Source organism: Notolabrus celidotus, chromosome 16 (genome assembly GCF_009762535.1).
Source record: "Notolabrus celidotus isolate fNotCel1 chromosome 16, fNotCel1.pri, whole genome shotgun sequence".
In the NCBI taxonomy this organism is placed as follows: Eukaryota; Metazoa; Chordata; class Actinopteri; order Labriformes; family Labridae; genus Notolabrus; species Notolabrus celidotus.
In genome coordinates, this window is record NC_048287.1 from 30,335,669 (window position 1) to 30,464,259 (window position 128,591).

The 128,591-nt window shown below is 41.2% G+C and overlaps 7 protein-coding genes across 8 annotated transcripts in view; 3 read left to right on the forward strand and 4 right to left on the reverse strand.

Moving 5' to 3' along the window:
* The first annotated feature begins 1,491 nt into the window (after window positions 1-1,491).
* Window positions 1,492-5,486, forward strand: tmem238a (transmembrane protein 238a). Its single transcript, XM_034704897.1, has 3 exons — window positions 1,492-1,626; window positions 2,997-3,154; window positions 5,053-5,486. The coding sequence occupies exons 2-3, from the start codon at window positions 3,004-3,006 to the stop codon at window positions 5,214-5,216; spliced, it is 315 nt and encodes a 104-aa protein (XP_034560788.1). The 5' UTR covers window positions 1,492-1,626; window positions 2,997-3,003; the 3' UTR covers window positions 5,217-5,486.
* An 18,085-nt stretch (window positions 5,487-23,571) lies between these two features.
* On the forward strand, window positions 23,572-34,548 carry LOC117828122 (visinin-like). The gene is made up of 4 exons (XM_034705124.1): window positions 23,572-23,724; window positions 25,657-26,231; window positions 28,482-28,593; window positions 33,459-34,548. The coding sequence occupies exons 2-4, from the start codon at window positions 25,851-25,853 to the stop codon at window positions 33,542-33,544; spliced, it is 579 nt and encodes a 192-aa protein (XP_034561015.1). The 5' UTR covers window positions 23,572-23,724; window positions 25,657-25,850; the 3' UTR covers window positions 33,545-34,548.
* Window positions 34,549-41,809: 7,261 nt separating this feature from the next.
* LOC117828213 (germ cell-specific gene 1-like protein) lies at window positions 41,810-50,465 on the reverse strand. Its single transcript, XM_034705230.1, has 7 exons — window positions 50,270-50,465; window positions 47,005-47,199; window positions 43,810-43,869; window positions 43,530-43,688; window positions 43,305-43,416; window positions 42,664-42,932; window positions 41,810-42,447 (listed from the first exon to the last, which is right to left on the reverse strand). Exons 1-7 carry the CDS (start codon window positions 50,463-50,465, stop codon window positions 42,317-42,319), a joined length of 1,122 nt encoding a protein of 373 aa, XP_034561121.1. The 3' UTR covers window positions 41,810-42,316.
* Window positions 50,466-62,515: 12,050 nt separating this feature from the next.
* On the reverse strand, window positions 62,516-72,065 carry LOC117828047 (epsin-1-like). Its single transcript, XM_034705021.1, has 11 exons — window positions 71,929-72,065; window positions 71,225-71,352; window positions 71,016-71,123; window positions 69,512-69,667; window positions 69,293-69,421; window positions 68,022-68,142; window positions 67,754-67,929; window positions 66,374-67,679; window positions 64,774-64,917; window positions 64,324-64,485; window positions 62,516-63,883 (listed from the first exon to the last, which is right to left on the reverse strand). Exons 3-11 carry the CDS (start codon window positions 71,082-71,084, stop codon window positions 63,363-63,365), a joined length of 2,784 nt encoding a protein of 927 aa, XP_034560912.1. The 5' UTR covers window positions 71,085-71,123; window positions 71,225-71,352; window positions 71,929-72,065; the 3' UTR covers window positions 62,516-63,362.
* Window positions 72,066-74,758: 2,693 nt separating this feature from the next.
* On the forward strand, window positions 74,759-82,803 carry necap1 (NECAP endocytosis associated 1). Its single transcript, XM_034705769.1, has 8 exons — window positions 74,759-74,899; window positions 76,605-76,705; window positions 76,813-76,917; window positions 77,001-77,082; window positions 77,246-77,354; window positions 78,459-78,606; window positions 78,879-78,972; window positions 81,849-82,803. The coding sequence occupies exons 1-8, from the start codon at window positions 74,805-74,807 to the stop codon at window positions 81,901-81,903; spliced, it is 789 nt and encodes a 262-aa protein (XP_034561660.1). The 5' UTR covers window positions 74,759-74,804; the 3' UTR covers window positions 81,904-82,803.
* A 19,701-nt stretch (window positions 82,804-102,504) lies between these two features.
* On the reverse strand, window positions 102,505-117,413 carry si:ch211-171h4.3 (serine/threonine-protein kinase SBK2). The gene is made up of 5 exons (XM_034705099.1): window positions 117,095-117,413; window positions 107,406-107,550; window positions 107,118-107,320; window positions 106,874-107,035; window positions 102,505-105,182 (listed from the first exon to the last, which is right to left on the reverse strand). Exons 1-5 carry the CDS (start codon window positions 117,098-117,100, stop codon window positions 104,553-104,555), a joined length of 1,146 nt encoding a protein of 381 aa, XP_034560990.1. The 5' UTR covers window positions 117,101-117,413; the 3' UTR covers window positions 102,505-104,552.
* Window positions 117,414-124,859: 7,446 nt separating this feature from the next.
* Window positions 124,860-128,591, reverse strand: part of LOC117828161 — a 17,042-nt gene continuing 13,310 nt past the window's right edge. For both annotated transcript variants that reach the window (XM_034705167.1, XM_034705168.1), the window contains 2 exons: window positions 128,498-128,591; window positions 124,860-126,362 (listed from right to left, as the gene is read on the reverse strand). The exon at window positions 128,498-128,591 is cut by the window's right edge and continues 74 nt beyond it. In XM_034705167.1, coding sequence (XP_034561058.1) covers window positions 126,192-126,362; window positions 128,498-128,591 — 265 coding nt within the window. In that variant the 3' untranslated portion in view covers window positions 124,860-126,191. The remainder of the gene's footprint in view (window positions 126,363-128,497) is intronic.

The window sequence follows — 128,591 nt, forward strand, 5'->3', positions numbered from 1 at the left end:
AATTCATACTACTGACTTCTTTCCCCACCACAGATAAGTCCTGTGATTTTCAGGCTGATGTCATTAGATTTGACCATTTAAAACAGGTAAAGCACATCCTGACAGCTATGTTTGTGTTTCTATGTCTTTTTGTAGCTGCCAGTGATTCAAGTTTATAGATTTAATTCATTTCAATTCATATAATAATTAAAGTTAAAGATTATAATAATTTAAGGTTAAAATATATAGCTGTTTAATATAAGTTAATAAGAATTTGTTCCTAATAGAAACTGAAAGCTTCCAGAACCTGAGAAAGGGGCGGGGCTTAGCAAGATGCACCTCATGCTTGCCATGCAGCAAGGTTAATGCAGAGAGAAGGAAGCTGCTGCACGTTGGAAGACCTGGGAAGCTAGACATCCTGACAGCTTGGAATATTACTGTCAGATACTGTCCCCCCTCTGTTCCATAGGAAAGGAGGCTCACACATTTATTTATTTATTTATTTATTTATTTACTTATTTATTTATTAGTTTATTTGACAGGGGCCATGCAAAACAAAAACTGTCAAGCCAGAGTTAGCTATAAGCTAATTTTCATCTGTGGTCCCTGGGCAGGAAGATGTTAACAAATGTACAATACAAATGATAAAAAAAAAATACAAGCATTTAAAACAATACATAGGCTACTCAACACAGTCCATCACTAATAACGACACATTTAAAATTACATTTCATTGTCTCTAATTTGATGCATTCAGATGATCATATAATTCCTGACAGTAATATTCCAAGCTGTCAGGATGTGCTTTACCTGTTTTAAATGGTCAAATCTAATGACATCAGCCTGAAAATCACAGGACTTATCTGTTGTGGGGAAAGAAGTCAGTAGTGTGAATTTAAAAAGATGTGTGAGCCTCTTTTCCTATGGAACAGAGGGGGAACAGTGTCTGACATTAATATTCCAAGCTGTCAGGATGTGCTTTACCTGCTATAATGGAACTGGATTTAAGACAGATATGATAAAATAGCAATTTATATTTAGCCTATAAATGAATGAGCACACTTTTGGTCCAAATGTCCATTATATTCAAATTGAAAAGTCTCTCACAAATATAACATTTTGTATTGATATAAATAACAGGAGTTGGTTGTGTTAACATGTGTGCTGGTGTCCCAGTTTAAAAATAGAACTAGACAGTCATGAAATTTGGATTTCCCTTCTACAATACAACATCTTCAGATAAAACTCTAAAAAAGTCAGTTTTGAACCTCAGCTCTCTCCACAGTGCCCCTGTGGCACGAGCACAACAGCTCGGGGGCGAGCCTTTTGTGAACGCGCACCTGTTATGTTACGTCCAAGATACGAACGACAAACTATCAAACTTTAAAGCTATTTTTCTTTTTACTTTAATGTCTCTTTTTTTTTTTTAGAGACAAACGAAAACAAAAAATAAAAATAATGAAAATAAAATATAATTTGACCCAAAATCTGACCGGAAACACGTCACTTAAGGGCGTGTCCTTCAGGTGCGTGGAGAAGGCGACGCCAACAAAGGTAAACCAGGAAGTGAAGGAACACTGAAGGGAGAGGCTGAAAAGAGAAGCGAGTGATCCAGATTTCATGCTGCTAAAGGAACAACTATAACAAGTAAGTGAAGTGAAAGGTAAGACGGAGTGAGATCTGTAGTTTTATTTGATTCTGTGCAGGTTTTACATCGAAAAACAACTCACCTGTGGAGACCTGCCTGAGGGGTCTGCTTCATGAAGTGTACAAAGTGTATTTTTTCATCTTTAAAATGCATCTAATAAACAGCTTGCAAGATTAGTTGCATTAGGGTGAGCCTAATTGATTTTTTACTACTTTAACAATTTTATATAAATATTAATTGAATCATATGAAGGTTATTTAAGAGTTAAAGCAACATTGTTGTAGCTGTATAAACTATAATTCATGCATAGAGCAATTCAAAGTGCTTTACAGGGTGAGAAACAGAACACTTAATGTGTCTAAAGAAATATGACATTAAGAAACACAAGATATTTAAATAGGATGCACTGCAAGAACTCAAAATGTAGTGTTTTGGTATTATTTCCAGTACAGATGTCTTATTAGAGTTAACATAAACCACATTAATTATTCATGGCTTTCTACCTTGCATAAGAGTTGTGTGTGCGCTCTGACTTTCTAAGGGACTTTATTTACTTTGAATTGTTTTTTTGTGTGTTTTTCAGTCTGATGTGTTTTTTCAAAAGTGTGTTGCAAAAAAAACATTCTTCACATTTCAATTAACATATTATTATTCCTTACAACAGGTATACACTGAAGTTAAACTTGACTTTTGTTTAGTTTTTTTTAGCTCCTTCAAACTTCCCCCTTCTCCTCTCCTGATAAAGACATAAAAAAATCACAAGAACTGTACATACAATCCTGACTCAATTACATTTTGGCCACATATTAAATCAGGGAGTACAAGGTACAGGGAACAGCCCAACATACATTAAATAGTTGTATAGAAAAATCACTCCTTCATAAAACCTCTAACAAAAGTGTGGCCTGGTGTGCCGTGTGTAAACAGTCCAAAAGCTGCAGCCACAAGCTTCTGTACAGTAAACTCTGGTCTTCTGATGTGTTTTTCATTTTAATGTGTTTTTTGATTTGTTTAGATTAATTATTTTATTGTGCAGCTCTTTAGCAATTTTTCATTTTTTTTAATGTGATCTGATTAAATTATCGCTCATCAGTTAACCTTTGTTTGTAGAAGTCATTGAATCCTAAAAAAACCCCACAATATTAAGAACATTTAATACAACTTGTGAAGGTCAATTTATCCAACTTTTCACTTTTCAATCAAAGGTTAAAAAGGATTCTTTGAGCTTGTGCATGTTTTAAAGTCTTGATAGTGTAGGCAACTCAACAGAGCGCACAGACGGAGCTGATGAAGCACAGGCACACTCTCACTGTGGAACACTTTGTATGATCTGCTGTTTCTCCTCACAGTCTCTGTTCCTGTCCCTCAGATCCATCATGGGCCTGTGTGACGGCCTCTCTCACTGTAAACTGGCTCTGGCCTTCGCCGTGTTGATGGACGTACTGGGAGGAGCCGCTCTGCTGGTGGGGGTCTTCGCCCCGCTGGAGGTCAAAGGGCGAGACTTTGGAGACCTGCTGGTCTACACTGGTACGAATAAAACTGTCCTGATCACACAATCAGAGTTATCAGTGCATACACCTTTAAAGTAAGAATAAGACCTCATGAAGTGATGACGTCTGTTTTAAACAGGTGTTAAAACTTCTCTTTACTGCAGGTTTATTATTCTGAGACTTCTGTTCTCTGTTGTGATTTATAAGTCAAGTTACATTAATTTGAGCTTTATTTGGACTCATGTTTTGATTTGAAATCACAGACAAAATGTACAAAAAACTTTGGAAATTGTTTTAATGGATACAATTTTAAGGAAAAGAGTTTTAAAGCCACTGGGAAAAAAAATGTTTTGGAGGACAGGCAACCAACATTTTTTTTTTGTTATGGTGTAATTTTTTTATTAAATTTTGAGATTAAAGTCAGAATTCTAGAGTTTTGAGTCTCAGAATTCTGAGAAAAAAAGTGAGAATTCTAGAATTCTGACTTCCCTCTGAGGATTCTAGAATTGTAGCATTCTAGAAATTCTAGAATTCTGACTTTAATCTCAGAATTTAAAAAAACCTACACCTTAAAAACACATTTTAGACTAAGTACTAACAAAGGACTTTTGTAAAGGAGCAAAGGAAAACAAAGTGCACAATCCATAAATTATATTTGATCAGAGTTCCACTCAGAACTCAGAGATAGACATTCATGGATTTCTTACTTGTCCAAAGAGTCCACATCCACTTTAGTTATCTCTGTCACTGATTCATTAAGGGTGACATATCATGCAAAATGGACTTTTTAATGCTTCTCTACCTGAAATATGTGTCCCTGTCTACAAACCCCCCGAGAATGAAAAAAATCCATTCTGCCCCTGTTCTGATTTCTCCACCTTTCTGTAAATGTGTGCTGAAACCAGCCGTTTCAGTTTTCAGTGTTTTTGTTACGTAACAACAATATCCGGTCTGTAACAGGAAGTCAGAGCTCGGAGCTTGTTCAGCCCATAGACTGTATAAAATACAACTCAACCCCTCCTCCGTTTTTCATTACCTGCACACATGTGTGCTAACAAGGAGCTTAGGAGGGAGGCATGCTAGTTGTAGGCTGTCTTAATAAACACAAAGGTCGGTTTTACTCCCCACGTCTGCAGATTTGAAGATCTAGTGGATGATTTTTATTTGTCATGGATAAGTGCTAGCGCTAATTAGCATAGCCACATAGCTACATGTTCATAGCTGTAGCTGTGTACCAAGACACACGTCGACATACTGATAAATAAAACAACAAGAAACACTAAATCTGTGACCAATGGTTCAGAAAGGTCCTGCTACCTTTCTGGTAGAGGTCGGTTTTACTCCCCACGTCTGCAGATTTGAAGATCTAGTGGATGATTTTTATTTATCATGGATAAGTGCTAGCGCTAGTTAGCATAGCTACATGTTGGTAGCTGTGTACCAAGACACACGTCGACATACTGATAAATAAAACAACAAGAATCACTAAATCTGTGACCAATCCTTCAGAAAGGTCCTGCTACAGGCGCCTCTCAGTCAGGATCAGATTCAGAATCAGATTCAGAGGGTTGAAGTAACGCGATCTCTGAGCAGCCGTGTATATTCAGCCAACATGGAAACATTAGATCAACGTGCTGGAGAGCCGAGGGCACATCCACTTCCTGAGGGGGCGTGGTCAGAGAGAAAACAGAGTGTTCTGAGGAGAACTGAAGAAGAGGGCTTTTCAGGCAGACCAAAATCTGATTTCAAAGTGTTTTTTTTAGCAATAAACTTTAAAGACATGTTTTGGGGACCTCTTAGACCAATATATATTGATGAAAAAAACATGATATGTCATCTTTAATAAACAATCTTTCTGTTTGAAAGGATGATTCAAGCTTAATTTCCTCATACAGTTGTGAGATGATGATGTATTGATGTTTCCTCTCCCTGCAGGAGCTCTGTTTGTGCTCATGTCCCTGGCCGGTTGGGTTCTCTGGTACAGCGGGAACATTGACGGTCTGACGGCCAGGAAGGAGCTCGGACACATCAGCAGCGCCGTCGACCGGCTCGCCCGAAACCTCAGCCGCAAGATCCGAACGTACAGAACCAACCACTGAGCCGCAGAGAGGAGGGGGTCTGGATTTCACTTTAAGAGCCTTCATTTCAAAGTCTTTGTTAGTCAGTATTAATCTGAGACAGAATTTAACCCTTTGTTACCCGAGTACTGAAATACAGCGTAGTGTTACAACCAAGTCAGAAACATTTCACTCACCTGCTCTTCTTACTGTCCTGCTTTTTATCTGTCATCATGTTTTTTTATGTTTTAGTGTTTTTAAAGTGACTGCAGTCATTTTTAGTTGAAGGTCAATAAAAGTCTTAATATTTCATTTCAAAATAAAAGTCTCTTTTTTCATTTCAGTGTTAACAGATCTATTTTTTTCATTCCTAATCAGGTGAAATGTCCTTTAAAAATCAAACTTATCATATACTTAGTTAAGCATTTAGATAAGCACTTTATTACATTAAATAAATACATTAAAAAAATCACACAAATAAAACAAATCCAAAAAATAAACATTTCACATTTAATTAAAAAAGCTAAATGTATAAAATATATATATATAAATAAATAAAGGAAGAGAAGCGCTTTACTACATTACATAAATGCATTAAAAAAATCACAAATAAAACATTATTTATTAATTAGTAAGCTCTTAGAAACAGGATGTAAGAAAAGTCAAATTATTAAAGAAAGAAGAAATAAAATAAGATAAAATGAATTTATAAAAATAAAGTATTTACAAGAGTGCTGGGAATGAAGGTGATGCATACAAGGATGATAAAGTGGTCAAATTCAATTCAAACTTGTAGTTTTTATTTAATCAGATCTGCATGATGCAAAAATGTTATTGTGTTTTTGTCAACCTGAGAAGGTGAGTCATTTCATTAACAAAGGAAAGCTCATAAAGAAGGTGTTATAAGATGAGATAAACAACAATCAAAGGAATATTAGATTAAAAAATGATTCAGAGATTCCTTTTTTAACTATAGTAAGCTGCCTCATGTGAATCAAGGAGTTTTATTGTCAAAGGCATAACTTGTGCTATCATGATGTATAGATTTATAAATTAAATCTAGTGTCTAGTATTAAAGAGTAACAAAAAAGTCAAATGAGAAATGTCTATAAGCTGTGCTGCCCTCTACTGGCAAACAACAGACATTACAACATGAACTGAACACCTCTCTATCTTTGTCCTTTACTAGGAAGAAAACATTCATGGCAGGATAAAAGATCACAGATTATTAAACTTGATTATAGTGTAAATATCACAAAAGATCTGTGATCTATTAAAGGAAACAAAGAAAGTAGAGTATCATATTAAGGGTTTGATCTGTAACTGGGTCACTTAGTGCAGAAAATGACTGTAGAAGCAGAACTCCAGCCTCAGTCTGGCCTTAATGTTCAGCTTCCACAGGACCACCATGTCTATGCTCAGGCCCCGCTTGCAGCTTGTCTCTTTAGGTCAGATAGATGGACATTTTTGCCTCTATAATTCAAAAGTTTAACATTTGGCACTTGAGTTTTACATGTTTTGCTGTACTGTAAAAACAAAAGATAAAACCAGGGACAGTTAAAAGAAGAAGAAGAAGAAGAAGAAGAGGAAGATGAAGAAGAAGAAGAAGAAGAAGAAGAAGAAGAAGAGAAAGAGAAAGAAGAAGAAGAAGATGATGAGGAAGATGAAGAAGAAGAAGAAGAAGAAGAAGAAGAAGAAGAAGAAGAGCAAGAGGAAAAGAAGAGAAGAAGAAGAAGAAGAAGAAGAAGAGAGAAGAAGAAGAAAAGAAAGAAGAAGAAGAAGAAGAAGAAGAGGAATATGAGAAGAGGAAGAGGAAGAAGAAGAGGAAGAAGAAGAGGAAGAAGAAGAAAAAAGAAGAAGAGAGAGAAGAAGAAATGAAAAAGAAGAAGAAGAAGAGGAGAAGAAGAAGAAAGAGAAGAAGAAAGGGAGAAGAGAAGAAGAAGAAGAAGAAAGAGGAAGAAGAAATAAAGAGTAAGAAGAAGAAACAGATAAGAAGAGGAGAAAAGATAAGAAGAAGACAAGAAGAAGAGAATAGAAGAAGATGAAGAAGAAGAAAGAGAGAAAGAAGAAGAAGACGAACAGAAAAGAAGAGGAGAAGAAGAGAAGAAGAAGAGGAAGAGGAAGAGGAAGAATAAGAAGGAGGAAGAAGAGAAGAAGAAGAAGAAGAAGAAGAAGAAGAGGAAGAGGAAGAAGAAGAAGAAAGAAGAAGAAGAGAAGAAGAAGAAGAAGAAGAAGAAGAAGAAGAAGAAGAAGAAGAGAAGAAGAAGAAGAAGAAGAAGAAGAGGAAGAGGAAGAACAAGAAGAAGAAGAAGAACAAGAAGAAGAAGAGGAAGAAGAAGAGGAAGAAGAAGAACAAGAACAAGAAGAGGAAGAAGAAGATAGAGAAGAAGAATGTTTGAAACCCTCGTATCATAAAAACTTTCAGCATGTTTGAGTCTCAGGAAAGAGGATGAGTTTTGATTTCCTGCAGGTAGTTTGGTTTGTTTTTTTGGAGCTTAACTAACAAAGGCTCATGACCCGCCTCCCTGCACTGTTGCGTGTAACCTCAAGTAAACCAGCAGCTAATGAACGCAGAGTAAACCAGGGAGTATGTGCAGCTTGGTCGTAGCACATTAAGGGCTTTGCACAAAGACAGGGAGGAGGAGGAGGACCTTATAAACAACCCTCAGCGTCACAGGAAGTCCGTGCAGAGCGTCTGAACTCGTGGCCTCTCCTCATCCAAATTCAGAGGCATCAGAGCTGACCGCTGACCTCCGCCTGAACTCACGATCACAGCAGAGGAAGGAAACTCCCCACTGACACATCTCGGCTTAATTAGCTTCACCTCTCATCTTGATGCCCCCAAACCCCGGACGTTTCCGGAGTGACGGAGTACACTGTGGGATTATGGGAACGTGCTGCGGAGTAACTTCACCGGACCAGTTAGTCCATTAAAGAAGTCATCGGATCAATTAGAGCGAGCGCAAAACAAACAGACGACTGACCAAAGGGGGAGAGGGAGATTCAACTGATCCTTAATAAAACTACTCAAGTTTTATTATGGGTTCATTTAAAAAACTAAGTTATTATGAAGTTGTTATTGGATGTAGAAGATAATAAAAAACACACAAAAAAGTAACACAGTAATTTTAAATCTTACAGTATATGTTTCTTTTATGGAAAACGAATTATATCTGAAGTAAAGTTACTTTTCAGAGATTTCTCTACAAGTAAGGGAACACAGGCGGCAAGTGTGATGGCCCATTTAAAACTTGAAAAACTCAGATGCTCCATTAAGGGCTCAGCTGAAGTATTTTTTAAAGTCTGACCCTTCCTCTCTTACTTTGAACAAAATTTGAGTGAACAGTGAACATTGTATTTGGGTTCCTTGAACCTCCTCCCCCTAATCTCAGAGTGTCTGCACCCCCACCCCTCTCTTTTATTCCCCCCATTTCCTTCTTCTTCTGCTGTCTTGTTTTGTTTTGTCCTGCCTAAAATACTTATGTTGTTGTACTCTGTATATTTTATTTTCTACGTGTGTTAGGCTTGAATTGCCTTATTAAGTTGTTTTTGCTGTTTCTTAATGTCTTTTTTTTGTTTTTTGGTTGATACATGTTGTGATGTGTGAATTAATGTATGAAAAAAAAGGGAAAAATTCCAATAAAAAGATTTCAACATAACATAAAAAAAATACAAGTAAGGGGACATCAGTTTCTTACTTCAGTTCTATTTTTTTTTAACCAGAAAGAGCTGCTAGAGGTTAAAATTTAACACTTACTGCAAAGAGTTTCTGACAATCAACAGCCATACATGTGAATATCAACAGACATAAAATAACAAGTGAAACCTGAAAATATTGCTCAAGTGTTAATGTTAAAATTGGAAAAATTCCCTGAATATTTTAAGTATATTTTGTTATTGACAGACACCATTTCAGGTAATACAAAAAATGATAATAATTTAACAAGATAATATGATATTATTAAATATTAAATAAAATAAAGTAATTAATACAATAAAATAAGTTGAATAATTAGATATAATACATTTCATAATATGATATAATATAATATATTATATTAAAATTAGGTTAAATTAATGTTTTTTTTTGAATGTGATTAAACCTTAAGTTCAAATGGTTACTAACATTTATAATCATATTTTCAGAATTATATTATTCTGCATTTCAAAGCAGTTTTTATGTCCATTGTAATAATGTTAAGCGTCTCTACCCGTACAGATCATTTTAAATACCCACTTGCGTCCAAGGATTCCAAGTTAATGCAACAACTTTTGCTCTTTTTAGGAGTTCCAGTTTGGTTGCTTTCTCTGTTTCTTTCTACCGGGATGTTTTACTGATTCGGGAACATTTCTCAGTATGCAGTGGATCAGTCTTCCTCGCGTACTGTTTTCCACAATGCACAGCGCCATCGTTACGCTTCTTATTTATGACGTATATGAAAGGGTCACTTTTCTTAACTTTTTAAAACATAAGTGATGCTAAGAAGAAGTTTTTATCTATCAGCGTGGTCCTTGTTTACTTCATCTTTCCGCTACCAGAAATCCAGTAACACGTTAATACTGATGTCCTAAATATAACTTAACGTAAAGTAACATAACGTAACTTAACATAAAGTAACTTAACATAACGTAACTTAACACAACGTAACTTAACATAAAGTAACTTAACATAACATAACTTAACATAACGTAACTTAACATAACGTAACTTAACACAACGTAACTTAACATAATGTAACTTAACATAACGTAAAGTAACATAACGCAACTTAACACAACGTAACTTAACATAAAGTAACTTAACATAACATAACTTAACATAACGTAACTTAACATAACGTAACTTAACACAACGTAACTTAACATAATGTAACTTAACATAACGTAAAGTAACATAAAGTAACTTAACATAACGTAACATAACTTAACATAACGTAAAGTAACATAACGCAACTTAACATAAAGTAACTTAACATAAAGTAACTTAACATAACGTAACATAACTTAACATAACGTAAAGTAACATAACGTAACTTAACATAAAGTAACTTAACATAACGTAACTTAACATAACATAACGTAAAGTAACATAACGTAACATAACATAAAGTAACTTAACATAAAGTAACTTAACATAACATAACTTAACATAACCTAAAGTAACAGAACGCAACTTAACATAAAGTAACTTAACATAAAGTAACTTAACATAACGTAAAGTAACATAACGTAACTTAACATAACGTAACTTAACATAACTTAACATAACGTAACTAAACACAACGTAACTTAACATAACTTAACATATGGTAAAGTAACATAACATAACCTAACTTAACATAACATAACTTAACATAACTTAAAGTAACTTAACATAACTTAACGTAACTTAACATAACGTAAAGTAACATAACGTAAAGTAACAACGTAACTTAACATAACTTAACCTAACGTAACTTAACACAGCGTAACTTAACATAACTTAACCTAACGTAACTTAACACAGCGTAACTTAACATAACGTAAAGTAACATAATGTAACTTAATTTAACTTAGCATAACGTAAAGTGACATAACGTAACTTAACATAACCTAACTTAACATAACGTAACTTAACATAACGTAAAGTAACATAACGTAACTTAACATAACGTAAAGTAACATAACGTAACTTAACATAACGTAAAGTTACATAACGTAACTTAACATAACGTAACTTAACATAACGTAACTTAACATAACTTAACATAACGTAAAGTTACATAACGTAACTTAACATAACGTAACTTAACATAACTTAACGTACTGATCGTGGAATCAGAGGAACCAATCGGAGACTTCAAAGGCCTGTTTGTTTCTCAAACAGTCAAAATGTTTGTTTTATTTACATTTTGATTTTTCACTCACTTTTTAATGTCTCTCAGAGAAAATGCACTTATTTCTGTTAGCTAGCTTCACAGTTTACATTCATTTCCTACCTCCTGAAGTCCCACTCTGCTGTTTGAGATCACTTGTCTCACTGTCCCTGGTCTGACAGTTCACCTAAGTTGACCTGAGTTAGTCTGACATGTTAAATCCCTCCCCACACCATGTGGTCCAACAAGTGGATTAACTGCACCAAAACAGTTTCTTTTACTTGCCCTCTTTGTTTATGTGACCCACATCTGAACTACCATCACATCAGAGATTATTTACAAAATCCCGGTGTGGGCCCTGCTGTCGTTACTGTGACCCCCCACCACTAAATGACGTACCGTGAGGAGGGTACGCCCCTGCAGACGGTCTTTGTACAGCCAGTAATGGGATTATGGGGATGCAGCATGTTTTCACTGGTCTTGTTTTGAATACAGGCAGGTGACGCGAGGCCACCGTCCACAGAGAGGTCCGACACACATAATCTAATGCATGACCTCTGGAAGCCTAAAGAGACTTTATTACACGGCTTACACTGATCAGTTTTTAGCATTTCCAAGGCTGTCATCTTAAAATCATGCAAAGACACTCCTCTATTATCCTCCAGTATTAAAATATGTTTTATACATGATGTTTTTAAACTGTTAAATGTTTAGAGAAGATGTCTGAGTGGATGACATTTGATGATCAGACCCATTAGAACAGTTTTATGGGTCTTTTGGGAACCAGTTTTGGGAAGGCTACACTTCAAATGTCCATTGATTGATTTGGTTTGATTTACTTTATTTTCACGACTCTTTAATCAATACTTTGAATACAGATTTATTACTGTTATAATGACTGTTACTTTTATAATAACTATTATTATCATTACTATTACCATTGTTTCATTCAGTTATTTTCCTGTTTGTTTATTTTTTGAATATTATTTATGTATTTATTGATTTTTATATATTCTTGTTGGTGTATTATATGCATTATATTTTAATAATACACCTTTATTAATACCTTCAATAGAAGTACATCAACAAAATCTTTACCCTTAGATGTGTATGTATATGCAGTATGTGTTTGTATGTATGTAGAGCATATATATGTATACATCTTACCCTTTCATATATATTTATTTGTAATTATTATTATAAGTTGTAATAGATTTAATAATATAGATTTTTATTTTATATTATTTTCCTTACTTTTTAAAGTCAATATGTTTATGTATAACATATTTGTATCATTATTTATATATATATATACATTTTGTATTTGTTTATTTATACATGTATATATTTTTTAATTTAAGTGTATATGTGTATGTGTTTATGTACTATATATTTTTTATTATTATTTATATATATTCATATATATTTATTAATTTTATTTATGTGTATATGTGCATGTGTTTATGTATTATATATGTATTATTATTATATTTATATATATTCATATATATTCATATATTTACTCATTTTATTTAACTGTATATGTGCGTGTCTTTCCGTATTATATTTTTTTATTATTATTTATATATATTCATATATATTTGTATATTAATTAATTGTATTTAAGTGTATATGTGCGTGTGTTTATGTATTATATATTTATCATTATTATTATTTATATATATTCATATATATTATATATTTACTAATTTTATTTAACTGTATATGTGCGTCTTTCCGTTTAATATATTTTTTTATTATTATTTATATATATTCATATATATTTATATATTCATTAATTGTATTTAAGTGTATATGTGCATGTGTTTATGTATTATATATTTATTATTATTATTATTTATATATATTCATATATATTTATATATTTTATTTAAGTGTATATGTGCGTGTCTTTCCATATTATATTATTATTTTGTATGTATATATATTTATAACCTTTTAAAACACATAAATATGTTTGAATATTCAATATTTTTGTAAAGTTTTCATAATAAAAACAAAACTTGAGGAAAAAAAAAAGTTTTGATACTTTCCAATGAACAAGGAGAGACGTCTATCAATCACTATTATGAAACCAGGCAGACCACTGGCCATACTCCAGTGTTGGGCGTCTCCTGAACTGTTCTTTGTGGCGTGTCTGAAACCGTTGGCACTAGTTGGGCCTTGTCTGCAGCTTTAGGGGGAAGACATGGTGAGAGAAATCCCTCTGCTTAGCCGGCCAACCCTGGAAGCTGGCGGACGGACAATGTTGATGACCAGCTGATGACCATGTTAGCACATTTTACTGTCGAGGAGCAGCTAATGTCGTGCTTATGACCTGTTTTACTGCCCTCAATTGAACAAACACTTAAATAAGGCCGGTCTATAAGCAAATGACCCAACGTATAAAATATCTGAATGTTCCTCTGATCAAGCTTTGAAGCTGTCGTGTCTACATTTTGCTTGCTCAGATGATAAAGGCAAAAATTGTTCAGCCTTTTCACCAGCTTTACATATATATGATGCTTTTGACTCATTAACAGACTGTCATTAAGTTAGCCCTTCGATTCTGCTTGTGACTAATTTAAGACCCCATTCCTGGTGTTGAGGAAAGGAGTTCCCCAGGGATCGATTGTAGGACCACTTTTGTTTGTTTCTACCACAAAATGATGAAGGTCATATTTATGCTGATGACACAATACTGCTTTAACAATGAAGTTTGATAACAAACATTTGAAATTTAATGCAAAGCTTTCAATTTACCAGTCGGTCTATGTTCCAACCCTTACCTATGGGGTCATGAGCTGTGGGTCTAGACAGAAAGAATGAGAACCTGGATACAAGCGGCTGAAATTAGCTTCCTCTGAAAGGGTGGCTGGGCAGAAAGGAGTCAGCTGAGGTGGTTCGGGTATTTGATAAGGATGCCTCCCAGACGCCTCCCTTTAGTGGTGTTCCAGGCACGTCTGACTGGCAGAAGGCCCCAGGGTAGACCCAGAACTTGTTGAAGGGATTATATATCCCACCTGGTCTGGGAACGACTCAGGATTCCCCAGGAGGAGCTGGAAAGTGTTGCTGGAGAGAGGGATGTCTTGGACTGTTACCTCCTAACCCGACCCCAGATAAGTGGAAGTAAATGGATGGATGGGCATTTCAAATTCAATGTCTTTGGACTTGCTAAAGCCAGGGTTAGCATTATACATGTAGTGAGCATTGGAATAATAGAAATTAAGTGTGTGTAGGCATAACAATAAATGAGGTTTCTATTCCCAAAATTATAATATTCACTCTTTATGCTGATGATACAATACTATACACATCTGGGTTCAAACAAGCTCTTAAGCATTCACATATTGTGTTTACCTCAATCAAGCAAGCTCTAGCTGGTCTTAAACTGGTGCCAAACCCAAGAAAAACCAAGTATCTTATATTTTAAATTCAGAACATGAACTCTATTGGTGCCACCTTGTCCATGTTTGACATTGTAGACATTGAATGGGTCTTTTAGGTCACATATGTCAAATTCAACAAGCAAACTCAAACATCAACTGTATCATCCTCATGGATATTTGTTTTTGCTCATCTGTGAGTAAAAACCTTATTAGCATGATTCTGCAGGCCCCGTGTCAGGCCAATCAGGACAGTGGAAACACGTTGTATGCATCATCAGCAGCAGCATCTGTGTTCGTGACATCTGACACATTGTTCCGTGCAGCTGACCGATTTCAAACTGAGCACATTGTGGCCTATTTTGCTCTGTTGGCTGGCCGTCCTTGGATCAGGAGAGGAAACTCCACAGCATTTTGCGTATTTATAGGGCACTAATTGGGGAAACTCTCTTAGTGCATGACGAGCACGTTGTCTACAAACATCTCAAGCTGCACAACCAGATTTTAGAAGTGGGTCAGTCTAAAAATACCAAAGTTAAGGATAGAACGGGGGAAGACCTCTTTCAGAACAGCTGCACGCATCGAGTGGAATGTTCCTACGAGATGTCCTGTTAATGAATGTATGTGTTTTTATTTTCAACCCTCTTTTCATGCACACTTTGCTTACTTCCTCAGAAGTGATCTTTGTCTCAGCAAGTCTTCCCTTCCTTCATCTTGCACACAAAAACCTTGAAGTATGTCACTCCAGTGGTGTTTTTTTGTACATTTAATATGTTGCAGTTTCTCCTTTCATTGTTCATTTTCTTCTCTTTGACCGTCGATCTGAACTCCTTCTTCTCCTCTGACAAGCATACACACCTGCAGCCATGATGCCTATTAAGGTGTCTGGATTAAACCTTCTTTACCGGGAATAGAATCCCAAAGACGCGCCAACACCCTTTGATAACACTTAACCACTGATTTTCCATTCCCTGTATTGACTCAGTCTGCTTTGCGTGGCTGCCAAATCCTCCTTACACCTCAAATCACCACCATGGCTGCTTCTCTTTGTCTCTCACTCCCCCCTGCTTTTCAATTTGAATCTCCCTCTCTTTCAATCACAGGATTCCCGTTCTTGAACTCTGGTTGTAATCAGGTTGTAGGTGAGAGATTAGATTTTGTTGAGGTTTGACTCGAGAGTCAAGGGTTGCAAAGTGCTAATCCAATAAATGCAGACTCTGTGATATTTGTAGACGTTCTTAAAGGAGAAATATCTGGATGAAAGACACAAGATCAAGTACGACATGTGGTGTGTGTTCAGAAACATTCACACTTCAGCTCAAACAAACAAACAAACATGTTGGACAGAAATAGACCCATCTAGCTTGGCTTAAACTTCAATAGGTAGGTGTTGTGCCTCACATTGAAGTGAGTTAAAGCTGTTTCTGTCAAAAAAAAACACCAAATAAAAAAGAGATCAACAGCAACTGGGGCCGTTCACAACTTTAGACTTGACTCTAGGCTACAGCTATTAAGCTGTGGTTAGCAGAGTAACATGACTTTAACTTTCAGAAAAGATCAGTTTCTGTTTAAAAATAATCCTTCATGGTGGATTGCATGAGAGTACCCAGGGATCGATTCTGGTGCCCCTTCTATTTGCAAAGTTTTGCCAAGAGTTATGAAATTAAAGAATTCACCCTTATGCTGATGACATGATACTATTAGTTCCTGACAATCATTATCTTAGTTCCTGACAGTCGTTATCCTAGTTCCTGACAGATATTATCCAAATTCCTGACGGTCGTTAGCTTAGTTCCTGAAAGTCATTCAGGACCTTCCTGGCAGTTGTTAGATTACCTCCTGACAGTCGTTCTGGTCCTTCCTTGCAGTCGTTATCCTTGTTCCTGGCTGTCATTATCTTAGTTCCCGACTGTCATTATCTTAGTTCCCGACTGTTATTATCTTAGTTCCCGACTGTCATTATCTTAGTTCCTGGCTGTCATTATCTTAGTTCCCGACTGTCATTATCTTAGTTCCCGACTGTTATTATCTTAGTTCCCGACTGTCATTATCTTAGTTCCCGACTGTCATTATCTTAGTTCCTGGCTGTCATTATCTTAGTTCCCGACTGTCATTATCTTAGTTCCCGACTGTTATTATCTTAGTTCCCGACTGTCATTATCTTAGTTGCTTAACGTCATTATCTTAGTTCCTGAATGTCATTATCTTAGTTCCTGGCAGTGTTTCAGGATTTTCCTGACAGTCGTTCTGGTCCTTCCCTTGCAGTCATTATCTTAGTTCCTGGCTGTCATTATCTTAGTTCCTGACCGTCATTATCTTAGTTCCTGAATGTCATTATCTTAGTTCCTGGCAGTGTTTCAAGATTTTCCTGACAGTTGTTCTGGTTCTTCCTTGCAGTCATTATCTTAGTTCCTGGCTGTCATTATCTTAGTTCCTGACCGTCATTATCTTAGTTCCTGACTGTCATTATCTTAATTCCTGACCGTCATCATCTTAGTTCCTGACTGTCATTATTTCAGTTCCTGAACGTCATTATCTTAGTTCCTGACTGTCATTATCTTAGTTCCTGGCAGTGTTTCAGGATTTTCCTGACAGTCGTTCTGGTTCTTCCTTGCAGTCGTTATCCTAGTTCCTGGCTCTCATTATCTTAGTTCCTGACCGTCATCATCTTAGTTCCTGACTGTCATCATCTTAGTTCCTGACTGTCATTATTTCAGTTCCTGAACGTCATTATCTTAGTTCCTGACTGTCATTATCTTAGTTCCTGGCAGTGTTTCAGGATTTTCCTGACAGTCGTTCTGGTTCTTCCTTGCAGTCGTTATCCTAGTTCCTGGCTCTCATTATCTTAGTTCCTGACCGTCATAATCTTAGTTCCTGACTGTCATTACTTTAGTTCCTGAACGTCATTATCTTAGTTCCTGGTAGTGTTTCAGGATTTTCCTGACAGTCGTTCTGATTCTTCCTTGCAGTCGTTATCCTAATTCCTGACATCATTATTTTAGCTCCTGTCCGTCATTATCTTAGTTCCTGACCGTCATTATCTTAGTTCCTGACTGTCATTATCTAAGTTCCTGACCGTCACTATCTTAGTTCCTGGCAGTGGTTCGGGACTTTCCTGACAGTCGTTCAGGGCCTTCCTGACAGTCTTTGGCTTAGTTCCTGACAGTCCTTCGGGTCATAGGTCTTCTGTGGGTCGTTAGGGTCACATGATCTCTGATGTGAGTCTGGCCTTCAGAGGAGTGTCCCTTGTCCTTGAGGTGTAGATGTACAGCTGAGTCCTGGGCTATGCGTCTGTGGAGAGGTTGATTGGTGTCGCCAATACACAGTTAACTGGCTCGCTACCTCGACTGTATTTTGTTTATGATTCCCTTTTTGTTCATCCAGAATTGTAAGAACTCTTCTTATAACCATCCAATCAGAGACTGTATAAAATGTACGTGATCTCACTGAGTTTCTGAGACCGACAATATGGTCGCCGTATAGGAAATTTTGACTTAGCGGCACATTCAGTCAACTCAGAGGCAAAGAGGTGAGACTAAGGCGAGGCCGTGGCCTCTTGGCAAACAGCTACACTGCTTCAATCTGTTTGTTAAACCAGCTGCACCTCTAATTAAGCCTTGTTATGCAAAACTCTCTGCTGTAACATCTTCAAGATGGCCCCCTGTACAGTTCTCACAAATGATGAATGAGCTTATGGAACATAACAGTGTTTTGCTGACTTCAGACATGTTTAGTTTTGCTCTAAAAATGGGCCTTAAAGGGGTCAACTTGGCCTCAACTGGACACTTGAGGAACTGCAGTTTTTGCACTTCAACACTGGCTCATTTTGAATGTTTTTGTCAACAGTCTCACTCCAAACATGTCAGCTACAGCAGCTCGGTCAGAGGCCCTGTGTGCCACATGTTTAAGTGTGTTTGTGTGTTTCATTTCTTCGTGTCAACGCATCATTATCTTTCCCTAGAGAGCTGTTTTACATAAAATGGCTCCTGGTTTTTGCAAGTCCTCTGGCAGAACCCTCCAAAGCTCCTCAGCAACCAGATTGCAAAATCCAAATCACCTGTTGAGCCTCGGCTGACAGTGCCAATGTCCCGGCAGGCAGCTGAAGTTAGGTCTCAGCACGTCAGCAGAGGAATTAACTTGCCTTATTTTAAAGATCAGAAGCTTGCCAAGAGAGCTTACTGTAAATGCAGCTCTATACTTGTCCTGCGATAAAGAAACGATGCACCAATGAAAGCAGTGGCAGGGGAGGATGTCTACTGGTGATTATGTCATCCTAATCAGGCTGAATGCATTAGACATGCTAAGGGTTTGCTGTTGTTGGTTTGTGGTAACTGTGTGCTGTAATTTTATCTAATAAGTTTCTACGCTCACACCTGGATCTCAGATGTCATCCAAAGTTCAGACATCACTAAGCTAGCTAGCTTCATGTTAGCTCATTGTGGGGAACCAAACAATGGCTACTCTTGGATTAAACCTGTGGGACATGAGGGTGAAGTGAGAAAGGAAACTTAAAATGTGGGATTTTCCTCTCAGAGAAAAATAACAAAGCTAACCTCTCTCGTAAAGACATCAAATAAGACGACTGACGCTTCGATAAAGCACATAACGCTGCTAACAAAGACAACTTTGGAGAATTATCATTTAAATCTGTCCCGTCCTGTTTAGCTTCTAACATCCAGCCAAAATTTTAAATTTGCCCACAAAAAACAAAACTGTTTGGGGGCGAATTTATTAGCAATAACTTAAGCTAGCTAGCTATAAAGATACAGCATAGACTGTATAAAATATGGACGTAGTATCCGTGATGTCACCCATCTGTTCCTGAGAGCTGTTTTGAAGCCAATCGACGGCGGCAGCCATATTGGAAATGCTGAACTCAACCAGGCAGAGTGTGACATAAAGGGGCGGAGTTTGAGCCTCTTAGCCAACAGCTATGTGTTCCCGACCGGGAGTCACGTCAGTCATGTCCTTATTTGGGGGGTATTAAATTCACCCCCCGTACAGTGTGTGCCGATAGAGAGATTAGCTACATAGGGTTGCTGCAAAGATCGTCTTTTTCCCATTCATGTCTATGTGGTTTCCAGTGTTTCTGCAGCCAGCCTCAAGTGGATTCTCGATGTATTGCAGGTTATAACACTTCATAGTTTGAGACCAGAGGTTGCCGCTTGAGATACAGTTGAATGCAGGCTTAAGTTTATCGCCACCTACGTTAATTCCACGGTTGTATGTCCCATCTCCTCTGACGTTTTCTCTCCTTTCTTCGTTGCAATAAATTAAGTGTTCCAACTTCGACATATCACACTCAGATTGTTTCCGGTGCACAAACAAGAACGTAGCAGAATTGGAAACTGCCGATACGACTAGCATAGAAATCACACTGCCAACTAGTGTTTGGGCAGAGTATTGCAGAGAGACTCCAACGCAGAAGTATGTAGTGCTCACAAGCGGTCTAGAAATTTGAGTCCAATGCAGAAGTGCTAAAAACTGCAGTTCATCAAGGATCCGCTTGAGGCTGGCTTTCAGAAGTACCGGAAACCACATGCACATCAATTAAAAAAAAGCCGATCTTTGCAGCAGAAATAAACATGTTTACAGCCTGGTACAAAAGACTTGGGCTTTTTCGCCTTTATTGAGAGGACAGTTGAAAAGAGAGACATGAAACATGGGGAGTAGAGAGCTGGGGAAGGCATGCAGCAAATGGTCTACCGGCCAGGAGTCGAACCGGCGACCCCTGCAACGAGGACTATAGCCTCGATACATGGGGCGCTTAGACCGCTAGGCCACCAGCGCCCCACAGCTGACTTGATTGACAGGCAGGAACACTGTAGCTGTTGGCTAGGAGGCTCAAGGCCCGCCTCTTTACGCCACAATCACTCGACAGCAGCAATATGGACTCCCGCCGATGATTCGCCTCAAAACAGCGCTTCAGAAACAGATGGGTGACGTCACGGATACTACCTCCATATTTTCTATGAGTGCTCATAGTGACGTAGGCCAAAACTATTAACCTAGTTTTTGCACAGCAACAAAATTAACATAATGGATTTTGTATTTGGATTTGTTTTTTGGGCATTGCTTGTTCATCTGGACTGGCTTGAACAAAGAAATTGGTGCCCATTACAATCAATAAAATTGCTTTTTTGGGGCGGCAGCAGCTCAGTCCATAGGGACTTGGCTTGGGAACCGAAGGGTCGCCGGTTCGAGTCCCAGTATGGATGAAGTTTGGCAAGTGGACTGGTGGCTGGAGAGGTGCAGGTTCACTTGCCTGGGCACTGCTGATGTGCCCTTGAGCAAGGCACAAAACCCCCAACTGCTCTGGGTGCACTGGTTGATGGCAGAATCCTCACTCTGACATCTCTCCCCAAGCATGTTCACTGCATGTGTGTGCATGACTGTATGTATATACCAAAAAAAACCTGTATGTGTAGTATATCCAAAAATAGCATGAGTGAAACGTATGAACATGCACTCAATTATTTTTTTGTCCCTAGCAGCAAAACTCCCTTTGCCGCCATTTCTTCCCTGGTGGAGAGGTCAGGGAGGTGAGATGAGAGGTCAGAGTGCTCAAGAAGTCATGTCGTCTGAGCCTGGAAGGGTTCAGACATTAACCCGCTGCTGCAACCCCATCATGCTCCACTCAGGTAATTCACACCTACAGAGGGACCACGTTTCCCCGTACAGCCGAGCAGATGGTGCATCAACTGTCAATACTCAGCTGGGAACATTTAAATCCCTCACTGTACAAAACAGAGCCATTCGCCGCCACTCCCTGGATTTAATCTTTTAAGACTTTTTACTGCGTGAAAGTCTGAAGGAGTTTTACTTCACCACTTCATTTGATCGGGTTTATTTTTACAGCAGATTAAACCTGCCGTCACCTTAATGCTGGTGACGGTTCAGCTGAGCCTTCACTTATTCTTATGAAGAAATTAAACTTTGATAAACACCTTCACTGGCACAAGCAGCTCGTGATGTAAGCAGCTGTGTTTCCTTGAAAGCTTAGAGCTTTACCCGGCAACATCACCTCAGAGGCACTTTCAATTGGAAAATCTGGATGTTTTTGAGAAAGATTACCAAAAGTTAAGAATGAAGAAGTAACATGAGGAGTAACACGCTGTATTTGGGATGCTACTATGCAATAACATACCTATCTATTTATCAGATAGAAGTGTACATAGTGTGTATACATCTGTAATAGTTGCCATATTTTATTCTACTCTATTTGACCTTTATCTTTGCTATAATTATTGTTATTGTATTTTTTTTAACTATGTTAGTACACTGTTGTTTTCCCCTGTCCAATAAAGTATACCTTATCTTATCTTACTAGATGGAAGAGGAAGTAGAAATGCTTCAAAAGGACGTGTAAAGACAATGAATGGTAAAGAAATCAGAAATGTAGTGACGTTTTTTTTGCATCAGATTGGTTTTTGCACCAATGAGAATGCAGTTTTACATCCTTTCCATCAGTTGAGGTCTCCACAGGTCCAAAATATATCTAAACACACCCCTTATGCAGTCCAAGATCTCAGTGCAAGTCCTTGAGGAGAGAGACTCGACAGTAGGATGGTTTTGTTCCATCAATTGCAAACAAGTTCAGCTCACAGTCTGCTTTTAAGACGTCACTTCTTCACACCAACTCCTCTCCTGCTCCCCAGATGCCGCACCTTGACTGTAAACAAAGACAACACAGAACAGGAAGTCTTGGCTTGATGCCCTTTGTTGCTAACTGTTGGCCCCAGAAGAGTTGGCTCCCTGACGCTTCGATGCTGTCAAACTTTGGCCCCTTTGAATGCCCGTACTTATTCCTACACTCTTTTTAATCTCTGTCAACAGCTCACACAGAGAAGGCCAATACAGAAGAGTATGTTTATGGTATCCCATAGGAAAATACATTTAGAGAGGAGATCTCAAAAGTGTTTCATTTATGTCTCCTAGACAACAATGAGATCTGTTTGAAAGCTAAATGAGACTATAGCTTATGTTTCTCATTCTTGCTCCCAGAAAAAAGTTGTAAAAAGTCTCAGCTTAGTCTCCCTTTGTGTTCAAAAGGAGATCTGGTCAGAATCTGAAAATGGTTCTCAGGTATTTCTCAAGTGTTGTGACTCCTTTTGAGCTCAGGTGGAGAAATCAGGGAGCTCTCTCAATTGTCTCAATCTAACCTCATCCATTTGTTTTTGTCAGACTCAGTTTTTGTGTCTCAAGTTGAGCTCAGATGGAGCAAAGAAAGAGCCTCAGCTCATCTTTTCATGAACATTTATAGTGCCCTGCAAAATTAAGATTTCTATGTAATTGTCCACAAACTTACAATTCTCATTCTCATCCCCCCGCTCACTACTCCCCACATTTCCTGTCTCTCTTCAGCTGTCCTGTCCAATAAAGGCAAAAAGTCCAAAAATATATTTAAAAAAAAAAGAAGAAAATGAGCCATTAATGAGATCTCTCATTTGAAAGTCTCAAATAAGGCTCATGTCATGGTCTCAACTATTTCTCCTAGTGAATTTTAGGAGAAACTGATGAGAACCGAATGAGAACAATTTGAAACTTGAATGAGGCTGAAGTGAGAATCTCAATTTTGTCTCCTGAGACTTAGAAGAGAAAGCCTTGAGCAGTAAAATTTTCCTCTGGGATCCATCCTTTCCTTAACTTGCTGCTCCTGATGCTACTTAACAGTTTTTGACCTTCCCTTCACCCTTGTTGTCTAATCCCTCGTCAGCTTCATTAGGTAGTTTACACACACAGCGTTTATGCATTTGTCTTGTGATTAACCCCAATCACAGGTCCTCTCAGATGTACTCAAGCTCTATACATAATGCCATACAGCCCGGGGACTCACTGTAACAGAGCCGGACTCAACCCCGGACTTCATTTATCAGAGGAAAACGTAGACCTGAAGCAGGTTCACGGGCCTTGACTTGTGTTTTGAGTAGACCGACTTCAGAAGGCCAACACAGCCAAACCAAACCATCACATTTAATCAGTCTGGATTATTCATGTCAACATGTGTTGCACTATTTTACCATCTTTACTCCAGTAAGGTGGACGTCCACCATGACTTGCTGTTGGTGTTTTATCTAAGGGAGAAACACCTTTTATATAAATGTGGCCACATGACTGCAGGATATAAAAAAAACAAAAAGACAGAAGCAACAGCTCGGTAAGCTCAGGGGTTCATGCGGGTGCTGCTGTGGCTCCTCCTCAGGGTTATCCACTTTAATTGACTTATCTCAGCAGGCGGAGGCTGATTTCCACCGCCGCTCGCAGACAGAGCATCACTGTTTGTCCTGGACTCCTCGGCTGCTCACACAGGTAAGAACGCTGAGCTACACTGATGCCAATGAAATATCAGAATCCATAAGACTCTGATGTTGGACCTGCTGACTTTTTGGTCAGTTTCTTGAACTGTTACTGCAACAATCTGTTTTTGATGCAAATTTGAGCAGATAGAGCGACGGAAAACTTTGAATTGATGATTGTTTCTTAGCTGTGTAGAAACGCTCGCTTAATTCCTTTGCAGCAGCAACGTACAATGTGGAATTTCTTAAATCACAATGCAATGCCAAAAAAACATCCATTTAATTATGACTTGTGTTTTTTTTAATTTAAATGATTTAGGTTAAAGATTGCAACAAGTTGTTTGAAACTGGTTTGCAGCAGCACTTTAAGCCCTCCCATTATTAATTGTTAGCGTGTGTATCAAGATATTCACAACATACACGTATTAAAAAGCTACTTTAGTGAGTCCATGAACAAAGAGCATCATCCGATGTGACCGTTAAGCTTGTTTATCCAACACTGCAGGGACTTGCAAGCTCACATTAATTTGACGTTACTCTACGGCAAAAGCAGACGAGTGAGCGCCACTTAAAACCCACGAAAGGATGCAAGACTCAGGTGCTGTGATGAATGTTGATGTATTTCAGAGAGGACAGGAAAGGTATTGGCAGTTAGGAAGAAGTCCTGGTACACCAAGAGGTTACATTTAGGAGTAGCGGTACTCAATCAATCTTTATTTATAAAGCACCAAAGCACAACAAATGTTATCCGAAGACTCTTTAAAGGTCTAGACAGTACAAACAAGACCAAACAAGATCCAGTCCCAAATTACAGACAGGACTCATCTGCCTGATCTCATCTTAATCCATCATGAGCAGAGCACTTTGCAGCATTTAGCAAGTTACAGTGGCAAGGACAAACTTCCTTTAACAGGCAGAAACCTCCAGCAGGACCGGACTCATGTTAGACGGCCGCCGAGTTGGGGTTAGAGAGAGGGATAGAGGGAGATTACTGCAAATGTTGGGCCATGTAAAGCACTGGCTTGCATTCGGAAACGTCATGTTGCATTGCAAAAAAAAGTTGTGCAAGCTGAATTTGACTCATGCTAATTGTTGGGCATTAAAAGTCTAGTTACAGAGGCTGACTTTAACACGGCAGAGATCCTGCCTCATGTGGAGGTTGGCACTCTCATCCAGCAACAAAAGGAATTAGATCAAAGAACCTGGTTGTCCCAAAAGTTGGATGGGGGGTACTAAAAATGGAAGAATCATTTCTTCTCATTATAATTTAAGACAGCAAATATACTTCAGTTGATTCTGAGTGAGGGAAAGTCACAGGCCTGAAAGGGCTCAAGAAACAGTGGTTGACTGCAGCTTAAATCTGCATCTTCAGGCGCACCATATGGATCTTCTCGATACCTTACGTATTGAATTTTACTCCACATTGATGTTGCAGTAAAACAGAGGATGAAATGAAAGCCCCAAAAAGTCAGAGAAGGCCTGCAGCATCGTTTTAACTGTCTCAAGAGGACTTCCTCAGCTTCCTTCGCCGTATCAGTGTAGTGCTTTTTGTTAGAATGCAATGAAAATCTTTACTCAGATGATTTAAAAAGCAGAAATCTAAGCGGTTCCTGGACCTAGTTAATAACATTTGTGAAATGGTTCAATGCCAAATGTAAAATGGGGTTTCTTTGTGCTCCCTCTGCACAAGCTCCAAATGGCGTGGGAGTAATCAAACCAGCGTAGATCTACTCTTGATCTCGTGACAGTCACAGGTTGGCTTACTTACTTTTTAAGATAGTAAACTCAAACAGCATAAAGCTTCAATGCACCACACTTTATATGTAGATACACAAGCACTTCAGCTCTGACCTGCGCTGAACTTTGTTCGTGACACCTCTTGCTGCTATTACTGATAGCTGATTGGCTTAATTAGCTTACCAAGCGGCTTCTGCTCTCTTCACAGCACTTGCTTCTGTGGCCTGTAGGCGAGGACCGGGATCAAGGAGGACGCTGCAGCCGTACCACAGGAATAGTCCTCTAATTTCCACTTTCAAAGGGTAGAGGAGGTGACTCCATAGACTGAAGCTGTGTGTAAAACACCCCTGTATCCGACACTCCACGCTTTTATATAGCTCTAAAGAACACACAACACTAACAATGGGAAACACCAAGAGTGGTGCTGTGTCCAAGGAGATCCTGGAGGAACTTAAACTAAACACCAAGTTCTCAGAGACTGAGATTGTCCAGTGGTATGAAAACTTCAAGAAGCAGTGTCCAACAGGGCGCATCTCGAAAGAGGAGTTTCAGGCCATCTACAGCAAGTTCTTCCCGGAGAGCGACGCCCAAACTTACTCCCAGCACGTCTTCCGCTCCTTCGACACGAACGACGACGGCACGCTGGACTTCAAGGAGTACATTATCGCTCTCCACATGACTTCAACAGGAAAGACCAACAGGAAACTGGAATGGGCCTTCTCACTGTTTGACGTGGACAAGAACGGGTACATCACCAAGGCAGAGGTCAAGGAGATCTGCACTGTGAGTTTTGAAGAAAGGGAATGAATGTAGTAGACTCAAGAGCACCTTTCTGGACTCTGAATGTTTGGGGAGTGTCTTTAGAAGCAGAGATCTTGATAAAGCAACTTCTAGTGAACAACAGAATCCTCTGCAAAGACATCGATATTAGACCAAGTAGATTAAAGACATATTTTACCACAGAGATACAACATTGTGTCGTCTGCATACAGGTTGATTTTCACCTGGCTCCAACTGTACCTGCTAGTAGTTTCCGGACAAAGATTGCATTCAGGGTTAGGGTTGGGTTACGGTTTCACACATCACCAGCAGGTAAATTGGGCTTAAGTGTTCAGTTAAGGTTCTTTGGTATACTTTTAGACTGGAGCCTTAAATCAATACGTAATGACCAGACAGTGAAAAAGATGGATAGATGACTGAACTAGACGTTTGTAGCACAAGATATGAAGTATCCTTTGACATTTGCTGTGCTTCAATCCTGACCAAGAAGCCAAATGTTCAGTGTTTACTTTGAAATGAATTTACAGATAATAATGAGAGGTTAAAGTCTTGATATGGCGTGTTGTTGAAGTGTCAAAAAAACTACATTTTGGTCTTCGGCGATGCAATTCTTCTAGCACAAGTTTTCCTGAATAGAATTGAAGCTCTGTGGCGTCACATGTTTTTACCCTCAATGGTTGACTTCTTTTTTTAAAACAGGATTAAACTCTAATTGATGCCGATAAACAGTTTAAGATAAATTAAGGGTTAAGCCTACGGACAGCTTTGGAGTCAGGATAGGGGGATAAATATAGAAACTAACTGTGTGGAGTAAAGCTTCAAATAGTTACTAACAGCTTAATTAAGATATCGCATTTTAATCTCAACGCAGAAATTAAAGATTTTGAGAAGTTTGGATGAAGTGATACGAGACATAGAACTCCTGTTTCAGCATATTGTGGTCACCACAATTTTTTACAGCGTGCAAAAGCAGGAACAAGTTGAAGTGTAAACGACAGTATCATCTGCATATGGGACAATTTGGGACCGTTACATAGAATACGTTTTAATGGGCTTCTCCACAACAGCTTTGATTTTTAACTGTATTGATCATTTTATGTAAAGCACTTTGAATTGCCCTGTTGCTGAAATGCGCTTCATAAATAAATTTGCCTTGCCTTACAGTATTTGCATATTAGCAACAAATATATTAAACTATATAAATAATACCTTATTCTTTATTTTACTTTCTTTTTTTGTTTTTTTGGGTCCACCTAGGTGTGCACGCCCTCTTTTACAGAACATGATATTAGCTGTCAATAAAAGATAAGCCAGAGTTCTAAGAGGGATGGTGATGGTTGCATGCACACAGTCACAAGCACAGAAGAAAAATGTTGTCGTTCTTTTCTTTTGCTGCAAGAATAAATTGCATTAATATTTGACAGTTTGTGACAAACATGAAGCAAACCAGAAATATATATGCAGACAGGAGGGAAAAAATAAATAAATAAATAAATAATACCTCAAAAATCAGCCACTTTTGTGTTAAATTTCCTATTCTTTACATGCAATGTTTGCAAATATTTAAATTGTATATGATGAAGCACTAATGCTGCAACTTCAACTACTAATATCTTCAACGTCTCAGTCAATTTAATCTCTTCAGAAATATATGTGGCAGGGAATTGGATGATTCCTATTTTTTGAAATAGGAATATAATCAGAAATATAATTTGGAAATCTTGCCCTTTTACTTACTTTTTTAGTTTTTCCTACTTGGTTTGAATTCCAAATACTGAATTTGTTCATTCAATCCGTTAATAAATCAGGAAATCATACGAAGCTTTCCATTAAAAATATGAAAAGAAGCCAAAAGTGACAATCTCTGTGCAAACTCCGGCATTGCACAACATGATAAAAATATACTCCCCTATTTTTAGGAGGGATTTGATTCTTCACTTTCCCCCACAGACCTATTTGTAGACCACATTTCAATTCAACAGATTAGAGTGGGTTTAATCACAGAACAATGGCAGAGCAGCCAAAGAGCAGATTGGTTAATCCTTTGCACCAAAGCGGTTTGTTGTCTTTTTGTCAATGGACACACACTCATAGTGGTTGGGATTAAAAACTGACTGGTGTGATGAAAGTGGAACTCAACATATTAGATTTTTACATCAGTGTTGGCTGTGATGACTTTTCTGAAGCCCCTGAAACAAGGAGGCGGTTCAATGTGTTGACTAATCTCTGTTTTTTTTATTTTAACTCTAACAGGCGATTTTCAAGCTGATCCCCAAAGATGAACTGTCCGATCTGCCCGAGGATGAAAACAATGCTGAGAAGAGGGCCGACAAACTCTGGAAGTACTTCAACAAGGGCGAGAACGGTGAGATACAGAACTGTCAGGAGAGAATAGAAGACAGGAAATCAAACAATGAGAGACTTCTTTATCAGATCCTCTATTTTTTTGTCTTGGGCGTTGACGATGCTCAAAGGGACCCCAGAACTCCTAAGATTTTAGCATCTAGCTTCCTCACATATCCTGTACTAATGGCACATGGTTACAGCCCAGTTCAAGGGTCCTAATGAGTGCTAACATACCCACACTGTCAAGTCAACTCAAGTCAAGTCAACTTTATTTATATAGCACATTTAAAAACAACCAGTGTTGGCCAAAGTGCTTTACAAGGTAAGAAGTAAAAAGTACATGAAGACAACAATAAACAACAACATATCAGGATATTACTGTCCTCTTCACGAGGAGAAGTCCAAAGAGAAGAGATGAGTCCTCAACAAAGATTTAAAACATTCATCAGAGGTGGGCTGATCTTAATTGGAGTGGTAAGCCATTCCAGAGCTTGGGGGCCGCTGCTGCAAAGGCTCGGTCCCCCCCCGGGTTTTAAGGCGACTTGTAGGTACATCCAGGAGCAGCTTGTTTGTTGACCTCAGTGCTCGGGCTGGGTTGTAAACATGGAGAAGATCAGCCAAGTAGGATGGTGCCAATCCATTTAGGGGCCTTGTACGTTAGAAGCGCAACTTTAAAATCAATCCTGTGGCGGACTGGGAGCCAGTGGAGAGCACGCAGCACAGGTGTGATGTGCTCCCTCTTTTTCCTGCCTGTCAGGAGGCGAGCAGCCGCATTTTGTACAAGCTGCAGGCGTTGAATAGACGCCATGTCTAAGCCGACATACAAAGAATTACAATAATCAAGCCTAGAAGTAATAAAGGCATGTACAACTCTCTCTAGATCCTTAGGAGGGAGATAGGCCTTCACCTTAGCTATGAGTCTCAGCTGGAAGAAGCTGGACTGAACCACAGAAGAGATTTGTTTTCCAAATTTGAAGGCACTGTCAAAATGAACACCAAGGCTCTTTACAGAGGAGGGAACATTTGCTGCGAGAGGGCCGAGAGTGCTCCCATCGAACTGTTGGGGCTGTCCAAATACAATGACCTCAGTCTTATTCTCATTAAGGTGCAGAGAGTTTAGGCTCAGCCATAACTTTACATCTTTCAAACAGTTGAACAAGGACTGCAGGGATCCATCTGTCTTTCTGTTATGGTCCATTCATAAAGATTTACAGCACACTGGAAATGTCCAACCATAGCATGCACTTCTTTAAAGACCCTTTGTAATGTACCAAGCAATAAGAGGAGCTGTGCAAGTCCAGCAAACATTCACTTGGCTAGCAACACCCACACTACTACTAGCATCCTGATTCAGGAAGGCTTGGAAGAGCAACCCAGGTCACTGTCGGCAGCAGGTACATCCACGGTCATGGGATTGGCAGCCGCCGCTGGACTCGTTCTGGACGGGGGATTAACTCTTTTTAAACATTTATCCAATTTGGTGCAGAGACTTGTTTGTGCTCCCACTTCTCAATCAATGAGGGGAATTCTGTCAGACGAGTTTACTACTAAGAAGGCGATCTGATGAACACTAGAGCAGCCTTTACATGGATAGGTTACATTTTTTTTTACAGTGTTTTAGATAAAACCATACTACAACAATGACTTTGCCATTTTGCAACACATCGAGCATCAATCAGCCGGTTTCTACTGGCCCATAATCCCATTAGACAAAGTCAAACACAAGCGAAACCTACACCTAGGATGGATCTGAAACAAGATGAGCATTCTGCAGTTTGTCAGTCTGTCACGACTGGAAAAATGGAGGGAGGACCCATGTGCAGGAAAATACGATTTCAATAATAAAAGAAGAAACAAAACTTACTAATATGTCTAAGAAACTAAATTCAAAAGGGAAAAAGAAACACAGAGAACTTAAGTAAGACTGACAATGATCCAAAACAGGACATGGGGAAACAGAGGAACTACATACACAGAGTAATCAACACAGGTGTGGAACAGGACACAGGTGAAACTAATGTGGGTATAGAAAAAGGAGGGACACACACAAGATGTCTAAAACAGGAAACACAAGACTAGACTAAAACACAAGAAAACATGGATCACTGAACACAAGGAAGACGTAGGATAACTGATAATACAAAATAAACAAGGAACCAAGGCATGAAACACAAGGGAATCCACAAAATGAAAACAGGAAACAAAGAAGGACTCAACATCAACTCATGACACATTCCTAAAGGCTTTCAACCATGTGACCTTAGGGTTGACGGTAAAATAAAGGCATGTCGGTGATTGTATGTCATCCAACAATTGATTGACATTGCAGCACCAATGCTTGACGTCATGATCCACTTGTTTTATTGGGTTGGTCCTAAATGGTACATTTCCACAAAGTGGTCCAGTTCGGTTCAGTTAACCCTGATATTGATTGCGTTTTCTCAGCCAACTGCACCTTTTTACACTTAAAACACCTTGAGAAAAGAAGGTGACGTAGAGCTCGGCCAAAAGACACAATAAAATGATGCATTGTGGTTTGTATCGGCTTTACATCAGCTTCATTTATGCGGTAAGAAAGAGAGTGTGTTCTGTTCTTGTCTCTCTGAAGAGACTCTCCTTGTTTTCGTACAATACTTTTTTTTTAAAGTCGTGCCCAGACCAGTTATTTGGTAAAAGAAACACCTTCCATAGTGCTTTATTTAAGCCTACGTTGGAAATAAATGCATAAACAGAGTCATAATTCATTAAGGTGAATAATTGATCAAATAACTAGTGATGAGAGATGTTATTCAGCACCATCTCTCCTCCCCCTTCCTCTTTCTCAATCAATAGAGGGTCCAATAAGGACGCTTGGTACCCCAACAGAAGGGCGCCAAGAAAGTAGGACAGCACTGACCTCATATTTTGGTATCTTTCCCAACTTTTCGTAGTGGAAATGCTAACAATTGCATATCGTGCATTTGTGCTGAACCAGACCGCTTGGTAGAAACACAAATAAAGTTCCCTTGCATCTATTTACATCAAATGTATAGCGAGCGGGTTGTTACGGTAGATTTAGGCCAGCCGATCCTTAAAGTGATGGGGTCTTGGTTCCAATCCCGCCTGTCACGTGGATTTGAACTAAAGAAATGAACAAGTTGAGGAGAAATATTGATTTTAAGATGCTTTATTTACAAATCTGAAGTTTCGTGCTCTCACAATAAGTTAGAAATACTATCAAAATATCCTCTATGTTGGTTCCTCCAATTAGAATGCCAAGAAAAAGTGACGTTTTTGCCACAGTGTCAACAGGTAAAGGTGAAATGTGCGGGACTCCTTACTTGGGATTGATTTGATTTGATGTGTCGAGAAATAAATCACCTTTCTTATAATAATAATAATAGTTTTTATTTATATAGCGCTTTTCAGGAACTCAAAGACATTGTACAACTGTTAAAATCAATACAAGAAACGAACAAGGAACACAGATCAAACTAAACAAAACAACAGGACAATCACAAATGAAAAGCTAACTTAAGAAGGTGAGTTTTTAAAAGAGATTTGAAAGCTGAAGGGTCAGAGCAGTTTTGGATATGGGAGGGGAGTGAGTTCCAGAGGGTGGGGGGGCGGCTACTGAGAAGGCTCTGTCCCCCCAGGTTCGGTGCTTGGTTCTGTGAGGTGGGGACAGGAGGTTGGCGTGTGAGGAGTGCAGGTAACGGGAAGGAGTGTGGTGGTGGAGGAGGTCAGTGAGGTAGGAAGGGGCCCGGTGGTGGAGGAGGTCAGTGAGGTAGGAAGGGGCCTGGTGGTGGAGGAGGTCAGTGAGGTAGATGGGGGCCTGGTGGTGGAGGACGTCAGTTAGGTATGAAGGGGCCTGGTGGTGGAGGAGGTCAGTGAGGTAGGAAGGGGCCTGGTGGTGGAGGAGGTCAGTGAGGTATGAAGGGGCCTGGTGGTGGAGGAGGTCAGTGAGGTAGGAAGGGGCCTGGTGGTGGAGGAGGTCAGTGAGGTAGGAGGGGGCCTGGTGGTGGAGGAGGTCAGTGCGCTAGGAAGGGGCCTGGTGGTGGTGGAGGTCAGTGAGGTAGGAGGGGGCCTGGTGGTGGAGGAGGTCAGTGAGGTAGGAAGGGGCCTGGTGGTGGAGGAGGTCAGTGAGGTAGGAGGGGGCCTGGTGGTGGAGGAGGTCAGTGAGTTAGGAAGGGGCCTGGTGGTGGAGGAGGTCAGTGAGGTAGGAAGGGGCCTGGTGGTGGAGGAGGTCAGTGAGGTAGGAAGGGGCCTGGTGGTGGAGGAGGTCAGTGAGGTAGGAAGGGGCCCGGTGGTGGAGGAGGTCAGTGGGGTAGGAAGGGGCCTGGTGGTGGAGGAGGTCAGTGAGGTAGGAAGGGGCCTGGTGGTGGAGGAGGTCAGTGAGGTAGGAAGGGGCCTGGTGGTGGTGGAGGGCTTTGTGGGTGAGGAGGAGGATTTTAAACTGTATGCGGTAGGTAGGGGACGGGGAGCCAATGAAGATGTTGGAGGACAGGGGGTGATGTGGTCACGGGAGCGGGTGCAGGTGAGGAGGCGTGCAGCAGTTTTTTGAATGTATTGCAGTTTATGGAGGACTTTGGATGATGTGCCGTACAGGATGCTATTACAGTAATCTAAAGGGGATGTAATGAATGCATGGATAAGGGTTTCTGTGTCAGCGAAAGAGAGGAATGGACGGAGGCGGGCGATGTTTTTGAGGTGGAGTGTTTTAGTGAGCTGGGTGACGTGGTGTTGAAAAGAAAGGTTGCTTATGAGTTTTGACCTATCAGAGTCAGCTCCATTTCCTTTTCAACGTTGGGACTTGTATGAATACGTGGTTTTGATATCACAGCTCTTTAATAATCTGAACTAAACTCCATCTTTCTCTCTTCCTTTGTTCTTCTCTTGCTGCAGATCGAGTGGCAGAAGGAGAGTTTATCAAGGGGGTGTTGGAAAATGAATCCGCCCTTCGCTTGATTCAGTATCAGCCGTCAAAGTAACTCCCCCCCCCTCCATGCGTCCCTGCTCCCCTCTCCAGCTTTGTCTTTTTACTTTACTCTCCACTCTCACTCTCACCGGGACACCTGACCGTATCTTCACACACACATGTGAAAATACAGCCGGTGTGACGATGCCGCCCTGTCGCTTCAAAGTAAATCACAGGATCTCCTTTTTGTGTTTTTATGACATTTTTAACCCGTGTGTGTGTGCGCTGTCTTCTTTATCATACAGTGCACGTCATCAATGTTAAAGGTGAAAACCACAAAGCAGGAGTGATTGCCTGACAGTTCACATTCAGCTTCACAGGATGTCCTAGTTGACAGCTGTGCGTTTACCGTGAAGTAGACAGCGATATCTCCCACCACTGAACAAACTGTGAATACGATTTTCCACTAAAGTTAGCTTTTTCACTGAAGTTGCAGTCACCGAAGCACAACAACATCTCTGAAACTGTCAGTAGCTAGTTTAAATTTATTGCAACATTTTAACCGTAAAGGTGTGTTTTAGCAACCCGAGCTACATTTTTAACGCTAACATTGTCATGTGCTTTAGTCGAAGTATTACTACCGTGTATTCTTTTCTCTACTGAATGATTTTTAAACCACCGTGCAGAAATGTCATGTGTAATCACCCCCCCTGGCTGTAGTTAAGGTGTGTTACTGTGTTCAACCCTTCAATATGCACAATCCTTTATTTGATGTTTCAGTCGAGTCAATCCAAGAAGGACGGTTTATTCTAACGTATATATATATTATTAAATCCCCTTCACAGTAAATGCAATAATGTTAAATCATAAACTGTCATACAACCAAAAGTGTCTGCTGTCTTTTTTTTTTTGACTCTTCTATGTTGTTTATGAAATCTGGGATTGTGGGACTGAGTGAGACCGGGATGTGTTAAATCCTGTTAATGTGTGCTGTGTTGTGTTCGATGTCTTTTCAAGTATTTGGAGAAGGTAGAACAGTTTTCATTGAGATAAACAATAAAGTTATTTAATCAGTCAGTCCTTCATGTGATTATGTAAAAGCCTCGGGGACTTTAAAGGTGACATATCACGCTTTTTTCATCAATATATATTGGTCTAAGAGGTCCCCAAAACATGTCTTTAAAGTTTATGCTCAAAAAAACACTTTGAAATCAGATTTTGGTCTGCCTGAAGAGCCCTCTTCTTCAGTCCTCCTCAGAACAGTCTGTTTTCTCTCTGACCACGCCCCCTCAGGAAGTGGGTGTGGCCTCAGCTCTCCAGCACGTTGATCTAATGTTTACATGTTGGCTGAATATACACGGGTGCTCAGAGATCACGTTACTTCAACCCTCTGAATCTGATCCAGAATCTGATCCTGACGGAGAGGCGCCTGCAGCAGGACCTTTCTGAACCATTGGTCACAGATTTAGTGTTTCTTGTTGTTTTATTTGTCAGCATGTCGACGTGTGTCTTGGTACACAGCTACCAACATGTAGCTATGTGGCTATGCTAACTAGCGCTAGCACTTATCCATGAAAAATAAAAATCATCCACTAGATCTTGAAATCTGCAGACGTGGGGAGTCAAACCGACCTCTACCAGTAAGGCAGCAGGACCTTTTCTGAAGGATTGGTCACAGATTCTGTGTTTCTTGTTGTTTTATTTGTCAGTATGTAGACGTGTGTCTTGGTACACAGCTACAGCTACGACATCTAGCTATGTAGCTATGCTACCTAGCGCTAGCACTTATCCATGATAAATAAAAATCATCCACTAGATCTTCAAATCTGCAGACGTGGGGAGTAAAACCGACCTTTGTGTTTATTAAGACAGCCTACAACTAGCATGCCTCCCTCCTAAGCTCCTTGTTAGCACACATGTGCAGGGAATGAAAAACGGAGGAGGGGTTGAGTTGTATTTTATACAGTCTATGGGCTGAACAAGCTCCGAGCTCTGACTTCCTGTTACAGACCGGATATTGTTGTTACGTAACAAAAACATGGAAGTCTGAAACGGCTCGTTTCACACACATTTACAGAAAGGTGGAGAAATCAGAACAGGGGCAGAATGGATTCTTTTCATTCTCGGGGGTTTGTAGACAGGGACACATATTTCAGGTAGAGAACCATTAAAAAGTCAATTTTGCATGATATGTCACCTTTAAATTATAAAAGGTTGAAGTAGAACATGTTGGCAGCATCTGAAGAAGTCTGAGTGCAAATAAACCAACATTACTTTAGCAGTTTTATTTTGAGAGACCTCTTCCTGACTCCGCCCACTTCATAAAAAGATGAAGAACCTTTACTCGGAGGATTGGACTGTCAGCACGGGCACAACCATAGACTATAATAAATGGACGTAGTATCCGTGACGTCACCCATCTGTTCCTGAAGCCGATCGTCGGCGGGTGCCATATTGGAAATGCCAAACTCGACCTAACTTCGTATGAGCTAGTGTGAGGTAAAGAGGCGGGCGTTGATCATCCTCGCCAACAGCTACAAAGAGTTCCCGCTTGAGTCGAGTCAGCTACGCCCTTATTTGGGCAAAACTCGTAATTTTAATATTTTCGAAACTGCCACGTTATGAAAAAATTCACCCCAGTGTGTGCCGATAGAGAAATGAGCTACCCAGACTACACTTGTCTTTTGAACCAGGCTGTAAACATGTTTACTTCTGCTGTAAAGATCGTCTTTTTTGAATGGGTGTGTATGTGGTTTTCCGGTACTTCTGCAGCCAGCCTCAAGTAGACGCTAGAGGAACTGCAGTTTTTAGCACTTCTGCGTTGGCTTCAATTCCTGCGGCCGGAGGTTGCCGCTTGGGCGTGGCGTGAAGTGAAGTGTAGGGATGCGGTGTACACACGGATCTAAGTTTCATTGCAGATCTGTCGCTCTGTATCTGCCTTGGGATTTGACATCTGTCACCGTCCAGAGGTCAGCGGTTCTGTGTTGCACGTCACTCACATGAGCATGCCTTGTAGGTTTCCTATCAGCCCCCCCCCCAGAAAAGAGATCACAGAAACTTAATTGACAATAATCCCCCCCCCCCCCCCCCCCCATCTCTTACTTTAACTCTTCCTGTCTCATTAAAGTTACTAACCATAAACCTTTCTGAAGTCCCTGAGCTCCCTTGTCTCGTAGGTTCCTCTGGATCTCTGCTGCTGTGGACGTGCCAGACTTCAGCTGCTACAACTACTACTATCCATCTCCCCACTATCATCTCTCTCTCTCTTCATCTCCCTCTATCCCTCTCTCCAACACGGTCTCAGCAGATGTGTGTCTAACATGAGTCTGGTCCTGCTGGAGGTTTCTGCCTGTTAAAGGAAGTTTGTCCTTGCCACTGTAACTTGCGAAATGCTGCAAAGTGCTCTGCTCATAGTGGATTAAGATGAGATCAGACTGAGTCCTGTCTGTAAGATGGGACTGGATCTGATCCTGTCTTGATGTTGGGTCTTTGGTAATAATAGAACATAGAGTACGGTCTAGACCTGCTCTGTTTGGAAAGAGTCTTAAGGTAACATTTGTTGTGATTTGGCGCTATATAAATAAAAGTTCTGGTCCTGAAAACACGAGCCAAACCCTTCCCCTCAAAGTCCCCAGATGTTCACGGTTGACCTGTTTCACGTACGCCGTACTCTCAAGTTACGCAACACGAACAAGATAATGGTCTCAAGATAAAAGATTAATATGGTTTCATAATGACAGGACCTGGTTTACTTCCTTGCTCCACTTTCTTGAGACATCTGTCCGGTGTGTTACTCTATAAGATGTATTGTATAAGCTATATGTATTCACATATGCAGAATCTGGAGATTTCATGGAGTTTCCTGCACACATGAAATGAGAAACCTGCTTTTGTTTACCTTCATCTGGAATCAAGTCGTTTCAGGAAGGATTTTACGCTCAATCTTTAACGTTTTAGTCTTAGCGTTTGAGGCCTGATGCACGTAGCAATCAAGTGTGGATTGCAAACATGGTGACAGACACTGACTCTGAAGAACAATGAATGAATGTAACCCGTCACATTCCTTGTGTCGGGGGCTTTTGAGGAAAAACTGGAGTGTAAAATAAATCACCTTCATGACACGCGGTCTGAGAAGCCCCTCTTACATAAAAGCGTTGTATAATTCAGCCTCTTAATTGACATTTTTAATTACTTTCCCCATGCTGCTCAGTGACCTGATGCCCTGTTTAGCTCTGCTTTACTGCCTTCACTATGTCAATCCCTCCCTCTCCCCCCCCCCTCTCTCTCCCCCTCTCGGTCTTATTCCCCTGACTGGGGAGATTATTGACATAATCTTCTGTCCAGTATTTGAAAGCAGCTGCCTTAATGTCTTAATCTCTCTGTTGCTGTAATCTTTGATTCTCAATTCGCTTCTTTCCTTTTTTCATAGATAAACAAACACTGTGAATAAAACACACAGTGTAACTGAGTCTAAGTGCTTTGGACGCAGAACGCCTGCAGTTAGAGCTACAGGGTGAGATATGATTCAAATATGTGACATCTTGAAATATTCCTCGGAATGAAAGAGTCTGTAAAGGGTTAGGAAGCTGCAGAAGGACCAAAGCAGTAAATCATTACTATTCCACAGAATTTGCAATCACAGTTTGTTGTGCATGGGGCGACTGAGCCACAGATCAGTCAGTCCTCTGCTGAAAGCGCCAACGATCTGTACGAGAGCATCAGACCGGGGCCACGGATGAATTGAAGAAGGTGGCTGTAGCCCTCAAAGACCTAGACAGCCGCCGGCGGCTACTTGTTCTTAAATGTTTGATAACTTTTGAACCACTAATTCGATCAACAAGCTTTAAAAACTCAGTTACAACGGACATTCTCAGCTTTCCATTGATACCACATTTGTTCCATTCTCTCATGACTCCGCCATTGTTGGCCCTAATCACCAATGGGAGTACAGATAGCTGACACAGGATTTTGCAGTCTGGTGCCAGAGAAACCACCTCCAGCTCAACGCAGGAAAAACCAAAGAGCTGGGGGTGGATTTCAGAAGACGCAAGCCCCCTCCTCCCACACCAGTGAACATCCAGGGAACTGACATTGAGATTGTGAAATCTTACAAGTACCTGGGTGTTCACCTGAACAATAAACTGGACTGGTCAGACAACTCAAATGTGCTGTACAAGAAGGGATAAAGCAGACTCTTCCTGCTCAGGAGACTCAGGAATTTTGGTGTGGAGGGGGGCTCTTCTGAAGTCCTTCTTTGACTCTGTGGTGGCATCAGCCATCTTTTTTGGAGTGATCTGCTGGGGAAGTAGCATCTCTGCTGCTGACAGGAAGAAGCTGAACAGACTGGTGAAGAAGGCCAGCTCTGTCCTGGGCTGCCCACTGGACCCTGTGGAGGTGGTGGCTGACAGGAGGATGATATCAAAGCTATCTTCTCTGATGGTCAACACGTCACACCCCCTCCAGGAGACCAGAACAACACTAAGTAGCTCGTTCAGTGACAGACTTCTTCACCCGCGGTGTCTCACGGAGAGATATTTCTTTTGCACTGTCTACTCTGTTACTGTGACACTTGAATTTCCCCGTTGTGGGACGACTAAAGGAATCTCTTATCTTATCTTATCATATTCAAAATAAATGCAGGAGAGTCTGGCGCACCCAAAGATGGTCTAGGTCTTTAAGGGTTAAGGAACACGGGCATGAGCTTGACATGTGACTTGGCTTCCAAGTTCCCCAGATCTCATTCCAATCAAGAATCTGTGGTAGGTGCTGGAAAACTTGGCCAAGTGTGCTTGCGCCTTTTGATGGTCATGTCCAAAAGCATCCACCAGATCCGCGTCTGATCCGTCACAGCACCGGATCTGATAGGTTTCTATTCTAGTCAATGTGTTAACTTCCACTGGATCCGCTCCGTTGTGTTCCGGTAGGTTGGAGCCCTCCAGATCAGATATGCAAGACTTCTATTTTTGCCGGATGCCGGAGCACGACGCATCAATCTCAACAGAGCAGATGGAGCGGGACAGGAAGTCAAACCGTCATGATGAGCGGAGCCAGGCCTGGAGTCAACAGGTCAGAGGTTTTCAGAGGACCAGAAAGACAACATGGATGAGGAGAGGAGACGGTCCTGCTCCACGCTGCTTTCTGAAATCTTAACCGGTGGGTTTTGACGGATGAGAGAGGATGGAGAAAGACCGGTCACGGATCTGGTGGAAGTCCTGGATAACAAAGGTGTTTCCATTGCTTCAGTTATAACTCATCCCTCTGAACTTATCTTGCTTTCCATTCATGATTCACTAAGAACGATATTAAGACAAGTCCATGGACCACACATATTGGTAAATACGTTTTATTCATTACCTTACCTGAGGGAAGTCTCTTTCATTCATACAAACATGGATTAATGACCAACAGTGGAAGTATCAAACGCCACAGTCTTTGTCACATTGAAAAATACACACAATGTTTGGGTTGCCATTTGGATTCATTCTCTCATCCTTTCAGACATCTCGTGAGTCAAAATCCCTGAAAGAGTCACGATAAGGCTGCTTTTACATCAGCAGAGAGAACTGAAGCTTGTTTGTGATGTTTTCAGTCATCCTGGTCTGCTTGTAAAAGTTAGAGTAAGAGATACTGTAAGACAATCCAGGACAGGAAGATAACTGTTACTGCAGCGTGTCTTCTTAGCTGTTTAAGGAACTGCCATTGTGGACGTGATAAAGAACCTAAAAATATATAGAAACAGGTTTAAGCAAGATCTGAACATGTATAAAATGGTACAAACCATTATTACATCTGTGCTGTTGGTCAAAGGGAGTTTTCACCCAACATTTTGTACAGTTTGTGCCACAGAAAGTTGGGAGATGAGTAGGGCTTGTGGTTGAACCTTAGAAGTAGAAGCTCTGACATCCAGAGGGAGCGTTGATGGATGACGCTGCACCATGTTGATTGAGGCGTTTGATCCGGATGCCTCCTGGTAGGGTTTTCCAGGGCACATCAGGGATACTCCTTTACTTCCTGTAAAGGTCTGGGTCTTGTGAGTCTCATGAGTGAGGGTAAAATGTACCTTGAGACTCATGTTTCATGTTCTGACCCTCACCTTTGCTCATGAGCTTCGGGTGGTGACTGAAAGAATCAAATTGAGGCTACAAGTGGCCAAGATGAGTTTCATCCTAAAGGTGGCTTGAAGAGAGCCTGGAACAGTCACTGCTCCTTTGGTTCAGATCGCTCCTGACTCCTTGGCTCCTTTCCAGGCATGTTCAACTGGTAAGGGACTCCAGGGTTTACCCAGAGCTTACTGGAGGGATTATGTGTCCCATCTGGCTTGAGAACACCTCAGAATCCTCCAGGAGAAACTGGAAAATGTTGCCTGGGAATGGGATGTCTGGGTTGACTTGCTTTGCGTGATGCCTGATCTGGCAAATCAACACTGGATAAAATGGTTGGTATGATGGATGGATGGATGGATGGATGGTTGGACGGACATCTGGATTAGATCTTAAACATGATAGGAAGATCATATCTGGGTAGGCAACACCCCAAGACCTCACAAGAGATGCTGGAAAATGTTGCTTGGGAATGAGATGTCTGGGTTGACTTGCTTTGGGTGCTGCCACTTGCTTTGCATGATGCCTTATCCAGCAACTCAACACTGGATAAAAGAGTTGGTATGATGGATGGATGGATGGATGGACATCTGGATTAGATCTTAAACATGATAGGAAGATCATATCTGGGGAGGCAACACCCCAAGACCCCACAAGAGACGCTGGAAAATGTTGCTTGGGAATGAGATGTCTGGGTTGACTTGCTTTGGGTGCTGCCACTTGCTTTGCATGACGCCTTATCCAGCAACTCAACACTGGATAAAATGGTTGGTATGATGGATGGACAACAAACCTGGTCGCAGTCTGAGATCCTCTGGCGGTGCTCTGCTAGCTGTTCCAAGGACCCGACTGAAAACCAAAGGGGACAGGGCTTTTTCAGTCAGGGCTCCACACTCTGGAACAGCCTGCCAGAGGAGATCAGACTTGCAGAGTCTTTTATTGTGTGATTTTATTTAATTTTAGCTCTGATTTTAAGGGTCTGTTTTATACGTTTGTTTAGTTTTTAAGCCTTTATTTCATTTTAGTTTTAATCGCTTCATTTTGCTTTGCACTTCTTCTTGTTTTTATTACCCACTGTAAAGCACTTTGTTACTTGTATTGAAAAGTGCTATATAAATAAAGAATCATTATTGTCAAGGTTTTGTTTAATGCTGTGGTGCTGGGTGGGTCCAGGAGTGAGTAAGGGTGAGAGAGAGCTGTCTGTGTTTGTTGTGATTTACTGTTTTGTGTGTATTATAATTTGCTTTGTGTTCTTTTGGGACCCCCTTGAAAACGAGATGCTGCATCTCAAGGGGGTATCCTATAATAAATAAATTCCAATTTCCAGTGGTGTGCTACCCAACTCTCTTGATGTAGACCAAAGAAAAGTTTAAAAGAGAGAGGACACAGTTGGGTTCAATGGGCATCTGTTAACCAGAAAGATGATTGCCATGGGATGATCATGATGATAATGATTCTGCAGTGTGATAAACCCATCAGAGAAATCAGAGGTGTGATTGTCTAAGTTGTTTTATCTTGATTTTAGTCTTCCTTCCTCCCAGTGGTAAAGAAATCAAATGAAATATCTTGAAATGATTGGAAGCTATTACTGCAATCTTGAAAACATGCACAGTTATTGCCATGCTTTGATCATTTGAGTGTGCATATAAACAAAAAACATCCCCAAATGTTTGAGGTGGTGTGTTCAAAGTCTTGCACGGCTCAGATGATTATCTTAAAGCTGATACAGACGAGGTGTTTGTCTTTCAGCAGAGCTCCCCCTCTCGCTCGTCCTGCAGAGCGTAATCCATCTCATCCATCTCCCGTTCACAGTCTTCACATCCCTCAGCGCCGCATCCCTCCATTACCACCACACCATGATGGTCCACCAGCCTGCCTCCTCCCATACACATCCCTCCCATTGGTCCAACTACTCCCAATCCCATTGGTCCAACTCCTCCCACAGCTCCCATTCCAACTCCATTTCCTCCAATGCCTTGTCCTCCAACTCCTCCTATGGCTGTCATTCCTCCCATCCCCATTCCCATTCCATCAACTCCCATCCCATTAACTCCAAGTCCTCCTCCACCAACAAGCAGTGCTCCAGCTCCACACAGAGGTCCCACTGCTGGTCCCACTCCTCTGGGCCAAAGTGGGTCCATGAGCACTCCCTGCTGGCCAAGCTGGATCAGCTGACTGACAGAGTAAACCCCTCCGCTACTACCACGAACAACCTCCTCATAAGACGGGGCTTGGGCAGCAGCACGGGCCTCCTCAAGCCTCACCCGGGCGCGGTGCTTCATCTCGATGAGGGTCTTGGTGTAGGAGTTGAGCGTGGCTACAGCGGCGGCCATGCAGCAGCTAAACGAGAGCCACGCCATGCTGGGGAGAACAAGGAAGAGAGATTCAGTCTCTGACACTGGATTACAGGCTACTATAACTGGTTGATTAAAGGACTGGTCGCACCGCAAGTGGAAACGGCACAATTTTGCAGAGCAAGGTGGAGAACTACTAAAGACAGTGAGCTAGCAGTTGACATGCTTCCCAGAAATGAGCATACTTGTACTAGTTAGTCTCACAACCCTGCTCATAACATCTGCTTAAGTCCCGCTTCTTCCAACTCTGTGCTCCCCTAAACTGAGCAATTTAGCAAGTGGAATTTGCTCGATCAAATCTTTGGTGCAATGTTTGGTTCTCAAGCAACCTTTGTTTACAGGAGGATGTTTTGTTTTGGTTAAATTGATTCAAACTTACGCAAAAGACCATCCATAGTCCCACTCCTGTGGCCGCCAGTCTTTAGGCCCGATGCTGACGGTCATCTGAAAAACTGTGGTGTACATCATGTGTGCCATCATCCCCATCAAACCTAAAGAGGAAGCAAAAACCAAGTGGGAGAATGAATCAGATTGAAGTGCTCAATCATAATGTGCATGTTTGGAACATGTAGAAACAAGACATCAGAGTATCCTTCACCCTGACCTGAGAGGACGGTGCACATGGCAGCGAAGGCGTTGATCTTGAGGGCGTTCATCTCCCTCTTAGCACAGAGGCAAATGGCTTCAACCCACATCAGCAGGAAGCCCATGGCCAGGAGACCGATGTACATGAACTCACTGATGACTGAAAGCCAGAGCACACCTGGAGGCATACGAGGTATAACTCATTCACATGTAAACTAAATCACATGGTGATGGAAATGAGTGTTGGAGCAGAAGTTTACAGAGATTACAGAGAAGTGTTTGCGTTGACCAAAACCAACCTTGTGTCTCTCCTGGCGTCAGCTCAATGAAGCTGCGACACTTCTCTTCCTGATCACTTCCTGTAACAAAAACCAACACAGTTCACATTTAGACACCCTTGTTATAAGGTACACTGACATCCTCCTTCTATATATGAACTGAATGTTACTCTGGGTCAAGTTGGTAGCCAAACTGGGGCACCGACTTTAGCTGGAGTGGCATGAAATATTTACCCTTTCTGTATAAACTTATATACTATAACTACTACAACCAAATGGCAACACAAAAATCGTACCTATTTTGTAATTTAGCATGCATATAACCAGGAGACTTTTTTTTTCTAGAGAGTCCTAGCCAAGACAGCTAGCAGCACAGTTTACAAAGTTTCTGACACACAAAAAGCGTCCGTACATACAAACACAGTACAAAATAAATGTCATTAAAGCATTCAAATATATGACATAACGACCAAACTCATAGGTACACCAAGCAGAACACTTATATCCTGATTTGTCTGCCTGCATATTGTTTAAAAAGGAGGTATTGTGCTAACTTGTTCAGCTTTGAGAAGTTTGTAGTAGCTTTACATGATTTACAGCTCCAAAACATATTCATTATCTCAGGCTGGTGTCTTTGAAAACCTTCTTTTCAACGCTCTGTTTCGGCAAAGCACTTTGCCATGCAACAAAGATGTGTTTCTCTCTTATTCAAAGTGAGAGATTTGCCCTTTTATTAAGGAGATTCAACAACTGGTGATGTCACAGTTTGAGCAAATCTCGTGTGGATCTCACTGAATTCTCACGTGACTTTTTGAACAAGCCGTTCAGCCTCCGCAGTGTCATCCTCCAATAGCTCCAACACACTTTTACCTCATAGTCTGAAACTTTGCCCATGTTTAGTATTGACATCCAACATTTTAACTTTATGTTTCTTTGTAAAATGTGAAACAAGCACCTCTTTAACATCTCCTTAAAATCCCCTAGTGAGACCAGCAAAGGAGCAGCGAATTTAAACAACTTTTTAACCTCCTCAGTTCTGATCTTTGGACCCGAATCTTAAAGGGGACATATCACGCTTTTTTCATCAACATATATTGGTCTAAGAGGTCCCCAAAACATATCTTTAAAGTTTATGCTCAAAAAAACACTTTGAAATCAGATTTTGGCATGCCTGAAAAGTCCTCTTCTTCATTCCTCATCAGAACACTCTGTTTTCCCTCTGACCACGCCCCCTCCGGAAGTGGATGTGCCTCGGCTCTCCAGCACGTTGATCTAATGTTTACATGTTGGCTGAATATACACGGCTGCTCAGAGATCACGTTACTTCAACCCTCTGAATCTGATCCTGACGGAGAGGCGCCTGTAGCAGGACCTTTCTGAACGATTGGTCACAGATTTAGTGTTTCTTATTGTTTTATTTATCAGTATGTAGACGTGTGTCTTGGTACACAGCTACAGCTACAGCTACAGCTACAGCTATGAACATATAGCTATGTGGCTATGCTAATTAGCGCTAGCACTTATCCATGACAAATAAAAATCATCCACTAGATCTTCAAATCTGCAGACGTGGGGAGTAAAACCGACCTTTGTGTTTATTAAGACAACCTACAACTAGCATGCTTCCCTCCTAAGCTCCTTGTTAGCACACATGTGTGCAGGGAATGAAAAACAGGGGAGGGATTCAGTATTATTTTATACAGTCTATGGGCTGAACAAGCTCCGAGCTCTGACTCCGTGACAGACCGGATATTGTTGTTATGTAACAAAAACACGGAAGTCTGAAACGGCTCGTTTCACACACATTTACAGAAAGGTGGAGAAATCAGAACAGGGGCAGAATGGATTCTTTTCATTCTCGGGGGGTTTGTAGACAGGGACACATATTTCAGGTAAAGAACCATTAAAAAGTCAATTTTGCATGATATGTCACCTTTAAGGACCTAGAAAGATTGATGTCTAAAGTCACAAGTTAAAACGAAGGGTTGGCAAAAGAGAAGATGCTACATTTAATGTAAGAGAAACATGCAATGGCCACCCTGTGGGTCCGCCACTGAAGAGAATGACTATAAAAGCGACGGACTGCATTTATATTAGAGATTTGTTGTGTAGATTTTAAATGTACGAAACGGTGTCCCTCAAGGGTCCGTACTGGGTCCTATTTAATTTATCTTACCTATAACTTATGTTTGAATGTCACCAATGACTCTTTTGCAGATGACACTGTTCTGTGTACTTCAGCATCACCCTAAACCGGCGCCATTTCAGAAATGCACGCAGGTTTTGAAGTAAAACTTTAGAAGCATGCTGAAATATTAAAAATGATGTTTTCCTCTTGGTCAAAGATGAACATCTGATTTGACTTTGTGCTAAAGAGAGAAAGGACAATCTGTCTAGCAAATGCAACACATGTTATTAATCTGTTGCAAATTCTGAGAGCTTGTGCTTCTAAATCCTGAAAAAGTAATAAAGAGAGCGACGTTAAGCTCAGTGTGGAGGGATCAATCTCAAACTCTGGGATCTGCTTTTGTTTCCTGATCACCAACAAAACCAAGGGTCTCTTTCTGAGCGACAATACATGACACTGATTACTCTTTGTCCTCGCTTGCTCTGGACTTGATTTCTCCTATAATATATGCTGAATCATGATGTGTACTGAGTTGCACACTTGATGTTTAATGCAGTAGTGACACTTCTCTCTCTGACTCCCCTCTATCTGTCTTTCCAGACCCAACTCGGTCGAGGCATGATGTGTGTCTAACATGAGTCTGGTCCTGCTGGAGGTTTCTGCCTGTTAAAAGGAAGTTTGTCCTCACCACTGTAACTAGCTAAATACTGTGATGTGCAATGCTCATGGTGGATTAAGGTGGGGTCAGACTGAGTCTTACCCTGTCTTGAAGTTGGGTCTCTGTTCATAATTTGACATAGAGTGGTCTAGACCTCCTATGTTTGTAAAAGCGTCCTGAGATAACGTTTGTTGTGATTTGGCGCTATACAAATAAAGATTGATTGATTAATTGATGATTTGGAAAGAAGAGGATGAATATTGTGGTTTTGCAGGTTTGGTGGAGTATTTTGAGACGTTAGGATAGTGGTTTGATTTCCTGTCCACCTTGATTGCATCACAAATGATCGATCTGACCTCAGTTCAACAAACGAGTATCAGTAAGTGATGAGCAGAGTTACAAATACATGTTTGTTTTCTGTTCCCTTCACCTTCGTTGTGCTTCTCACAGGACAGCCAGAAGCCGGTGTGGAAGTATCTCAGCATGTACTTGTCCTCGCCCGTCTCCCAGATGTAGTGCACGGCGTTGGCCAGCTGCTTCTTCTTTATCCTCGCCAGCTCCTCCTTCTGCTGCGGGTTGAGCGTCACGTTGGAGGGCGGGTTCCTCGGGTCTGGAGTCGGGGCCTCTGCATGGAGAAAGACGGGACAGAGAGTCAAGAAAGAAGTAAGGAATGACTGAATGGAGAGGGGATAAATATGGGCGACGATGCATGAGATTAAAGGGAAAGAATAAAGGGATGGATGCAGGGATTATACTTATTTAGAGAGACGTAGACGAGGAGGGAAATTAGAAGAGGAGGGAGAGTAATGAAGCAGATATAGGATCAGGGGGAACATAGCAGAGCTGCAGAACGACACACTACGCTGACATAAATCCTGAAGTACGTCTCCAGGGACAAAGCTTGTAACACAATCCAGCCGTGAACGCAGCTCTGTAGGTAATCTGTTGTTTTGTATGCAGTGAGAATTGAAAACAACAAAGAAACAAACGGGCTTAACGCAGAAAGATAAGACAGCGGGGGTCGGAGAGTCCAGATAACATGCAGCTGCAGATACAGAGTTCTGAGATTAGCAACAAAGCTGGGATTATGCGAATCTCTTCCCGTCAAGTTGAGAATAAAATACTTGAATCTATTGTAGATGTCATGAAATCCCGCGCTGGATTTACAGAGAAGTATTTTAGGAAACTGTTGTTCTCACGTCATCAATATGCTGTCTGTTCCCCGACAGATGTTCTCACTGCAGAAGCAAAATATTCAGTTTTTCTTAGTAAAAACATGAAAAGATTATAATTTAATTTGTGATAACTAACTTCAAACAGATCTCATACTTCAACAAAGTGTGATATATCAGATCGATAAGAGTGGTCTGATAGAAGCCATAGTTTAAGATGTACCAGAGATTTGTTTTCTCTGAGCTTGAGTTGAAGGAACACAAAACCAGATCCAGTTATGTAATCCGGAAACACTTGTAAGTCGAGGTTATGCTGGGTGAGAGGTACAGATGTGTTTTTTTAAATCAGTGTGTCTCGAAGAATTATCTTTCTTCAGAGTTATTTAGGGATGACTTATCCAGTCTTAACCCAAAAGAGGTAAGTTCACAGAGCTTACACTGATGCTTTTGTGTAGTTTGATGTCATTTCTTCAACTGTTTTCAAATGAATTATTTCACTACAATCAGTGCCACTCAAAAGTAAATACACAACAAGAACTGGCATGAAGGCTGACATATTTTCATAAGAATTGGCTCAATAAACACACAAAAAGTACAACATAATGCATCAAAATCAAGTCTGGGGGATCAGGATGGTTTTCAACTTCACCTCAGTCCATCTTAAATGGACCAGAGAAGACCCTGGATCATGTTTATATATGGTTTCCTCTTTGCATTGTACAGTTTGAACCCCCAACCACAAACTGTGTTCACAAACAATGATTTTTTGGAGGTGATTTTGAGCCCATGCAGTGACTTCCACTGCAGAGTCATGTCTGTCTTTAATGCAGTGACTTTCACTACAGAGTCATGTCTGTTTTTAATGCAGTGACTTCCACTACAGAGTCATGTCTGTTCTTAATGCAGTGACTTCCACTACAGAGTCATGTCTCTTCTTTTTAATGCAGTGACTTCCACTACAGACTCATGTCTGTTTTTAATGCAGTGACTTCCACTACAGAGTCATGTCTGTTTTTAATGCAGTGACTTTCACTACATAGTCATGTCTGTTTTTAATGCAGTGACTTTCACTACAGAGTCATGTCTGTTCTTAATGCAGTGACTTCCACTACAGAGTCATGTCTGTTTTTAATGCAGTGACTTCCACTACAGAGTCATGTCTGTTCTTAATGCAGTGACTTTCACTACATAGTCATGTCTGTTTTTAATGCAGTGACTTCCACTACAGAGTCATGTCTGTTTATAATGCAGTGACTTCCACTACAGAGTCATGTCTCTTCTTTTTAATGCAGTGACTTCCACTACAGACTCATGTCTCTTCTTTTTAATGCAGTGACTTCCACTACAGAGTCATGTCTGTTTTTAATGCAGTGACTTCCACTATAGAGTCATGTCTGTTTTTAATGCAGTGACTTCCACTACAGAGTCATTTCTGTGTTTAATGCAGTGACTTCCACTACAGAGTCATGTCTGTTTTTAATGCAGTGACTTCCACTATAGAGTCATGTCTGTGTTTAATGCAGTGACTTCCACTATAGAGTCATGTCTGTTTTTAATGCAGTGACTTCCACTGCAGAGTCATGTCTGTTTTTAATGCAGTGACTTCCACTACAGAGTCATGTCTGTTTTTAATGCAGTGACTTCCACTATAGAGTCATGTCTGTGTTTAATGCAGTGACTTCCACTATAGAGTCATGTCTGTTTTTAATGCAGTGACTTCCACTACAGAGTCACGTCTGTTTTTAATGCAGTGACTTCCACTACAGAGTCATGTCTGTTTATAATGCAGTGACTTCCACTACAGAGACATGTCTGTTTTTAAAGCTGTGACTTCCACTACAGAGTCATGTCTGTTTTTAATGCAGTGACTTCCACTACAGAGTCATGTCTGTTTTTAATGCAGTGACTTCCACTACAGAGTCATGTTTGTTTTTAATGCAGTGACTTCCACTACAGAGTCATGTCTGTTTTTAATGCAGTGACTTCCACTACAGAGTCATGTCTGTTTTTAATGCAGTGACTTCCACTACAGAGTCATGTTTGTTTTTAATGCAGTGACTTCCACTATAGAGTCATGTCTGTTTTTAATGCAGTGACTTCCACTATAGAGTCATGTCTGTTTTTAATGCAGTGACTTCCACTACAGAGTCATGTCTGTTTTTAATGCAGTGACTTCCACTACAGAGTCACGTCTGTTTTCAATACAGTGACTTCCACTACAGTCATGTCCGTTTTTAATGCAGTGACTTCCACTACAGAGTCATGTCTGTTTTTAATGCAGTGACTTCCACTACAGAGTCATGTCTGTTTTTAATGCAGTGACTTCCACTACAGAGTCATGTCTGTTTTTAATGCAGTGACTTCCACTACAGAGTCATGTCTGTTTTTAATGCAGTGACTTTCACTACAGAGTCATGTCTGTTTTTAATGCAGTGACTTCCACTACAGAGTCAATCAGAGGCAGACACACTGAACTTTAAATCTGAGCTTTTAGGAGCACATTAATGTTGATATCGTCCTCACCTGTCGTGTAAGGCTGACTGTTGTTCTGCCCGCAGTTCTTCATCTTGACGGGCGACAAGCAGAGCGGCTTCACCACCTTGTGCGTGCCCACACACCAGTAGGAGGTGCAGAACGCCAAGACGGAGAGGGTGAGGGCCAGAGAGGTGAGGAAGAGCGACAGCAGGGAGCGGTTCCGTTTGGACATATTCTCCAGCATGGTTGCTTTTTTGAAATTTGACACTAAAACGAGTTTCAGCTTTACTTTGGGGTCACTTCCTGGTAGTGCCTGCTGACCAATCAGGGTGTGAATCAGAGAAGCGAGGAGGCGTGACAAGTTGTGATGAAGTGAGTTGATGACTTAAGTTTGGGTGCAAAGCAGCAGATTAGGGATATTGAAGAAGAGGGGCAAAGGTCAGAGGAGAATCTGAGAAGAGGCCGGGTGCAGAGGTGGTGGGCGGGCGGGTGGGCATCGAGGAAGGACGGACAAGAGTGGTTGAGCGGAGGTCAGAGGACAGTGGAGTGGAGAAAGATGAAGTGCTGGGATTAAATCACTGCGGCTGTGAAAGAGAAAGAGACAGATGTGAGGGCCAGAGGTTGCAGGAGGGAACTGCAGCTCTCCTCCTCCTCCAGAATCAGTCACAGAAATTCATCAGGATCGTCACATTTAAAGAGGACTTCTGTCTCTTCGGGATGTCACGGCACAAGCCAGGCGAGATGTCTGACTCCACACATGTCTCGTCACCGAGTGCCAGCTTCACTCCATGTCTCCACAGCCATCATGTTTCTGTTTCAGGAACCTCTCCGCTGTCAGATGAAGATCAGCGTGTAAATCTTATCCTGGGGATTTTGAAACTAATCGGCCCCGCTCTCAGGGCCTGTCCCGCTCTTCAACCTGTTCTCCCACCTCTTCGGGCGAGGGCGGGGGGGGAGGAGGATTGAGTTCACAAAGGAGTGATTAGTCCAGTGTCTTAGGCCCTCCTCCGGGCTGAGTAATCTGTGTTAATCTTGCAGGGTTCGGTGGATGAGATTAATGCTGAATGACTCTTATGATGTCTTTGTCTGGACGACCACCTAAAAGTAAAGAAGTGAGACAGAAAGATTAAGAAAGGATACGAACAACTGAATCATATCTTCATCAGAACTCCTCCCCGGTGCTGTTATTGAGTCACTTTGTATCGTTTGCTAATCTCCAGAAAAATTGACGACATCCCAGAAGTTATTCCAGCTGTTCCAGCACAGAGTAGAGCAGCTTCCTGTTTTGATCTCATTACTCAATTTCACAGAAGATGCTAGAAGCTGCTATGAGCTAAACTGCACTTTGTTTTTTTATGGGTCAGTATTCATTGACGGTTTGAAGCTAACTTATCTGCAGGAGTCTCCTCCCTCTCTCTCTCTCTAAACAAAACCAATGAAAACACAGATTAAAGCAAGTCCACTTGTGAAAAATGTCTTTTTTTTTTAGAGCTATTTGACAGATCTTAGGCATCACTTGGGGCTGCAAGCTGAGCTGCTGCTGTCTTAACTTTTTACCCAACCCAACCTATCCTCCTCCTCCATAAAACAAAGAGACATGGTAATAAAACCCAGTAAAACTTCTGAATAGCTTGGTTTTAAGTAAAGAGTTGGTTTCAACATATCCCATTCAGAAGGCCAACAAAGGCCGAGAGCTGAGCTGACTTTGGCTAACATGGACTAAATGATTCGAAGTGGATTCTAAAGACAAAGTGCTCCATAAATAAAGATTATTAGTGCTGATGATTCAATAGATACCAGTAAAAACACAAGCCATGATTTCGCCAATGCTACTTAACAGACACAGGATGTTAAAGGGGGCTGCAACTGAGCTGCTGCTGTCTTAACTTTTTACCCAACCCAACCTATCCCCCTCCTCCATAAAACAAAGAGACATGGTAATAAAACCCAGTTAAACTACTGAATAGCTTGGTTTGAAGTAAAGAGTTGGTTTCAGCATATACCATTCAGAAGGCCAACAAAGGCTGAGAGCTGAGCTGACTTTGGCTAACATGGACTAAATGATACTTGGGATTGAAAGACTTGTGAATCTAAGACAAAGTAACACTGATGATTCAATAAATTCAATGTTACAGGGGGCTGCAAGCTGAGCTGCCTCTATCTCATGCCTAGGGGCTCAGCTTTTTACCTGGGGTCAAATTTTAATCTTAAACCAAACAGATAAGGTTTTAAATATCAGTCAAACAGCCGGATGAACCAGTTAAAAGATGGCGTTCCCAAACCCCATTTGGAAAGGCGTCAGGGGCCGAGAGCTGAGCTGACTTTGGCTAACATGTACTAGATGATGTGGATTTGAAAGACTTGTGAATCTAAGACAAAGTAACACTGACAATTCAATACATTTTAGTAAAAACACTTATTATGAAGGTTTGCTTTACAAGCCTTGGTTTCTCCAAAGCTACACAATAGACACAGGATGTTAAAGGGGGCTGCAAGCTGAGCTGCCCCTATCTCATGCCTAGGGGCTCAGCTTTTTACCTGGGGTCAAATTTAAATATCAGTCAAACAGCCGGATGAACCAGTTAAAAGATGGCGTTCCCAAACCCTATTTGGAAAGGCGTCAGGGGGCCGAGAGCTGAGCTGACTTCGGCTACCTTGGACAAAATGATATGTGGAATTGAAAGACTTGTGCATCTAAGACAATGTAGTACTGACGATTCACTAAATACAAGTTAAATCACTTATTAATGAAGTTTCACTTTACAAGCCTTGGTTTCGCCAAAGCTACACAATAGACACATGATGTTACAGGAGGCTGCAAGCTGAGCTGCCCCTATCTCATGCTCAGGCTCAGCTTTTTTACCTGGGGTCAAATTTTTAATCTCTAAACAACATATATAGTATTAAAGATCAGTAAACCAGCTGAATTACCAGCATCACATAACCTTTTGGTGTCTCCAAACTCCATTTAGAAAGGCATCAGGGGCCGAGAGCTGAGCTGACATTAATGAAGCAGTTTTTTGGTTGCATGTTACATCGTTTAAATGATGCATGGACTTGAAAGACACTGATTACAGCAGTTGCACTTAAAACTTTGGTTTCTTCAAAGCTATATACAGGACAGGATTCGGGCTGCAAGCTGAGCTGCTGCCGTCTTGAGCCTGGATGTGCAGATGTTTAATATAAACTGCCTAAAATATCTCCACAAGTGTCTCCCCATAATAAATGGACATGTTTTTTTTTTTTGAAACCAGTTAAACTTCTGAATTTCCCAGTTGGTTTGATGGTTGGTTGATTGGTTTTGAAAGTGCATGAAAGACCGTGAGCTGAGCTGGAATAAAGCCAAATGCCTTGAATGATAAATAGACTTAAAGGACTAATAAAGGTAAGACAAAGTAGCTATACCGATTTATTAAACACCCATAAAAACTCTAAAACAGCCCTAAATAATCAGCATCCTGGATATCATAGGGGGCTGCAAGATGAGCTGCTTCTACCTTGTAAAACAAAATACTAGATAAGTCAGTTTGTCATTATATATTTGTGTCTTCAACTACCTTTCATGAGAGCATTGAGTGCTGAGAGCTGAGCTGCTTGAGCCACTCATAATGAGTGTTGCTGTGTTGGGAACATGAGATAGACCTGTTGCTCTGCTGTCATGTGTTGGTGTTTCTTAATTGTTAGCATTACAGGATAATCTCTGAGACTTCCAAATAACGTTCACAAAGAGGTCGATGAGATTGAACTTGTCAGTCACATGCACCCTCACTTTAATCAAACCCTTCAAAGCAGTGATTCAGCAGGTGTCTGAGATTAGTTCGGTCCATCAAATCATTTCATGGTGTGACATTTAATCAATCAGTGTTTCTGTCCTGTTTGACCTTTAGGTGTCGAACATGAGGGGAGATATAATTTCTCTGCTCTGTGATGTCGAGCTGAAGGTTTCAGATTAACCAGTCCAACCAGAGAGGCGTGAACTTGAACAGACAGACTACAGATCGTTTGATATGGTGGGTAAATGCTGTTTTAACTTTGGTCTGAATGTCACAACAAAGAGCTTTAATCCTCCAGTGAAACGACAGCAGTACTTTTTACAATGAATATTCTTGTGTCCATTTTGAAGGTACTTCCAAACCTTGTAGTATGATTCATATTACTGCTGTGAAGTGTTGACCTTAATATGAACACAAGCAGTCTGCAGTCCTCACCCAATATTCAGTCAGTTAGCAAGTTGTTGTGTTTTAATCATTGAAGCTTAGTGAATACTAAAATTGTGTTTTTTTTCCTATCATATTTATGTACATAACATGCTGGAAATGAAAAGTTAAAAATAAAAACCATAGTGTAATTTAAGCCTCTTCTTCTTGATATTTTAAATAGACTTTAAAATTTTAGTTCTTCTTCTTTTTCTTCTTGTTATTATTATTATTATTAGTACACATTTATTTATGTAAATATTTAATCATTATTATTATTATTACTGTTATTATCATTGAATATTTATTTATCAATGTATTTATTTTATTTATTTATGTATTATTATTGTCCCATCCATCCATTATCTTGACCGCTTATCCCGTTAGGGGTCACGGGGGGCTGGAGCCTATCCCAGCTGGCTTCGGGCGGAAGGCAGGGTACACCCTGGACAGGTCGCCAACCTATCACAGGGCTAACACAGAGAGACAGACAACCATTCATGCACACACTCACACCTACGGGCAATTTAGAGTGATCAATCAACCTGAGCATGTTTTTGGATTGTGGGAGGAAGCCGGAGAACCCGGAGAGAACCCACACATGCACGGGGAGAACATGCAAACTCCACACAGAAAGGCACCCGGCCGGCCGGGAATTCGAACCAGGAACCTTCTAGCTGTGAGGCAAAAGCACTACCCACTGCACCACCGTGCACCGTGTTATTATCATCATTTTCATTTTATTTATTTATTTATTTTGCATTTATATTATTTTGATTGTGTATTTATTTCTCAATTGTTTTAATTTATTAAGTAATGTATTTTATTCAATTATGTATTCTTTTTGTATTATTATTATTATAATTATTATTCATTTATTTTGTATTATTATTAATATTGTGTATTTATTTCTCAATTGTTTTATGTATTAAGTAATGTATTATTATTATTATATTATACATGTAATTATTCATTTATTTATTTTGTATTATTATGATTAGTATTATTATTATTTCCTTTTTCAAATGTATTTATTTATAATTATTATTTTTTATTTTTTGGTTAAGGAAGAAAAAGTCTGGATGAAATGCAGCAAAGGGTGAAGGTTGGCTGCACACGACCTCACAAAGCTTCTATTTGTGCAATAACAACAAAATTAAAGCTACACTTTAATTAACCAGAAATCCATTCCTGATGAGCTGATCGATGAGAGGAGAAATTGATGGTTTAAAATTGACCAACCAAGTCTGAGTTGGAGAGCTTTTCAGGCATTGAAGTTCTTTCAAATCACTTTGAAGACAGGAAGTTGACCTTTGGATTCTCTTTTACGTTGTTTCTTTCTACTTTAGTTGTCCTCTTTCCTTTTGGAGGTACTTTGTGAACACTGTGATAATTATTATGAAGTAAAGGAGAGTCAAAGTTGCTTGTTTAACCCTCAATAAAATCTGTAAAGTGAGAATGAAGACATGAGAAATACTTTGAAAATGACTTAATGCTCCTCCTGGAAACTAAACTTGAGCTCTTGTTTTGAAAGACGGATCAGATACTGAGGAGGGTTTGCTGTGTTTAAGGTTTAGGGGGGTACACAGAGAATCCGCTCGTAGTCCAGTCGTGTTGAGAGTTTAGAAACCAACTTTAGGTAAATGTTTGTTTGTCTAAAGTAAAAACTGTAAAAGTACAACCAGAGTTTGTCGCCGTCCTCGTGTCAGATGCTGCCTGTATCATCTCATCATGTTAAGCTCAAATCTTTTCCCCTGTGATTGAAAAACCCAGCTGCCACTCACGCTCAACTTTTGATGAGCTTACCCTCGATTTGAGAAATTCAGAAAACGGCTGGACTCACCACGTTTGAGACCCCCCCTGGCCGCAGAGTCCTCGTCCTCTTCCTCTGTTCCTTCACGGGGATTCAGATTCCTTCACCTTTCCTCTGCGCTCCCTCGTCGCTCCCTCCTCCGTCTTGGGTGAGTCTCCATCAGAAACCCACCCACGATTTCCCTCTAATCCTCACAAGTCCATCTGTTACTTTCCCTCCCCTTTGCTCCCTATACTGTGTCTGTTCATCCATCCCCACAGCTCTCTCTCTCTCTCTCTCTGATTTCTTCATCTCTCCTCTTCTGTCATAACCCTCCTGACCTCCAGACCTATAGTGATTACTTTGACATTATGGTGTAGAACAGCTTGGATTGAAATGTCTCATTGTTCCCCGCGCCTCTCTAAACTGTTGCTTTCCAGGCCCTTCTTAGACCAGTCCAGCTGTACATTATATACAGCTGCAGGCTTTAGGAAATCCAATCAATGACTGGAAAGCTACTGGTTTGGATCCCTGATTGGAAATCCAGAAACAGCACATTAAGGACAGGCTCTGCAGACCTGCTTTTTCACACTTGTAGCAGCAAGTTTAAGAAGCAACACCTCAGAAGATCTCCTGTAAACCCAACGTTTCAGCTGATAGAGGTGTTGTTTGGAATCGTGTTATCCCTGGAGTGAGAGGACCTCTGTGTTCCCTTTAAGGAATTAAAAAAGCATCATATGAGTTTATCTTAGCCCCAAATGTGACTCTTTCTGCTGCCTAAACTGAATGGTTTTGATGCCTAAACCTAACTATCCTGCAGCTGTTCCACAAAACAAAAGACTGTCTTGTTTTTTTGGATTGGTTAATGCAACAAAAGCACATGCTTAACTTAATTAATATATAATGTTTTGATTTGTATTCATAGTTTATAGAAATACTACATTTGAACCAGAGGAGGGGTCCAGCTGCAGACCTCTACAGCCAGGCCTCTACTTCTGCAGACCTCCCCAGTGAAGCTCCTCCAAAGTCAGGGCTGGAAGTTATGCAGGGAATCGTAAGGATCCTCATCATGTTTTCTACGCAGGTTTTTAGCCCAGAACTACAATGTCTCTAAAAGTAGTATGGGAGGTAGAACCTTCAGTTATCAGGCCTCTCTCCTTTGGAATCATCTACCAGTCAGGGTCCGGGAGGCAGACACCCTCTCCACTTTTAAGAGTAGGCTTCAAACTTTCCTTTTTGATAAAGCTTATAGTTAGAGCTGGATCAGGCTTGGACCAGGTCTTAGTTATGCTGCTATAGGCTTAGACTGACACACTGGGATCCTGTCTTTCCCTCTCTCTCCTCTCTCTGCCTGTCTCTTACTTTAACTCTTCCTGTCCCATTAAAGTTACTAACCATAGACCTTCCTGGAGTCCCTGAGCTCCCTTGTCCCGTAGGTTCCTCTGGATCTCTGCTGTAGATTCCTTTTTTGGTTCTGTCATTCTGTCTTTCTTTCCCTTTTCCTAACTTTCTGTCCTTCTTTCTTTTCTTTATTTCTTTCATTCCTTTGTTTTTCTTTCTTTTTTTTTCTTTCATTCATTCATTCATTCCTTTCTTTCTTTCTTTGCTTTTTCCTTACTTTCTGTCCTTTATTTTCTTTCTTTCTTTCTTTTTTTTCTTTCATTCATTCATTCCTTTCTTTCTTTCTTTCTTTCTTCATCCTTTATGTCTCCTTTTCTTATCCTGTCCTTTCTTTCACCATTTATTCTCCTCTTTTTCTTTCTTCTGGTCTCCCTCTCCTCTCTTTTCTTAGTCCTTTCTGGAGTCCCTGAGCTCCCTTGTCTCGTAGGTTCCTCTGGATCTCTGCTGCTGTAGACGTACCAGACTCCAGCTGCTACAACTACTATCCGTCTCCCCACTATCATCTCTCTCTCTCTCTCTCTCTTCACCTCCCTCTATCCCTCTCTCCAACACGGTCTCAGCAGATGTGTGTCTAACATGAGTCTGGTCCTGCTGGAGGTTTCTGCCTGTTAAAGGAAGTTTGTCCTTGCCACTGTAACTTGCTAAATGCTGCAAAGTGCTCTGCTCATGGTGGATTAAGATGAGATCAGACTGAGTCCTGTCTGTAAGAGGGGACTGGATCTGATCCGGTCTTGATGTTGGGTCTTTGTTAATAATAGAACATAGAGTACGGTCTAGACCTGCTCTGATTGGAAAGATTCTGAGGAGAACGTTTGTTGTGATTTAGCCCTGTATAAATAAAGATTGATGACCATTAAGACAGTGTCTCAAAAATCCCACTGTCCCTGAAGACAAAATATGAAACTCAAGTATGACTAAAGTCGAAACCATGACCTCTTTCTTTGACTTTGACTTTTGCAGTTTAGTTAGTGTTTCTATTGGCTGATTGATAAGCTGTTTTATTTTACAAGACGTGTGTTTTTAAAGGAACATTTCAGTTTTATATTGTTAAACAAGAACCTCTCAGTTTGCATGATATAATCTGGTAAAATAAAAAAAAGACTCACAGGGACTAATCTGACTTTTTGTGTCCTAATGTAACACATGCTGAGTCAAATCCTCAATGTCCCCACCTCTCCTCTGTTATTAGACAGTAAGCCCTCTCTCAATGAATGAAGAGGCTCAACGGTCAATCCCAAAATTCTTACGCTTTCATCAAACGCTGCAGAGGCCTCAGATGACTCCACTCACAGAAATCAAAAGAGAGAGGACAGAGCCTCTCAGAGACTTCTCTTTCTAACTGGTTACAAATTTTCTTTTATCACATTTAAGACTTCTACTTTGTCGTAAAAGAAGAATAAATGTACAGATTTATATTTTAAGATTCAAAGTTTGAGCTACAAGACACACAAACTCTTCTAACAGTGTCATTTTAAGTCCATTCTCATATGTGCACCAATAAACCAAGACAAGCTTTCAAATTAGTTGAGATGGTTTCATATAACTTAAGAACATATGTGTAACATGCAATATCTATGGCCATATTTAAAACTAGTGTTGTCCATTTGGAGTCAATAATGGTGGCACAAGAACGTGGCAAGGCCGTGTACATGGGGCGCCTGCTCTACCCCAACTTCCTGTACCGTGGTTGGCTATCTTAGCTCTTGGCTATCATGGGTAGGCCTTAAGTTTGGACCAAATTTTTGCATTATGATCAGAGAGTCATTAAAAAGTGTTGCCCGATGGCACCAATTGGTGTACAAGCTACCATTTTGAAGACCTAACTTTAGGATGTTGAAGCTGGAGAGATGGAGGGGTGCACAAAGGCAAAGTCATGATATGCAGCTTTACAGACTCTCCTCTTGGCTGATTTCCTTACTATCTTCTCAGCTAGTTAATATTTCCTGCTGTATAAATTCTGAATGATGGCGCTAGCTGATTAGGGGATGTCAAAATGTAATAGTGTTAAGTGGAGTCTCAAATTAGCCGAGGTTACACCAAGAAGAAGTCTAGCACATCTTAAAATATGAAGCCCATGTGGAAGTGCTAAAAACTGCAGTTCCTCGAGCGTCCACTTAAGGCTGGAAACCACATACACACCCATTCAAAGAAGACGATCTTTACAGCAGAAATAAACATGTTTACAGCCTGGTTCAAAAAACAGTTTAGGTCTGAGTAGCTCATTTCTCTGTCTGCAAACACTGTACAGGAGTGAATTTTTATAGCTTTGAATTTTTGAAGATATTAAACTCATGAGTTTTGCCCAAATAAGGGCGTGGCTGGCCTGGTTGACAGGTGGGCACCTTGTAGCTGTTAGCAAAAAGGCTAAAAGCCAGCCTCTTTACCTCACACTAGCTCAATAGAAGTTAGGTTGAGTTCAGCATTTCCTACCTGACACTCAAATTGGCCACACCCTTTAAAATGCATACATTTGAGCGTTGCACATTGCTCCTTTAAACACAGGAAACTCAGCTATAGTATAGAGCAGGGGTTCCCAAACTTTTCAGCCTGCAACCCTTAAAAATATAGGTGCCAAAGACTGTCCCTCAATGTGGCTTCATTTAGCTGGTCTGCAGAAAGTCAGCCTACCTATTTGAGCATGTTGCTGTGTTTCCTGTGCTGTTATGAATGATGCTTTTGATAATCAACTGTTCACTAAACCTAAACTTAGGAGTCATCTGGCAACAAAGAAAGGCAGAAAACTCATTACATTTTATATTTTCAAGGTTTTATTTCAAGGTTAGCTACTATTCTTGTTGATATGTTGTACTTTAATAGTTAAATGTAGTAATTTTAGTACATCCATCCATCCATCCATTTTCTTCCGCTTATCCGGGGTCGGGTCGCGGGGGTAGCAGTCCAAGCAAATTGACCAAGACATCCCTCTCCCCGGCAACACTTTCCAGCTCCTCCTGGGGAATCCCGAGGCGTTCCCAGACCAGGCGGGAGATATAATCCCTCCACCGCGTTCTGGGTCTACCCTGGGGCCTTCTCCCAGTTGGACGTGCCCGGAACACCTCTAAAGGGAGGCGTCCGGGAGGCATCCTTATCAGATGCCCGAACCACCTCAGCTGACTCCTTTCGATGCGGAGGAGCAGCGGTTCTACTCCGAGCTCCCTCCGGATGTCCAAGCTCCTGACCCTATCTCTAAGGCCGAGCCCAGACACCCTTCGCAGGAAACTCATTTCAGCCGCTTGTATCCGCGATCTTATCCTTTCGGTCATGACCATAGGTACATTTTAGTACATTTAACTACTAAAATGTAGTAGTGGGGGGTCCCGACCCACACTTTGGGAACCCCTGGTATATAGAATATCCAATTTGCTTCTCTCTAGTAATTAAAGGATTATTAGTCCCTCATTTTGCTCTCAGTATGCAAAGAATTGTTTTATACTTCATAGAGAGCCTCATGTATGTTGTTTCTATGTGTGCAGATTTATCGCCCTCTTGTGGCGACATCATGCAGCTTCCCAGGAGGGTTAGGGTTATGAACTCTCAGTAAGCACAACAATGACAGAAAGAGAGTGACTTGGAATTGTTTTATTTCTCAAATATACTTTATACTGTCACGGTTAACAACACAGCTTTAGATTTAATACACAGCAAAATAAATTAATCTCATACAAAATTATATTTGAGAAATAATGACGACTACTTTTTTTCATTCTTCTTGAACTCTCTGAAGCTAATCTGGCTTTTTCATCACGTGTTCCAATGAAGTTCACATTTAAACGAGTCAAAAATACATTAAAAAAAAACAGACGTGTCGACTCCCTGAAACAGAAAGAACGAACGTGAAGTTATTGGTCCTCTCATAAACGATGATCATGATTCTCACGCGTCAAACTCCCACACATGAACGTACAGAGGGTGATCCGCTCACAGCATGCACATGTAAGAGACTGATATGTTCAAATTGGGTTTTTATTTTGCCAACACTGTAACTCATCACATAACGATGCATTTATTTTCTCATCCAATCCGATACAGACAAGAAATGATCAATAACACAATCACCCTAGAATGACTACAGATCTAAACGGGGAACAGAAAAGCCACGGTCGGTTACTGAGTTGATTGATAATGCAGAGTTTGAAGAGAGTCGCTCGCACTTCCTCTTCTTCGTTGGAGGCTGCTGCTGCATTGTTGCATCAATAAATAATCAAGCAATAAATCAATCAATAAATAGATCAATAAATAGTTACTCATGATTGTAACACTCTAATGTACAGTATAGTTCAAGGTTTATCTGTGATTACTTCCACTATTTACATATATACTGCAAACACACCCACACACACACACACACACTGCTTTGTACAAACACATGCACGCGTAATGAAAACCTACTGTGTCCCAGTTCAGCTCCGGTAATGTTTACAGGTCCAGTCACAGAATCATACGACACTCAGATACTCGGAAACTCTCCAGGACTCATCACAGACACGCGGACTTCGGGAGATCTGCTTCAGTATTTTTTACACATTTCCACACAGACTCAGTGTGGGCCTCTCTTCTGTTACGCTGCATACGTGTGATGAAGCATGGCTGTTTGAGAACCGGACGTGTGTGGACGTCCAGTGTGAGGATTGGATAGTGGATCAAAACAAGTGGTTTTACATGTTAAAGCCAAGCGGCAACCTCTGGTCTTTAAATATGAAGTGTGGAAGTGCTGACAACTGCAGTTCATGGAGCGTCCACTAGAGGCTGGAAACCACATACACACCCATTCGAAGAAGACGATCTTTACAGCAGAAATAAACATGTTTACAGTCTGGTTCAGAAAACGGTTTAGGTCTGAATAGCTCATTTATCTATCCGTACACACTGTACGGGGGGAGAATTATTCTATAACCCAGTATTTTTGAAGATATTAAACGTACAAGTTTTGCCCAAATAAGGGCATGGTTTACTTGGTTGACAGGCGGGCACCCTGTAGCTGTTAGCGAAAAGGCTAAAGGCCCGCCTTCCTCCCTCAGATCAAAAACATTCTCTACAGGTTAATCGGTCACTCTAAATTGCCCGTAGGTGTGAGTGTGTATGTGAATAGTTCTTTGTCTCTCCATGTTTGCCCTGTGATAGGTTGGCGACCTGTCCAGGGTGTACCCTGCCTTCCCCCCAAAGTCAGCTGGGATTGGTTCCAGCCCCCCGTGACCCCAAACAGGATAAGCGGTCAAGATAGAAGAAGATAGATGTTCAGACTACAAACTTCTTGCAGTCTTCTTCAGGAGTCACGTGGTGTTGTTGTGACGTCTGTCAGCTGATTTATAGAGGTTTGGTCTTCCGACCTAATACGACAGGAAGACCAACACCCTGTTGTCCAACAGTCTTAGGACAGCACACAGAGTGCGATAGCATGTAGGCCCCCTCATCCAGTTTCATGATGTGATAAGGGAGGCTGTAGAGATCAGGAAGCAGGCCCAGAGGACAGGGAACCCGGATGAGGGGGCCTACATGCTGTCACCCAACTGGGATGCTGTCCTAAGACAGTCAGGGGGGGTGGTCGTCTTGTCGTGTCAGGTAGGATGACCAAACCTCTATAAGAAGAGGACTGCAGGAAGTCTTCAATTTCAGGTCAATTTTACCACGTGATTTAGCTAATTTTAAGATATTAATGTTGACATAAGGGACATCATGAGAGCCAGAACATGTAAAACCACTTGCTGTTTTTGTTAAATATGAAGCCTCATACTTAAGATAACATGTTAGGTTGTTACATCAGGAATGGATTATTGGTTTTGTTTGCCGTGTCACCCAACCCACTCCCTGAAAGAAACTGTGCCTGCATTGAGACACCACTCTCAGCTTGTGGAGCGACTCCTGTTTGCCAATTCCCTCCAAAGATACCGGACTGACTCGTACTTTGTCCTAAAAAGAGGGGACTCGCCAAGGGGTTCCCCATCAGAGACGCAGACTGCTTTGTTCCCACTTCTCCATACGCTGGGTTCATGTTGAGTCCCATTCGTGGACTTCCTGCCATGGATGCAGGTTGAACCATCCCCATTCCTGAATACGTAGGACTTGCCTGAAGCGAGTGAGACCCTCCCGTGATATAAGACGGAGGTTGAAATAGTGGAGCTTCATTGGAAGCAGCTGCCAAAGTGGGAAACCGTGCACCAAAGGAGGGAGCCAAAGTCGAACCAAAGGGAGTGTAGTTTGGGGCTGAAGTTTCAGGAAGGGGCATCCCTGCAGCAGCCCCTGATCCAGGAGACAAGGCCCGGGTTTTAAAGGTGCCTGGGAAATCAGGAGGAGCAGCAGGAGGATGGGGGAGGAAGGGGGGATTCATAGTTTGAAGCATTCCAGCGGAGAGAAAATGTGCCGAAGCAGAGAGAGGGGTGAGAGGAGTTAAATATCTGCTGGTTAAAATACTCTACTAGACTCCACTAACGCTCACACACGCACATACACAACGACATCTACACACTACAGTGATACCACAGGGGAGGAGGGCGGGTTGGACTATACACAGAACCAGAAGTGATCAAATCTACTCGTCTTTCATACTGTCTCCACCTCCCTCTCTCTCTCTGGACCTCATACTTGACTGATCTTTAGTCTCCCTGTGAATACTCCCAGTCTTTGAGGTTGGTCATGCATCCATTGGACTCAAGCGCCCGACAAATACTTCCACACGATATCCTTCACCCAGACCAAAGCAATCTGTCCGTCCTTACCGATGGCTCGTGTCTGGGTGGTGTGCGCGTCGACGAGAGGGTGCAGTTTGGGTTTGGGGTTAGAGGAAAATAGATCGTCCAAGTCAACAAGCGACGCCCCCGCCGTGCCCAGAAATGAAGAAGTCTTTCTGTGCGTCTCGATTTCCTGCGCCGTCTGCTTCCCTGCAATAAAATAAAGGTCCAGTTCTACTCTAGAAGGTGTTTTCTGGGTTTTTTTTTTAGGGAGGAAGGAAGAGAGAGCAAAGCGGAAGAGAAGTTTAGTGGATTAAGATTGTTAGCCGACTGCGAACTGATGGGAGGATGGAAGTGAAATGGAGGAAATGGAAGAAAGCGGTCACACAAGGAATATTAGGAACGTTATTAAAGGACAAAAAAAGACCCTCAGGTGTTTACGAATGATGGATGGATGAGAGGTTTATGCTTTCAGGAAGAATGTGAAGTGTAATCTACCTGTCCCATTGCTAGCAGCGTCACTCGGTGCTCCCCATGGGTCACTTTTTTTAGATCCGTCTCCAAAGGGGTCACTCGATGGGGAGGAGTCTGAGGGCGGAGCGGGTGCACCCCATGCATCGTCTGCACTAACTGGAGCTCCAGCTAAAAAAGGATAAGACGAATAATTCAGTTTATGAACGACTATGAAGACTCTTACCTTCAGTTACTCAGAGCTTTCATCTTTCGGTGGTCCAACCCTAATCCTAAACCCTTACCCTAAACCCTCATCCTCTAACCCTTAACCTCAACCCCTAAACCTACCCCTAACCTCCTACCCTCACCCTAAACCCCAACCCTTAACCTTGACGCCAACCCTTAACCCTCATCTCCAATGTAAACTCCGACCCTAAACCCTAAACTCCAACCCCAATCCCAATCCTAACCTGTAACCCTAAACCTAATCCTCATACCCACCGTAAACTCCAACCCTAACCCTAACCCCTAAACCCTAACCCTTATCCCTAACCCCCCTCAACCCCACTCTAAACTTCAACCCTCACCTTAAACCCAAACCCTAAACCCTGACACCAACCCTTAACCCTCATCTCCACCGTAAACTCCAACCCTAACCCTAAACCCTAACCTTAACCCCTAAACCCTAACCCTTATCACTCTACCCCACCCTAAACCCCAAACTTCAACCCTGACCTTAAACCCAAACCCTAAACCCTAACCCTTATCACTCTACCCCACCCTAAACCCTAAACTTCAACCTTCACCTTAAACCCAAACCCTAAACCCCAACCCTCAACCTAAACCACAAACTTACCCTTAACCCTCACCCTAAACCCCGACCCTTACCCCTAACCCCTTACCCTAAACTCCAACCCCCATCCTAAATCTCACCCTAAACTCCAAACCCTTAACCCTAATCATCACCCTCATCCCTAAACCCTGACCCTTACCCTATCCCTACCCACAACAAAATTGCGACAGCATCATATCTAAACTAAAATGCCAAATAAGGTATCTGTCAGTGCCTTCTTCAAGAGACTGTTGAGGTCTTTGGTGCCACCGTAGACGGCTGCCTGTTACTACTACTGTTTCAGAGCTGCAGAGAAGAACTGAGAACAAGTTCCTTATAAAAACTAAAAGCCTGGTGCTTGTGCAAAGTACAATTTGTCAGGCTGGATCGGTTTCATCTTTAAAACCAGTGTTTCTGTGGCACTTACATGGCAGAACACGAGGAGGGGCTTTCGTTAAGGTTCAGGTCTGCTAGGTCCAGTCATGTAATAAGTGGTAGTATATGGAAGGTTGGGAAATGAACCCCTGTCTTTGCACAAAGATTGTATCTAGGGTCAAAAGCTAATGACCTCTTTTTTTCCCCAGCTGTCCACTGACTGCAGGTCAGTGACTTTAAGCCCTTCCTTGTCAAAGATGAGACACTTACTAGATAATCCAACTAAAGCTCGACCATTAGATCCCCACTGGGATGATTCTCTTGTCTCAGGGATTACATATAACCTAATGCTGGTTCTTACACAATCAAAGTTCTGCTTGCTGAACAGGCCCAGAGATATGAAGGAAAGCTTTGACACATTTGTCATTTGCTTCTTACCTGATGTTCCCCACGGATCATCGTCTGGTTTGGATGCATCCCCAAATGCATCTGAACTGTCAATCGGCGAGGTGGCGCTTGTCCCGTCTCCCCAGGGATCTCCACTCTTGGCCTCATTTGGAGCAGATGGTGCCCCCCAGGGATCAGCAGCTGCAGGGCTAGAAGGGGCTCCCCATGCATCTGCACTATCTTTGGGTGAGCTCAGTAGAGGGGCGTTGAAGAGATCCGAGGCATCGTCTTTTGGTGGGCTTAATGGCGCTCCGAAAGGGTCTTCTGTCGTAGGTTTGGATGGTGCAGAGAAAGCATCCGCTTTTGGTGGTGTTGTTGGTGCTCCGAAAGGGTCACCTGTGGCAGGTTTGGGTGGTGCAGAGAAAGGGTCCTCCTTCGGTGGTGTTGTTGGTGCACCGAAAGGATCGTCTGTTGTAGGTTTGGACGGTGCAGAGAAAGGATCCTCCTTTGGCGGTGTTGTTGGTGCGGCGAAGGGGTCGTCTTTTGAAGGTTGGGATGGTGCAGAGAATGGGTCTTCTTTAGGTGGTGTGGTAGGAGCACCAAAGGGATCATTTTTGGGCGGTGTAGTTGGTGCGGTGAATGGATCGTCTTTAGGGGTGTTAAATGGATCGTCTTTTGGCGCATTGAACGGATCGTCTTTTGGCGCATTGAACGGGTCATCTTTTGGTGCATTGAATGGATCGTCTTTCGGTGCGTTGAATGGATCATCTTTCGGTGCGTTAAATGGATCGTCTTTTGGCGCATTGAAGGGATCGTCTTTCGGCGCATTGAAGGGATCGTCTTTCGGGGCGTTAAAAGGATCATCTTTTGGAGCATTGAATGGATCATTGTTAGACGTAAAGGGATCCGGTTTATCTTTCGGTGCGGCAAATGGATCCTCCTTGTCTTTAGGTGCACCGAAGGGGTCTGAACTGTCCTTCGGTGCATTGAATGGGTCGTCTTTCGGTGCACTAAATGGATCAGGTTTATCTTTGGGTGCACCGAAGGGATCTTCTCCGTTCTTCGGCTTAGCAAATGGATCTTCCTCTGCTTCTGGCGCTGCAAATGGATCTTCTTCTGTTTTAGCTGGAGCCCCCCAAGGATCACTGCTGGCTGGTGTGTCAGTTGTGTCTGGTTTTGCAGGGGTGCCCCATGGACCTGAGGCCTCTTTCGGTTCTTTAGGGGTTTCCCATGCATCTTGTTTAGCCTCCTCCTCCTCCTCTTCCTCCTCTGCTTTCTCCCCTCCCCAAGCACCTCCTTTAAGGTCATTGCCTTTGCCTGCGTCCTCCCATTGAAGCTCGTCTTCACTCATCTTGGCCTACGATGATATGACAGTGATTAATACACAGTGCTGTAGTGTATGCACTTCTTTGAAACATGTCATACACTTACCCTTCTCTCTGTTTCTTTCTTTTCGGCTTCCTGTTTGAGACGCTCCTCTTTGCGGGCGGCAAAAGAAGCAGTCAAATCAGCAACAGAGGGTATGTGGTCTATAGATGGAAGCCCTGATGCCCCAGCAACATAGACTGGCTTGTAGTTTGGATCCTTGATGGCATCGGTTGATGAAGCTGGTTGAAAAGATTTTTATGTTAGAAAAAGACTCATTAAGAGGATTAAAAAGGGCTTTTTAGCATCAATAGTTAAGATAAGAGGGGCTCACCTCCAGCACCCTTTGACGTCTTCTCTCTGGTTTTCACAGCAAAGTCTCTCTCCTCCTTCAGTTTTTCATCGTCCTCCATGAGAACGAGGACAACCTTGGCCTTCTCTCTCACATTTGAACCCTGAGACAGAAATGCTGACATTAGACTTCGATTTTACCCTGACAATTTGAAAAGAATCCAAATTCAAGCCCCTGCTGCTACAGGTCCCATAAAATACACCGCCTGTCCAGAAAAAAAGTTGCACACTCTAATATTCCATTGGACCGCCTTCAGCTCTGAGTATGGCATGCATTCACCATGGCATCGTTTGGATAAGCTTCTGCAATGTCACAAAATGTATCTGCCTCCAGAGTTGCATTCATTTTCTGCCAAGATCTTGTATTGATGATGGGAGAGTCAGACCGCTCCGTAAAGTCTTCTTCACCACATCCCAAAGATTCTCAATTGGGCTGAGGTCTGGACTCTGCGGTGGCCAATCCAATAATGTCATCTTGGAATATGCCCGTGCCATCAGGGAAGAAAAACTCCATTAATGGAAAGACTTGGTTCAGTATACTCAGGTAGTCGGGCACATTGCTGAACCTAGACCTGACCAACTGCAGCAACCCCAGATCATAACACCGCCCCCACAGGCTTGTACGGTACGCACTAGGCATGATGGGTGCATCACTTCCTCCGCCTCTTTTCTCACCCTGATGCGCCCATCACTCTGGAACAGGGTCAATCTGGACTCGTCAGACCACATGACCTTGTTCCATTGCTTCAGAGTCTAATCTTTATGTTCCCTAGAATACCTCCTGAGTTGTTTTCTTTGCTTGATGCAGGACAAAACAAAACAGATTAACATCCTTTCCAAGAACCACAGGATATGTCACTGCAGTAATTATGCAAAGGAAGGCTCTTACCTACTTGCTCCCTTAAATTCAGTTGGCAACTCTTATTTTTTGGACTGGCAGTGTATAACCAAACCTACATATGCTCCAAATCTGTCATTAAATAAACCCAAATGAATCACTTTGGATCTTAACTAGCATGAAAGTTATATGAAGTTCAGAATCTGAAAAGTTAAAGTGTATTTATGATCTTTGAGAGAGCAGACCTTGATTGAATCTGTGTTCGTTCTTGAGTCGTAAACATGGCCTTGATGTTACAATAAACATGATATTGATCTTACAGTGTCTTTAATGGAAAGCTTTAAAGCATGGCATGCAAACTTTAATGGACACTAAAAGGTTGCATGCTTTGCACAACACCAGGGAGGATCTTTCACCTGATCTTTGCCATCCTTCTCGACAAAGCGGTACTCCGTGAGGGCTTTGACGATGTAGATGTTGTCTTTCATTTTCAGGAGCACGCGGTCGTCCCCGGTCTTTAACAGGTACTCCAGGAGCGTCAGAGACTGGTGTGAAGAAAGAAACATGATAATGACACTCTGATTCCTCTTTAACCAAAGTCTGAACACAGAGGAGTTGTGTTTTCTTCACGGTACCTTGTGGATGTGTCTCCAATTCTTGTCGTCTTTCAGTCGCTTCCACAGCATCGTCATAATCTCGTTGCAGGCCACCACGTTGTAGGTCAGGTCGGAGAGGTCGGCCATCTGAGTGCTGGACGGACCCCATGGATCATTGGATGTCGCCTCTCTCACCTGCAAAAGATGCAAAGCAGGAAGTGTCAGCGTGGAGGGAATATCAAGTGGCGACATCAGAAGCTGGAAAATGCAGCTATCACCAAATACTGCAGCAAGAGGACTGTGATGCAGCTGTCTTCATTCCAGGGATGTTTCAGTCTACAGTACCTGCAGCAGGAGTGCTTTATGAACCAGCTCTCCCGTGCATTTCAGAGTGCCGTGAACCGACTGTCTGTCCGGTGCGCCTGTCACTGCAGGTGCATTCAGGGACCGTCGTAGAAGTGCAATGCAGCCCTGTATTTTGAGTTCATGGACTTTTTATTTTAATCAAGAGAATCATATATAGGCATGGTGTTTCACATTGAGAATGGTTTCTTTTTAATTTTTAGCAGGGACAGGATAAATTATTTAACTTAAGATGGGTTAAAAGAGTGAAATGTTGACGATTTTAACTCTTGGTACAACCCTGATACCAATATCTGAACCACAACTTTAATTATTTGGCAAAAATCAGAGACTAAAATGTGACTAAAACTAACAGGTATTTTTGTCTTAAGACTAAGACCAAGACTATGTCTCAAATAGCTGCCAATTTTTTTTTTCTTCTTCTTTAAGTTATGTTTTAGGTCTTTTTTTTGCCTTTAATGACAGGACAGCTGAAGAGAGACTGGAAATGTGGGGAGTAGAGGGTGGGGGAAGACATGCAGCAAACTCTGCGACGAGGACTGTGGCCTCTACACGTGGGGCGCTTAGACCGAAAGACCACCAGCGCTCCATAGCTGCCAATTTAACACTGGTTAGCTCTCTACTTTTTCAGATATTTTCTGCCAAAAAAAACTTAATATTTAATGTGGAGACATCTCCCTCAATCCCAGTTTAAGGCTGGGACATGATCAAGCCACATCTGAGCTGAAAACAGGCTTGACTCTGACTGTGCTCTCTCTCTCTCTCTCTCTCTCTCTCTCTCTCTCTCTCTCTCTCTCTCTGTTTATAGCAGCATGCTGCTCTGTAGTCTTTCTTTCTTCAGGAGAAGCTGCACCTGATGTGTTATTTGAGTAAATGATGGAATTGTGTTATGGTTTATTTGCTGTATTTGAGTATTTCTCTTGCTTTAAGTCATCATTTCATCTGAGTCAGTCATATTCTGTAAGTTGACATTTTTTTGAAAGGGTAATAAAATATTTCAAAGCTCTCTCTCCTGGTTTCTCAACTTAACTTAAGTGCCAAAGCTCTCTAAATAGCCCTGTTACTGCAAGTTTAACCTTTATTGACAGAGAATGCTATGATAAGGAATTTAAGAAAACAGTAGGATCAGTGATATTAAGGTCTGCAGTGTTCTTCATGCAATGATATCTACTTCTCTTACCTTGACCTCGGCCTCAGAGTAGTTCTGGACCAGGTTCTTTAACTGTCGGCGGAGCATAGAGGACGTCATGATGTCTGGGTAGGAGGCGGTGAATCGAACCACCAGGATCTAAAAGAGGACAAACAAACATGTAAACAAAGCAGCATGCAAAGAAGCAGAGAGTGTATGCAGGCTTTACACATGATCAAATAACACAAACAGGCTCTTACCTTTGCAGGGTTTATTAAGCTGTGCAGTCAGAGACACAGTGTATTCAGGTGAGTTTGGTGCAGCTGCTGGCTCAGTGAGGGTACATCCTGCAGGTCTCTCCTCCTCCTGCAGAAACTGGATCCTTCACCTGCAGGGTGGAGACAGTAAACATTAGAAAGAGCTGAGGCATGAGGCTGGCACTGAGAGGAAAACAATGACTAGCATTTAATTATGTATGCATGCCTACGATGCTGGATAGAAGGTGTGCTGCTACACCTGCTGCACGAGCCTGGCTGTCAGTTTGTCATAAGCACTGCGACAAACACACACACAGCTAGCTTAAACAAGCTAGTTAGCTGGCAGCATTCTGGGGCCTGTGTGGGGAAATTAAAACAGATACCTGATTTAAACTGAACTTTGACTGATTATAAAGAGCTACATGTACTGGAGGAAGATGTATTTGTGTGTATTGTGTCTGCAGAGCTTCAGTTTGGTGTTTTCAGGACCTCGGAGAGCGACTGAAGACGGCCAGCTGCCCTTAATATGGCTAACGGTTCAGCGCTGCAGAGCCAGCAGGAGTCAGCTTAAACACCCGGATTTAGCTCTTTAATTTGGGGCTACACTTCAAGAAACAGCCTGTATTCATAGATCACAACACCATTCATCGTCTGAGTGTCATTAAGCCCACAAAATGTGTGTTTTAGAGCCGAAATAAAGCACTAACCCTGAGTGGATCTTCAGGAACCTTCGAGGAGACGACACCAGCGCTGATGTGTCGACCACGAACGAATCAGATTTATAAACCGACTCCTTATAGTGAACAAGAAGGGCGTTTTTATTCACCATTCTTCCTCTCTTTGTAGTGAAATGTGATCTTATAATGTGATTATTCAGAATGATATACGAGTGGCTCACTTTAGTGGTGACACAGTGGGCTTTACTACACAAAGAACCGTTTGGGAACCGTGAGAGTCGGATCTTATTGCTGAGGGAGGCAAAGTGATTCGCTCACTGATAAGAGCCGGAACTCCCATCACTGGACACGACACGACGGTTTCCGTTTCCGGTGTTATTTTTTTGTTGGTTAAATATATTTTATATTTTTTATTTATTAAATATTTTTCTACAACACGTTTAGTTATGAAAATGTGAAAATGTGAAAAAAAAAAAAATCTTGAGACAAAAATATTAAACATACGGAAGAGGATTAGGGCCACTGAAAATAAAAATAATTAGGGTGCCAAATATATATTTTTTATTACTAGTCTGAGATTTAAGTCAGAATTTTGGGAAAAAAGTCAGAAATTTTGACTTTAACTGACTTTAATCCTTCTTAACTTGTATTACACTATGATTTATCCTTATATATCTTACTACAACATTGTTTGGGCTAGCACCTTTAAAAGTAACCTTAATGGTATTTGGTCTCTGCAGACACGTTTTATTAAAATGATCACATTTTCCAATCGATTCAGTAGTTCTACTCCTATTTTTCAATCATTACAAATCCTCCCCAGCTTTGATCTTCACCGTCTAACTTACAACTTACTCCCAGCTTTATTTCAGTTTAACTCTCAGATCCATCTTTACCAAACAAGGTCTGCAAATAAACTCCATCCAGCTTTCTTTCGGACAACATTTTCTCAGTTTTCCATCAGATACAGAGGCCCTCACGTTTGGAACAGTTTACCTGGCCATATAACAAGTAACACAAATGTCAACTAATTTAAGAAACAAACCATAACATTTCTATTAGGCGAGTTAAGTAATGCAACATGATTCAATTTTAATGCATATTTGCATAACACATAATCTCCTCACTTTCCTAACTTATAAATAAATATTCTGTTCTTTTGTGTTTTTCCCTTCTTTTCTTTTCATCATTGTTTTAAATATTAATCCCTCTTATTAATGTTTTTTTTTGTTTTGTATGTAGATATTCTGTTTCTACATTGATACTTTGTCTTTGTGTTGATTATTTTCTATGAAGGGCCACTCAACAAGCCTGTTAGGGTTTTTTTTTTTTGGCTCTTCTTGCACATAACATGTTAGTGGTTAATTTTATTATTGAGATTTATCTGTTATATATTGGCTCGTGTTATTGAACATGCAATGTTTGTTTTGTACTTTGATATGTGCAATAAATAAATAAATAAAATAAAATCTCAGAATTAAAAAATCTTAAAAACAATTTGCACCCTAATCATTTTGCACATTTTACTGCAGGCAAGATGGCGCCGCCACAACATCCACACCGGAAGTCCATACCGGAAGTCCACACCGGAAGTCCATACCGGAAGTGATTCTTTAACCCCCTCTCTACCCAATGCCGGATGCTTCGAACTGGAAGTTTCTTCTTCGTGTAGCGTATTGATTGCATTAGTCTGTCGCTGCTAAATCAATTAGCAGAAAGCTAGCGATAAAACAGCCTTCTCGAGACACGACACTCCAATAATTAAAGTGAACACACATGCACACTGCTCCTTCCATTGTGTGTGCGTGTGCTTGCGTATTGAAATGTATATTTATTCCTTTCTTCCAGATGCATCCGTCGATTATTGAAGGAGACCAGGGGTTGGAGTACACAAGTGTAACACAACATAAAATAACATATGACCCAGACAAAACAAGAGAGGCATATGCAGATGTCATCACGGCAGCATCATAATCAGCTTTAAGTATTTCAACACACACTCGGAACAAAAGGCTGTGCATGGCTGAGACGTTAACACTATAACTTAGTGTTTCGTGCAGGCTTCTAAGTAACTTGAATTCTCAACAGCCTATACACTTTTGGAGTCAATCAACTAGTCAATAATACTGATATGATTAAAATGTAAGTGCAAAAAAGTTCATAGAATTACGCGTAAACCTACGTGTTTTTGAAGGCTTTTATTTTGCGTTCACGTTCCTGTTTTTCAAGGCTTTTATTTTTTTTGAAGGCTTTTATTTTTGTAACTTCCGGTATGGACTTCCGGTGTGGATGTTATTGCAACGTTTTTAGCTTTGTAACTTCCGGTATGGACTTCCGGTAAAGAACTTCCGGTGTGGATGTTGTGGCGGCGCCATCTTGCCTGCAGTAGGGTACTCTTGCATTTTTTTCAGTTTCTGTTTCCACTGTTATTTTTTTGTTGGTTAAATATATTATATATGGGTTTTTTTTACAACGCTTTTAATTATGAAAATGTGAAAAATGTGAAAAGTATAAAAAAAAATCCTGAAGATAAAAATCTATCAAACATAAGGAACAGAATTAGGGCCACTGAAGATAAAAAATAATAAGGGTACAATATTTTTATAAATTATTGTTCTGAGATTAGAGTCAGAAATTCTGACTTTAATCTCAGAATAATAATTAAATAAATATTGCACACTAATTCTATTTGATTTTTTCAGTGGCCCAATCCTCTTCCATCCAAACTGTTTCATTCAAGTTGAGAACTGTCAATAATGTGTGTGTGATGCTCTGGATTTTATTTGACAACACACACACACACACACATCCTCACAGACACACACTCACACACACACCTCAGCAAAGAACCGAATAAATGAGTCACTACCACACAGAACTCCCACATCAATAACAGTTGATCCAAGATGGCGTCCGAGGGAGAGTACGAGTCGATCCTGTGCGTGAAGCCAGATGTCAACGTTTACCGCATCCCGCCGCGCGCTTCAAACCGCGCATACAGGTAAAGGGGGTGAGGTGTGACCGGGGAACAGACGCTCACGTGTCACCATACTATATGTTATTTGGTGTTTCACTTTCACTGCTCGGTGCCTCTGAACGCTCATTGGGACTCCAGCTCCGTGTTGAGTGCTTGAAAACCTGCAGATGGAGGGTCAGTAACAGCTTCATGTAGTGGTCTAAACCGGGGGTCGGGTCTGGTGTTTGGACCGGGGAGATGTCACGGATGTGTCGGGGGGGATTTGTCATCACTCAGGGGGTCGATACGGGCGGTCTGCCAGGACTGTCCCACTCCCTCCTGTGACAGCTCTCATGTCCTCTTTATAATGGAGCCCCCACAATGATCATTTAAAGCTCGATATTTATTATTAAATCAACATTTATAAGGACTTACTATTGGAAGGTGGCTGTCCACAACCTTAACCCTTTAATTTAAATTCTTAAAAATGTTAATTAAATTTTTTTTTCATTGTAGATTTTTTAAAAGACCTTGTTGAAACATTTCAAATAAAATAATACATTAAAAAAAGGGAAAATAAAGGGTTTTAAAATAGAGGTTAGTGCCCACCAACCACAATAAAATATGTGTAATTAATATAAGTTAAAGCATCAAATTAATATTTAGAATAAAGATAGTTAAGATAATTAAATTGAGTAGATAAATAATACTAAATTGAATTTATTTGTATTTATTCATTTAATTAATATTTTTTTTATTCATTACTTATATATAAATGTTTACATTTCTACGTTTTATTTTAATGAACTCATTAAATGTATTCTATATTTATTATGATATATTATTATTTTATTTTTATTATTTTTATTTATTTTATTTGTTTTGTTTTTGATTATTTTACATTTCTACATTTTGAAGACACTTTGAATTGGATCTGATTGCTCTCAAGAGATTAATGCACCCATAACAATAAAATATGTGTAATTAAAATAAGTTAAAGCTCAAATTAATATTTATAATATAGATAGTTAAGATAGATAAAGGGTTGAAGATAAAATGAAGACTTAAAATATAAATTAAATTGAGTAGATAAATAATACTAAATTGAATTTATTTGTATTTATTCATTTAATTTATTTATTTTTTTATTAATTTCTTATTTTTTACATTTCTACATTTTATTTTATTTAACTTATTAAATGTATTCTACATTTTTTTATTATGTATTATTAATTTAGTATTTTCGTTTGATCATTTCCATTTATTTTATTTGTTTTGTTTTTGATTATTTTACATTTCTACATTTTGAAGACACTTTGAATTGGAACTGATTGCTCTCAAGAGATTAATGAACCCATAACAATAAAATATGTGTAACTTAAATAAGTTAAAGCTTAAAATTATAATTAAGAATATAAATAATTAAAATAAATAAACAAAAAAGGGTTGAAGATAGAATAAAGGCTAAAAATATCAATTAAATTGAGTTGATAAATAATAAAAATAAACAAATAGTTAAAATAATACAATAGTAAAACAACATTAAATATAACATAGCCTAGCTTCTGTTTTGGTTCTGCTATCTCAACAAAGTGGCAGGGTAGACTTGGATCTCCTGGGTGTTGTGGTCCAACCAAACTCAATATTAAGTGTGAATTTTAAATTTAACATTAGATTACATGGAAAGCAGATACATGTGTCCTGCTCACACCATCAGTATTCATCATTAAAGTGTTTTGTTTCTTTAAAGGGCAGCAGATTGGAAGCTTGAAACTCCAGACTGGTCCGGTCGAATGAGGATCACAGCTAAGGGCAAAGTGGCGTTCATCAAACTGGAGGACAAAGTCTCAGGTGGGGCTTCATGTCATGATTCTTTTTTGTATATGCAATATGTTTGAAGTGAAAGGGTGAATGATTTCTGACAAAGTTATATATATATTTTTCATTGTGTTCTGCAGGGGAGCTGTTTGCCCAGGCGCCAGTGAAAGAGTACCCCGGTGTTACAGTGGAAACGGTCAGCGACTCCAGTCGGTACTTTGTTCTGCGGATACAAGATGATAACGGTGAGGAGAACTCCACACAAACATTCTTTAAACCTCCTTATTTGACATCTCTAATGTGAGTTATCGTGATATCGTCTCTTCAGGTCGCAGTGCTTTTATAGGAGTCGGTTTTGGAGACCGAGGGGACGCTTTTGACTTCAACGTTGCCTTACAGGACCATTTCAAGTAAGCATGGCCTGGCTGGAGACAGATTACTGCTGCATCTGAGCTTTACAGTCCTGCTCTTACAGAAAGCTGAATGCTGTCTTTTTTTCTCTGCAAACTGCTGAAGTGCATTGTTTCTTTCTGTGCTGATGGTGTGTGTATTTGTGTCTCTGCCTCGCTGCAGATGGGTGAAACAGGAGGATGAACTCAGTAAAAGCTCCCAGCTTGGAGATTCAGGACCCAAGCTGGATTTGGGTTTTAAAGAGGGACAGACCATCACACTGAACATCGGGGTAAAATCCAGTTTGTTGTACATAAAAATGTCCACTGTTTTTACAATTATTATTATTATTATTATTATTATTATTATTATTCTATTTAATTTTTAAATTGTTTTATTTAAAAAAAAAATCCAGTTTGTGAAACATAAAAATGTCCAGTGTTTCTACATTTTATATTATTATTTTTATTTATTTTTTAATTTTTAACTTTTTAATTTTATTTTTAAAAAATTCAGTTTGTGAAACATAAAAATATCCAGTGTTTCAACACTTTTTAAAACTTAATTTGATTTCAATTAACTTATTTAAGTTCTTTTTTTTAATTTTTATTTTTGTATTATTATTATTCCTATTACTTTATTTGTTTTATTTATTTATTTACATTTCTACATTTTATTTATTTATTTAATTTTTACCACTTTATATTGTTATTATTTTATTTTTATTTTTCATTAATTATTTTACATTTCAACATTTTATTTCATTATTATTATTTTATTTATTTATTTTATTTTTACTATTTTATATTTGTATTATTATATATATATTTTTTACATTTTAACATACTATTTTCTTTGTTTTATTTTATTATTTTAAAAATGTGTTTTATTAGTATATTTTTACATTACTACATTTGATTTAATTAAATTTTTATTATTAAATTTTTTATCACTTTTTACATTTCTATGTTTAATTTGTTTATTTTGTTTTTCATTATTTTACATTTCTACATTTTGAAGACAATTTGAATTGAAGCTCATTGCCCTGAAGTGTAGGTTATTATAATTTAATAGCCAGTGGTTTGTGTTGTGAAAATATTCCGCAAGTAGCAATTAAATGTTGAATAATACATGCACTGAGTGGGCATTAAAATGATAGGGCATATATTGAATTTCAAATGGAGGTCAAGAGGAACCAGAGAGCTTGATCCAGACATCCTGAATAACTACATGGCTCTTTAATCCCAGTTTAACATCCACTCTTTCATCATTTGCGCCAATAAAATTAAAATTCATAATTAAACACAAATAAATGTAACTATTGTCCCATGTAAAAGTTGAATTTATGCTTGAAGTGTTCATCAAATATTTCTTTCTTCTCTTTTCCTGTCTCTAGCAAGGTAAAAAGAGGGATAAACCCCGCCCACAAAGCTCAGGTGGGTTTGGACTCCTCCCACCACCACCTGGAGGCAAGATAGCCCCTCCCCCTTTGTCAGGCTCATCCAATCACAACATAGTACCCCAAACTGGAAGCATGGCAACAGGTAGGTTTTAGTATTTGTTTATTTAAAGAGAAGATGCTAAACAAACAGTAACGTTCCAGGTGTGTCAGAGTCAGACTGTTGGTGAAGCATGAGGCCGTATTCTCACATGAGTCTTCCTCAGTGTCACCTCCAGCAGTGACCCACTTCCTGTCTCTGCGTGTTAATTAGTTTCTTCTAACCGAGCCGAACGTCTTGGAGCTTCAGACTGCAGAAGATGAAAAATGTGTCACTTCGCTTGTTTTTTTAATGAGCTGTGTGTTTGTGTGTGACAGGCTGCCTGCTGGAGCTGGACAGTAGTAACTCGAACACTGTGGTTCAGACAAACCAGGGTTCAGATCTGTGGGGAGACTTCTCTGCTCCTGCAAGGTACACCTACAACTTCCTGTACTTCACTGCATGTTGTCAAAAGTATGTAGACACCCTTAAGGGAGAGTTTATTAGAAAAAAATCATGATACCCAATCTTTGACAGACATGACTGATGTGAAATGAATCATCATGAGCTTGAACAACATCAGTGTGTGTCCACATACTTTTGCTCATTTACCTTAAATGTACCAAGATAAGGGGGAAGTTGGGTTGTTGCAGCAACACAGACATGGTAATAATAATAATAATTAAAGCAGCGAGCGGCGATGAACGGGCCCTCGCACACCGGCGGCTCGCGTAGGCGGCATGGCCACATGTAAACCGTTGTCTGATATTTGCCACCACATGATGCGAAAGCAAGATGTGAGAGTATATACTGCCTCAGGTGGTGCAAATGTTCCAAGTTTTTGGCAGATTGCCAAGAAAACCCCAAAACTTGACAGTGTGCCACGCCCACAATTTTAGTGTGAACAGAATTCCTTTAACAATAATTTAATCGTCAATATGTCGGCTATAGAATGTGCCTTGTTTGGACTAGATCAGAGAAAAACTCTAGGAGGAGCTCTCAAAAGTATGCACCCTTATTTGGGCGTCATTCTTCACATTCAAAGCTGTATGTGCATTTGATGCCCGCCTCAACGCCTGCCACGCCCACATTTTTTGTCTGATCAAAATTTGTTCTGATAATTTTTTCTCGTCAAGGTGTCTACTATAGGTTGCCCTTGGTTTGGACTGAATCGGAGAAGAGCAATAGAAGTTAATAGCGAAAGTACGCACCCTTATTTTGGCCCCGTTTTTCATGTTCAAAGCTAGGTGGCGCTCTTCCTGTTGAGTTTGGGATATGGGTGCAAGAGGCTTTTTTGTGCGTCCTGATGCCATGAATATGCGTAAAATTTTTCAAGCATGTAGCTCAAAATAACCCCTATGGGGAGGGGTTTTTGAAAACTGTAGGGGGCGCTAGTGAGCACATTTTTTCAACTTTTTTTGCGAAACCCATAAAATGTCGCAATTTTCCCCAGGCCTGATGAGTGTGTTGGATGAGGTGAGATAACGTGCATTTTAAAGTCCCAAAAATCCATTTTCCAACGTTTCTTTTTTATGCCCCGCCCCAAAGTCTGACACGCCCACATCTTTCGTCTGAACGGAATGCCTTTACTTTGTTTTAATCGTCAATGAGTTTACTATAGAATGTGCCGAGTTTGGACTGAATCGGAGAAAAGCTCTAGGAGAAATTAGCAAAAGTATGCACCCTTGCACGGACCCATTTTGGCCCCATTTTTTCATGTTCAAAGCTAGGTGGCGCTCTTCCTGTTGAGTTTCAAATATGGTTGCAAGAGGCTTTATTGTGCTTCCTGATTCCATGAATATGTGTAGGACTTTTCATGCATGTAGCTCAAAAAAACTCTATGCGTAGCATGCTATTTTTACCTCTAGGGGGCGCTACTGAATTTTTTTTTGCGAGACCTATAATAACTTGCAATTTTCACCAGACACGATGAGTGTGCAAAAATATCCGCGCTTTCATTCATGTTCAGGGGTCCAAAACTGCGTTTTAAGTGGCGGAAGAAAGAACAATCCTTAGGGTTACAATAGGGCCTTCGCCACCAGCGGTGCTCGGGCCCTAATAATAATAATAATAATAATAATAATAATAATAATAATAATAATAATAATAATAATCTTTATTTATAGAGCACTTTTCAAAAACTATGTTACAAAGTGCTTTATAATGCTTCGAAGGACATGTGCAAAATAAAGAACATTTTAAAAGACCATACAGTTAGTGCAAGTATCATTACTATTATGAAATCATGAAAACAAAATAAAAGCAGGACCCTGTGCAAGACACCTTGATCAAATAAAATCAGGAAATGCTCTCTGATAAAAGAATGTTTTTTAGCAATGACTTAAAAGACAGCACAGAGTCCTCCAACCTAATTTCCTCCGGCAGTTCATTCCATTGCTGTGTGGTCCGGACTGAAAACGACTTGTCCCCCCTTGTTTTCAGCCAAGTTTTTGGGACAGAAAGTAACTCTTTGCCCGAGGATCAAGAGTAGTACAAGAGTAATGGAGCACAAATATAGAAAACATTTAAACACAGTAAAAATAAAAGTAGGTAAATAAAATAAGAATAGAATTTAAAAGTATTCCAAATGTTGCACATGGTGTAAATAGTTGTGATTATACAGGCAGTAAGGACATGTTATGACAGGTTGACATGGTGTGAATATGACAGATGGCACAGGGTCATTCCAGGGTGATACTGTATATACCAGCAATGTAACAAAAAAACATTGGACATCTTATAATTTGGATATTTGTACATTTTATTTTACACAGTATGACAGATAATCGTGCTGTTACAAGATAGTTTAAACAGCAAGAAAAATATGAAATACTTTGCTTGAAATGGCCTGCTTAAGCAGGTTTTTAAAAATTAGTTTGCAGGGTTCCTCCACAGACTGTGGACCAAGCAGCAACATGCTTAAATGCACCTTTTCTGGAAGTTTGTTCATAATAACAGAGCATTCAAAATCTGTTTGGATCCTTTTTAAATCTGCTCGCATTTGGAACACACACTTGAATAAAAAACATCTAGATCCTGTCACATAAAGGGGCTTGTCCAGATCTTTTTAAATGGCTGGGGCATTGGCATGAAGTATGTGCACACATGAGAGGATGAAAAGCATCCTCCCTTTCTCAACCCAGAGGTGACATCTAAACATCACAACACAAAAAGAAATGTGCTCAAGAGAAATGCAGAGTAGCAGCTTTAGTTGATCTTAACACTAGTCTCGTCTCTGACAAGACAAGGCAAGGCATTTTAGGAGGGTCGGGAAAGACCTGACCTAACTCTGGACTCTGTGTTTGCAGCTCTCTCCCTCAACAGTCGAGACCACAGGACGGCGGAAACTGGATCCAGTTCTGAGTCGTCATCGCTCGCGTTCTCCATCCCACCTGCATCTGTGTCTGTCGCTTCCTGTGCTTTCACACTGAGATTAACCCCCTCACACTGATCCCAAAGCAGAGCTGTAAAAACACTGAGTAACAACCACATTTCATTCACGAGGAATCAGAGCTCTTTCAAATATTCCCAAAAAGGAAAATTAATCTGCTGAAGCCATTAAAACGAAGCGAGCCATTTCCTGTAATGTTTAAGGGCTATGTGTGACGGAATGAGTGGCAGGTGTTTTTCTCTTCTGTGTCTGCATCGCCTCCCCAGTAGATGGCGCTCTGAACCGACCTTTATCTTAGACCTGGCATGACTTGTGACTGCAGCAGCAGCAGCAGCAGCAGAAGCAGCTCCCCCTGCAGGCTCTGCTGAAAATACACCAGGGGAGGAGAACTGATTTACTGTAGGACTCATATCAAAGAAGGAATCCCCCAATATCATGTTATTTAGAGTAAACACTAACCTTACAGAAGCGGTCTGACCTCCATGTTTGAATGTGACTCCTTGTTTACCTCATTTAAAAGCTCTCAAAGGACAGAAGGATTCTTAACCTGACTCCGGGGGTGTTGATAATCTTACTCCCCTCTTTACACTGTGAATTATCGTGTGGTACAGTCTCATCCACGTGTCTAAATTCCCCAACTTAACTTACAGCACTAATGAAAGTAGATTTAAAGACTCAGATTAGAGATGTTTTTGAAGGATGCTTGAATCCCTGTTTCCCCTGCCATGCAATGATCTGTATCCCTGCAGGAATGAGGAACTATCTGTGCACAGTGTTTGCTGTTAAAGTAGAAGCTCAGAGGATTTATTTACAATCAAATCCGACAGATTTATGTTTACAATCGTTCAAAATATATTTCATATTTATGTTTACCACTGGGTGCTTTTACTCTGCAGGGTTATTTGTTCAAAGCTCGGGAATTAGAAGCTGGACGTGTGTCCGTTAGTGTTATTATTTAAAATATTGGATGTTTTTTGAAGTAACTGCATTAAAAACAGACATGACTCTGTAGTGGAAGTCACTGCATTAAAAACAGACATGACTCTGTAGTGGAAGTCACTGCATTAAAAACAGACATGACTGTATTGGAAGTCACTGCATTAAAAACAGACATGACTCTGTAGTGGAAGTCACTGCATTAAAAACAGACATGACTCTAGTGGAAGTCACTGCATTAAAAACAGACATGACTCTGTAGTGGAAGTCAGTGTATTAAAAACAGACATGACTCTGTAGTGGAAGTCAGTGTATTAAAAACAGACATGACTCTGTAGTGGAAGTCACTGCATTAAAAACAGACATGACTCTAGTGGAAGTCACTGCATTAAAAACAGACATGACTCTGTAGTGGAAGTCACTGTATTAAAAACAGACATGACTCTGTAGTGGAAGTCACTGCATTAAAAACAGACATGACTCTGTAGTGGAAGTCACTGCATTAAAAACAGACATGACTCTGTAGTGGAAGTCACTGCATTAAAAACAGACATGACTCTGTAGTGGAAGTCACTGCATTAAAAACAGACATGACTCTAGTGGAAGTCACTGCATTAAAAACAGACATGACTCTGTAGTGGAAGTCACTGCATTAAAATCAGACATGACTCTGTAGTGGAAGTCACTGCATTAAAAACAGACATGTTTTAACATGACTCTGTAGTGGAAGTCACTGCATTAAAAACAGACATGACTCTATAGTGGAAATTACTGCATTAAAAACAGACATGACTCTGTAGTGGAAGTCACTGCATTAAAAACAGACATGACTCTGTAGTGGAAGTCACTGCATTAAAAACAGACATGACTCTGTAGTGGAAGTCACTGCATTAAAAACGGACATGACTCTGTAGTGGAAGTCACTGCATTAAAAACAGACATGACTCTGTAGTGGAAGTCACTGCATTAAAAACAGACATGACTCTGTAGTGGAAGTCACTGCATTAAAAACAGACAAGACTCTGTAGTGGAAGTCACTGCATTAAAAACAGACATGACTCTGTAGTGGAAGTCACTGCATTAAAAACAGACATGACTGTAGTGGAAGTCACTGCATTAAAAACAGACAAGACTCTGTAGTGGAAGTCACTGCATTAAAAACAGGCATGACTCTCTAGTGGAAGTCACTGCATTAAAATCAGACATGACTCTGTAATTAAAGTCACTGCATTATAAACAGACATGACTCTGTAGTGGAAGGCACTGCATTAAAAACAGACATGACTCTAGTGGAAGTCACTGCATTAAAATCAGACATGACTCTGTAGTGGAAGTCACTGCATTAAAAACAGACATGACTCCATAGTGGAAGTCACTGCATTAAAAACAGACATGACTCTGTAGTGGAAGTCACTGCATTAAAAACAGACATGACTCTGTAGTGGAAGTCACTGCATTAAAAACAGACAAGACTCTGTAGTGGAAGTCACTGCATTAAAAACAGGCATGACTGTAGTGGAAGTCACTGCATTAAAAACAGACATGACTCTAGTGGAAGTCACTGCATTAAAATCAGACATGACTCTGTAATTAAAGTCACTGCATTATAAACAGACATGACTCTGTAGTGGAAGGCACTGCATTAAAAACAGACATGACTCTAGTGGAAGTCACTGCATTAAAATCAGACATGACTCTGTAATTAAAGTCACTGCATTAAAAACAGACATGACTCTGTAGTGGAAGTCACTGCATTAAAAACAGACATGACTCCATAGTGGAAGTCACTGCATTAAAAACAGACATGACTCTGTAGTGGAAGTCACTGCATTAAAAACAGACATGTTTTGAGGAGCTTGAACATTTGAGATAGTCTGATTGGTAACAAGGGAAATCAAGGGAGTAAAAAACTTTCACACAACTTTCCACAAAACAACTTTTTCCCTGTTTGTTTTGCCAAATACTCCTGTAACTACAAATAGAAAACAGAGTAACTTATTTCCATTATTTCCCAAAGCAAAGATGCTCTCTTACTGAACCCATGTTAACTGTTTGATCCCACAGGTTGAAGGATAAAAGGCGGGAACAACAAACTGATTGTGTATCGATGAATGTCTTAATGGCAGCACATGATATGTTAATGTATGCTCTGATGGTGTTTACAGGACTTTGACTTCACTCTGAAGTATTTTTGCTTGCATAGATTTTTTTAAGGTTTGCAGTGATCAAATCACATGAACTGTATTGAATTGACATTAAGATATAGGGCTGATTGATATGATACATGTGTTGTGTTTACATTGCTTGTTCTGCGCGCTTTACTATGAAAGTGTCTGCCATCTCTCACTCATTCCACCTCGGCTGTGAAGTCACCGACTAACACTTTTGATTTATGATTAATGAGAAAGAGGCAATAAATCCTTTCAAAGGAAGTCTGATGTCTGAGTTTTATATCTGCTTTTTTATTTTCTACATTTTATAAACTTTATTACTTATATTTTAATTCTAATAACTTTATGCTTTGCTCTAATTAGAGAGTCAAACCCATTAAACTTGATTTCAATAAACCTTTGAATGTTGGGTTTTCTAAAAAAGTTGGGACACTGTGAAATGTTGATTAAAGACTCCATAGTGGAAGTCACTGCATTAAAAACAGACATGACTCTGTAGTGGAAGTCACTGCATTAAAAACATACATGACTCTGTAGTGGAAGTCACTGCATTAAAAACATACATGACTCTGTAGTGGAAGTCACTGCATTAAAAACAGACATGACTCTGTAGTGGAAGTCACTGCATTAAAAACAGACATGACTCTGTAGTGGAAGTCACTGCATTAAAAACAGACATGACTCTGTAGTGGAAGTCACTGCATTAAAAACAGACATGACTCTGTAGTGGAAGTCACTGCATTAAAAACAGGCATGACTCTGTAGTGGAAGTCACTGCATTAAAAACATACATGACTCTGTAGTGGAAGTCACTGCATTAAAAACAGACATGACTCTGTAGTGGAAGTCACTGCATTAAAAACAGACATGACTCTGTAGTGGAAGTCACTGCATTAAAATCAGACTTGACTCTGTAGTGGAAGTCACTGCATTAAAAACAGACATGACTCTGTAGTGGAAGTCACTGCATTAAAAACAGACATGACTCTGTAGTGGAAGTCACTGCATTAAAAACAGGCATGACTAGTGGAAGTCACTGCATTAAAAACAGGCATGACTCTAGTGGAAGTCACTGCATTAAAAACAGACATGACTCTGTAGTGGAAGTCACTGCATTAAAAACAGACATGACTGTAGTGGAAGTCACTGCATTAAAATCAGACATGGCTCTGTAGTGGAAGTCACTGCATTAAAAAAAGACGTGACTCTGTAGTGGAAGTCACTGCATTAAAATCAGACATGACTCTGTAGTGGAAGTCACTGCATTAAAATCAGACATGACTCTGTAGTGGAAGTCACTGCATTAAAAACAGACATGACTGTAGTGGAAGTCACTGCATTAAAATCAGACATGGCTCTGTAGTGGAAGTCACTGCATTAAAAAAAGACGTGACTCTGTAGTGGAAGTCACTGCATTAAAAACAGACATGACTCTGTAGTGGAAGTCACTGCATTAAAAACAGACATGACTCTGTAGTGGAAGTCACTGCATTAAAAACAGACATGACTCTGTAGTGGAAGTCACTGCATTAAAATCAGACATGACTCTGTAGTGGAAGTCACTGCATTAAAAACAGACATGACTCCATAGTGGAAGTCACTGCATTAAAATCAGACATGACTCTGTAGTGGAAGTCACTGCATTAAAAACAGACATGACTCTGTAGTGGAAGTCACTGCATTAAAAACAGACATGACTCTGTAGTGGAAGTCACTGCATTAAAAACAGACATGACTCTGTAGTGGAAGTCACTGCATTAAAAACAGACATGACTCTGTAGTGGAAGTCACTGCATTAAAAACAGACATGACTCTGTAATGGAAGTCACTGCATTAAAAACAGGCATGACTCTGTAGTGGAAATCACTGCATCAACAAATGCAGGTTAAAACGGAACCATGCAAAGAGGAAACCATCCATAAACATGATCCAGAAACACAGAGACTTCTCTGGACCTGATCCAGAAACACAGAGACTTCTCTGGACCTGATCCAGAAACACAGAGACTTCTCTGGACCTGATCCAGAAACACAGAGACTTCTCTGGACCTGAGCCCGTTTCAGATGGACTGAGGGGAAGTGGAAAACTGTCCTGTGGTCTGATGAATCAAAATCTGACATTCTTTTTGGTAATCATGGACGCTGCGTCCTCCGCTCTAAAGAGGAGAGGGACCAACCGGCTTGTCATCAGCTCACAACTCAAAGCCAGCATCCCTGATGGTATGGGGATCATAAGAGTCTATGGCATGGGTTGCTTCCACATCTGTGAAGGCTCCATTAATGCTGAACTATATCTACAGGTTTAGGAGCAACATATGCTGCAATCCAGATGATGACGTCTTCAGGAAGACCTTACATATTTCAGCACGAGGATGCCAAACCACATTCTGCACGTATTACAACAGCATGGCTCTGTAGTAGAAGAGTCCAGGTGCTGAACTGACCTGATCTGACTCATTGAACTCATATGGCACTGAGATATCCCACCATATGCACTTTTTAAAAAGCTAACTGAGTAAATATGACAGTGATAGAGGGAGAGGAAGAAAAACAGCCTCATACAGCTCTGCAGACAGACAGACATGGAGACAGACAGCTTGATGAATTGACAGAGAGCGAGAGGAGATGACCAGCAGGGGGATCAGATCTCAGAGGTTTCCCTGAGCTTCATTAGAGAGGTGATTAATCTGTCCTTTATCTGTGTCACCTGTCCTCAACCCTGACCCCATTTAAGACTATAAATATCGACATGTCTGACCGTGCTCCATAACTCAAAGTCTCTTCTTGTTCTGGACCTGAACCTGCGACCATGTATTAGTGTGTCTATGTGTGTATCATTTCCAACCCCCCTGTTGATTTGGACCACTTCGTGATCTGTAAGCGAAACCCAGGCAGCTCATCCCCACACCAAAACACCACGGCACATGTCATTATGATTGATCTTTCTGGATCAGGGTCACAGCCAAACATATATTACGGGGAAATTCTGGACTTTTTATATACATGATACCCCTGCGTGCTGCGTGATTTGTTTCCCTTTCCAGAGAACTTTCCCATCTATCATGATCCGTGTGGAGAGGGATCAGATTTAGAAGTCCTGCACAGAACTCAAACACAAGCTGTATGTTTCTCCCATCTCAAGAAGCTTTATAACGCTGTAGTTTTCAACACAAGCTCACAGTTTGAGCTTCTAAATGGTGCTTTCAGACAGCAGAGACCTTTTTGAAAGTCTAACCACTGGACAGCTGAAATCACAACTAAGGAGTTCTACTCAGGGGTCGAGGGTCACTCCTCTTGGGTCTTTAGCACAGGTAAGTTTCTGAGTATTGTGCAAAAACAAATGGGGTCCTGACGGCAATGTAAAGCACTCAACACAAGTCGAGAAACAGGCACATCCAAAGCAAATAGGGCAGGTGTGCACGGCTCGCACTCACCAGGATAGTGACGAAAGTTCACTCGAAACGCCACAACCCTGATGAATTCAATTATCTGGAATATTGGAGCTACGTTTTGTAAAGTAAAGCACTGAAAACTTTCGATGTAAAGCTTACTTTACACCAAGAACAGAGCTTTGGTGGGAGTTTGTTAAAGTTAGCCGCTTACTCAACAAAGTGGCCGAGCTGTCTGGCATCCCATGTGGCATCGAACCCCACTTCAAAAATCTGAACTATCCCTTTAAAAGATTGTTCTGAGGCGTTATCTTCAGATCATAGACTGTATAAAAAACGGACGTAGTACTTTGTCTGAGCTAGTGTGAGGTAAAGAGGCGGGTCTTTAGCCTTTTCGCTAACAGCAACAGGGCGCCCGCCTGTCAATCAATCAGCTATGCCCTTATTTGGGCAAAACTGGTGACTTTAATATCTTCGAAAACACAGAGTTATGAAAAAATTCACCCCCGTTCAGTGTGTGCCAATAGAGAAATGAACGACTCATACTTAAACTGTTTTTTTGAATGGGTGTGTATGTGGTTTCCTGTGTTTCTGCAGCCAGCCTCTAGTGGACAGTCAATGAACTACAGGCTTATTTTTTTAAAGATATATATATATATTTTTTTTCGCCTTTATTGGATCAGACAGCTGAGAGAGACAGGAAATGTGGGGAGTAAAAAAAGAAGAAAGGTACTGATTGATTGATCCCCATGGGGGAAATTAAATTTTTTCACTCATGCTAATTCTTTGGACATGCTACACACACAGTTTTTTTTTTTGGTATATACATACAAATGCACACACATGCAGTGAACATGCTTAGGGAGAGATGTCAGAGTGAGGATACTGCCGTCAACCAGCGCACCCCGAGCAGTTGGGGGTTCGGTGCCTTGTTCAAGGGCACCTTGGCAGTGCCCAGGCAAGTGAACCAGCACCTTTCCAGCCACCAGTCCACTTGCCAAACTTTGTCCATACTGGGACTCAAACCGGCGACCCTTCGGTTCCCAAGCCAAGTCCCTATGGATTGAGCTACTGCCGCCCCACGCCAGTAGAGAGTGTGGGAAGACATGCAGTAGTTGGGCAACCGGCCAGGAGTCGAACCGGCGACCTCTGCGACGAGGACTATAGCCTCTAGACCTGGGACGCTTGGACCACTAAGCCACCAGCGCCCCAAACTGCAGTTTTTAGTATTTCTGCATGGGCTTCATATATTAAAAACGGAGTTTGCCGCTTTGCTTTAACTTGTAAAACCACAACAGAAGAACAGTGGGCCTAAAAGCTAGAGTTTGCAGACTGCATTGAATACTTCAATAGTGATGATTAGCCAAATTGGTGTTGGTTTTTTAGCTAATTCGACATCACCTGAATGTGTGCAGAAGAGATGTAGTTATACCTCTCTGCTCCATTTAGATAGGCAACATCACTCACTGGACTTCAAGTATTTCAGACTGAAGTAGAAAGCTCCACTGACCCTGAGCTTCAGAAATATGTTGGAAAATGTCGTTTTAGTGATGAAGAAGCCACACTTCTCCATCCATTGAAGTGTCATGGTGTTGAGTTACTGGTTACACTGGTTACCCAGGTATCAGAGGAAAAGTCTGTGCAGTACCCAAGGCATACTAGATTAAAGTGGTAAAGCAGCTGACCCACATATGATGTGGCTAGGGGACAAAAGTAACACAAACGTGTCTGAAATTGCTCCTAAAAATATACATGTGATAAAAATACTGCATCCACATTTCCATTTCCTCAGACATCTTTGAAATTCAGTCTGGAATCAGTCTGTGAGGGGTCAGTCAGAGAGAGATCCGCATGGACTAGTTTGCACACTCTTGGAGGATTTAGGTCACTCAGTCTAATCTTAGCATAATCACTTTCACATACGTCAGCACTTCATAAAATAAATGGACAAGTCAATGTTTTATCTGGTTTGTGATGAGAAGCATTCAGAGCAGGTGCCCCGGAGAGGAGGCCTCGGTCGAACAGCATCACATTCCCATCGCAGGAGATCAGTTTGCCTTCTTCAAATTCAGACAGCGCTCCGGTATGTGTTCACGTGCTTCTCTGAAGCTTAAACGCCAGCAGGAATCACAGGTCCAGTGATGTCCGGCGCTGAACCACAGCAGTGAACAGATTTCAGACACACAGGCTGCAGAGATGTGATAGCATCAGTTTGGTTTGGAATGCAATATTCCACACAAGGCTCAGTTAGGTTTAGAAATCAACTTTAAATTTGGATCAGTGCTGCTCTGATTGTGAGCCAGTGTATCATATCGAGTCATATCGTGTCATCCCATGTCATATCCTGCCGTCCCGTGTTGTATCGTGTCACGTTCTTCATGTCTTGTATTGTGTCGTCATATTGTGTCATGTCGTATAGTGTTTTCCCGTGTCCTCTTGAATCGGGTTGTATTGTTTCATGTCATGTCATGCCATGTCGTATCGTGTAATTTGGGGTTGCTTCTTGTTGTCTCGTTTCGAGTCCTGTCGTGTCATATTGTTTCATGTCATGTCGTATCCATTCATATTGTGTCGTCCTGTGTCGTATCGCGTCGTGTAGCATTGTATTGTGTCGTGCTGTATCCTGCTGTCCCGTGACATATTGAATAGTTTCACATTGTATCGTCGTGTCGTATCTTGTCATGTTGTGTCATTCCCAGGGGTGCATCTCGCTCGGCTGGAAGTGAAGGTTTCAGCAGAGCGTCTGCCCCCTGGTGGTTGGCTGCAGTATAGGTCAAAAAATCCGTCACCCCCATTCATTTGAATGGGGCTGCAGTCACTTTGAAATCAGATTTTGGCATGCCTGAAAAGCCCTCTTCTTCAGTCCTCCTCAGAACACTCTGTTTTCTCTCTGACCACGCCCCCTCAGGAAGTGGATGTGCCTCGGCTGTCCAGCACGTTGATCTAATGTTTACATGTTGGCTGAATATACACAGCTGCTCAGAGATCACGTTACTTCAACCCTCTGAATCTGATCCAGAATCTGATCCTGACGGAGAGGCGCCTGCAGCAGGACCTTTCTGAAGGATTGGTCACAGATTTAGTGTTTCTTGTTGTTTTATTTGTCAGTATGTAGACGTGTGTCTTGGTACACAGCTACGAACATGTAGCTATGTGGCTATGCTAACTAGCGCTAGCACTTATCTATGATAAATAAAAATCATCCACTAGATCTTCAAATCTGCAGACGTGTGGAGTAAAACCGACCTCTGCCAGAAAGGCAACAGGACCTTTCTTAACCATTGGTCACAGATTTAGTGTTTCTTGTTGTTTTATTTGTCAGTATGTCGACGTGTGTCTTGGTACACAGCTACAGCTACGACATGTAGCTATGCTAACTAGCGCTAGCACTTATCCATGATAAGTAAAAATCATCCACTAGATCTTCAAATCTGCAGACGTGGGGAGTAAAACCGTCCTTTGTGTTTATTAAGACAGACTACAACTAGCATGCCTCCCTCCTAAGCTCCTTGTTAGCACACATTTGTGCAGGTATGATAACCTTGATCACCTTTAAAAAATAAATACACGTGGTACGAATGTTTCTACCATCCGTATGCTGTGGTGATATGTATTTAGTATTTGACTGTTTTGTGTTCAAGGCCTCTTTTTCCTGAAAAGTTTCTTTTTCGTTAGTTATTAGAGTTTAAAAAACGGGGTTTTACTTCCTGTTTCCTTTGATTCACAGCCGCCATAGAGGGAAACTTCAAAGGACACACAGCGTCTTATGACGCTACGCTGTAGGGCGGAGCTTGTTACAGTGGCTTTACAGGCTCTGGCTGCACAATGGCTGCGCCCAGGAGAGGGATTTTTTGGCTTCAGAACCGTACAACGGGAAGAGGCGGAGCAACACTGTCCATTTTTATTTACAGTCTATGGTCGTTCCACATCGTAATGCGTCACGCCATCTTGTATATTGCATCGTATTGATTCATGCTGTATCTTGCCGTACCATGTCATATCGTTTCGTGTCATGTCATATTCTTTCATTTGGTGTTGTATCGTGTCATAGCATGTCATATCATGTTGTCCCGTGTCGTGTCGTCTTGTATCACGTTGTATCGTTTCGTATGTCATGTCGAATCTTGCCATCCTGGGTCATATCCCATTGTGTTGTTTGTGTGTCATGCAGTATCGTATCCTGTTGTGTTGTGTCATATCGTGCTGTATACTGTAGTTTTATGTCTTAACGTGTCATATTGTATTAATCAAATTGTATCATTGTACAGTCCCTCCAGGATTTCGCGGAATTTTTTTGTGATTGTTGCAGCCCAAAAAGCCTGAATTTGCGACAGCTTTTTGAAAAAAATGCGGTGAAAGTTGCAATTTAAAAAAAAAAAAAAATTCCCAATAACATCTCAGGGGCAAGTAAATATGCTAAATTACAGTTATTTTTAGAAAGCATTCTTGATGTGGCCACTGACTGTATTTTGATTCTCTTGATTCACAGAAAAATGCCATGAAAGGACCGTATTGCACATTTACGACGGTCCCTGAATGCACCTCGCAGCGACTGATGCACTGTCAGTTCACGGCACTCTGAAATGAATCTGCATCTTTGTTGACCAGGAGTTGATCAAAACTTACTGAATGTGTCTGATGTTTCACCAAACTGGATTAAATCAAGCTGTAGATGCAGAGCTCTTTACGGTAACCACGGCAACAACGTCAAACATCAAATAGTAAACAGACGTCCCCCGGTTGTGTCTTTGTCACTAACGCACACCGGGGGTAAAAATCATCAATGAAGATGAGACAGATGCATGGAGGTGAGGAGAGCTGGTTCATAAAGCACACCTGCTGCAGGTAGAGACCAAGCTAACACTGAGCCCCTCAGATAATAACTCTAGTATCTATAAATAATAACGTTGTCATGTTCACTTGTCCGGCCTGCTGTCCCCTCTTTTCACCCGTTCTCTGTGCGTGTTTTGTTGTTGAAAAGTGCCGATCAAGTGAGGACTTATGTTTATGTTCCAAGGAAGTCAAATTGATGACGAAACCGATGACGTACAGGGGCTGAGATTGAGGTAATTGGTCAAATTTGCGGGAAAGTTGCGGTGATTGTAAAAAATTGCAAGGCCGTGAAAAAATAGCGCTGATTGGTTGAATTTGCGTTGATAGTTGCGATCGCGAAATCGCAACTTCCTGGAGGGACTGATTGTATCTTATCTCCAGAATAAAAACTCTTGTTTTGTTTATTTTTGTAGAAATTTGTTCAAAGAATGGTGAATTTTTATTTTATTAAATACTATTCCTCCAAATAATGACACCTCAGTGATCTGTCCTCATGTCTCGTCTTCCTTTTCCCACCTTCTTATTGACTCTCTGGCAACACAAACACATACAGTCCACTCACTGTTACACAACCAGCTGGCATGCTCAATAAGACACATAGCGTTAATGAAACGTATCAGGTTAAATGTCAGGAGAGGAATCTGGATCGGAATAGTTCACAGGCCATCGTCCAGTCTGCCCCACATGGGACCCTCGGCCGGCCCTCATACGATACCCTAATCAAACTGTCTCCGTTTAACTAGCTCCCTAATTCATGAGTTCTGGCTCTGGACGGTTTGTGAGATAACTCCAGTACTTTTTATCTTCACCGGTGATCTCTTTATTTTGAATCTGCCACTTAAATAAGCACAAAGAAAGACATGTAAGCTAAAACCTGCATGGCATGGTGGTGTTGGGATAAGCAGGAGTGTAAGTGGGGACAGAGTTCAGAGGTCAAAGGTCGGGGTCAGCCATGATTCATTCCTGCTTTGAAGTTTACAGAAACAAGAGCCAAGACTCTGACATCATGATTTAGGTGGAGGTGTGTGTTTGTGTGTGTGGGGTTCATGGGCAGTAGGTTAGTGTGTGTTCATTGCACTGCAGTATGGACCCATTGCACCTGTGCCTTCTTTGTTTGACTAATATAGATTGATGAGAGTGAAAAGAGGTGCATTTGGCTACTGTGAGTCTTGTTACTGTTAATTTTCTGAAAGAGTTTAAGATCAATTACTTGAAAAGTATAAATGCTGTCATGTTGAGTCCACAAGGAATGAAATGACCCTCTGTTTTAAAGGATACAAGTTGTATTTACATGATTCAAATTGAAGTGTTATCTGTTTATCACTATGGTACAGGTCTGAAGGATTTACACTGATACGTTTTTTAATACAAATAGTTCCAAGGGCAACTAAGAGTGTAAATGGAAGTAAGCATGTGCTTTAGTGATGGGAAGTTCGGCTCTTTTCAGAGAGACGGCTCCAAAGAAGAGTCGACTCTTTCAACTCCCGAACGGCTCTTAATTTAGAATCTTTTGTAGCCGTATGTTTTACCTTAACTTTGAAAAAAATAATGGTTTGTGTTGAAAACCCTTTAACAGTGTTTTTATGAGAAGATTCATAATTGCCCAATTTTGTGTATTTATTCTGTTACAAAGCATTCTTACCCTAACCCTAGGGCTAGGGTTAGGATTATGATTAGGGTTGGGATTAGGGTTAGGGTTAGGGTTAGGGTTGGGATTAGGGTTAGGGTTAGTGTTAGGGTTAGGGTTAGTGTTAGGGTTAGGGTTAGGTTTAGGGTTAGGGTTAGGGTTATGATTAGGGTTAGGGTTGGGATTAGGGTTAGGGTTAGGGTTAGGGTTAGGGTTATGGTTAGGGTTAGGATTAGGGTTAGGGTTAGGGTTAGGTTTAGGGTTAGGGTTATGGTTAGGGTTAGGGTTAGGGTTAGGTTTAGGATTAGGGTTGTGATTAGGGTTAGGGTTGTGATTAGGGTTAGGGTTAGGATTAGGGTTAGGGTTGGGATTAGGGTTAGGATTAGGGTTAGGGTTATGATTAGGGTTAGGGTTAGGGTTGGGATTAGGGTTAGGATTAGGGTTAGGATTAGGGTTAGGGTTAGGGTTAGGATTAGGGTTAGGGTTAGGGTTGGGATTAGGGTTAGGGTTAGGGTTGGGATTAGGGTTAGGATTAGGGTTAGGTTTAGGGTTAGGGTTATGATTAGGGTTAGGGTTAGGATTAGGGTTAGGGTTAGGGTTGGGATTAGGGTTAGGGTTAGGGTCAGGGTTAGGGTTAGGGTTAGGTTTAGGGTTAGGGTTAGGGTTATGATTAGGGTTAGGGTTGGGATTAGGGTTAGGGTTAGGGTTAGGGTTCGGTTTAGGATTAGGGTTAGTGTTAGGGTTAGGGTTAGGTTTAGGATTAGGGTTAGGGTTAGGATTAGGGTTAGGGTTAGGGTTAGGAATAGGGTTAGGGTTAGAACCAGAACTAAATTTAAGCAAACAGAACCAGAACCAAACTCAAGTAAACAGAACCAGAACCAAACTCAAGCAAACCGAACCAGAACCAAACTCAAGCAAACCAGGAACAGAACCGGAACCAAACCAGAACCAAACCGGAACCAAGCCGGAACCAATGCGGGACCGAACCGGAACCGAACCGAAACCAAACCGGAACTGAACCGGAACAGAACCAAACTCAAGCAAACAGAACCAGAACCAACTCAAGCAAACAGAACCAGAACCAAACTCAAGCAGACAGAACCAGAACCAAACTCAAGCAAACATAACCAGAACCAACTCTAGCAAACAGAACCAGAACCAAACTCAAGCAGACAGAACCAGAACCAAACTCAAGCAAACCGGAACCGAACCGGAACCAAACCAGAACCGAACCGGAACCGAACCCGAAACGAACCCGAAACCAAACCAAACCAAACCGGAACCGAACCGGAACCAAACCGGAACCGAACCGGAACAGAACCAAACTCATGCAAACAGAACCAGAACCAGAACCGAAACAGAACCGAACCAGAACCAAACCTGGACCGAACCGGAACCGGAACCGAACCGGAACCGAACCGGACTGGAACCGAACCGGAACCGAACTGGAACCGAACCGGAACAGTACCGAACTCAGGCAAACTGAACCAGAACCAAGTCAAACAAACAGAACCAGAACCAAACTCAAGCAAACCGACCCAGAACCAGAACCAAACTCAAGCAAACAGAACCCGAACCAGAACCAAACTCAAGCAAACCGACCCAGAACCAGAACCAAACTCAAGCAAACAGACCCAGAACCAGAACCGAACTCAAGCAAACAGAAACAGAACCAAACTGAAGCAAACAGAACCAGAACCAAACTCAAGCAAACAGAACCAGAACCAGAACCAAACTCAAGCAAACATTATTAATGTCCTCAGGTTGGCATTGAGAAAACTCAGGCTTCAGTTTGGATGGGCTGAGTTGATCATTTTCATAGATCTTACTCAGTGGAGGTCTGTCATTCCCTTTTAGGACAGAGTGCTGGAGCGACGCCCTCCATTGACCACTTTCAAGTCTTTAAAGCTCCTATAAGGAACTTTCAGTTTGCATTGATTCTGGCGCCCCCTGTGGACATTTCTAGGTTGTGTTTTAAAATGAAATATCTCACTCTACTGTCTTTTAACAGTCAAATGTATCACTCACTCACTCACCACCATTGTTTGCTCTTTTGGGCGTTAAAAACTGCCTTAAAGAAATAATGAGTCAAGTCGCTGTTGGTCTGAAATGCCTTTATAGGTCATGTTGGGACATCAGTATTAATTTCATTCTGTTTCACAACAAGATCGAAAATCCTCACAGGAGCTTTACAGCAAGTTTTTATAAGCCTTTAAACCCTGCTTCTACGTCTTAAACGGACTTTCCAGGAATCATTAAAGCCATCCTTGTTTTAGCTTCATGACCAGACGTTCAAGTCTAATCCAGCGGATGTAGATTTCACAAGCAGACTTTTATTTGAATACAAGATACCACACTGTCTAACATTGGATTTACAGTGTGGCATTAGAGATAACTTGATATTAGTTACGTATGGGGTGTACCATGTTGTGCTGTCACTGCAGGTTGAGGAGGTCGGGTAAACAAGACCTCCTCTGCCCTGAATGAAACCTCTTAAAGGTGACATATCATGCAAAATGGACTTTTTAATGGTTCTCTACCTGAAATATGTGTCCCTGTCTACAAACCCCCCGAAAATGAAAAGAATCCATTCTGCCCCTGTTCTGATTTCTCCACCTTTCTGTAAATGTGTGTGAAACCAGCCGTTTCAGTTTTCAGTGTTTTTCATACGTCACAACGCCATCCGGTCTGTAACAGGAAGTCAGAGCTCGGAGCTTGTTCAGCCCATAGACTGTATAAAATACAACTCAACCCCTCCTCCGTTTTTCATTCCCTGCACACATGTGTGCTAACAAGGAGCTTAGGAGGGAGGCATGCTAGTTGTAGGCTGTCTTAATAAACACAAAGGTCGGTTTTACTCCCCACGTCTGCAGATTTGAAGATCTAGTGGATGATTTTTATTTTTCATGGAAAAGTGCTAGCGCTAGTTAGCATAGCCACATAGCTACATGTTGGTAGCTGTGTACCAAGACACACGTCGACATACTGACAAATACAACAACAAGAAACACTAAATCTGTGACCAATCCTTCAGAAAGGTCCTGCTGCAGGCGCCTCTCCGTCAGGATCAGATTCTGGATCAGATTCAGAGGGTTGAAGTAACGCGGGTCTGTGAGCAGCCGTGTATATTCAGCCAACATGTAAACATTAGATCAACGTGCTGGAGAGCCGAGGCCACATCCACTTCCTGAGGGGGCGTGGTCAGAGAGCTCATTCTCATTTAAAGGCACAGACACAGAAAACAGCCTGTTCTGAGCAGGGCTGAAAAAGAGGGGTTTACAGGCAGACCAAAATCTGATTTCAAAGTGTTTTTATGAGCAATAAACTTTAAAGACACGTTTTGGGGACCTCTTAGACCAATATATTGTTTTGTACTTTTTGTTTGTTATTGCAGAGATGGATTACATTTTAATAAAATGTGTTCTACATGTTGGACTTATTTCCATTAAGTTTTGAAACTGTATGAAATCTGCAACCAAACATTTCTATCATGATAAAATCAGTGACAAATCGCAATCTGACCCCTAGTGGAACTTTGGAGTACTGCAACAGGTACTTAAAACAATGTCAGAATATTAAATTGAATGCTTAAAGAAATAAGGTCACACAAACTTCCTCAAACTGTGGTACTTCTTATTCTATTACTTAAAATCAACTTATTTTAATGCAACTATCTCAGCACACAAACGTTTATTTATGTAAAAATTACATGAGGTGACATTTTCAAGGACATTAAACAGGAAAAGGATTTTTGCTTTTCGTGTTTTACAGTTTTTCTTCACATTATGCAACAAATTTCTTCAGGTAATCTCCAAGTGACAGCAGTTTATTTTTCATTAGGCCCAATAAATTCAACATGCAGCAGGTTTTTCTTGTTTTTGTTGTCACCTAAGCTCGTTATTTACGACTCCTCCTGGTTTTATTCGTCTGGGCAGCCGTTCAGCATTCTGCGGTCTGTCGCTGCTCTCTCTCTCTCTCTCTCTCTCTCTCTCTCTCTGACCTCGTTGTCCTCTCACTCTGTAAATCCAGCTGACTCTCTCTTTTCCACACAAGTGTCAAAGATTAAATGTTCCCCAGCAGATGAATCCTACGGGAGCCCGTCCTGACGCTGGCACAGCACGAAAAACAGAGACCAAGAGTTAAAAGTGTGAAGAAACAAAACCTGCACGAACAACCTGCTAGCAGCATGCAGCATGCAATACACATACATATCACTTATCAAAGCGTGATGGAAATACAACCAGAGTAACTTTATTTGTGCAAAAAAAAATGATTTCAAAGTGTAAAAAAAGAAAATACAACCTGTTCTAACAGCTAAGGACAAGTTCTAACATGCTAAAAATAGACACGCCTCGTTAGCTCAGCATACATTAATAAAATCCTTCAGAACGGTTTAACACAAGCTACTAAATATATTCATGTTTGTCATCCTCCATCAATAAACAAGCAGACGATCTCTCTCCTGCAATAATATCTTCACACCTAGCCAGTAACAGAAATAGAAAGAGTGACATAATGGTTAACGTTACAACAACTTAAGAGGCTATGCCTTCTCTGTGAGTAAAGATACATCAAACATTTTAACCGTTTGTTATTCCATAGTTAAAAATAAAGTAACACAGGAACTAGGGAGTAAAAACAAAAAGTAAAAGCATCACATAGATCAGTTTTTGAGGCCAACTGTGTCTAAAGTTAAAACACATGATAACAAGGGTTAGGGTTAGGGTTAGGGTTATGATTAGGGTTAGGGTTGGGATTAGGGTTAGGGTTAGGGTTAGGGTTAGGATTAGGGTTAGGGTTAGGGTTAGGATTAGGGTTGGGTTAGGTTTAGGGTTAGGGTTAGGGTTGGGATTAGGGTTAGGGTTATGATTAGGGTTGGTTTAGGGTTAGGGTTAGGGTTAGGGTTAGGATTAGGGTTAGGGTTAGGGTTAGGATTAGGGTTGGTTTAGGGTTAGGGTTAGGATTATGATTAGGGTTAGGGTTATGATTAGGGTTAGGGTTAGGGTTAGGGTTAGGATTATGATTAGGGTTAGGGTTAGGGTTAGGATTAGGGATTAGACACCAAACTGGCTACGTTTGCTGTGGGGTTTTTGCTATGTTTGTTCTTGTCTGTGTCCGGAGATCCTGCGTGTATCCATGGTAACATTGTTTACATATGAGATCAGCTGTTAGCAGCCCGTAGCATGTCGATGCTAAACGATGCTGGGCCCTGTGTTGCCTGCGAGCTGAGGAGAAGGAGGCAAGGATGACGTGCTGGTACTGAGGTGCAAGCTAAGAAAAGACAACATGGACCTGTCCTTCCACCCACCGTTATGGGGGAATGTAAGATCTATCTACGACGAAGTGGATGAGCTAACCCAGCAGCAGAGTAGCATCATGCTAACAGAGCTAACACCGGACAGGAACGCCACATTGGAAGGATTTCACCTGCTGTGGGCGGACAGGATACAGGAGAGCAAGACTGAACTAACTGGTGAAGAAGGCCGGCTCAGTCCTGGACCCTGTGGAGGTGGTGGCTGACAGGAGAATTATGGCCAAGCTGTCGTCTCTGATGAACATTTCTTTTCTATATATATTCTTGTTGAAATTCTTGTACTGTACACCTTCTTGTTTGCTGCTGTAACTCCATGAATTTCCCCGTTGTGGGACAAATAAAGGAGTATCTTATCTTATCTTATAGTACTATATTGTAACACATTGTATCGTTACCATATGTCCTTATTAGGACCTGAAAATGTATGATTTGTTTTGTGTTAAACCAGCTGGTTTTATAGTCTGCGTAGGATGTATCCAGGTGATTGCATTGGCACAACTTCCGTCAGTGTGTGACTTGGCTGGACTGCGAGTCTGAGGTCAGAGCTTTGGGGCACGGCACAGACGCGGCGCTGAAAGGCTGTAGTGTCAAATTTACGACCATGGTTCTATTTTAGAAAACATCTGGGTAAGCTCTGCAGATGGCGGACGCTCATGTGTTCACGCTGTCTGTTTGCACCGGTGCATTACCTTTCATGGATATTATTCAGATGTACGCTGTGGCATGCTTTGAAAGGTCAATATTATACAAAATCAGCATGAAAAAACAAACCAATGACAAACCATTATCTTCAACATTGTAGATTAATACTGAAGACATCAAAACTATGAAATAATCTGGTTTTGCCATAATCTGGATTACAACAGTAGTCAAATAGGGCTATCCAAATTATGTGCTAACCCTACCTCTGAACAACACAACTGATGGTCTCAAACACATTAAGAAGGCAAGTCATTCTACAAATGAACTCATGTTCATTAGAAACCAGTCCAGGAGACCACTTCATGAAGCAGACTGAGAGAATACCAAGAGTGTGCAAAGCTGTCATGAAGGAAAAAGGGGGCTACTTTACAGAATCTAAAATATAAAACATATTCTGCTTTTTTAACACTTTTTTGTTCATTAAATAATTCCATATATGTTCTTTCATAGTTTTGATGTCTTTGGTATTAATCTGCAGTGTTTACAATAATTAAAATAAATACAAACCCTTGAATGGGAAGGTGCCCATAGGAAAATAAATTTAGAGAGGAGATCTCAAAAGTGTTTCATTTATGTCTCCTAGACAACAATGAGATCTGTTTGAAAGCTAAATGAGACTATAGCTCCTGTTTCTCATTCTTGCTCCCAGAAAAAAGTTTCAAAACGTCTCAGCTTAGTCTCCCTTTCAGTTCAAAAGGAGATCTGGTCAAAATCTGAAATGATTCTCAGGTATTTCTCAAGTGTTGTGACTCCTTTTGAGCTCAGGTGGAGAAATCAGGGAGCTCTCTCAATTGTCTCAATCTAACCTCATCCATTTGTTTTTGTCAGACTCAGTTTTTGTGTCTCAAGTTGAGCTCAGATGGAGCAAAGAAAGAGCCTCAGCTCATCTTTTCAGGAACATTTATAGTGCCCTGCAAAATTAAGATTTCTATGTAATTTTCCACAAACTTACAATACTCATTCTCATCCCCCCGCTCACTACTCCCCACATTTCCTGTCTCTCTTCAGCTGTCCTGTCCAATAAAGGCAAAAAGGCCAAAAATATATTTTTAAAAAAAGAAGAAAATGAGCCATTAATGAGAGCTCTCATTTTAAAGTCTCAAATAAGACTCATGTCATGGTCTCAACTATTTGTCCTAGTGAATTTTAGGAGAAACTGATGAGAACCGAATGAGAACAATTTGAAACTTGAATGAGGCTGAAGTGAGAATCTCAATTTTGTCTCCTGAGACTTAGAAGAGAAAGCTTTGAGCAGTAAAATTTTCCTCTGGGTGTTTCCAAACTTCTGACTGGTACTGTATAAATATGACCAATAATTTAGTGTTACTAACCCTTGATGTAATGGGAGTTTACTCACTCGAAAAAGGGCTTATCGGGGCGCTGATGGCCTAGCGGTCTAAGCGCCCCAAATGCAGAGGCTATAGTACTCGTCGCAGGGGTCGCCGGTTCGATTCCCGGCTGGTCTACCATTTCCTGCATGTCTTCCCCCTCTCTCTACTCCCCACATTTCCTGTCTATCTTCAGCTGTCCAATCAAATAAAGGCAAAATGGCTAAAAATAGAACTTAAAAAAAAAAAAGGCTTATCAAAGAAAACTTTATTTCATTTTAAATACATTTTATTAACAAACTTCAAACATAATCTTGAATTATACAATCAATAACACTTAAAGTAGTTGCATAGTTGTGATATAGCATTGAATTTGACACAATAAATCTTTATTTAACACATTTTACTGAACACAACTGTTAGAGAATAGGCAGTGTGCATTTACATACAAATATAAAATGTGACCCAGAGTCATGATGCTCAGAAAAATACAGCAAACAGCTTAGAAAAAGTGCTATCAAGCTAAATATGAACAGTAAGAAAGTGACCTTGAATAGCTTACTCTCCATCCTTTAAACAAAAGCATTATAAAAAGACAAAGTGAAACGAGAGTATTGAGGTCTTTGCGCCTCTCTTACAGCCTGCTAACAGACGTGTTTATGGCTTGAAAAACTCTGCGCCTCTGCTGTCCATACAGTTACGACCTGCTGATTTATACACTCTGAAGCCTGCACTCCAATATAGATGCATCAGGCTAAAGAGGGTACAGTATCTTTTACAAGTACATGATAGCATTACAGCCTGACTAAACTCCAATAATCCCCTGAACAGCAGCTGCAGCTGCACTCTTTTTTTCCAAGGAAGGTCGGATTTGATGAAATACACAAGGTCCCATTGTGATAACTGGTTTTTAATTACAAAAATACTGGGAAAGGAATTTGTTTACTGCAAAAAAAACAAAGAAAAAACCATGAGTAAAACATCTGCTGTCCTGGGGCTGGCCAAGAGATTTTAAAATAGGGAACATATGTCTGATGGAAAATGGTTGGTGGGAGTTTTTGTGATGGACTTGCAGGGAATCGCTTCAGTCAGGTCTCCGCAGTGTGTCATGGCTCGTTTCCACCAAGCGGTCTGGTATGGCTCAGTACAGTTTGGTACAGGTCGGATCGGTAACGCCTGATCCTGTTTGCGTTTCCACAGCCAACAGTGCCCTACTTGATGGGTGGCGTGTAAGCTGGATTCCGATAGCCGCGTCAGCTACTTAACAGCGTGACGTCATGGCAGTGTACCGCGCTATTAAATGCAATGAAGAAGAAAAATGCAAGGACAGTCTGCACCTCCACTGTGGACCATGGAACTCTGTTTCTTGACGCCATTTTCCAAACAAAAGAAGTGATCTTCCCGAAGTCCACTGGAGAGTTAAACATGGCGGGGTTATGTGTTGTTCGTTATTACCGCTGTCGCACGGGAAGTGACGATTCTTTCAACCAATCAACGGACTGCAGTGTTTCTAGCTCCACCTTCTGGAGTCGGATCAGTATGTCTGGCACCCCAACAGAAGGGTACCAAGGGGAACTGGTGGCCTAGCGGTCTTGGCGCCCCACATACAGAGGCTATAGTACTCGTTGCAGGGGTCGCCGGTTCGATTCCCAGCCAGTTGACCATTTCCTGCATGTCTTCCCCTGCTCTCTACTCCCCACATTTCCTGTCTCTCTTCAGCTGTCCTATCAAATAAAGGCAAAAAGTCCAAAAATATAAACAAACAAACAAACAAAAAACAGAAGGGGACCAAAAAGTGGGACGGTACGGCTCGGTAATTTGGAGACCTGTCCCGGTTTTAGTCAATGGAAACGCCACTAAATGCGTGACGTACCAAGAGGAACCGAACTGAACCGCTTGGTGGAAACGGGGCTTTAATGGACAAGTAAGTATTATTTGAGAGAGAGAGACATCCTGCCATATCGCCATCCATCCATTATCTTTACCGTTCAGGGTCATGGGGTCACTGGAGCCTATTCCAGCTGTCATTGGGCGAGAGGGGCGGGGTACACACACCCTGGACAGATCGCCATGCTTGCAGCAAGTTGTGAGAGTGTGAATTGTCAGCTTCATTTGATTGTCTTTGTCTTAACAATAAACCAAATTCCAGTCACATTAAATCAGAAGTGACACAAAACAAAGACGAGCAGCAGATTCTCCATTCGAGATGCGTGAATGAATGTGGATGTGTTCGCCTGCTTTTCACCTCCATGCCTTTGCAGAGCAAAAACACACATCTTGTGTGATTGATTTTTCTGTGTGTTCATATCAGCACAAATCCCCTTATCGCTCTCCTCTCCCCTCCTTCTCTTTCATGTTCCCGATGGCCCCCTTTCCTCTGCTCTTCTTCCTCTCCTCATCCAGCCGTACCCTCTCCCTCTCCATCAACCACTCCCCTCCGAGGTAACTCAGCCCGTCCTCAGGTCGCCCACGAAGCCGCGGCCTCGGGTCGAGGAGCGAGAGGAAGAAGGAATGAGCCAGCGGGGTGAAACATGCGAACTGCGGAGCCACAGGTAGGCGGTCTTTCTTTCTAAGATCTCCCCCGATTACATCACTATCATCCTCGGCGCCCCCTTCTTGAGGCTCCACCCACACGTCCAGTTCGTCATCAGGGCCTCCCGCACTCTCAAACCATTCCTGATACTTCAGGTACGCGCGGCAGTCGCTGGCGGTTTCATCCCAGGGATGACTTCCTGTGAGCATGGCGTAGGTCAGGACCCCCAGGGCCCAGCTGTCCGTGCTGGGCTCCACGGACACCCAAACTCTGCTCTTCTTTTTCAGCTCTGCGTCATTCTTAACGCCGTCATTTATGCTACTCCAGCTGTCCTCGTTGTCGCGTGCAATCTCAGCCTCGGGGGTGCAGTAAGGAGAGCTGTACCAGACCTCTGGGACTCTGGCACCTTTGGCCTTTACCTGGTGAAGAGAATTCATGATTTGTGACTTATGTTCAACAAACAAAGACATAAAAAATACATCATCCTCCTTTGTAAATGGACTATTAAGCTGGGTTTATACCTCTGTGTTGACCCTATGCAGCTGTAGCCGACACGGATGTGAGAACTACATACTTGTGTGTCGATGTGTCCGTGTCGTGCAGCAATACTCTTGCCGAAACACTTCAGGGCAGTGTGGTCTTTCTGATAGTTGGGTCACCTGTTCCCTGTCCTGCTACGATCTCTGTTTACTTTTCCACAGCCAATCAGAGCGTGCTATGTTAATCTACAGCTGATACATGTTGCTGTTTATCATACAGACATGATTACAGGGAATAATAGAGAGGAGACGTCCGAGGAGATGAAATGCTAGGCCAATGCAATGATGTATGTTGTTTATTTAACCTTTATTTTACCAGGTAAGTCAATTGACAACCAATTCTCATTTACAATAACGACCTGGACGAAGAGGCAGCACAGGTGGCAGACAGAGAAACCTAGAGATAGAACAATACAATACAAAAATATGACAGGAGTGAAAAACTTAATTTAAAACCAGTGCAGTGATGTTAGGTTATGGGATGTTATAAGTTCTTGAAAGTGGCGAGTGGAATGAAAGAAGTCAGCTTAAGAGATTGTTGTAAATGTTTCTTGTAAATGCAAGAAATACAATGGTAAATGGACTTGTACTTCTATAGCGCTTTTCTAGTCTTTCTGACCACTCGAAGAGCTTTTACACTACTCGTCACATTCACCCATTCATACCCATTCACTCACTGATAGTAGAGGCTGCTATGTAGTGAGGGACCATCTCATTTGTTCACATTCACACACCGCTGAACAACAGAGGGAGCAATTCAGGGTTCAGTGTCTTGCTCAATGACACTTCGGCATGTGACTGCCGGAGCTGGGATCGAACCGCCAACCTTCCGATTGATAGACGACCGACTCTACCCACTGAGCCACAGACCAATGACGTGGCTTGCGGCCCACGTGGATTCGATGCGTAGTTGCATTTTGGAGAAGGTGCGCGTTGGCTACTTGCGTAGGCTTCTGCATAGCTACAGGGGATACGCAGACCTACAGCGTAGGCTATGGCATCGATACTACGCAGAAGTATGAACCAGGCGTAACCCAACAAGAAACTATCACCTCTCATTCCTTTTGCTTCAATCTTGGTTTCTGAGATTGCCTTTTTCAGAATGAGTCAGGATTCTTAAAGTATTATCAGACCAAACTGGAAGCAAATTTTCTTATCGTCACTCCAAATTCAACCTTGCAATCTTCTTGCAAGTTTGACAAAGGCATCATTGGTGCTTGCTGCATTCGTGAAGCCCAACCCCCAAATTTGGACCCCTCAAGATGCATCAGAAACATTTTGGAAGTAAATGTAGGTCAGCTATTTTCACTGCCTTCGCCAAGACCCATGGTGAAGGCCGCCCAAACTCAACTTGGTTCTGTACCAAGATTTATCCAACTGAAACCAACTACCAGCAATGTTTAAGCAGCAATGAAACTGACTCTATTTCCAAAAAGTAAAGGTCATGCTTTGTCACGCGTGTCCACAAGAAGACAACTCATTTTCACTTTGCGTATGGTCTTGACACACTATTAAGAAAAGCCATTATTTGACAGTTAAGTGGTACAGCAGTAAGTTTGTTCATTACTGACCATGCCGAAGTCTCCCAGTTTGACCCAGCGACAGGCCGAGTCGCACAGGAAGACGTTCTCTGGTTTGAGGTCTCTGTGGACGAAACCAAGAGAGTGCAGGTGGGACAGAGCGCCACAGAGCTGGGACACCACCCGCTGACAACAGTCCTCCTCCATCCCGACCTGAGGAGGAAGAGACGAGGGTTCATGGAAGGAAAAGGATGTGCAAATGAAGTCCCTGAGTAGCTCTTTCCTGACTGTGTACCTCGGGCATGATGACATCGAAGAGATCTCCAAAGAGGCTTGCTTGTTGAGCGAAGATGTAGTGCGAAGGTGTGGAGTAGGCGATTCCCATGGCCCTGGTCAGGGACGGGTGTGTGCAGAAGGACAGAGAGAGGTTGTACTCCCTCAGGAAAGAGAGGAGAGACGTCGACTCACGAGGGAAGAACTTCAGAGCCATCGGAGTACCTGGAGGACACAAAGGAGAAACACTAATGTTGGAGTTTTCTCAGGTTTCCTTAGATGTTACTGACCTGCAGCTTCCTCTCCTTACCTCTCTTCTTGTGCACAGCCAGCATGACTTTACCATACGAGCCTTCACCCAGGAGCTTCAGCACGTTGAAGTGCTCGGATGTTTCCATCGCTGGCAGGGACTGAGCCGTCAGGTGGCACATCTCATCCAGGAGCTTTGTGGCTGCCTGAACGGGAACAGAAAGAGGACATTTAGTGTGTTTGTTAAGTGGAAGTTGGTGTCCATCATTTAGAGGTAACCGAATGTAACACCATCGTCTGCATACGATGTGATGATTCCAAAGTCACAACGACAAGATTCTAATTGTTATAGGTTTAACTTTTAGACCAATCCAAGAAAGGTTCTGCAACAAACAGACAACATTGTCAGCATCTGGTGTGTTTATTTTTAGGGGGTGTAACAAAATCCCAAGTAAATGAAGTTGAGGTGTGAACTTAAATTCGGGAGCAGGACCACGCCTAAACCACACCCTCAATCACCTGACAAGCCGACTTAAACGTAGCCAGCCTACTCCAACTGTTTCTCTGTGATTCTTCAACCCGCCCTCCCCTACCTTTCTCTACTTCACCTTTTTCCTTATCCTCCTTTACTCAACTTGTACTCGCTTCTTCTATGCCCTTGTCTACTTCCAGATACAACCCGGGTCAAGATCAACTCGGCAGGATAACACTGAGACGGAACCCCCATCCTGAGTCTCCTTGTACTGGGCCACACTACGCACAAATAATTCATTACATTTTCAAACTTATATCCTTGTGTGGCGTGGTCCTTGCAAGTGAAGTGTGCACTGAATACAGAGAAAGCCACACTGAGTTTTGTGACAGTGTTTTTAAGGTTTGAAAAATGAAGGCTTGCACAGTTTACTTCAGATTTAGAGGGATACGAATTGGATTTTGGGCTCAATTCGTGGGATGATCCCTCTGCTGCCACCTGCTGGATGGTGGTGTGTTAATTGCTTTGAGGTGCATTTTTCCTGCACCCCAAGGAGTTCCCATTTCTTGTTTTGTAAGAAGGGAATTCACGTTTGCAGAGAATACCCTGGCGCCCCCTTCTGACCAATATTGGTATATCTGAATATAATGACATCATCGGCAAATGTGAGGACAAAAAAGATCTGAGCTGTTTATTGCTTAAAAAACGAGGCTCTAGTTGTTACATTTTTAATTTTAGACCACTTCAAACAAGGTTATGCAACAAAAAAACTAAAATCTTCAGCATCTGGGGTGTTTCTCTTCAGGGGTGTAACAAAATTCCCAAATAAGTATGTGCTAAATATATAAAAAGTAACAAAAAGTATTGTGACAATGTTTTTAAGGGTTCAAATAGTAGAAAATTCCACTCTGGCACAGTTTTTCTCAGATTTACAGGGATAAGAATGACGGTGACGTTGTATTTTGGGCTCAAATCGTGGGACGATCCCTCTGCTGCCACCTGCTGGATGGTGGTGTATAATTTGTTTTGGGGCGCATTTTACCTGCACCCCAAAAAATATGCCATTTCTTGTTTTGTAAGATGTGAATCACGTGCAGAAAATACCCTAGCGCTCCCTTCTGACCAATATTGGTATATCCTGATTTAATGACATCCTCAGCGAAGGTGAGGACAAAAAAGGCGAACTTCAGAGCTATTTGATGCTCAAAATACGAGGCTCTAGTTAGTCCATTTTTAATTTTAGACCAATTCAAACACAGTTCTGCAACAAACAAACTAAAATCTTCAGCATCTGGGGTGTTTCTCTTCGGGGGTGTAACAAAATTCCAAAATAGGTATGTGCTAAATATATAACAAGTAACAACAAGTATTGTGACAATGTTTTTAAGGGTTGATAGAGTTGCTGGATGGTGGAGTGTTCTTTGTTTTGGGGCGCATTTTTCCTGGGCCCCAAGAAGCTTCCATTTCTTGTTTTGTAAGATGTGAGTTCACATGTACAGAAAATACCCTAGCGCCCCCTACTGACCAGTATTGGTATATCTGGATTTAATGACATCATCAGCGAAGGTGAGGACAAAAAAGGCGACTTCTGAGCTATTTGATGCTAAATACGAGGTAGAAAAATGCACAATGGCACAGTTTCTCTCAGATTTACAGGGATAAGAATAACGATGATATTGTATTTTGGGCTTGAATTGTAAGATGATCCCTCTACTGCCACCTGCTGGATGGTGGTGTGTAATTTGTTTTGGGGCGCAGGAAAAATATGTCACTTCTTGTTTTGTAGGATGTGAGTTCACGTGTTTGGAGTTCCCTACTGACCAGTATTGGTATCTCTGAATATACTGACATCATCAGCAAATGTGTGGACAAGAAAGATCTGATCTGTTTGAGGCTGAAAAAACGAGGCTCTTGTTGTTATACTTTTGATTTTAGATCCATTTAAACATGATTATGTAAGCTACGATGAAGCACAGTGAGGGACAGTGAATAAACACATCATTCGAATGTTTGTTTTCTCAGCGTGGATCGTTTTGTAGCTCTCTGGAATGTGTCACAACTGTCGCAGTGATGATTGCCGCCATGGTGATGCTGGCAACACTGATCCTCGGGTATAAACATGTCTGTTAATAGACTCCTGAAATCCTCCAACACACACACACACACACACACACACACACACACACACATACACATGGATCTTTGTTTTGTCTGGTGGAACGTTGATGTTTCCATCACAGCTGGCACCCTCGGGGTCCTCGGTCCGGGGAAGGGATTTGGTGTCACCGTTCATCCAGACATGAGGCCAACCCATTACAGCTCATTAGAGGATAACTCGAGCCGTGAATGTGCCGTACGCAGATACTGTGAATTCCTGCAGAGGCTTTGTTCACGACAACAATCCCACCAACGAGAGGAATCACAACAGTGTGGTCAGACTTTGACATAATGTGCAGATCTTCTAAAGACTAATATCAGCAAGTAATTAAATCAGCGTCACGATGCACCAGCGACCTTCTTCATCCCTGTCTAATTTTCATGATTTCAAATGCAAAGTTCTACCTCATAAAAGTTTCAGCTGTGATACAACACACAGTCAGGGTCTTATAGGTCAGCTTTGTTTGTGGATACAGTACCGCTGTGGGTGGTCTCCTTTGACCCTGTGAGTGTTGGCACTTCAGCTCTGTCTAGGACAAACGCATCAACACCAAAAGGCCTGATATCATTCAGCTGACTTTGTCTTCAGGTCGTTATGCAATCCTTGAATCAACACCTCGTGTCTGGTGGTTATTTATTTATTATGAAGAGCATTTTATTTAACTTTTTTGTGACTTTAATAGTGATGTTCAGAGGGTTTTTTCATTTCTTGAAAAATTAAATCACATTTAGTCTGAAACCACAATTTAATATGCAAGAAATGATGCTGACTTGAAGCCACCAGATTTGTCCTGTACTGAGTTTGCATGGTTGCAGGTTTTGCTCTGTTGGTTTCTGACCCAGAGGGAAGTCAGGCGACCTAAATCAAAACTGTCATGAGTTGCTTTTGTTAAGATTTGTTCGTGTTCCATGTCTTGTGGTCTTTATTTCTTGTGTTTCCTCGTCATCTTTGTGTGTTTCTGGTTTAGTTTCACCCTCTGAGTTTTCCCTATGTTCTGATTGTGTCCTGAGTGTTTCCACCTGTGTCTCGTTTGTCTCACCTGTGTGATTACCCCCAATCTCAATGTCCTCCCTAAGCCCTGAGCCCTTCTTGACCTAATTGACATCACCTGGAAAGTGATTGAGGGCTCAAAACTGTAGAACTGGGAATGGGACAGCACTTTGGGACTTCTCATGTAACCTGCATGACATCATGTAGCTCACCTTAGCAGCATTAGGAAGTTTTATTGCACAATTTTTACTTTCCTCAAATTCAAGGCACTTAAGGGACGACTGGCTGTCATGTGATCCAGACTCTTACCATACAGACTGCTTAAAGGTGACATATCACGCTTTTTTCATCAATATATATTGGTCTAAGAGGTCCCCAAAACATGTCTTTAAAGTTTATGCTCAAAAAAACACTTTGAAATCAGATTTTGGCATGCCTGAAGAACCCTCTTCTTCAGTCCTCTTCAGAACAGTGTGTTTTCTCTCTGACCACGCCCCCTCAGGAAGTGGGTGTGGCCTCGGCTCTCCGGCACGTTGATCTAATGTTTACATGTTGGCTGAATATACAGACCTGCTGCTCACAGACCCGCGTTACTTCAACCCTCTGAATCTGATCCTGACGGAGAGGCGCCAGATTTAGTGTTTCTTATTGTTTTATTTATCAGTATGTTGACGTGTGTCTTGGTACACAGCTACAGCTACGACATGTAGCTATGCTAACTAGCGCTAGCACTTATCCATGATAAATAAAAATCAACCACTAGATCTTCAAATCTGCAGACGTGGGGAGTAAAACCGACCTCTGCCAGAAAGGCAGCAGGACCTTTTCTGAAGGATTGGTCACAGATTCTGTGTTACTTGTTGTTTGATTTGTTAGTATGTAGACGTGTGTCTTGGTACACAGGTACAGCTACAGCTACAAACATGTAGCTATGTAGCTATGCTAACTAGCGCTAGCACTTTTCCTTGACAAATAAAAATCAGGCGTTCCAGAGGGTGGGGGCGGTGACAGAGAAAGCTCTGTCCTGGTAGGGAGAGGAGGTGGGCGTTGGAGGATCGGCGGTTAAGGGAGGGGGTGTGGTGGTGGAGCAGGTCGGTGAAGTAAGTGGTGGCCTGGTGGTGGAGCAGGTCGGTGAGGTAAGAGGGGGCCTGGTGGTGGAGCAGGTCGGTGAGGTAAGAGGGGGCCTGGGTATGGAGGAGGATTTTAAAATGTATGCACTGTTTGATAGGGAGCCAGTGGAGGTTTTGGAGGACAGGGGTGATGTGGTCACAGGAGCAGGTGTGGGTGAGCAGGCGGTACTGTATTCACATATGTATGAAGATAAAAAGATTAAGGCTGTTTTCTATATTTATACTTACAGACAAACTTTCATGCTTCTTTTTTACTGTCACTGTTTTTTAAATTTCATGTTATGGCGTTCATTTACCTTTCCATGCTTGCTGGCTTCCCCTGGGAATCCAGTGTTTCACGTCACAATGCTATGAACTCTGGGTAATTCTGCATCTTCTCTTACGCTAAGTCTGCAAAAATGCCCACTTACAGAAAGGGGGCATAAAGGGCTCAAAAAGTCTGAGAGAGATCCCTCACACACTTGATGATTTGACAGTGGGACAGCCTTAAACCCTCACTGAGATTGGGCCAGTCTCTGTTTCCTCCCTTCTGTATAGGTTCACTCTTCATTTTGGGTCCCCCTCCTTTTGGTCCTCCCCCGTTTTCAATATGACTGCTTGTAAATAACTTCAAGTAATCACTGATGGCTAGAAGACTCTGGTGCAAAGAGAGTTCATTGTGCATGAGCTTGCAAACACAGCAACCTCCAGGGGAGACTGAAGAACTAGCTCCAGGCTCCTTCTTTAACTTCACTACTAAACCTCTTCTTCCTGATTTTATGCCCGTCCTTTAAAATCCAACTCAGTTCAGACCCCAGAAACTGTGGAGTCACATCCAAACTCTCCTGTCTATCAACGTTTCAGGCATGACCTCACCTTCGATTACATCTTTATGGGTCACTTCATCGTCCGACCACAGCGTACACCATTTTCAGATGTGGATAACATTCAGCTTGATCGAGGGTTAGGAGGGAATTCAGAGAGCAGCATATCTGACGCTTCAGAGCCGCTCGGGTTTTAGCGCATGAGAAGGTGACACCGGTCTGAACATCCGTGTTGCATAAGAGGCTCACACAAGGTTAAACCCCTACATGTCATGTCCTCTACATGGAAATCGAACCCAACACCAGTGTGATGAATGACAAGATGTTCTGTGTGTGTGTGAGAGTGTGTGTAATGGTATATACTCTGCTGTCAGCACAGGGTACACATTCAGGCACAGGGCGCTGCGTAGAGCCAAAAACAAGCCTGATTGGTCAACATCGATATCAAGAGGACCTCTGTGCAGGATTTAGAATCCTGCACAGGCTTTATGTGTCCTTTTGAGGCTTTATGTGTGTTCTATATAAAGATAATAAAGGCAGGTGATTAAATAAAGAAGTCACAAGTTTTAATCTGTTCCCTTTGAGTCAAATTCAGCAGCAGGATGTCAGAGAGGCTGCGAGCTGAGCTGCTGCTTGCAACTTTGGCATATTTTAAAAAGAAGGGCATCTTTATTGTTCATAATTAAATAATAACTGATGTAAAAAAACACAAAATAAAGAAGACTCATGTGAAAATATTGCCTTTTTTTATGTCCTTTGGCGTAACTTTAGGGGGCTGCGAACCGAGCTGCTTCTGACGTTAGCCCAGAACACAATCTTGGCTAAACTCTGCTGAGTCAAAAATGTCTTAAAGAATATCATCACCAATATAAATCCTTAAAATTTGTGAGATTTTTCTTGCCTAGCTTTATTATAAAGTTAGGAACATTTTTTAAATATCAACGCACAAAAATTGTGTATTTATTATTATTATATTATATTTTCTGAATGCAGTGTAACATCGTCTATGACAGTGTTTTTTAACCTTTTCTTACATTAAAAAAATCCTGAGTCACACCACCAACCAAAAGTGTTACAAAATGACACATTTAAGGCTGATTTATGCTTCTGCGTCTCCCCTACGCAGCAGGGGCTGACGCGGACATGAGCCCCACATACTTGTGCGTTGGTGTGTCCGTGTCACGCAGCAATTCTCCGCCGAAACGCCTGAGGGCAGTGCGGTCTCTCTGATAGCCGGCCGCCTGCTTCCGGTCCCGCTACGAACTCTGTTTACTTTTCCACAGAGATTCAGAGCGTGTTCTGTTAATCTACAGCTGATACATGTTGCTGTTTATCATACAGACAGGATTACATGAAGAATAGAGAGGAGGAGATGAAATACACGGATGATGTGCGGCCGATGTCCGGGATCCCGGAAGTGTTGTAAATGCGGGAAATACAAAGCCGCCGAGCGGACCAATCACAGAGCTTGCGGTCCGCGTCGGCTCTACTGGTAGTTACATTTTGGAGGAGGTGCACGTCAGCTACGTGCGTAGGCCTCGGCGTAGGTACGGGAGCTACGCGGACCCCCGGTGTAGGGTACGCCGTTGATTTAACGCAGAAGTATAAACCAGACTTTAGTCTCTCAATGAATTAATCTGTTTATCTGAGAGAGGGTGTCAGAGCGAAGCATCTTATTTACAATAGCTTTTGCAGGAAGTATTAATGTCTCTACACAGTTGTAGTTTTTCTCATAAAAGTTTCCTTTTCCACCACCCACACTACGCTTTTTATCCAGGTTAGGGCCCTGTTTGGAGTTTTCATTTCTCCTTTTTGAATATTTATCCATCGCTGTTGTACGGCTATGTCTTGTCACATACTCCCCCCATAGGAAAATACATTTAGAGAGGAGATCTCAAAAGTGTTTCATTTATGTCTCCTAGACAACAATGAGATCTGTTTAAAAGCTAAATGAGACTATAGCTCCTGTTTCTCATTCCTGCCCCCAGAAAAAGTTGTAAAAAGTCTCAGCTTAGTCTCCCTTTCTGTTCAAAAGGAGATCTGGTCAGAATCTGAAAATGGTTCTCAGGTATTTCTCAAGTGTTGTGACTCCTTTTGAGCTCAGGTGGAGAAATCAGGGAGCTCTCTCAATTGTCTCAATCTAACCTCATCCATTTGTTTTTGTCAGACTCAGTTTTTGTCTCAAGTTGAGCTCAGATGGAGCAAAGAAAGAGCCTGAGCTCATCTTTTCATGAACATTTATAGTGCCCTGCAAAATTAAGATTTCAATGTAATTGTCCACAAACTTACAATTCTCGTTCTCATCCCCCCGCTCACTACTCCCCACATTTCCTGTCTCTCTTCAGCTGTCCTGTCCAATAAAGGCAAAAAGGCCAAAAATATATTTAAAAAAAAAGAAGAAGAAAATGAGCCATTAATGAGATCTCTCATTTCAAAGTCTCAAATAAGACTCATGTCATGGTCTCAACTATTTCTCCTAGTGAATTTTAGGAGAAACTAATGAGAACCGAATGAGAACAATTTGAAACTTGAATGAGGCTGAAGTGAGAATCTCAATTTTGTCTCCTGAGACTTAGAAGAGAAAGCCTTGAGCAGTAAAATCTTCCTCTGGGTCTTGCCCGCATAATTAATTCTATTGTCTTAAATGAACAAGGTCATTAGTGTGCTTTATTGCCACCCAGTGTGTGGGTAGCGCAGGTCAGTACCATAGACTGTAAATAAAAATGGACAGCGTTGCTCCGCCTCTTCCCGTTGTACAGTTCTGAAGCCAAAAAATCCCTCTCCTGGGCGCCGCCATTGTGCAGCCAGAGCCTGTGAAGCCACTGTAATAAGCCCCGCCCTACAGCGTGACATCACAAGACGCTGTGTGCCTTTTGAAGTTTCCCTCTAAGGCGGCTGTGAATCAAAGGAAACAGGAAGTAAAACCCCGTTTTTTAAATTCTAATAACTAACAAAAAAGAAACTTTTCAGAAAAAAGAGGCCTTGAACACAAAACAGTCAAATACTAACTACATATCACCACAGCATACGGATGTGAGAAACATTCGTACAACATGTACTCCCCCATTCGGATTTTTTGACCTATACTGCAGCCAGCCACCAGGGGGCAGTCACACTGCTGAAAGCCTCACCACCAGGGCCGTATCCGGCACGCTTGGCCAGTACATGGACAAATATTGAATTACTCCACCAGTCACTACACCGCAGGCACAGACGCACTACATGGCATATTATGTTACAATATTACAATGTCATTTAGCAGACGCTTTTATCCAAAGCGACGTACATACGAGAACAAGAACAACACAAGCAAAGATCTAGACAAGAGGAAACAAGATCAGTAAGAGGAACAAAGTGCTTCAAGTCCATTTGGGTGCAGGTACTGCCAAGCAGTGAAAAGGCAATGCACAAAAGTAAATAAGGAACATCTACAATGAAGCAACCAAACCATTTAAGACCTTCCATTATCATCATCAACAATTAACATCACCACAATAATGACCAAAGTATCAAGTGCTGGGTCACTCCAGACCTGAACACAGATTCCCAGAGTAGAGCAGGACAGTGCGAGTCAACTGTAGCTGGAAGACATGATCTGCCACCGGGGACAACAGTGGAGAACAGTCTAGCTAAGTGCATAGTGCTTCCTAAAGAGCTGGGTCTTTTGAAAGTAGAGAGGAACTCTGCAGATCGAATGGAGTTGGACAATTCAAATTATTTGCAGTATATGAATAATATTTTTTGGACTGATTAAGTGAAATTTGATAATGTCCCCCGACACACCTGACGATGTGTGCTAGTGTGTCACGGCAGAGTGGTTGAAAATTACTGGTTTATGCAATGGTAAGTCAGAACACGGCTGGTTTGCTGGTTATAATGTTAAAAAAAGACATCTTAAGAAATTATTTAATTTTTAATATTATTTATGAAATATCTGATTGTTTGAATTCAAATTTGAGAACTTGAGAAATCCCCTCAAAATTGTTTTAAATCTTTAAACTTAACATTTCTTCGTTTCTTCTCAGATTTGAAAGATAAAGCATAAAAATCTAAATCTTCTGTTTGTCATTGCATGTTAAATAATCAATAAATCCTCCATTAATCCCATTTTTAATAAACTGTCTATTATTTTCTAAGGTTTCAGTGAACTTTGTGAGATGAAAATGTAAAAAAATCCATGCTCCAGCTTTGACCCACCGTCATTCTGCAGCTGTGGTTCACTTCACTGTCGACTATCTTCAGGGAGAAATCCTTCCGGCGTCAGTACTCGTCCTGCTCGTCTCTAAGCAGGTGCACCTGTCAGGAAATCCTCCGTAGATCTTCCTCAAAGATCTGCGAGTCTGCTTCAGAAGAACAGGGCGACTCTCAGCCTGCCGCCGTGGAGAGACTTCGGTTGTGGCTTGCTGGTCCGTGGAGAAACTCTGCAGGAGGATTTCATGTCTGCTGCTGCTGCAACTTTTATCCCAAAGTGATATGTCCTCACCTCCACTCCTCCCCTCCGTCCTCCCTCGGGATTCTGGAGAGTGCCGTGTGTGAGAGGGAGAGTGGGAGAAAGTTTGACCCCCACCCCTCCTGCTTCATGATGTTTCTGTCCTCCTTTTTATAACCTCTGTGTTTGACGCAGTAATTCTTACCTCCTGGTTTGTGTGAGAGCCTTGTTCTTCTATCTTTGTAAAGTGCTGTTTGCAAACAAGTTACATTTTCAAACTGTCCTGTGGAAGTTAGAAACGGTCCATAGAAAAACTGGGGACTGAACAACACAACAGCTCTCTAGTTGGTCTTAAAGCAATCTCAAATCCCCTTTGCTTTTGTCTGAAAACAAAATATGCCGCTGGGAACAAAAGCCAAGTTTTGAGGCGTTCAGGTGTGGCCAATCGCTGGCAAAAGACCGTCCTCTATGTTCCAAATATTAACAAAGACCCAACATCAAGACAGGATCAGATCCAGTCCCCTCTAACAGACAGGACTCAGTCTGATCTCATCTTAATCCACCATGAGCAGAGCACTTTGCAGCATTTAGCAAGTTACAGTGGCAAGGACAAACTTCCTTTAACAGGCAGAAACCTCCAGCAGGACCAGACTCATGTTAGACACACATCTGCTGAGACCTACCGTGTTGGAGAGAGGGATAGAGGGAGATGAAAAGAGAGAGATGATAGTGGGGAGACGGATAGTAGTAGTTGTAGCAGCTGGAGTCTGGCACGTCCACAGCAGCAGTGACATTCCTGAGTAGCGCTTGTTTATCTTGTTTATCTGCCATGCTGAGTCTCAGTTTCCCTGTAAATATGAAATTACATCAAGGCTTCACTCTGGCGTACGTCAGCGGTGTGAGCCTGAAAAGAAACTACTGGATGAACTCACAGAGTATCCATGTGCTCTGTGTCAAGGTCCAATTCTCAAAGAATGTTGCACTAATGAAGTTACATTTTGCAGCTGTGTGCAGTGCGCTCTTGTTTTGTGTCTTCTGCATCTCCACTTTCTTCCTAACAGAGCTCAGATCTGATCACATCGGCCTTCACAAGTAGGTCGAGCTCTAGACTTTATCCAAGAGACTTCATATAAAGATTATTTTGGGGTCGTCCATAGGTGGAATTGCTGTCATGATCAGTGGAAAGTCTGGGCTTGAATTCCCCTATAAATACTGTGCACAGATGGTGAGAATGTGGCTCCATCTATCTGGCTGATTGAGGCCTATTTTGCCCCAAATCAATGCACACTGGCTCATTTAAATACATGCAAACAGCGCAGAGATGCTATTTGTTTTGCAGTGCAGGTTGTGGCACATTAAACCCACTGCATGTGCTTTTTGGATTAGACTTTTTGTTCTATTTGCACAAGTTTAATGGGTGCAAAATTGGCCAGAATTACATCAAGATGCAAAGTTGTAAAAAGAACAGATACAAGCTTTGTCAGATCTGTTCTCAAGAGAGGAAAACAACTTTTTTTTAACTCTCGTTTATTAAATGGAGGTCTGACTGATTGTTTCTGATGCCCGAAAGTCACGTCAACCTAAGTGAAGTTAGTACAACGCAAGTTCAGGAACAGGACCATCCCTCCAAAACCCAATCTAAACACCTGCAGTTGCGTCTCTGATCCGGCATAGTCAGAACGCAACGGATCAGATACACAAGACTTGTATTTTTGCCGACGCATCAATCAAGTAAGTCCAGTAAGGAAGTCAGGTTTCACCAAAACAAAATGAAAACATCCGGTTAATTTTCAGAATAAAACACTCTGTGTTATCACCAGATCGTATTTCACTTAACTACAACAACAAACCAAAGTCATGATGAGCGGAGCCAGGCCTGGAGTCAACAGGTCAGAGGTTTTCAGAGGACCAGAAAGACAACATGGATGAGGAGAGGAGGAGGAGGAGGAAACCCTCGGTCACATGACTCCAGCTGGTCCAGCTCCAAGCTGCATTCTGAAAACGCAACCGGTGGGTGTTGACGGAGGTGAAAGCAAGGAGACGGACCGGACACGGATCTGGTGGAAGTCCCGTGTGAGTCTCGACCCTCCGTACCTGATTATTCAGATACCCTGACTCTTACTCATCCCCTAATACCTCGACCCTTTAACTTACTAAAATGAAATTATTTAAACTGTACTATTGTGTAGTTTCCTTTCTTCGATGTTCAGTGATGTGGTTTTTGTTTGTGGACTACACCATGTCTTGTTACAAAATATAATTATAACGAACGAGGGTGTGGCCTCTTTAGTGAAACGCTGATTGGATTCTGTGACACAGCATCAAGTATTTTTGTCACTCGAGTGGAAATGATTGATCCACAATAACTTACTAACTTACAGACATCTGCTCATAGTGATGAATGAATTCTCCCAACACTACGCTCCCAACATGCAGGCCAACTCGTCGTACCTACAGTCTCTAAAAGTAGTATGGGAGGTAGAACCTTCAGTTATCAGGCCCCTCTCCTTTGGAATCATCTACCAGTCAGGGTCCGGGAGGCAGACACCCTCTCTACTTTTAAGAGTAGGCTTCAAACTTTCCTTTTTGATGAAGCTTATAGTTAGAGCTGGATCAGGCTTGGACCAGCTTTTGTTATGCTGCTATAGGCTATAACTGTCGCACTTACACACTGGGATCCTAGCTCACCCCCTTCCCCCCAACCCCCCATCACTTACTTAACTCTGCCTGTCTCATTAAAGTTACTAACCATAGACCTTTCTGGAGTCCCTGAGCTCCCTTGTCTCGTAGATTCCTCTGAGCTGCCGTAGACGTTCTGGACTCCAGCTGATACGGACGTGCTGGACTCCAGCAGTAACAGCTTCTACTACTCGTCTCCTCACTATCACTTCTCTCTCTTACTCCCCCCTATCTGTCTTTCCAGACCCAACTCGGTCGAGGCATGATGGCTGTCTAACATGAGTCTGGTCCTGCTGGAAGTTTGTCCTCTCCACTGTAACTAGCTAAATACTGCAATGTGCAATGCTCATGATGGATTAAGGTGGGGTCAGACTGAGTCTTACCCTGTCTAGAAGTTGGGTCTCTGTTCATAATTTGACATAGAGTGGTCTAGACCTCCTATGTTTGTAAAAGCGTCCTGAGATAACGTTTGTTGTGATTTGGCGCTATACAAATAAAGGTTGATTGATTGATTGATTGATTGAATTGTTGTCCGATTACTGCCTATGCTGTTTGATTCTGTCACGCCTGCTTTTGCTCTCCATACCACCTGTTTGTTTTCCTGCTGATGCACGAAAGTCCTCAATGAAATACAGTTATTGAGTTTCCTCTGTTGTTCTGCTGTGTCCCGTTGTGACGTCCAGACGATGTTTAGCCGTTTATCTGTCAGTCCACACATCATCATCTGTCACTCTCACTCTCTGCTTACAAAACACGTCTTTCTCTCTCTCTCTCTCTCTCTCTCTCTCTCTCTCTCTCTCTCTCTCTCTCTCTCTCTCCTTCTATTTACAGCCGAAGGATTTTCCTCTGACACCTCAACCCCTCTGTGTGGGGCAGGTCTGACTCTCAGCTGCTCCTTTTCAGCTCAGCACACAAACACACACACACACACACACACACACACACACACACACACACACACACACACACACACACATGTACGGCTGCAGGCTCACTCAGACTGTCCCTGCAGGCGGCATCAGTTACACACAGTCTGAGTCCGCGTGTGTGTGTGTGTGTGTCTGTATGAGATCATCTGTCTGAGGCCACATGTCAACACGACGACATTATGCAAGTCACAATGTGTAACTCTGGGTCACTCTGGCCTGTGCATTCATGTGTGTGTGCCAGTTGTGTGTGTGTGTTTGTGTGTATGTGATGCTTTGAAACGCAGAGCTTTATGAGTGTTTGCATTTCAGCAGCAGTTATTGAGTTCAGTCAGACCGTAGAGTTTGTTGAGTGACTATTATTAGTTGAGCTACATCAACAGGAGTGTGGATGAAAACGGACATTTGAAAGCAGAGACGGGAGAAATAAAGAGCACAGAGCTGTAGAAGCATTTTTGGCGAATGTCGGGGTCTTCAATGTTCGATTTCACAGCAGCTTTTTCAAACGGCTCTAATGCTGTAAACAGATTTTTGGTGACACCTTAGACATCAATGGAGAGAGAGTGAGACTCATGCCCTAATAAAGCCGCCTGTTGAGACGATACCAAATAAGATGTGCAAAAAACAACCTCATAAAAATATTGAATTATCCTGAAATACATTTTAGAATGAAGTCAATGTCTGTACTACAAATAGAGAACAGACTCAGAGTCATCTCTTTATTTAAGAACCAGATATAAAACAAAACATTTTTAATTATGGATTTAAGAATTTAGTTGTAACGCTCAAAACAAAGTTGAACAGCTAAAATAAATTAATATGAAATAAATTAAAATAAAATATAGTGAAGTAAAATTAAAGTTAATAAAATATATTTGAAAAAATTACATTTATCAAAATAAAATAACATAAATTAAAATAAAATAAAATGAAGTAGGGTAAATTAAAGTTTACCCTAAAGTAAAGCAAAATAAAGTAAAATAAAACAACATAAATCAAAATAAAATGAAGTCAAGTAAAATTAAAGTAAACAAAATATATTTGAAAAAATTACATATATTAAAATAAGATAAAATGAAGTGAAATACAATAAGATACAATAACATACATTAAAATGAAATAATATAAAATGAAGTTAAGTAAATTAAAGCATAGTAAAGTTGAGCAAAAGAAAATAAAGGGAAATAAAATATAGTAAAGTAAAAAAAAAATACAATGAAATCAATTAATTAAAACAGTTAATTAAATTATCTTAATCAAATTAATTGTAAGAATGGTCTGTGAACCTTATTCTAAGGGGGAAATGGCATTTTGGCATTTTAAGAAACGAGTTGAATTCTAAGCATAAAGTTGAATATTCAGTTTAAAGGCCCTGTGAGGAGTTTTGAACTGGCTGAGAAACAGACTGAAAATGATACTGATGCCTCTTTAAGACCTTCAATAGCAAACAAGACCATCAGAAGCAACACTGACACCTTCTCTGTTGTCATTTTTAATGCCTGAAACCGCCCTGAGGGGGTAGGTGTCAGACCAGATGATGGACATCTTCCTTCAGAAACAGCCTTTATTTGACTGTTTTCATGAAAATAATCACATTCCCTGATAAAGTTGACTGTTAAAAGACAACAGGATGAGGTTTTTGTTGAAAACACTACTTTTGCATGTTTAGGACAAGAGATAAGAGGTATCACTTTGTCCACAAGGGGGCGCCAGAATCGACACAAAACAAAAGTTCCTCACAGCAGCTTTAAGTACCAGGTAGAAGGTAACACTGTAATGGATAGGGAAAATACTGCTTTTTTTGTTTAAGAATAAAGTCAACTATTAATTAATTAATTATTAATTAATAATAAAGTGCGTTAGGTCCATTTAGATTAAGAAACATTTTACATATTTAAAAATTTAATTTGAGTTGTTAATTTAACATTTAAATGTAGGAAAATCACAGAGATTAAAGAAGGGTATTCATGAACAGATCCATACCATCCCTGCATTGACTGTCACACTCCATCATCTCATCCTGAACTGACATTCTTGACTGCTGCTGGCATTATAATGCATAATATTCTATATTATATAATTATCTTTGTTATATTACATTATGTTATATTACATTATTATTGTAACTCGACTCACGGTCATATTAGATACCCATATTATTTTTATTTATTGCTTAATCTGTCATTACCAACCATAATCACTCCATGTCAACCTGTCACTACTGAGACATTTTTAATACTGCCTGTAATTACTGCTATTTAATCTGAATTCCATTGTAACATTGTATATATCTAAATTGTATTCTAGCTTTATTTTTCTTTTTTTATTTTTACTTATTTTATTTATTTCTATTTTTACTTACTAATTGAAACTTCCTCTTGATTGTCCTTATGTCTGGGTTGCTTTAACAACTGAATTTACCCCCGGGGGAACAATAAAGTAATATCTTATCTCTTATCTGATCTTATTTAAAGGTGACGATCACACTTTTTTCATCAACATATATTGGTCTAAGAGGTCCCCAAAACAAGTCTTTAAAGTTTATGCTCAAAAAAACACTTTGAAATCAGATTTTGGTCTGCCAGTAAAGCCCTCTCTTCAGTCCTCCTCAGAACACTCTGTTTTCTCTCTGACCACGCCCCCTCAGGAAGTGGATGTGGCCTCAGCTCTCCAGCACGTTGATCTAATATTTACATGTTGGCTGAATATACACGGCTGCTCAGAGATCACGTTACTTCAACCCTCTGAATCTGATCCAGAATCTGATCCTGACGGAGAGGCGCCTGCAGCAGGACCTTTCTGAACCATTGGTCACAGATTTAGTGTTTCTTGTTGTTTTATTTATCAGTATGTCGACGTGTGTGTGGGTACAATGCTACGAACATGTAGCTATGTGGCTATGCTAACTAGCGCTAGCACTTATCCGTGAAAAATAAAAATCATCCACTAGATCTTCAAATCTGCAGACGTGGGGAGTAAAACCGACCTCTGCCAGTAAGGCAGCGGGACCTTTTCTGAACCATTGGTCACAGATTTAGTGTTTCTTGTTGTTTTATTTGTCAGTATGTCGACATGTGTCTTGGTACACAGCTACAGCTACGACATGTAGCTATGTAGCTATGCTAAGTAGCGCTAGCACTTATCCGTGAAAAATAAAAATCATCCACTAGATCTTCAAATCTGCAGACGTGGGGAGTAAAACTGACCTTTGTGTTTATTAAGACAGCCTACAACTAGCATGCCTCCCTCGTAAGCTCCTTGTTAGCACACATGTGTGCAGGGAATGAAAAACGGAGGAGGGGTTGAGTTGTATTTTATACAGTCTATGGGCTGAACAAGCTCCGAGCTCTGACTCCGTGACAGACCGGATATTGTTGTTACTTAACAAAAACACGGAAGTCTGAAACGGCTCGTTTCACACATTTACAGAAAGGTGTAGAAATCAGAACAGGGGGAGGAGGGATTTTTTTCATTCTCGGGGGGTTTGAAGACAGGGACACATATTTCAGGTAGAGAACCATTAAAAAGTCCATTTTGCATGATATGTCACCTTTAACAAAAAGAAAAAATGTCAAATCCTCGGTAAAAGTCTGAGTTTCCTCTGTATGATATTTAAAAGACTAAATTCTTTTTATGAAATGCAAAAAGAAAAAAGCTTGGCTCACTCCCTTCAGCTCTAAACTGGAGTAAGTTATTCACACCTGTGTTTTTTTGAATTGTATTTAAATTAAATGTAGTTTAAAATGCGATATGAACATTCACAGATCATCAGCATAAAAAAAGTCACAACTTCGTTTCAAGTTTCAAGTGTAAACTTTATTCAAGACTTCATGTACAAATGTATAAATAAAACAATCAAGGTCACTACAGTATGACAATACATTATTATTATTAATATTATTATTATTAAATAGTAGAAAAATCGAGATGCCTGCATCTCACACTATACATAAAAATAACAAATAAAAAAAGCTCATAAATAGAATACAAAAACAACCGTAGAAAAATATCAACTGTTACTTAACACTTTCTCGTCATTTAGCTCGTGGCCGAACACTTAGCAGGCACTGTGAATGTAACAGTCTCAAAGTAAGGTCAAAGGTCACACATGGGACTTCCTCTGCACAGTGCATCAGTACAGGACATTTCAAATGCTACAAGCAAAACAAGAAGTATACGTGTTGTATGTCTGACCTCATGGTGGCGCTACAGGTACGAGTCTAGAGTTGCCAAGTGCATACAGTTCAATACGAGTTTGGAACCATTTCCATTACAGGGATGTTGAAGGAATCCCCCCCAATAAGTTAAATAGCTACTTGAGGAGTCACCAAATAAGACGGGTCCATCCTCAGGGGCACATGAATCCTCATATCTAATGATAAGCCCTTTAAATTTGAAGACACCAGATGAGTTAGATAGCTACAGGAAAAGGCACCAATCGTTCATCCTCCCATTGGACAAGGAAGAATTCAACCTAAGGGTTCATCCTCTGGAGAACATGAGTACTTCAAAGATAATATTAAGCAATTTCATTTAACTGATGTTGGAACGTTTCCCCAGATAAGTTGAACAGCTGCTGGAACAGTCTCCACATTCAGTAGGGTTCATCCTCTGGGGAGCATGTAGGAAATGTTGGGTGTAACATTCAAGGTCACAGAGAGAATTTGGATGTCTGAACTGGATTGAACCAAAAACTGGTGGCCTGAGGTAAAGTCCACACTTCATCCTCTGGAGAACTTGAACCTCTGTACCAAATTTTGAACCCTGTCAATCAAAGGTAATGAAATATTTTACCATATAAGTTAAACAGCTACTGGTGTAGTCTTAAATAAGTGGGGTTCAACCTCTGTGGAGCATGAACACTTGTACAAAATGATAAGTTATGAGATAAGTTATTACATAAATAGAAACAGGAAGTCACCAAAAGTGGGATTCATCCTCTTGGGAACATGAATTTAAGCCATTTCATTCTAAGTATCTTTCAGAAAAGTCCCAAGGTTCATCCTCTGAGGAGCATTAACATCTTTAGAACATGTGGAGCCATTCATGCAAAAGGTTTTTTTAAATATTTCAGCAAAACAGTGAAAATGCTTGTAAGGAATTCCCCATGTTCAGTAGAGTGCATCATCAGGGGATCATGCCCCAGAATATGTGCCATAACAGTCGACAGATGTTCGGATGTGAGAACCAAACTTCAAGGCAATCTGTCCGTTACTTAAAGACGTGTCAGTGGTTCCTTGGGGTTCGTTCCTGCAGAAGGTTAATGCCTCAGGCAGTATGATTTGGTCTTGAGGAACCGTAACACTCTTTTGTACCAGTGACCAAAGACTTGTAGCCGTTCAGAGATTTCGACGGAGTACTGGAGCGCTTCAAAGGCTGAGGAGACGTCAGGAAGGGAGGCAGAGGGTGACGGAGGAACCTCCATGCTGATCTGAGGATGGAAAGAAAGAACAGTTCAGGTTTAGGAGGTTCGGGCAGGAGCATGGAAATCAAAACAAAGCAGACTGAAACTACAATGATGTATTTAACACTGTAAAGTCTGAACCATCAAATACATGTCAGAAAATTCTAATTATTTGAAAATTGAGCGTTTATTGGACCTTCGGACAAATTAAAAAAAAAAGAAATTAAAGCCTCAAGCGGCGATGAACAGGCCCTCGCACACCTGCAGCCACCGCCTATGTGAGCCACCGCCACATGTAAACCACCGCCTGATATAAGCCACCACATGATGTGACAGCAAGATCTGAGAGCATATACCGCCTGTGTCCCTTCGGTAGTGCAAATGTTCCAAGCTTTTGGCAGATTGCCAAGAAAACCTCCAAATTTGACAGTCTGCCACGCCCACAATTTTTGTTGGAACAGAATGTCTCTAATAATTTTGTATTGTCAATGTGTCTGCTACAGAATGTGCTTTGTTGGGACTGACATAGAGAAAAAACCTAGGAGGAGCTCTCAAAAGTTTGCACCCTTATTTGGGCGTCATTCTTCACATTCAAAGCTGTATGTGCATTTGATGCACCGCCTGAAAGTCTTCCACGCCCACAACTTTAGTAAGAACAGAATTCCTTTAATAGTTTTTAATCGTCAATGTGTCTGCTATAGAATGTGCCTAGTTTGGACTGATTGGAGAAAACCCTAGGAGGAGTTCTCAAAAGTACGCACCCTTCTTTGGGCGCCATTTTGAATTTTCAAAGCTAGGTGGCGCTCTTCCTGTTGAGTTTCGGATATGGGTGCAGGAGACTTTTTTGTGCGTCCTGATGCCATGAATATGTGTATTCATTTTCAAGTATGTAGCTCAAAATAACCTCAATGGGGAGGGTTTTTTGAAAACTCTAGGGGGCGCTAGTGAGCACATTTTTGAGATTTTTTTGCGAGACCCAGAAAATCTTGCGATTTTCACCATGATTAATGATGGAAATGTTCACTGTGTGGCAGTGCTCGGGCCCTAATTAAATAGAAATGTTCATATATGAGTTGGGTCATATTTGATACATCAGGCATTTTATTGCAAATTTTTAGCCTATTAAAATGTGAGTTTCCTTCAATTTTTTCCCAAAGTAATTTCAAACCTAGAAATATTTTTTTTTCCTATATTGCACGACAGCGTCAAACATATTCTGCAGCAAAAAAAAACTAATTTATTGTATATTTCTTCTCTGAATTGTTCAATTCTTAGGGAAATCAATGAGTAAAAGACAATTATGTACTAGAGAGCCATGGCAACATTCAACCAGTTTGTGGGTTTCATATATAGAAATACAATATGTGTTATAAATATCTCAATTTCGACCTAATTATGTCATTTGAACATGTTGTTAAATAATAAAAAGACTGTATGTTGCTTTATGGAATAATGTAAGAAATTTAATTAAATTAGGATTGACAGATCTCCAAATAATTACCTGCTGTATTAATTTTGATACATACATTTTCAACACGGTTTGACTATAAATGAAGTTATGAAATATTAATTATTTTACCTTTCATCAATCTAGTAACTATTCCTCGTGAAGTTTCAGTAACAATTTGAAAGTTTCTTTCATCCAAACAAAATTGGTAATAATATCCCTGAAAAACCTCGAGTGGGTCTCTGATCCACAGCTGACATTTTGGATGTCTCAAGTGACGTCCTTCTGGTGCATGAGTTACTCACACATGGTGGATTATCTGTGCACTGCATGTATCTGATTGTATACATCAGGCTTTTACTGAAAACATATATCCCCCTGATAATGTAGAGGCCTCAAAAACTGATGTATCAAATATGATACGCTTTCAGTTACCACAAGACAGTACATTCAAGACAGTGATTCAACTTTCCTTCAACAAATGTACTGTTTTATTTTTTAACTGTACTATTAAATACTAGATTTATCTTTAAAAGACTTAAATCAAAATGTAAACAAACGCCTGTTTTCTCCACCGATGTTGTGATAGTTAGAAGCTGGTTCCTGGTGGCGCTAATCGCCCAGTCAGGCGACTTTGCAGAGGGAGAGGTCAAAACTTGGAGACGTATTAAAACTTAATTAAAAATACAAATCAATGCAACAAACTCGATCTCACCTGCTGAAGAGAATGCTTAACCAGGTTGGAGACCTGCAAAAGGTGAGAGCTGGCGCCCTCTGCATGCTGGGAGGACAAACTGAGGTTTTCTTTG

Excerpts from the sequence above, each read along its gene's own strand:
- tmem238a (XM_034704897.1), top strand. The coding sequence starts at position 3,004 with ATGGGCCTGTGTGACGGCCTCTCTCACTGTAAACTGGCTCTGGCCTTC. Across the intron at positions 3,155-5,052 it reads AGACCTGCTGGTCTACACTG|GAGCTCTGTTTGTGCTCATG; the intron begins GTACGAATAAAA and ends CTCTCCCTGCAG.
- LOC117828122 (XM_034705124.1), top strand. The coding sequence starts at position 25,851 with ATGGGAAACACCAAGAGTGGTGCTGTGTCCAAGGAGATCCTGGAGGAA. Across the intron at positions 26,232-28,481 it reads AGGTCAAGGAGATCTGCACT|GCGATTTTCAAGCTGATCCC; the intron begins GTGAGTTTTGAA and ends TAACTCTAACAG. Across the intron at positions 28,594-33,458 it reads CTTCAACAAGGGCGAGAACG|ATCGAGTGGCAGAAGGAGAG; the intron begins GTGAGATACAGA and ends CTCTTGCTGCAG.
- LOC117828213 (XM_034705230.1), bottom strand. The coding sequence starts at position 50,465 with ATGCTGGAGAATATGTCCAAACGGAACCGCTCCCTGCTGTCGCTCTTC. Across the intron at positions 43,417-43,529 it reads CATGTGCACCGTCCTCTCAG|GTTTGATGGGGATGATGGCA; the intron begins GTCAGGGTGAAG and ends CTTCCTCTTTAG. Across the intron at positions 42,448-42,663 it reads ACCAGCAGTGGGACCTCTGT|GCAGGCTGGTGGACCATCAT; the intron begins GTGGAGCTGGAG and ends GTATGGGAGGAG.
- LOC117828047 (XM_034705021.1), bottom strand. The coding sequence starts at position 71,084 with ATGACGTCCTCTATGCTCCGCCGACAGTTAAAGAACCTGGTCCAGAAC. Across the intron at positions 68,143-69,292 it reads AGAAGGATGGCAAAGATCAG|GGTTCAAATGTGAGAGAGAA; the intron begins GTGAAAGATCCT and ends TTTCTGTCTCAG. Across the intron at positions 64,918-66,373 it reads TGATCCGTGGGGAACATCAG|CTGGAGCTCCAGTTAGTGCA; the intron begins GTAAGAAGCAAA and ends ATCCTTTTTTAG.
- necap1 (XM_034705769.1), top strand. The coding sequence starts at position 74,805 with ATGGCGTCCGAGGGAGAGTACGAGTCGATCCTGTGCGTGAAGCCAGAT. Across the intron at positions 74,900-76,604 it reads GCTTCAAACCGCGCATACAG|GGCAGCAGATTGGAAGCTTG; the intron begins GTAAAGGGGGTG and ends GTTTCTTTAAAG. Across the intron at positions 77,083-77,245 it reads GCCTTACAGGACCATTTCAA|ATGGGTGAAACAGGAGGATG; the intron begins GTAAGCATGGCC and ends GCCTCGCTGCAG.
- si:ch211-171h4.3 (XM_034705099.1), bottom strand. Across the intron at positions 107,321-107,405 it reads GGCTGTGCACAAGAAGAGAG|GTACTCCGATGGCTCTGAAG; the intron begins GTAAGGAGAGGA and ends TGTGTCCTCCAG. Across the intron at positions 107,036-107,117 it reads TCGATGTCATCATGCCCGAG|GTCGGGATGGAGGAGGACTG; the intron begins GTACACAGTCAG and ends CTTCCTCCTCAG.